General features: G+C 44.8%; 4 protein-coding genes and 1 long non-coding RNA gene across 7 annotated transcripts; 1 reads left to right on the top strand and 4 right to left on the bottom strand.

Annotated features, from left to right (window-relative positions):
* Positions 1–11472: 11472 nt before the first annotated feature.
* On the bottom strand, positions 11473–11749 carry LOC148133571 (uncharacterized). The gene is made up of 2 exons (XR_015746839.1): positions 11622–11749; positions 11473–11574 (listed from the first exon to the last, which is right to left on the bottom strand). It is a non-coding gene; the product is annotated as an uncharacterized LOC148133571 (long non-coding RNA).
* Positions 11750–12640: 891 nt separating this feature from the next.
* MAP2K2 (mitogen-activated protein kinase kinase 2) lies at positions 12641–57097 on the bottom strand. The gene is made up of 11 exons (XM_087952076.1): positions 56763–57097; positions 46245–46455; positions 39210–39356; positions 32221–32298; positions 31867–31918; positions 30512–30636; positions 27096–27309; positions 24142–24206; positions 21350–21411; positions 19335–19380; positions 12641–14919 (listed from the first exon to the last, which is right to left on the bottom strand). The coding sequence occupies exons 1-11, from the start codon at positions 56858–56860 to the stop codon at positions 14809–14811; spliced, it is 1209 nt and encodes a 402-aa protein (XP_087808202.1). The 5' UTR covers positions 56861–57097; the 3' UTR covers positions 12641–14808.
* An 8225-nt stretch (positions 57098–65322) lies between these two features.
* On the top strand, positions 65323–86076 carry CREB3L3 (cAMP responsive element binding protein 3 like 3). 3 transcript variants are annotated; one of them, XM_087952053.1, is made up of 10 exons: positions 65323–65685; positions 68598–68722; positions 70078–70369; positions 73558–73676; positions 74568–74702; positions 75682–75788; positions 77384–77452; positions 79698–79782; positions 81820–81916; positions 84500–86076. In XM_087952053.1, exons 2-10 carry the CDS (start codon positions 68600–68602, stop codon positions 84847–84849), a joined length of 1377 nt encoding a protein of 458 aa, XP_087808179.1. In that variant the 5' UTR covers positions 65323–65685; positions 68598–68599; the 3' UTR covers positions 84850–86076. The 3 variants fall into 3 exon arrangements, with proteins under 3 accessions (XP_087808179.1, XP_087808183.1, XP_087808188.1); XM_087952057.1 differs by having other exon boundaries at positions 65441–65690; XM_087952062.1 differs by having other exon boundaries at positions 65535–65685; positions 68493–68722.
* Positions 86077–93913: 7837 nt separating this feature from the next.
* SIRT6 (sirtuin 6) lies at positions 93914–111500 on the bottom strand. Its single transcript, XM_087952083.1, has 8 exons — positions 111304–111500; positions 108831–108958; positions 106472–106654; positions 105233–105292; positions 103965–104060; positions 99413–99493; positions 96836–96959; positions 93914–94956 (listed from the first exon to the last, which is right to left on the bottom strand). Exons 1-8 carry the CDS (start codon positions 111367–111369, stop codon positions 94645–94647), a joined length of 1050 nt encoding a protein of 349 aa, XP_087808209.1. The 5' UTR covers positions 111370–111500; the 3' UTR covers positions 93914–94644.
* Positions 111501–124282: 12782 nt separating this feature from the next.
* Positions 124283–127508, bottom strand: LOC113425509 (uncharacterized). The gene is made up of 2 exons (XM_026687681.2): positions 127430–127508; positions 124283–126565 (listed from the first exon to the last, which is right to left on the bottom strand). The coding sequence occupies exon 2, from the start codon at positions 126501–126503 to the stop codon at positions 124410–124412; it is 2094 nt and encodes a 697-aa protein (XP_026543466.2). The 5' UTR covers positions 126504–126565; positions 127430–127508; the 3' UTR covers positions 124283–124409.
* Positions 127509–131762: the final 4254 nt, after the last annotated feature.

Here is a 131762-nt window from a genome sequence, read left to right as displayed (position 1 = left end):
CCAAACTTGATTGCAGGAAATACGACTTCAGCCACAGAGTGGTCAATGTCTGGAATACTCTACGTGACTCTGTGGTTTCTTCCCCAAACCCCAAAAACCTTAACCTTAGACTGTCTACTATTGACCTCACCCCTTTCCTAAGAGGTCTGTAGGGGGCGTGCATAAGCGCACCAACGTGCCTACCGTCCCTGTCCTATTGTTTCTTTTCTTTCCTTATTTTATTTTTCTTATATGCATGTATTCATAACTATGTTTTTACTTATACCTATTATCCTGTAAGCAATTGACAGATAAAAATAAATAAAATAAATAATTATAGGGCCATGATGGCAAACCTATGGTACCCGTGCCACTTCTCTATGGGCATGCGCACCATTGCCAGTTTCTCTTCTGGTTTCTGGCGCGCAGAGCCCTCTCGGTGGGCATATGCGCTGGCCAGCTGGTCTTCGCAGATGCCGGAGCACCTGAAAACAGCCAAAAAACAAGCCATATTTGGCTCCAAAAATAGCCCAAAAAAATGGCCTCAAAACAGCCTGAAAACGGCTCCAAAAACGCCCCCCCAAAAAACAGGCACGCGCACACTTTGTCAGTTGATCTTTTGGGTTTCCGGCGCTCTGGCATGCGCCTATGCACAAACATGCCATTTTGGGCACTCGCTGCCGAAAAGGTTCGCCATCCCTGGTCTGGGGGCTCCTGTTTGAGCAAGTGTTGTGGTTCGTTGGCAGGAGGTCTGGATGGCTGAGGTCCCGGAGAGCGAGGACTCAGATGAGGGGCCTGCATGCGATGAAGGGGATGAGACGACCCTCAGGGAGTAAGAATGCTGCCTTTGGAGATTGTGGAGGCTGGCAGCAGTGAGGAAGAGGCCCCCGAGGAGCCTGTGCCAAGTGCGCACGAGCGCAGGGCTGCTCGAAGGAAAGAGCAGCTGCAAGCAGCACAGGCGACTCGGGAGCAAGGCTGCAAAGGGAATGGCCCCTCCCTTAAGAGATAAAAGCCAAAGGCAAAGAAGTTTGATCCTCGAGCCTGGTGGAGATTAGAAATATCTGAGTTGGTGTTTGGAGACTCTTTGATTTATTGTTTAGGAGCTTTATCTGTTGTTCTTGGCAGCCTTGGCAAGGCTCTTTCTTATCAGAGCTCATTAGTTGGAAGCAGCCTTTGATCTGTGAAGGAACGGGATTCGTAAATGAAACATGAAAACGTTGTGCTGTTACCTTTGTCTCGTGTTTGCTCTCTTGGGGCCAGGTTTGGGTCAGAACAAGCAGGGGGCTGGACTAGAAGACCTCCAAGGTCCCTTCCAGCTCTATTCTGATTGGTTTTATTTCTGATGGATTTAATGTGTTCCCTCTCGGGCGAGAACTAATTCCTTAGCACAGCCCCGGGAGTCGATCTCCAAGCCTCTGGTTGGGAGAAGCTACAGAGCATTGACTGGGATAGGCCTGAACCCTGGAAACATTTTTAACTGCTGTGTGTCACGACCCTCTACAGGCAGTCCTCGACTTACAACGGCTGTTCGAAGTTACAACGGAACTAAAAAAAGTGACTTGACCTTTTCTCACGCTTACAACGGCTGTTCGAAGTTACAACGGCACTAAAAAAAAGTGACTTGACCTTTTCTCACACTTACGACCATTGCAGTGTCCCCCGGGTTAGCATGCCTGGCAAGTGACTCACATTTATGACGGTGGTAGTGTCCCAGGGTCACGGGATCCCCTTTTGCGACCTTTGCAGAGTCAATGGAGAAACCAAATTGGTTGAACAGCTGTTGAACAGCTGCAAGTAATTCACTTAACGAACGTGGCAAGGAAAGTCGTAAAACAGGACGACGCTCCCTTAACCAATTTCTCACTTAGCAGCATAAATTTGGGGCTCAGTCGTGGTCGTAAGTCGAGGATTTACCTATATTTTAATATCTTTCTTTACTCGGGTGTGTTTTGCTGCAAGCCACCCAGAGGCCTTGGATACGAGACAGGCTGCCAATAATTTTTTTTAAAATAAATATAAGTTATAAGTTAACTACTGTTATTACTAACCTGTTTCCCCCCAAAATAAGACCCAACTGAAAAATAAGCTCTAGCATGATTTTTCAGGATGCTCATAATTATAAGCCCTACCCAAAAAATAAGCCCTCATTGAGATTGTCAAACAAATGGACACATTTAGTGCCATAGTTCCCCCAAAATAAGACTCAATCGGAAAATAAGCTCTAGCATGATTTTTCAGGATGCTTGTAATATAAGCCCTACCCAAAAATAAGCCCCCATTAAGATGGTCAGCCAGATGGATGCATTTAGTGCCATATTTCCCTGAAAATAAGACCTAACCGGAAAATAAGCCATAATGCGTCTTTTGGGGTGAAAATTAATATAAGACTGGGTCTTATTTTCGGGGAAACACGGTATATATTTGTAATTTGACCCAGACAATACACTGCTTATTAAGTACTTATATATGTTAAAGAAAAACTTATAAATATATTTTTTTTTTAAAAAAAATCCCCCCTAAATAAATATAAATAAACCCCTAGGCACGGATGTCGTATTTGAGGGGCCCATTTAGAATTTTTACATTTTAAATCAGCTTTTTCTTTTTACATTCTGAATCAGTTTTTTTAAAAACATTGTAAATCAGCTTTTTAAAAACATTTTAGACCACCTTTTTTTAAACACTTTAAATCAGATTTTCTTTAACATGCTAGATCAAAAACTGCCCTTTGCTCCATTCTTCGCTGTAAAGAGTTTTTATTTTTATTTATTTATTTTTTGAATTGTTCCAACAGCTCCCGCAGATTTTCCTTTTCCCCACAGTCCCTAAACAAAATGTTCTCTTGGGCTTGCCTGATTTTTCTTCTCTCCAATTCTAGTTTGATGTCGTTTTTAAGGAACTTTCTGGGTTTTATGAGCAGGGGTGCGTTTATGCCTGGGGTCCGGAACGCCGGTTGAGGGGAAGGGGGGGTGCGTTTTGAAGGCAAATAGAGAGCAAGAAATGGTGGATTAAAAAAAACATCCCTTTACAGGCCTCCAGTGGTTGTCTTTAGGACAAATTTAATTTTATTCTGCCGTTTCAGCCCTCCTTGCCTTGTTCAGGAAGCTGGTGGGGTGGGGTGGGGGGGAACGGAAAAAAAAAAAACAGAGAATGGGGGAGGGCAAAACAGGACAGATAGTTGTTGACGTTGTGGGTTGACCTTGCCTGCTCTTCCAGCTCAACTTCTTTTTTTTTTCTTTTTTCTTTTTATCACTTCTCTGCGATGTCAGACCCTGAACAACATTTTTATCGTGCCCATGAAATGCTGCAGCAGAAGCGAAGGGAGCCCACAGGCATCGTACTTTGCCTTGGGATTCTGGGCCGCTTCCTGCCAGCCATCGGCCCCGGGGAAAGGGAAGCAAAATCTCAACCACTAATTCAGGGAGGGTGGCTTTCAAAGGGACGAGCTTGCATCCTTTGCATTGGTTTTATTTTATATTACGGTTTTTGTTTTATTTCGTTTTCAAGCTATTCGGTTTAGGGCCGCCCAGGGTCAGGGATGTAAGGTGGGCAGATTCTCTCTCTCTCTCTTTCTCTCTATGTATCTATCTACCTATCTATGTATTTATCTATCTCTATCTATCTATCTATCTATCTATCTATCTATCTATCTATCTATCTATCTATCTATCTATCTATCTTTCTATCTATCTACAGTGTCTATCTCTATCGTCTATGTATCATCATCATTATCCATCCATCCATCCATCCATCATGTCTATCCACCTATCATCTATCCATCCATCAATCCATTGTCCGTCTATCCCCCACCTCTCTCCTCTGTATATCTAACCATCATTTTTCTCTCTCTCAATTGCTATCTATCATCTACCTATCCATCTCTCTCATCTACGTATCTCTCTCATCTGTCTATCTATCTTTCCATCATCTAGCCATCATTTCTCTCATCTCTCTCCATCCATCTCTCTCGGATCATCTCTCTATGTATCTATCTGTATCTCATCTGTACATCTACCTATATCTACCTATATTTATATCTATCATCTGTCTATCATCATCTATCATCTATCCATCCATCGTCCATCCAGCCACCTATCATCATCTATCAATCCGATCCATCATCTATTTATCTACCTGTCTATATCTATCTATCCATCAGCTATCCCCCATTGATCCATCCATCCATCGTCTATCATCTACCTATCCATCTCTCATCTATGTATCTCTCTCTGTATCTTTCCATCATCTAACCATTTCTCTCATCTCTCTCCATCCATCCACCTCTATCCATCATTTATGTATCTATCTGTATCTCTCTCATCTACCTATATCTATCTATATCGTCTGTCTATCATCTATCCATCCATCATCACCCATCCATCCATCCAGTATCTATCTATCCAGCCACCTATCACCATCTATCAATCCAATCCATCATGTTTATCTACCTATCTATATTTATCCATCATCAATCAGTTATCCTCCATCGATCGATCCGTCCATCCATCGTCTATCATCCGTCCATCCATTAAACCCTTATAAATACACAGTACAGGTAGTCAATTCACAACCACAATCAAACCCAGATTTTATGTTGCTTGAGACATTTGTGAAGCAAGTTTTCTTCCCTTTTGCAACCTTTCTTGTCACCGTTGTGAAGTGAAATCACTGCATTTGTTAAGTTAGCCACCCGGTTGGGGTTTAAGTGAGCCTGGCTTCCCCCTTGATTTTGTCAGAAGGTCACATGACCCCAGGACCCTGCAACCGTCATCAATCCGAGTCAGTTGCCAAGCGTTTGAATTTGGATCACGTGACTGTGGGGGTGCTGCAGCGGTGGTAAGTATGAGAAAAATGGTCATCAGTGACTTTTTTTCCCCCAGTTGTGGAGGTTTAACTTTGAACGGTCACTAAATGAACTGTTGAAATGAACTACATCGTTTCCACCGATTTTATTTGATATTGAGTTATTTTTATCTAGCCTGTTTAGAGCTGCCCAGGATCACAAGATGTGAGGTGGGCAACTCTAAAAAGGTAAAGACTAGAACATACGTGCTAGTTGTTTCTGGCTCTAGGGGGCAATGCTCCTCTCCATGAAAAAAGCCGAAGAGCCAGCACTGTCCGAAGACGTCTCCGTGGTCATGTGGCCGGCATGACTGAACGCCGAAGGCGCATGGAATGCTGTTGCCTTCCCACCAAAGGGGTCCCTGTTTTTCTACTTGCATTTTTTTTTTATATGCTTTCGAACTGCTAGGTTGGCAGAACCTGGGGACAAGTAACGGGATCTCACTCCGTTACACAGCGCTGGGGATTCGAACCGCCGAACTGCCGACCTTTCCGATCGACAAGCTCAGCGTCTTAGCCACTGAGCCACCGTGTCCCCCTATAAATACATTCATAAATAAACCCTTATAGAGTATAAATCTTTTGGAAGTATGTTATAGAGATCCTCCGTCATCCAGGTCATGGGTGTCCCAAAAGTGCTTTTTTCCCCCAAAGACAACTGGACTTTTTTCTGTTTTTCTGAAGACGTTTCGCTTCTCCCCCAAGAAGCTTCTTCAGTTCCGACTGAATGGTGGAGGGTGGAACGACGTCAGCGGTTCCAAGAAGGTAGAATTCTGTACTCGCCAAGCGTGACTGGATGCCCAAGGACCCACACCCTTTTGTACTAAGGTAGTCCTTGATTTACAACCATTCGTTTAGTGACCAGTTCAAAGTTGCGACGGCGCTGAAAAATGTGATTTAGGACGATTTCCGAGAGTTGGAAGTCCACAAGTCGTAAAGTTGCCAAGGTGGAGATGGCTGGGCTAATCTCTCGTCGGGTTTCTGAAAGAGCCTCCAAGGTTGATGATCCTTCTGGAGAACTTCACTTGTCCCATGTGGTATGGAGTCTGAGCTAAGTCTAGGAGTTCCAAGGTCAACGCAATGACCAACTCTTCACCTGGCCAACCCTTTATTCCATACGTGTCCCTACTGGCTGGTGAAAGCCACCCAGAAGGTGATGCGTGGTGGAGTCCATGTGGTGGCAGATTGCTTTGTTGATGGAAGGGATGACACCCCCCCCTTCAAGAGGTCCTAGCCGGTCACAATAATCCTGGACAGGCTCCACAAGAAGGTTGGGGTGCTCCTCAGAGGTTCCTGGAGGAATAGTGATGATCTAGTCCTCAAGTCAGGTTTCGGACAAGGACACCATGCTGGTAGGATGTTGGTCATGCTTGATGACCTTCAGCAAAGCCAGGACAACTGGTTCTCTTTGGTCTCTCAATGGTTTTGAATACCATTGACTGAAGTATCTTCCTGGACCATCATGTTGGAAGTCAGAAGGCCCAGTGTTAAGAGGACTGTCCTCCTTGGTAGTCACATCCCATCGGTGTGTCTGTGGAGTGGAAGAAGAGATCAAGCTTCAGACCTTTGAGTTGGGTTGACTCAAGGCTCAACTGTACATTTTCTTGTTTTATACTGAGTCTGCTGAGTGAGATCATCCATTGATGTCAACTATCAAATACTGTTGATATTTAACATCAATGGATTGTCTCGACTAGCAATACCTTGACCTTGGCCAATTAGCTCTCATGGCCAATTAGCTCTCATGGCCAATTAGCTCTCATGGCCAATTAGCTCTCTCTCATTAGCTCCTCGTGTCCAGAGGTTCTGTGGGAGGAACTTACTCTGGTTCAACTCTGACAACGTTCAACAGCTCTGGGAATTTAGAACCACGCAAGGGTTGTTGCCATTTGTTGTACAGCCCGAGTCAGACTCACAAGTCCTACTCACAGTGTTTGTGTCCTGGAAGACCTTCTGCATCGAGAACTAAACTTATTGCCACTTGCCTTCCTGGAACTGCCGGTTGGTTACCTTATCTAAACCTATTCCCGATAACAGGACCAGCCTGTCTCCCGTGGTTTCTGCCAGTTTCTGCTTAATCAGGCATATTCTGGGTCCCGTCACAGCAGCACAGTGGCCTAGTGGTGAAGACTCCGCCTCCCATTTGGAAGGTTGAGAGTTCAAATCCTAGGTAGTGGCAGATGTTTCTCTCTCGGAGTGCAAGGAGAAAATATTTGCTGTGAACTCTGTGTAGGGATCAGGAAGAGAATCCGGCCAGCAAATGCTCAGCTCCATTTAGTTGCCCCAACTGCATCCCAAATTAAGGAATGACAGGGTGGTAAATAAAAAAAAAAGGGTGCTGTCAATTAAAATGCCACTTGATGGACAGCATTCGCTCTGATATTATGATAATAAAAAGGGTTTTAGTGTGTGCAGAAATGGATAGGCTTTCAAAGGAAATGAAGGAGAGAGTAGAGTACTATGAAATTTGGAATTTATGGTATAATCGACTGCAAGGTAGACACAAAATAGAGGAATGAAATGAAAGGTTATATTGTGATGAAATAATTTGGTATGAATAGGCATACCTATGTATACTTATGTATAAATATGTAAATAACTACGTAAATATATGAAAATATATGACATAAATAAAATGTAAAATAATCATATTTAATAGCATTTTATAACTTAATATGTCAAAGTGAGTGAACCCTACTACAAATATGCTGCAATGAATGGAAATGTTTTTTAATTGTAGAATTTGTTTAATCGTTTTTTTAAATATTAAAATAAAATAATAAAATGCCACTTGATGGGACCCAGAAAATGGGCCTTCTGTGTTGGCAGACTCTCTGCAGAGATCCGAATGAAAACCAGCCTTGCCTTAAATTTTGTTTAAATTCTTAAACCTGGCTCTTCCACTGCAGCCATGATGGAATCAGCCTTAAAATTAATAACATGAAATGGGGAAGAAAAAAAACAAAAAAACTAAGGGATGATTGGTTTGCTCTTTTCTTCCAGGATGGCTTTCTGGGTCCCTATTGGGCCCATACTCTCTGCATTACATGGTGCTCTCCCATCCCTGTGTCAACTCATAAAATATTTCTATGACCTTTTTAGAGTTGCCAACAGAAAGGGAGGAGGGGGGGGGAAAAGGGGTTTGAAAGAACAGTGTGGCAGCTTGGAAATCGAAAGTGCATTCTGTACGTAGTTTTTCAGAGGTAGTAACTAGGTGACTGCAGTTTCTGCTGCACAAAATTCTAACTGGAGAGCATGATTGATGACTCTGGGCTATGGAGGTGTCCCATTGGAGGATATGAATTAGGATACACCCAGGGGTGGGGGGAAACCAGGGTCAAGGGTGACAATGAATGATGTGCCTCAGAGTCGGCTATACCCAGGCAATGTTAACTCCCAGTAAATCCTTTGAAGTTTTGGAAGTTTGGCTCAAAACTCATGATTTAATTGGGGGAACTGCCGGAATCCTGACAACCTACTTCATTTTGGAGCCCAGCCTAATCTTACCACTAAAACCTAAAATTCTTGTTCAATGGCGTCCTAATATAATGAACTTAACCAGAGTCACTTGGCTGAATTGGGCGACTATAGAAGCTGAACACATGAACGAACGAAGCAATCAATGAACTTGATGAGAAATGCAAACCTATTTTATAGCGATGGAACCGCTAGGTAAGGATTTCCTTGTCCCAATAGACACCATTTTGGGTTTTTTCAGCTTTACAATTGGCAGCATTGTACAGGTAGTCCTCGACTTACGACCACAATGGAGGTCAAAATTTCTATTCAGCGAGACAGTTAAGTGGAGCTTTGTTCCATTTTCCTACCACAGTTGTTAAGTTAAACTGCGGTTAAAAGTTAGTAACCTGGTTGTTAAGTGAATCTCACTTCCCCAGATTTAACTTGGTCAGAAGGTCGCAAAAGGGAAATCACGTGACCCCCCGGAGAGTGCTATCGTCCTAAAGATGAGTCGATTTCCGAGGGTCTGAATTTTGATCATGTGATTGTGGGATGCTGCAACGGTTGTAAGTGTGAAAAGCAGTCATAAGTCACTTATGTTCAGTGTCGTTGTTAACTTTGAATGGTCAATAAAATAACTGCTGTAAGTTGAGGACTGCCTGTAATGTTTTATGGCACTGATGGCCAACCTTTTTGTTGTGTGCCAAAAGTGCGCGTGCACCAGCACCCACAATACAATGTGCTCCACCCCCCCCAAGCGCATGTGAGCTCAAACCCCCCTCCCGCCTCGTTACCTACACTGCGCATGCATGCACCTCCCAGCCGATTTCCGGAAATACCGGAAGTGCCGAAACGGGCCCGTTTTTCAGCCTCCAAAGGCTGCAGAGGCTTCCCTCGAGCCCCCGGGAGGGTGAAAATGGCTTCAACTGGGGCAAAAATCATCTGGGAGGCACGCGCATGTGCAGTGCAGGTAAGAATTATTCCCATAAACCTGTGATGGCGAACCTATGGCAGAACCATTTGTGCGGGCACGCGAGCCCCAGCTGGGCCGCAAAATGGTTCTGCCATAGGTTCGCCATCACTGGTTTATGGGAATAATTCTCTCGAACTGAGCTAATTGAAACCCACAGGGGTACATGATCTGCAAAGTTTTCTTGGAACTAAGAAAGAATTAGCCATGCACGGCCACCTAAATTTATACTTTGTTCTAAAAAAAAAGAGAGAGAGAGAAAGAAGCACAACATTGTAATGTAAAGTGCCATTTATTTTATCTCCCCATGATGAAAATATTTCCTTAAAAAAAATTTGCACCATCATAATGCTGAACACATTCTCCTTAAAACACCCCTAAAACAACTAAAGCCAAAAAAAAAAAAAAATTACCCCCAAACAAATTAAAACAAAAAACAAAACACAAACAAAACCAGAGCAAAACATACCGAACTGTCAAACATTTTTACTAAGTTTAATTTTTTTTTTGTTGGTTGGTTGGTTTAAAAATTTAAATAGAGGCAGAGAAACACGAAAATACATCCCCGGAAGGGCACGGACCCCCTCCCGTCCCAGCTAAAGCATTACTGTGCAGATATGGGTTCTGTCAAAATAATCATAACTGAAAGAAGAAGAAGAAAAAAAGCAGTGCCCATTTTTGGACGGAGTGACCCCTTGGGACCGCTTCTCAACTCCAAAGGCTGAATAGGGTACATTCAAATCTGCAGGAGTCGTCCCCCCCCACCCCCAACCCCAAAACCGCAGCAAAATGCATTCGCACAGGGGAGACGAGAGAGAAATTACAATAGCAGCTAGTGGGGAAATTGAAAATAAAATAAAAAACAAAACAGAACCAGAGAGCCATGCGCCACAGACCCTCCTGCCGTCACGCTGCGACTTCTTAAGGGCCATCTCGCAGGGGTGTAAGGTCCAAAAATGTCCCAAGCTGGACGTTTCACGTAGAATAGTTTGCAGTGACCCGCATGAAAATGGACAAGAGCTTCGACCAGACTGTTGCGATTCACCAACTTGAACCGTTTGGGGACACAACCTGGCCCGCCTGAATTGCCTAAAGGTTTCCCCCCTCTTTTTAAAAGTTGTCTTTGCAGTTTTGGACTCTTCCTGGGGAGAATCCAGCTTCCCCAACCCCCCACTTCTCTCATCGCTCTCCAGCAGGGTGGGTAAAAGGGGAGGAATGAAAGCCTCCAGAATCGTGCACAAAGCCCCCTCTCCCCCCGGCTCCAGGCACTCTCAGCCGCACTAAAGCAGAATGGCAGCAATGTGTCCAGAGGCCTTTGAAGCATTCAAATACAGCAGGTCTCCAAACTGGGCCACTTTTGAGACTGGCAGACTTCAACTCCTAGAATTCAACTCCCAGGGAGTCTTAAAAGTGCCCCAAGTTTGGGGACACCTGCAATAGAGTAATTCCGGCTTTAAAATGAAGGCCTTTGAATGATTGACTTAAAGAGCCTTTTTTTAAAAAACACAATACAATCATTTTTTTACTTGCAACACCCAGCATATCTGAAACTCAACCAGCAGCACAGGATGGACCAATGACCAAGGAGAAATGTGAATTCCCCCCCCTCCCTCCACCTCAGGCTTAAATTGTTCCACTCCGCTCTGAGTAACTGCTAGCTGTTGCATCCTTTCTCCTCAAATTTTCTAGCCAGCCCACTGCCTACTCCTCGCTCCTTCGTTCCTCCAATAAAACCAATTGAAAGGGAGTGAAAAAGAGAAAAGAGACTGTTGGGTTCTCATGGACAGGGAAGTTCAGAGATGTAGCAGAACTGGGGAGAAATTCAAAGGAGGAGCAGCAGTGGTCCTAGCATTTCTTCTCCATCAGAAGACATCCCTGAGAGGTCCTCTCCCTCGTCTCAAAAATAAGGAAGGCTGCAGACCCCATCAGAAAAAGCTGCAACCCGAGCGCCAACCAATTAAAAAAAAAACCCTTCCTCGCCTTGAATTTCCTGAGCAAAGACAATGAGAAACTATCTGTTGAGAACTTCACACCGGCGAAAGGAAGGGCATCTGGCCAGTAAATACTCCGCTCCATTCAGCTGCCCCGACTCCACCCCAATGCAAGGGATTACAGGGTCATTAAAAGACAAAGAAAAAAAGGGGGGGGAAAGATGACGCAAGAAGATCCTACAGATTTGACTTCCTGGAGCTGTGAGGGCTCCATCACTGGAGGGTTAAAAAAAAAAAAAGCCAGACCGGACAACCGTTTGACAGGGATGGTATAAGATCTCCTGCCTTGAGCAGGGGGTTGGCTAGAAGACCTCTGGGTCCCTTCCAATCCTACTACTCAGCTAGTTTTGGGGATATGGGGGATCCAGCTGCACTTTTACAGATGCCAGCCGTCCGTATTCATGGGGCCTAATAGGAAAGTCTTGCGGAAGAGAACACGTCCATTTGGCTACAAATTTGGCAAAAGAACGTGCTTGAATAGTCTGTGGTCTTCTGTAAGACTTGGGTGGGAGGAGGAGAGAGAGGACGGGAGTCTGTGGGAGCCACACCCGAAACATACGGACAGCGGAATGGTTGTGCCGAAGGCATCCGACTGGAGAAAGCCACTGGTCAGAACAGCTTCCGTTTTTGACTTCCTTGGGGGCTGCCATTTTAGGATGGCAGGAGATGAAGTTGGGTGAGGTGGCTCCACATGCAACAGAGATGGCTTCAGCAAGCAGGAGGCTCGAGTATCCGAGGTGCAGACCCTTTGCAAGCAGCGGGGCTCCTAGTTAGCCAGCCAGCCAGCCAGCCAGCCGATCAATAGGCCACAGAGGATGGCGCTGGCTGGCTGAGGCCCTTGCCGAGATCTCCTCCCCACTGGAGGTTCGAGTGACCAATGGATCAAGGAAAGAAGATTCATTTCCAAGGGGCCATGAAGGGAGGGGCGAACCTTTCAAGGAGGCGAGGGCTGCAGCATGTATTGTTCCCCTCCGATAAAAACACCACCCTGTTCTTGGTCCTGCAGGACTGTAACCGGGTTTTTGGAACCAACATGTCCATGTTGTGAACCAAAGCATGCATTTAGCCCATGTGGAAATTTTCAGAAGAGGGAGAGAGAGAAAAAGAAAAAGGGGGGGGAGGAGGAGAGGAGAGAAGGGAGGGGAGAAAGGAATGAAAGAAGGAAAGATGAAGAGGAAGAAAGGAAATGGAAAGAAAGGGATAAAGAGGGAAAGGAAGGAAGGAAAATGGAAGTAGGGAGGAAGATAGAAAGACAGGAAGGATAAACGGATGAGAGGGGGAAGAAGGAAATGGAAGGAAGGAGAAAGAGAAAGAAATAGATTGGATGGATGATTGGATGGGAAGGAAAGAAGATGGAAGTAGGAAGGAAGATGGAAAGGCGGGAAGGATAAACAGGAGAGGGAGAGGAAAGGGAAGGAGGGAAGAAAGGAAAAGACAGATAGGATGGATGGGGAGGGAGGGAGCCCCATCGTGGCCCAGCCAATGAATCTCTTCGTCCTTCTCCTCCTCCTCCTCCCCCCTTCGTCCTCTGCAGTGGCTGCCTTTCCTCAAGAGCCAGGGAGGCCGAGGGCTGCTGCCGCCTCACCCAGAAGAGCCCCAGGTGTGCAGCCCAACCGCTATGATGCCACCGCGGCCTCCTGGGACAGCAGGGCAGAAGCAGCAGAGCCCAGAGAAAGGAAAACAGAAGAAGCCGGGCGAGCCTTCAGGGGGAAAAACCGGAGCGATGTCACCCTGGCTGTATCCAAGCAGCGAAACACGGGAGGGGGAGAAGGGACGGCCAAGGCCAGAGGCGGCTGCTGGCATTCACAGCCCTGGGGGGGCTGACAACCGGTCCTCGCATTTACAACCGTCGCAGAACCACGAACCGACAGCTAAAGCTATTTCCCCCCCCACTCTCTGCCACAATCCAGCATTCTGTAATGGCTTCAAACCCATCGTGTCCCCCAAAGCCTTGGACGGAGAAGGTCCTTCAAGCGTGGCCCCTGCCTGCCTCTTCACCACCCCCACCCCCAGACCCAATTCCTGCCCACCCCCCTTCAGAGGAAAGTCCCAGAACAAAACCAAAGGCAGGCAGGCAAGCCGACCAGAAGAGGAGAGGAGAGGAGAGAGAGGATGGTCACAGGAAGGAGTTGAGAGCTTGACCAGAGACGCGTTTCCTTCACCGGGCTGGTTCTTTTTCTATCTGCTCCCCAACAGCTTCCAGGAAGTGAACAGGCCACGGGACCTTCCGCTCCTGGGCCATGGGTGCAAGAGGCAACTCCCCCATAGCCGCCCAGTGGGCTAATCTGCCCGCTTTGCCCTACCTGCCCCAGGCAGTGAGGTGTCTGCCCATCAGCAAAGGTCCACCCTTAGATTCGCCTACAGAAAAGGAGAGCGAGAAAGGGAAAGGGAGAAACAGAAATGGGAAGGAAGGAAGGAAGGAAGGAAGGAAGGAAGGAAGGAAGGAAGGAAGGAAGGAAGGAAGGAAGGAAGGAAGGAAGGAAGGAAGGAAGGAAGGAAGGAAGGAAGGAAAGAAAAGAAAGAAAGAAAGAAAGAAAGAAAGAAAGAAAGAAAGAAAGAAAGAAAGAAAGAAAGAAAGAAAGAAGAGAAAGGAAGGAAGGAAGGAAGGAAGGAAGGAAGGAAGGAAGGAAGGAAGGAAACAGAAAGAAAAAAAGATGATAGATAGATAGATAGATAGATAGATAGATAGATAGATAGATAGATAGATAAGGGGAAAAAAAAAACAAAATAACAGAGTTGGAAGAGAACTTGGAGATCTTAGTCCAACGCCCTGCTCAAGCAGGAAACCCTATACCATTTTGGATGAATGGTGGTCCAAAAAGAAAGAGAGAGGAAAAGAGAAGGAGAAAGAGAGATAGAGAAGGAGGGAGGAAGATGAAAGGATAAATGGATGGGAGGGAGAGAAAGAAAACGGAAAGAGGGAGAAAGGAAAAGATGGATGGATGGAAAGGAAGGACAGACGGACAGACAGATGGACTGGAGAGGACGGAGGCAAGGGGGCTGAAAACAGAGGGGGGCCATCCTGGCCCAGCCAATTGACCTTGTAGTCCTTCTCCTCCCCCCCCTCCCCTCAGCAGTGGCTGCAGAGGAAGGAAGGAAAAGAGAGAGAGGCAGCCAGCCTATCCTGATCGCTCTGTCCTCTTATCACCTCCACAAACCAAACAGCAGCTGGGCCAGCCCTACCCACCAAAGCCGAGAGAGCTGCGGAGAGCGAGGGATTCTCCCACTGCAGGAAGAGAAACCAAACCAAACCCAAGAACAGGAACAGGGGGAGGAAGCCGGGGTGTGTGTGTGTGTGTGTGTGTGTGTGTGTGTGTGTGTGTGGGAGAGAGAGAGAGAGAGAGAGAGAGAGAGAGAGAGAGAGAGAGAGAGAGAGAGAGTCTCTTTCTTGGCAACCCTCCTGCCTGGCTTGTTCCGGGTGCAAAAACGGAGGGTGGAGAGGCAAGGGGCGTCTGTCTTCCTTCTGCCGGGAGGGCAGCGAACGGCAGCAGACAAGCAGGTGCACGAGGGAGAGAGATGGAGGGAGGGAGGGAGGGAGAAAGGAGGGCAAGGCAGCTGGCGTGGCGGTCACATGGCCGTGCGGGTGGGGGTGCTGGGCTGCTTCAACCGCAGCGTCTTGCATAGCCAGCCGGCAAAATCCACCTCTTCCACCTCGGCGCGCTTGATGAAGGTGTGATTCTGGAAAGCAAACGGTAGAAGGGGGGGGGAGAAAGTAAGTTAGCTAGCAGCATAGATGTTGTTGTACGGACAGGAAGTGGTGGCCTCGCAGAGGGCGGGGGAAACCAGGTCAGGAGTCAGTGGGAAGCCACCGGGGCCGTATTTTCGAGCCTTTTTGTGAAAGGTGTGGAGGAGAGGTATCCATGCATGGCCCCTTTAAGACTTGTGGACTTCAACTCCCAGAATTCCGCTGGCTGGGGAATTCTGGGAGTTGAAGTCCACAAGTCTTAAAGGGGCCACGCTTGGAGACCCACCGGGTGTGGGGCTTTTGAAAAAGGACACAAAGAATGTCCGTCGCAGTACAGGTTATCCTCAATTTACAACTGATCGTCTGAAGTTACAAAAAAAAAAAAAACAACTACTACTAACGGCCAGCCCTTGCACTTATGACCAACCACAGGATTATCAACAAAATTTAGAGGCTTGGCAAAGTGGTGTGTGTGTGTGTGTGTGTTTACAGCAGGTGCAGCGTCCCAGGATTGTGTGATGGTTCTGTGACCTTCCCAGCTGGCTCCCGACAATGGGACAATCTGGACTCGCTTTAACGACCATGCAATTCACTTAACAACAACACTGATTTTCTTAACCATGGTGGCAAAAAAATAAAAAGTCCCTTTTTTTCCCCAAGAGGCAACGGGAGTTTCTTTTTGGGTTCTTTTTCCTCTGAAAAGGTTTCGCTTCTCATCCGAGAAGTTTCTTCAGGACTGAAGAAGAAGAAAAAAAACTTCTTGGATGAGAAGCGAAACTTTTTCAAAGTAGTAAACCAAAAAAAAAAAAAAGACCACTTGTCCTTTTGGTAAAAGCACTTTTGTGACAACTGTGGCCTAGATGACGGAGAGTCTCCGTACAGACGAGCAAAAAAGATTGTAAAATCAGCAGTCACTCATTGAATCTGAGTGCAGAGAAGAGCAACCTACAGGGGACTGGAGGCTAAAACACACGAAAGAACAGTTGCTGGAATGGGGGGGGGGATGTCTAGTTTAATGACAAGAAGAACCAGCGGAGACACGATTAGCCGTGTTACAGTGTCTCAGGGGCTGCCCCAAAGAAGAGGGAGTCAAGCTATTCTCCAAAGCACCTGAAGGCAGGACAAGACGCAATGGGTAGAAACTCACCACGGAGAGAAGCAACCTGGAATTAAGGAGAAACTTCCCAATAGGGAGGACAATTAACCAGTGGAACTGCTTGTCACCAGAAGTTGTGGATGCTCCATCACTGGAGGCTTTTTAAGAGAGACTGGACAGCCAGTTGTCTGGAATGGTATAGGGGTCTCCTGCTTGAGCAGGGGGCTGGACTAGAAGACCTCTAAGGTCCCTTCCAACTCTTGTTATTCTATTTCAGTCTAACCACCATGGCTTTGCCATGGAAATTCTGGTCCCAACTGTAGTCTAAGTAGAGGGCCATCTGTACATTTTGGGGAGTCCTGTCTAGATTGTGGGTCCACAAAACCAATGAGGAGTCTGTGGCCTTACAGCACAACAACCACACTTGGCATTGGAAGAGACACGGGGTTCTTTGACCTTAATGCCAACCAGGATCAAGTAGCAAAAGGCAAATTTTAATTTCCTCTATTTAAAAATAATAATAATAATAATGGGGAGGGCTTCAAGAGGAATAAAAAATGGACATTTGAATTAATTATTTTTTTTTTAACTCCTTAAAATTCCACACACGCATTGACACATCTTGAACGTACAGGTCGGCCTCGGCTTACGACTGTTGGTTTAGTGACTGCTCCAAGTTACGACACCACTGAAAAGTGACTTACGGCTTAATGTTTTTCACACTTACGACCTTTTGTAGCATCCCTTTGTGATCAAAATTCAAGCGCTTGGCAACCGGTTCAAACTTATGACCGTTGCTGAGGTCAAATGATCCCCTTTTCTGAGAAGCAAAGCCAAGGGGGTGGGGAGCCAGATTCATTTAACAACCGGCTTACTAATTTATCAATGGCGGCGACTCGCTCAACAACAGTGGCAAGAAAGGTCATAAAAAATGGGGGCCAAACTCACTTAACAAAAGGTCTCCCACTTAAGAGCAGAAATCTGGGGCTCAATTGGTGGTCTTAAGTCAGGGACTGCCTGTATTTTCATTTAGGGTGGAATCCTGCCCAAGTTTTATTCCCTCCCCCCCAGTCATTAATCTGGTTCTCTTTTGATAGTTTGTCAACGGAGGGTTTGGCTAGGAGTGGAAATCCCCCAACTCGAAGGCCTCTTAAAAGAGCCAGCCGCTCTGTCAAACTTCTGCTCCTCGTACATCGCGGAGACCCCTCCTTCGATGCACACGTGGCTTCAGAAGGAACTCAAACCCACTCTGCTGTTTTGCATCACGTTGTGTGGTATCACAGGTGCTTATTCACGACTTGGTGGCTCTCCGGACCGATATTTGGAGTAAGAAATGCAAGTGGAGAAGGGGGGGGGAAAGTGAGCGGGGGAGATTATCTCAGCAGCGCAGAGCTGGATACAATTCTCCTGTCTGGAGATAAGCGGACAGACCAGTCCTATGCGGAGCCCGCTTTCTGTTTCTATAAAAAGCTGTGTTTTTCCAGGGTTGGCGGTTATTAAGATACGTGGACTTCAACTCCCAGAATTCCTCAGCCAGCATGAGGAGGAATTCTGGGAGCTGAAGTCCATGCATCTTAACATGGAGTTGGAAGTCCACACATCTTCCCCAATTCTTGAGAGTTGAAGTTCACACATCTTAAAACGGCCGAGGAGGAGAAACGTGGATACAGAAACTCATCCTCTGTTTCCCAATGGATTTTCCCTCTTTCTGAAGTCTTTAAGGATTTGTGTTTTGGGCCAGGGGAATTCAGAGGAAGTGTGGGAAGGCCCTACCACTGGTGGTATGGGAACACCCTGGCCACGGGGGATAACAGAACAACAGAAGTTGGAAGGGACCTTGGAGGCTTTCTAGTCCAACCCTCTGCTTCCAGAAAAATGGTTGTCCAATCTCTTCTTAACAACTTCCAGTGTTGGAGCATTTATAATTTATGGAGGCCAGGTGTGTTCCACTGGCTTTATTGTTCTCACTGTCAGAAAATTTCTCCTTAGCTCCAGGTTACTTTTCTCTCCTTGGTTAGTTTCCATCCCTTGCTTCTTGGCCTGCCTTCAGGTGCTCTGGGAAATAGGTTATCCCCCTCCTCTCTGTGACAGCCCCCTCAGATATGAGAACACGGCTATCGTGTCACCCCCGAGTCCTTCTTTTCATTAAATGCAAAGGGATACACCAGGACTCCAGCTCCTGGGGTTGTGGGAGGACCCTAGAGCTCCTCAGCTCGAGACCACCTCCTCCTTCTCTGCCACAAATGAGGTCTGGACGGAAAGTATACCCTACCCAATTCAGGGCTTTTCCCTGGACAACCTGCACAATCGCTGTGCGATTCTCAGGGCTTTTCGCACTTGGAACCCTACCCTCAAGTGGAGGGCTGCAATTCAGTGGTGGTGTTCTACTGGTTCGGGTGAGCCAGTAGTAAAAAAACAGCCAGAACCAGAATTTCTTTCTTTTTCTTTCTTTCTTTCTTTCTTTCTTTCTTTCTTTCTCTTTCTTTCTTTCTTCCTTCTTTCTTTCTCTTTCTTTCTTTCCTTTCTTTCTCTCTCTTTTTCTTCCTTCCTTCTTTCTTTCTCTCTCTCTCTCTTCTTTCTTTCTTTCTTTCTTTCTTTCTTTCTTTCTTTCTTTCTTCCTTCCTTCCTTCTTTCTTTCTTTTCTTTCTTTCTTCTCTCTCTCTCTTTTCTTCCTTCCCTTCCTTCCTTCCTTCCTTCCTTCCTTCCTTCCTTCCTTCCTTCCTTCCTTCCTTCCTTCTCTCTCTCTTCCCTCTCTCTCTTCCTGATGATCAGCTGTTCCAATGATCAACTGTGCTGGGATCCCCCTTGCTGTCTTACTGCTTCGCCCAGGAGGCTTCCCCGAGGCCCAGGAGACAAAAAGGGTGTGCGTGTGTGTGCGTGTGCATGTGTGTGTGCTGCGTGGTCTCCCCGTGCTCCGTTTTTGCCTCCTGGGCCTCAGGGAAGCCTCCTGGGAGCAAAAATGGCCTCCCAGGAGCCTTCCCTGAGGCCCAGGAGGCCAAAAAAACTGAGCACCGTGTGTGTGTGTGTGTGTGTGTGTCTGCAAAAAAAGGCCACGCCCACCCAGTCACACGGCCACGCCCCACCTAGCCATGCCCACAGAACAGGTAGTAAAACTATTTGCATCCCACCCCTGCTGCAATTCCTCAAAGAATTTCCACACCAGCGGAACCTACACGTTCCCACTCAGAGAAGAGTAATGGTAAGAGAGGAGGAGAGGGAACCAATTGACCTGCTGGGAAAGTGAGCAAGGATTTGGCTCTCCTTATGGAGGGAAATTCGGGGTTTGTGCACACACAAAGCAACAATTCTTACCATCAGCATCTTTAGATCTGCCCGTTCAGCAGGGTTTTTAATTAAGCTGCGGGGGGGAAAAGAAGAAGAAGAAGAAGGTTGGTCAATTACGATCACTGCAAAATATGCGCACGCATATACTCCTTGGGGGACCCAACCCCAGGCTTTGGGGGATGCCAGAGGCACAAAGCTCTCCTCGGCTGTCCTAACCCAAGTCCGTCCACATGGCTCAGTCATGAACAAGGTCATGCCAAGAGCACAGCTAGTCCTCAGTTTACAACAGTTCGTTTTTAGCAATCGTTCAAAGTCACGATGGCACTGGAAAAAGGGGACTTGCGGCTGTTTATTTCACACTTCCGACAAGCGAAGTCAAGGGGGAAGCCAGGTTCACTTAGCAACCGTGTTACCAGTTTAAAAACTGCAGCGATTCCCTTAACAAACGTGGCAAAAATAGTAAAAATGGGGCAAAACTCACTTAATAAACTTCTCATTTAGCAACATCAATTTTGGGCTCCGCCGTGGCTGTAAGTCGAGGACTACCTGTATGTGACTCCTTGAAGTGACCTTTCTAGCTGGAGGTAGTCTTCGACTTACAACAAAATTGTAATTCTCTCGTTCAAAATTCATTTAGTGACCATCTGAAGTTACTATGGCACCGAAGGAAATGACCTAGGACCATTTTTTACTGTTGCAGCATCCGCGTGGTCACGTGACCAAAATTCAGAAGCTTGGCGGCTGACTCCTATTTATTTGTGTCCTTGAGGGGGGGGGAGTCATGTGATCCCCTTTTGCGACTTTCTAACAAGCAGCGTCAATGGGGATGCCAGATCCGCTTAACCGCCGTGTCACTAACTTAACAATGGCAGCGATTCGTTTTAACAACCTTGGCAAGAAAGGTCGTAAAATGGGGCAAAATTCACTCAACAGGTGTCTCGCTTAGCAACAAAAATCTGGTTCTCCCTTGTCATCGTAAGCCGAGGACTACCTGTACAGAGAAGCCCATGGAGAGAGGAACTGACAGCTTTGCCGGACTGCATTCAGAAGTTACGCCTTTTCTAATCTGATGAAAATAATCTGTCGGTGTCGAAGAGCCCTGGCACTTAGAACTTAGAATAACTTTATTGTCCCTTTGAATGTACAATAATCGGCGTACATTAAAAATGAAATTTTCACTTCTTATCTTCCTCCTGCACTTTCTTTTCTGGTTGAGGGCTTCTTTGAGGTGGCCATTTCTGACCACCGCTCCTACCGCCTTCGGGAAAGGGAGTTTGACCAGCTGAGGAGGAGAGATGCGGCTCTCCTCGACCCTGCTGGCGATCTCCCCACTCTTTACCACCTCTACGGGGGTGGCTTAGCCCCGAAGCCAGCTGGCTCGGGGCGCTCTAGCGGCAAGCCCAGGCAGAAACCGCGCACGATCGCGGATTCCTGCCTGCCGCCGAAGCCCTGCAAACCGTAAGTCACCATACCAAGGGTCTCCGTTTCCAATATACACTACATGAACATGACAAAATAAATAAATACAAAATTATGCACATACCCACACATATTCTATGACCCGGGGAAACAACACAGTCTAATTTGGATGTCTACATGTACATGGTGAGAGAAATGAATCTTGCAGATTTACCAGAAGGATGGCCTAGGGAACAAAGCTGCTAGTCCTGCTAGAATTACTTTGAAACCTCCTCCCAGAGGGGAGCAATAGAAACAAGACTGTAAAGTGGGTATGTGGGATCTCTGACAATGTTGGGGCGCTAAGCACCTAGCACTTATAAGCAGTATCTTGAATAACGAGAAGTGAGCTTCCTATGATCTCCACTGTCCTTACCACTCTCTGTATGGACTTTCTATCTGAGGCACTGCTGCCACCAAACCAAACAGGGATGCTCAAGGTCCCCATTTGTAGGCCTGGCACCCAAAAGGGAGAATCCCTCATCCTGAGCCAGCAAGTTTCCAAGTGATACATTTACACAGACTGCCGGGCCCCTAAATGCCAAGTTTTTATATTTCCCACTGATAAGTGCAAGACGTCTTACCATTTATTTACAAACTCCTGGAATTCTTGGGTGAAAACCCCAGTCGGCAGTTTTGGAGGTGGCTGAAATACACAGGGGGAAAAAAAAATTAAGTTGAGGAGGTTTGGGAAAAGCCACTTCAGTTTAGGAAACAGCCTTCAACCAATGGACTGACTTAATGACAGTGGCATTTGCTTAATGACCACTGCAAAAAACCACAGTGACTCAGGACTGTAACAGACAGGCTCCATTATGGTCATAAGTTGAAGTCTTTCCTGTATGTTTGGAGAGATTTGAACACATTTATGTGCAAGGATGCAATCCCAATAAACAGGTCCTTAGCTCATTCTAACATCATCAAGCCTTGGGAGGGAGTAAGCATTTGATGATACCAGTTGGGCCGATGAAAAAGAACCAAGCTAGAGGATGATACTCCCCCCCCCCCCAAACCCCCCCCCCCCCTAGGATTGAGGATGTCACCTAGTTGGGCCATGAAACGTCTGTAAGACAACAACTAAGCTCAGAGAGCACCAAGGACCCCCACAGCTCAACCCTAAGCTACAAATAATCTCTTCTATTTGGATAAAAGCTCCTGGTCCCCACTGGTCAAGAAGGAAAGCCACAAATGATAGGGATGGAGAAAACTTCAGCATGGTTTGGGGCCTAGGCTCTGAAGTCCCCTTGTTCTTCCAAATCTGACAACGCTCCTCATTGGTTCATCATTCAAGATCCCAAAGAACCTGGCATATTAATAAACTAGCAGCAAAAGTCCTCTTTCCCAAAGTGGCCTCTCCACAGAATGGGATCAGGGGTGGGTGGGCCATTCTCTCTCTCTGTGCTGAACGGATATAGTCCCAAGGGAGCCACACAGTTTCCAGGGACTCAGTCATGTTGCTTTCTTACTTCCGATGTATATTTATTTCCATTTGCACCCTCTTCATTCTGTTTCTGTCTCCGTGAAGCCCAAACAGAACCCATCAACCCTGTGACCCTCCCTTTCTATCTCTCGTTGGTCCACAACAAGAGAATATTCCCTGGTTTCCTTCCTCCTTTCAATTTAAAAGGCAAGACCGTGGACATAAATCTTCATCTTCATTCATTCTTCATTCCCATCTTCATTCATTCTTTCCCATCTTCATTCATTCTTTCTTCCTTTCTCTGTATTTTCACTGAGACTGAAAACGTACAGGCATGCGATTTGAGCTGTTCCCATTTTACTAGTGGCACCTTATTTTTACACGCAATTAGACATGAACGAAGGGACGCACGCGGTGGCTCAGCTTGTCGATCGGAAAGGTCGGCAGTTTGGTGGTTTGAATCCCTAGCGCCGCGTCAAGGAGTGAGCTCCCGTTACTTGTTCCAGCTTATGCCAACCTAGCAGTTCGAAAGCAGGTAAAAAAAAAATGCAAGGGACCACTTTAGTGGGAAGGTAACAGCGTTTTGTGCGCCTTCGGCATTTAGTCATGCCGGCCACATGACCATGGAGACGTCTCTGGACAGCGCTGGCTCTTCGGCTTTGTAACAGAGATGAGCACCGCCCCCTAGAGCTGGAAACGACTAGCACATATGTGCGAGGGGAACCTTTATCTTTACTTTTAGACATGAATGACACTGTGGTGGAGGACAGATTAGACCAGTAGTCCCCAACCTTTCTAGCTGGAGGAGAGGGGATGGTTCCATGCGAGTGGCAGGTGCCCACACTCGTGGGTGCGACTCCGTTTACACAAGCAGGTGCGCGCACATCATGCGCGCAAATAAGAGCCTCGCACGTGAGCACCTGCCGCTTGTGTAAATGGAGCTGCATTCGCGAGTGCTGGCTGGCCATGTAAATGGAGCTGCACATGCGTACGTGCTGGCCTGCTGCTGGTGCAGCTCGGTTCAGAATAGGCTGCGGCCCAGGATTGGGCTGTGGCCTGAGGGGTTGGGGACCCCAGGATTAGAGACTTCTAACCTGTGGACACAATGAAGTGGGGTAACAGACAAAGCTTAAACTGGTTGGGAGCCTTTATTGGTGAAATAGGTATTGACAGAAAAAGGGAAGAGAAGGGTCGCAACGCAGAGCAGGCTGGGGCACCCGTCAATCCTGAAGCTGGCTTGGCCGAAGCCACCTTGGAGCCTCAGGGCTGCCACAATGGAGCTGAGGGTTAGGGAGAGAGAAGATTGGAGATAGCTGGGGTTGTGTAGTCAAAATAAAATACTTTCTCCTGGGAACCAAGGACGTTCCCACACCTGACCGGAGGAAGGAGGAGTGATTGTCAACCAGAACTGTGGATGCTGCCATGATTGGGCTATGTGACTTGATTGTTTGGCTTTGAGGGAAAACCTTTTACTTTTCATTAGGTGAAAACCAAGGGGCCCCTCAGAGTTTGGTTTTCACCAGATATATGCCAATATGATATTTCCAATAAAGCTATTCTTTGAGGAAATCTCCTGCCTCAGAGGTTTTGCTTGCAACGGGTCTAGTACAGAGGTCTCCAAAGTTGGCCACTTTAAGACTTGTGGACTTCAACTCCCAGAATTCTCCAGCCAGCATAGCTGGGAGTTGAAGTCCACAAGTCTTCAAGTGGCCAACTTTGGGAAGCCCTGGTCTAGTACTTGGAACCCTGGCATAAAACCAATTCTCTGAGGCAAGAGTACCCTGACAGCACCTGGCCCCGAAACACAAAAAGCCAGATATTCCACCAGGTGTTTAATCCGCCCACCATACCGTTTTAGTCCCACGCCTCCAGGGACATGATTTACAAGGCATGAATGCAAACGGACCGGCCCGCAGTTAAAAAGAGAGTCAAAAACGCCTTCTCTCGGCCACTCACCTCATTCACAATGTAGTCAAGCAATTCAAAAATGGCCATGGCGGGGCGGCTGTCCATCCCAAGACCTGCAGGGTTCAAAAGAGCAAAGGTGTGTGTGGGGGGGTGAAAAACGGCATGCGGAGAACACGCGCCAAGAAAGCGTGTCCATCTTCAAGAAACCCTGGGAATACTGAAGGGAGAGCACGATCCAACACCAACCGGGAGCTTGGCTGGTTGGCCTTGGAACCTGAAAGGTATGCAGAAAGCAGCAGCAGCAACAGGCTTCTCAGAGACAGGCAGACCTTGACTTAACGACCATAACGGATCCCAACACTTATCTTGTTAATGGAGACATTTCCTAAGCATGTTTTGCCCCATTTTACGACTTTTTCTTGCCACGGTGGTTAAGTGAATCACTGCAGTTGACAAGCCAGGAGCCCGGTTGTTAAATGAATCTGGCTTCCCCATTGACTTGGCTTGTCGGAAGGTCGCAAAAGTGGATCTCGTGTGACCATGGGACACAGCAACGGTCATAAGTATGAACCAGTTGGCAAGCGTCTGAATTTTGATCGTATGAACATGGTCGTCACTTTTTTTCCAGTGCCATTGTAACTTTCAATGGTCACTAAATGAACTGTTTTAAGTCGAGGACGACCTGCAGTCAGTCCCAGCTTCTACTATGTAGCTTAGGAGTTAATATGAGAGGGTTGGGGAGACATAGGAGAGAAGGCTGGGCTGAAGCAGCCATCTGTGTCCCGTCTGTGATCCACCTTATTTGTCTTAAATAATGACCTTGCCTGGTGACTTTTAGCCTAAAAGGTAGGATAATAAGAACAAAACTAAGTTTACTGAGACCCACGATATTCCTTTTTTGTTTTATTTTTATTGATTTACCCCACCATTCTTATTTTTGATAAATAATTCAAAAGTGGTGAGCCTCCCTTCCTCCTCCCATGTCCCACCACAATAACGACCTTGTGAGGTGGGTTGGGCTGAGAGAGAGAGAGATGACTGGCTCAAAGTCATGCAGCTGGTTTTCTTGCCTAACTCAGGACTAGAACTCACCGTCTCCTTTTGTCACACCCAGCCAGCTTTTGTACCTGACAGGACTAGATGCTTGGCCCAAACTCATCCGGCCTGCTTTCCTACATAAGGTGGGACTAGAACTCCCCCTCCCCTGGTTTCTAGCCTGGTGTCTTCATCACTAGATAAAAGACAAGCTGTATAGTCCTGAACATCTTTATCTATGGGAAAAAGCACGAGTGAAAGTGGCTCTCTGCCACCAAGAAGTCTTCTCCTTTCCATTCTGGATACTGAATATTTTTATCCACTGATTCCTTGAGTTTGGGGATCTTTGGGGCTTGAAAACCTCGTCCTTTCATTCTCCCAAATCTTCATCACGTTGACAAGCAACATCTTGCTGCAATATCATCCCCCCACCTATTTGCCTCAGGATGTGCCATGTTCAACTTTAGCCCTGCCAGTCAGCAACAACTCGTGCCAGCTAGGCATAGCTTAGCTGCAGTCCAATGTATCTGGAGGGCATCGCATCAAGGAGGGTGGCTGAGCCGCCTTGAAAAGAAGCTCACTGCGGATTTCCCAGCCAGCTTGTCTCATTGCAAAGGATACTTGATGCAAACTGGCGAGTCGAGGAGAGTAAAAAAAAAAACATGTAAAAAATCAGCAAAGTACAATTGAGCCCAAAACATATGTTGTTAAGTGAGAAATTTGTTAAGTGTGTTTTGGCCCATTTTACGACCTTTCTTGCCACGTATGTTAAGGGAACCACTGCAGTTGTTAAGTTAGTAACATGGTTGTTAAGTGAATCTGGCTTCCCCATTGACTTTGCTTGTCAGAAGGTCAGAAAAGGGGATTAATTGCATGATCATGGGACACTACAACCATCATCAATAGAAGCCGGTTGTCCAGCATCCGAATGTCAATCATCTGACCGTGGGGAGTTTGGCAACGGTCATGAGTGTGAGAAATGGTCATCAGTCACTTTTTTCAGTGCCGTCGAACCTTCAAATGGTCACTAAATGAACTGTTGTAAATTGAGGAGTACAGGTAGTCCTCGACTTACAAACCATCTATTTAGTGACTTGTTTAAAGTTACAACGGTACTGAAAAATTGACTGAGGACCATTTTTCACGCTTTACGACCTTTGAAGCATCGTCATGACCACATGAACAAAATTCTTGACAACTGGCATGTACTTACGACAGTTGCAGTGTCCCCGGGATGACGCGATTCCCCTTTTGAGTCCTGCTGACAAGCAAAGTCAACGGGGAAGACAGATTCACTTAACAGCCATGGCAAGAAAGGTCCTATTTTGGGGTCAATTGAAGTTGTACGTTGAAGGCCACCTGCAACTTGTCATTCTTGAAAGTGAGTAATACTGAATTTCTGTAACTGAATAGCCTATGAGTATTTATTTAATTCTGCTGGTGCTGTTCTTTCATGCCTGATGCTTGGGAATGAAAGCCAGCTGAGTGACCTTGGGCCAATCACCAGGAGCCTGTGAGTTCTAGTCCCGCCTTAGGCATGAAAGCTAGCTGGGTGACCTTGGGCGAATCACCAGGAGCCTGTGAGTTCTAGTCCCGCCTTAGGCATGAAAGCCAGCTGGGTGACCTTAGGCCAATCACCAGGAGCCTGTGAGTTCTAGTCCTGCCTTAGGAATGAAAGCCAGCTGGGTGATTTTGGGCCAATCACCACAAGCCTTGAGTTCTATTCACACCTAATGTGAATAGAAAGCCAGCTGGGTAACTTTGGCCCAGTCAATCTCTCTCAGCCTACTATGTCAAGCTGGTTGGTCAATTCCTTTCATAACCAGTGGATCAACACTCTTTGGAAAATGCTAGGAAGAAGAATGAACCACAGTCCAGCTGTGAATGATTATGCTACCTTCCGACATTTAAAAAAAAGTGATATAATTTCAACTTCAGCCAGCAACTTCCCAGGAATGAACTCTTACCACTAACAGGACGTCCTGGGGGCTTGGGTCGCGGAGAGATGCTGTGGGTCTCCCCTTCAGCCCCATCGACTATGGGACGACCAAAGATCACTTCCAGTTCCTTGCCATCGGGCGGCGGGATGGGGTACCGTCCGATTGACAGCTCCACCAGGGAGAGGCCCATGCTCCAGATGTCCGACTGAACGGAATAATGAGTGCCTTGTAGACGTTCAGGCTGCAAGCAACAGCAACAGAGGTGGGTGAGTGCCCATCCTGCAAAAACACACCTGCCAATCCCAGTGGCTCCTTCAACATCCAGGTGTCTGCGGGTACACACCTGTGTCAGAAATTTATGGCAAGCCAGCAAAGAGGTTTTCCCTGTCTGGATAGATGCTCAGTTAATTACCAGAGGAGATCTTCAGAAGCCAGGCTAAGAGAGTTATAATAATCTACCTAGGGAACTTTTGCTTACTGGGTCGTATGCAAATAAATTTTAAAAAGCAGAAAATACAGTTGTGCAGTTAACAGAGAACATAAGGTACCTTCCTTTGGCTGCAGTTGCAAAAAGCTGTGCTACCTTTGTTGTCACAACAGACTGGGAACTGAAACCACTGACACTTAATGCTATGATTGATGATTTAATTTATAGGATGCATCAGCTCCTAAATGACTTGCTTTTGCTTCCTAGGTTTTGAACGAAAAACTCTTGTTTTAAACCATCTTTTAAACCCAGACTGGATGGAGGGGGCAAACAGCTGATAGGTTGATGACTTCCCAGAAAGACAGATTTATATTAATATAAAATAGCAACGTACTTTTTTTTAAAGTGCTGGAATCAAAATTAATATTTCAACTATCGCTATCTTGATACCACATCGGCTTTAATACCTGCCTAGCTAGTAATCTAGTTGTTACACAACTTCCCTTGACAAACACACCAGTCCAGTTAGGCATAGGATGTACAGAGCGCAGAGGTGCGGGACAGTCCTGGAGGCCCCTCGGGTGTCACATGTTAACACCTCTGTTGTGTGAGTTGAATTGGTTGCCAGTTTGCTTCCGGGTCCAATTCAAGATGTCGTATCTTCAAAGCTCTTTATGGCAGTGGGTTCAAGTAAGAGGTGGTATTCAGCAGGTTCTGACCAGTTCTGGAGATCCAGTAGCGGAAATTTTGAGTAGTTTGGAGAACCGGCAAATACCACCTCTTGACTGGCCTCACTCCCATCTCTTCTCTGCCTCGCATTGAGTCTCAGCTGATTGGCTGGGTCTTCTTTGGTTGCCCTGCACAGGAGAACGGAGCTGGAAAGCAGGTTAGTGGGGTGGGGAGGGACCAGATTTTGCAGCATCCTTCCCTGCCACGCCCACCAAGACATGCCCACAGAACTGGTAGTAAACTTTTTTGAATCCCACCACTGGCAAAGTAATCTCGGGAGCCTTGTCACCCCAATGGGACCAGCCTGTCCTGCTCACATCAGCAGAAGAGACATACTTTGGATCTTGTCTGACAAAAGGATTTCAGCTGGTGGGGGTCCAGGAGAAGAGCCTTTTCCGCTGTGGCCCCCACCCTCTGGAATATTCCCTCTGCTGGAGTCAGGCCCATAATCCTGGCTTTCTGGAAGAGTCTGAAAACACGGATCTGCCAGCTGGTCTGGGGCTCCAACAGGAGAGGCACTTATGTTGGGGCCGGCTAACGGGCTGGAGAGATCCCCCCGCAATGTTACCTGTCCTCATGGTTTTTCGCCTCTTAAAACCTTTAAACCCCCTAATTTTAACCGCTTTGTATCATCATTTGTAACTACTGGCCATGCTGCAAGCCGCCCAGAGTCACTTAACAGTGAGATAGGTGGCATAGAAATTTAATATATAAATAAATAAATTAAAAAAAATGTAACACCGGGATTCCAACTTCAACTTGTGATCCAGTAAAGACTGGGCTTTTGCTCCCCCCACTTGGTTCCTGCTGAACAAACCAATCTAAAAAGATCCACTCATGCTAAGTATACTGTGTTCGGTTTGTACTTTGGTTCTCCTCTTCCTTTAACCGAAAAGAATCGGAAGTCAGATTCTCTATTCCGTGCTTATAGAGAGAGGAGAAGCTTCTTTCCTTTTTAAGGTCTATGGAAATTCTCAACCACCCAGATTAGTTTTTCCAAGGGACTTTTTCGCCCCCCAAAAGGAGCCCTGGTGGCGCAGTGGTTAGAATGCAGCATTGCAGGTTGACTCTGCCCACTGCCAGCAATTCGATCCTGACTGGCTCAAGACTGACTCAGCCTTCCGTCCTTCCAAGGTCGGTAAAAGGAGGAGCCAGAGGTTGGAAGCAAAATGCTAACTCTCTAAACCGCTTAGAGAGGGCTGTAAAGCGGTATATAAGTGAAGCGGTATATAAGTCTAAGTGCTACTGCTACCTATAATCTATCATATCTTTCTCTGTCTTCTATCTACAATAGCTATTTATTGCTGTGTCTGTCTGTCTATCTAGCTATCCATCCACCCAGTCTGTCTATATTATCAGTCTGTCTATATTGTCTACATTCTGCCTGCCTACCTACCTACAATCCCTCTCTCTCTGTTTCTCAGTAACTCTGGTGGTGCAGCAGTTAAGAATGCTGTATTGCAGGCTAACTGTGCCGACTACCATCCTGACCGACTCAAGATTGACTTAGCATTCTGTCCTTTCGAGGACGGTAAAATGAGGACCCAGATGGTTGGGGGCAGGATGCTGACTCTGTAAGTTGCTTGGAGAAAGCTATAAATCCCTATGAAGCAGGATATAAGTCTAAGTGCTATTGCTAAAAGGCAACTGGGCTTTGTTTTCTCTGAAAACATTTCGCTTCTTATCCAACAAGCTTCTTCAGTTCTAACGCTTCTTAGGAGTCAGAATCTCAGTGGAAGCAACCGAACGGCTTGCCAGTCAAGCACGCTGCTCAGTCAGAATTGGAAAGAATTCAGGTTTTGTAGTCCACTGCTTTAATTTAGCTGTTTATATGGAATTGTTGTGTCTCGTACAAATGCTTGAGCTTCCTCTACACCAGACAGGATTAAGGAAAGCCTTGGAGAGGAACAGTATCTGCCAGAAAAATGAAGGCATTCATAGCCCAAAGAAACTGATTTCAGAAAAGAAACTTTTTTTCAGAAAGAAACTGATCCAGCTTAAAGGAAGAAACGGTTTAAGGCACTGTTCCCAACCTTGGGGACTTTTAAGATGTGAGGACTTCAACTCCCAGAATTCTAGGAGTTGAAGTCCTCATATCTTAGGTTGGGAAAAGACCGGTTTAAGGTGACATAGCTGCAACATAGCACAAGCCATCATGAGAGAGGTTGAAGTGAGGCAATCTTCATTACAATACCCCCACACCAGCTGTCATATAGTACCAATCCCTCCCCACAGGACGTGTCCTAACTCCTGTTTTTAAAAACCTTCAGAAAGGAGGAGGACGTACAGACATATAGGACCGGGTGCCCACGAAGGAATTGGCCATGGAGTCGATGAGCTGCCCGCTGACTCCAAAATCACACAGCTTAATCTCACCTCGAGAATTCACCAAGATGTTAGAAGGCTTCACATCTGTAAATTAAAAACTGTTTTGAGAGACGAAGAGGGGAGGAAAAAAAAAACACCAACACACAACAAAACACTGAAAAGGAACTCTACTTGGAGACTGTTCTAGATAAAAGCTCTATGGTTTCTCCCCCCTAATGAAGACAGGAAAGAACCCTGCAAGGGGTCAATTATCGTGCTAGACCATGCAACAACTTTGGATAGATCAGCATGGCTGGCTGGGGAATTCTGGGAGCTGAAGTCCACCTATCTTAAAGCTGCTAAGGTTAAAAAAACTCAGTTAGATGGCAAACAATTAATAAACTATTAATATTAATAAACCAGTAAATACAGGTAGTCCTCAACTTACTAACCATTTGTGTAGTGCCTGTTCAAAGTCACAACAGCACTGAAAAAGTTTCTTGGGGTCCTTTTTCACACTTACAACCATTGCCTCATATCCAGTCATATGATAGCAATGGAAACTTTGGGGTCAATTGTGGTCATAAATCAAGGACTACCTGTATTCTCAAGGGCTGTACTGTGGGTCCAATTAACCTGTGACTTTAGGCTGATTTCATGCCAGCCTAAATGATGTCCATCCCCTGGCAATTCTTCAGAAATCATCTTGCAATCCCTTTCCCCACTGTGTATGGTGTCCCCCCCCCCCAAAAAAAACTCTTCTGAGACTCGGAAAACTCACCACGGAAACGACCCGCCTGACCAAATTCTCCTTCCATTGCTGGGAAGCAAAATTTAAAGGCCTTAAAACTGCAAGTGATTAATTTTAGAATTAACTGTGAAGGGTTTTTCTTGGTGAACGAGAAAAATGTCCCTAGTTCTGACATGAACACAAAGGTGACAGAAGAGGCTGCCCTCAAGAGCAGCTGCCAGCAAGAAGCCGTGGTCTGTATAAGTGCTGTGCGATATAAAACACAATTTCCAGATTTTTGCAACCCCAACAAGGTTGCAAAAACCCATAAACCAGGCAGCGCACCATACAGCCACAAGATAGATAGATAGATAGATAGATAGATAGATAGATAGATAGATAGATAGATAGATAGATATAGATGTAGATATTTAAAAAGTAATGTAATATAAGGCATTGGATAATTGCCTCCGCCCCTAGGTAATGCTCCTGGTTAAACCATGTGTAGAATTAAGCCTTGGAATGAGAAAGATGTCCAGCAGATCTACACAACCCCAGTTCACTTACATATGCAGACTCCTCCTCCTATTACAAGCAATGCTCACCTCGGTGCATGATTTGGTGCTTCTCTCGTAAATAAGCCAATCCTCGCAGAACCTAAAGGAGAGGAGAGGAAAAAGGGAAGGGAAAAAGGAAAGGAGAGAAAGGAAAGGGGAGAGAAGAGGGAGGGAGGAGAGGAGATAAAAATCAGGATTTGAGGGATGGAAGCCATCATGACTCCCATTTTATAAATGGGAAACTAAAAAATAAAGACTCATACAAGTGTGTGACAGAACAGAGGCTGGCCATCTCTGAAGGGGTAATTCGATGCCCAAATGCTTATAGGAGGATACATATGACACTCTGTATCTGGTAAAACCTTGTTTGGGGGAATTAAAAGGAGGCAGCTGCATACTCACTGCTATACTGACTTTGCCCAAAATTTCTTCAGGAATCCTCTTGGCTTCTTTCAAAACCTGATCCAGGGAACCGCCATCCTAAAACCAGTGGAAAGGTAATTATGCTTATTTATTAACTGGATGTTTATCCAGCCTTTATCACTTTATAAATAACTCAAGGTGGAGAATGTAAATACTCCTTCCTCCTCCTATTTTCCCTGCAGCAACCAATCTGTGAGGTGACTTGGGCTGAGAGAAAGGGACTGGCCCAAAGTCACCCAGTTATCTTTTGTGCTAAGGTGAAACTACAACTCATCACCTTCTAGTGATTGGCCCAAAGTCACCCAGCCAGGTTTCATGCCTAACGCAGTACTAGAACTCACTATTTTCTGCTTTCTTGCCTAAGGCGGCACTAATACCTCACCATCTTCTGGTGTCAAAGTCAGCCAGCCTGCTTTCAGGCTTAAGATGGGACTAGAATTCCCAGTCTCCTGGTTTCTAGGCCAGCAGCACCCTACATTATCTTAAATTTTAGAATTAGAAAACATCTCTCAACCAAATGAATAATAAGAAACCAGATTTAAGTAAAAAAAGGGCACAAAGAATATCTTAACGTCACTTGAAAAATACAAGGCATATAACATTTCAACAGCTTCCCTGAAATTAGACGAAGAAAGGACAGGTTACCCCCTCAAGGAGCGTCCTGCGAATGGGGCATTGCTAGAGAAGACACAACTCCACATGGCCTCAACCAAACCTCTTAATAACGAATTATATAGGAAAGTTGATTGACAGAGCCAAAGACGATTCTCAGCAGCTCTGGTTCACAGAGTCAGGAAGCAAAACGTTAAACACCCTTCATTGTCAACCATCCTCCATCTGCTTTAAACAGCTATAGTTCGGGAAGACTAACGAAGCAGATTCTCATTTTTTTAAAATCTATTTAATTATCAAATTTATCTAGCTACCCATCACACAAAAGTAAGGTTTTCCCGAAAATTCTGAGTATATTTTTGTAACTCGAAGGTACCTTCCTTCTTAACAGAATGTATTACACCTGGGTTCCTTGAAACAATATATGGCTTGGCTAAGGCACCTTATTCACTGGAGAAAGCAATGATGTTAGGAAGAGTTAGCGGTAAAAGGAAACCAGGCCTACGAAGAACACTGTGGCCTGGAAATCATCAAAGATGACATCAGCCAGAACATGGAAAAAATCAAAGCAGCAAGATCGGAACAGACCTGGTCTGTAGAAAGATGTTGAGACTCTAGAAAGAGTGCAGAGAAGAGCAACCAGGATGATTAGGGCACTGGAGACTAAAACATATGAAGAAGTTACAGGAACTGGGCCTGGCTAGTCTAGTAAAGAGAAGGACCAGGGGAGACAGGATAGGAGTCTTCCAATATTTGAGGGGCTGCCACAGAGAGGAGGAAGGGGCCCAGCTATTTTCTAAAGCGCCAGTAGGCCAGACAAGGAATGATGGATGGAAACTGAACAAGGAGAGATTCAACCTGGAAATAAGGAGAAACTTTCTGACAGGGAGAACAATCAACCCATGGAACAGAAGCCCTCAGAAGTTGTGGGAGCACCATCACTTGAGACTTTCAAGAAGAGACTGGACTGCCATCTGTCAGAAATGGTGTAGGGTCTCCTGCTTGGGCAGGAGGGGTTGGACTAGATGACCTACAAGATCCCTCCCAACTCTGGTTATGTGTTAAAACTGTTAGAATCACTAAGAATCAGATATGGCTGATCTGATATCATCATGGGTGGGATTCTACGGGTCTGGGCTGGTTCGGGCAAACGGGTAGCTCCGAAGATCAGCTGTGGGCGAATCAATTCTCTCCGACGATCAGCTGTTGGGCCTGCCTGCCCCATCTCTAGTCTGTGCTTTATCTCCAGGTTTTCCAGCTCAGCTGACTCGCGTGGCACAGCAGATTGCCGCGTGTCTGCCGTTTTACACACGGGGCTTGCAGCAGAAGGTGAGTTGTAAACACTACGCACGGGCGAAGCATGCATTTGGCGCACGCACGCTCACCAAACTGGTTGTTAAACACAGTTGAATCCCACCCCTGGATATCATCATCAAACTCCATAAACCTATGTAGCACATCTACTGTTCTTATACCACAGGAAGTTACAATCTTTGCAGAACACATGGAAAATATTCTGTCCTGAAAGGGCAGAGTGCTGTAACAAATCCCAACAGTGGCTTCTGTGCTGATGCCACTGCCAGGCTGAAAGGGGACCAGGGAGGCTCATGTTCGTGTCCTCACATGACCACCGGCCTCGGTAACTGTCAGCTGCGATCAATCTCACAGGACGGTTGCTAGGAGAGCAAAAGGGATGAGGGAGTATTACTTGCATCACCTTGACCTGCTGGGATGCAAGATGAATACACGAGCCACCAGGCTGAATTTAGCGAGGTGAAGAGAACGTTCAAGACCCGGTAGAAGACACGATGAAAGGAGATGCCTGCCCATCATATGTCTGGGACAAATTGGTTTAATCACAGAAAACCTCCTCCTCCAGCATTACTGAAGGGTTATCCCATTTTCATTATGTACATGCTGTGGAGGCTTTAATATGGCAATTCAAATGGCACAAAAGGTGGGATCCTTGTCATGAGTAGCTTAAAATGCAGCAAAAAAAGAGAAATGACAGAGGAGGGAGATGTACGTGCTATTTCCCAAGGCACCGGAAGGCCAAACAAGGAATAATGGATGGAAACTGATCAAGGAAAAGATTCAATCTGGAAATAAGGAGAAATTTTCTGATAGGGAGAACCATCAACCCATGGAACAGAAGTTGCTTTTGGAAGTTGTGGGAGCTTCATCCGTGGAGGCTTTCAAGAAGAGACTGGACTGCCACCTGTCAGAAATGGTGTAGGGTCTCCTCATTGGGTGTGAGGCGGTTGGAATAGATGACCTACAAGGTTCCTTCCAACTCTGTTAATCTGACTACAAGAAACCATGGATGGAAGTTAATCAAGGAGAGAAGCAACCTGGAATTAAGGAGAAACAGTGAGGACAATTAACCAGTGGAACAGCTTGCCCCCAGAAGTTGTGGATGCTCCACCACTGGAGGCTTTTAAGAAGAGATTGGACTGCCATCTGTCGGAAATGGTGTAGGGTCTCCTGCTTGGGCAGGAGGGGTTGGACTAGATGACCCAACAAGGCCCCTTCCAACTCTGTTATTCTAAGTAGGACAGTTAAAACAGGGAAATTCAATGCTTAGATGTGTTATACAGGTAGTCCCCTGACTTATGGTGAAAATTACATCAGATTCCTCCCCAAAGGTACTTACAACCTAATTCCAAAATCCAACAACCATCCCAGTCATGTGAACTGCATTCTGGGCACCTGGCAACCGACCCACATTTATGGACGTTTGTAGTGTCCTGCAGTCACATGATTGCAAGTAGCAACGTTTTTGTCAAAAAGAATCCTTCAGTTTTTGGCAAAAATGCCCTATAGTGGACAATTGGTTCACTTAACGACCAGAGAATTCACTTAACGACTCCTGCGAAAACAAAAAGGTGATAAAAATCAGGTTGATCACATGGGTAGCCTGTTTTACAACTATCACGATTTATTGATTTTTTTCACCTTTTTGAACTGCCGGTCTCCCTCAGAAAGCGACTCTTGAGTGACATACAATGAAATGCTAACTATATGGACTTGTGACCGTAATCGGCAGGCTCCGTTAAGTTGAGAACTGCCTCTATGTGCCAGTTGGGCTGAGCAGTTAAGAGGCATCAGGCTACAAAATGAGGCAAGTCTTGCTTTAGTCATGAAAATCAACTGGCTGACTTTGGGCCCTCTCTCCCAGCCCAATCCACCTCACAGGATTATTGTTGTGGGGAAAATAGGAGGAGGAAGATGAATGTTTCTGCCACTTTTGAGCTATTTGAAAAAATAATAACGGAGGTATACATAAATAACGATGGACAAGAAGTGAAATGTCTTCAAAGAAAAACCAGAAAGTCCAGTCACCTCTTGAACAAAGCACCTTTGGGGACAACCATGACCTGGGTGATTGAGAATCTCCATAGACATATAAACAAATAAATACATTTGCCATCAGGCCTCCTTTTATATAGCATTATCGAAGGGCAGCTTTTAATCCCCCCCCTCAACGTTTACCATAAAAGGTCAGTTCTTCCCACTCCTTTTGTTGTGGAAAATGCTCTGCAATCATTTACTTTTTTCCAAGCCGTAGAAATATGGATGTAATTGTCAAGAGGCAAAATCCATACCCAGAGCCAACAGTTCAGACAGTCAGGATTTGAGCACCTGCTTCCAGGAGAGGAACTAAAGAGGCACCCTGGAAAGATATCCCACGGAAGTGGCTCTTGAGACACGGGAAGAGTCATTTCTGGGCCTCTTGAAGAAGCTGGCAAGGCTGCCTACAATTGTCGTAATGTGCTGAAGTGGCTTTGCTTTTGAAAAGATAAAACTCCAGGGGACTCTGCCAGTTTTAGAATTAAGTCAACAGATGGCAGCATCAACTTTGTGCTACAAGCAAGGAGACGACATTTTCCCCGGTGACTGATTCCATGCTCAAGAGAGACCGGCCTTGCCCAGAAGTCAAATTCAGATCAACCTCTATCCTATGAAACAGACATTTAACATATTTCTCAAAATCGCTAGTCAAGACAGCGATCCAGACAGATTAATAGAAATTACCGCAGGTAGTCCTTGGCTTAGGGCCACAATTGAGCCCAAAATTTCTCTTGCTAAGACAGTCGAGGTTTGTCCCATTTTAATGACCCTACTTGCCACGGTCATGAAGTGAATCACTGTGTCAACCCTGAAGCTGACCTGACTGAAGCCATTTTGTCGCTTCAGTATTGCCACACTGGAGCCGAGGGCTAGAGAGGTAGGAATAAAGATTTGTAGCCAAAACAAAACAGTTTCTCTTGGGAACCAAGGACATTTGCACACCTGGTCGGAGAGAGGAAGAGTGATGTTACCCAGCAACCGGGCAGCACCTCGATTGGACCATGTGACTGATTGTTTGGGGAAAGGGAAAAATGTTTACTTTTAATAAGATGAAAACCGACTCTGAAGGTTCCCACGTGAGGTTTTCACCTAATCAAAAGTAAAAGTTTTTTCCCTTTCCACAAACATATATCATATTGGCATAGACTTGGTGAAAACCGACTCTGAAGTTTCCCTCGGTTTTCACCAGGTCTGTGCCAATATGATATATCCAATAAGGCAATATTCTTTTGAAGAATCTACCTGCCTGGGAGTTTTGTTTGCTATGGGTACGTCACTTGGAACCCTGACACGCTGCCGTCGTGAAGTGAATCTGGCTTCCCCGTGGAGGCTTGCTTGCCAGAAAGGCGATCCCATGACCTGTGCAACCGTCACAAACAGGAACCAGTTGCCAAGGGTCTGAATTTCGATCACGGGGTTGCTGCAATGGTCGTTAAGAGTGAAAAACAGTTTTTTCAATGCTATTGTAACTTTCTTTGAAAGGTCACTAAATGAGTGGTTGTATGTTGAGGACTACCTGTACAGCTGTGATTAACAGCTGTGGCAAGAAAAGACGTAAAGTGGGGCAAACTCATTTCACAAATACCTCACTTAACAACCGAAACTTTGGGCTCAGCTGTGGTCGTAAGTCGAGGACTAAATGTACCACTTCATGTGCCTTTTTCTGTTATAATATTCAGTTTGCCTGGCACCCAGGTGATTGTCCAATGGCAGAAAGCTGACGTCTTCCAAGCTTGGAGAACAAGAGAAATGTAGAGGCTGTACCACTGCAGATTCTTTTTAAGGCACTGACCCTAGGCGACTGTGAGTTATAGTCCTTTGGCATGAAAAACCAGCTGTCCCTCTCTCTCAGCCCAACCCACCTCACAGGGTTGTTAATGTGGGAACACAGAAGGTATGTTTGCTGCCTTGAGTTATTCATAAATAATAATAAAGGTGGGATCAAAATCAAATTGAATCTATCAATCTCCTCCTCATCACCCATCCCCTCCCACTATCCTAACGATTTATATTGACTGTTTCCTAGTATGATTTGATCGCTTATTGCACCTTATGACTATTATTAACTGTTGTACCTTACGATTCTTGACTCTTGACGAATGTACATTTTCTTTTATGTACACTGAGAGCATTTGCACCAAGACAAATTCCTTGTGTTTCCACTGGCTACTAATATTTCCCAAAGTAGGAAACAATTAAGCAGCCATCAGCATTCTCAAATAAACCGACTATCTTGGTAATATTCAATTATTTGATCTCTTATCGGGATTAAATATGGGAAGGTTAAGTAAAATATAGTATCTCAGTTCATAGTCTGCTTGCTTTTATGTTACATCTGGAGTGGATTTTTGGCTTGTTCTTCTGATAAGCCAGTATCTGAAGCAATCTGGTAGCAAAAATGAGGAAGATTAGCCAATAATCCCAATAAATCAAGAATTCTCCTCATACTGTGGAAAAAAGTGGATCGTTATTGGTAATAGAGACCTGCAATTGATGCCACAAAAAGCAGAAAAGAAACATTTAGAATACTGCAGGTAGTCATCTACTTACAACAGTTCATTTAATGACCGTTCAAAGTTAGAAAGTCACTGAAAAAGTGACTTGTGACTGTTTTTCACACTAATGGCCACCGCAGCATTCCCGTGGTCACGTGATCAAAATTCAGGTGCTTGGCAACCGAGTTGCATTTTTATGACGGTTGCAGTGCCCCCTGGGGAATCACGTGATCCCCTATTGTGACCTTCTGATAAGCAAAGCCAATGGGGAAACCAGTTTCACGGAACTACTAATTTACTAACGGCTGTGACTCACTTAGCAACAGCAGCAAGAAAAAAGTGGTAAAATGGGGCAAAATTCACTGAACAAATGTTTGGCCTAGCAAGGGAAATTCAGGGCTCAGTTGGGGCCACAAGTGGATTGACTACCCGTCACTGACGCTTTGGTAAGCTCCCTTCAAGCCTTTGATGCTGAATCAGTCCTGTTCTGCACAGGGAATATGCCCTCACCATATGCTCCATGCAAATGCTGATCTCCCCATCGCTGTAGAAGGCGCCATAGAAACCGACGATGTATGGAGAATTGCACTCGTGAAGCACTTGGAGCTCCCGGATGATCTGGTTTCGTATGGCAGGCTTGATCTCCAAGTGAATCAGCTGTGGAGGGAATGAGAGAGAAAGACACACACATCAAAGGATGGAGACAGTGCAGAACAGCTCCAGAAACAATTGTGCCCGTCTTAGGCATGGTAGGGAGGACTGGTATATAACTCACAGTCGCCTAGTTCCTAGACCAGCACTGGTACAGCCTCTTCACATCTCAGCCTCCCAGATATATATGGACTAGATCAGAGGTGGTATTCAGCAGGTTCTGACCAGTTCTGGAGAACCAGTAGCAGAAATTTTCAGTAGTTCGGAGAACTGGCAAATCCCGCCTCTGACTGGCCCCGCCCCCATCTATTCTCCGCCTCCCATTGAGTCCCAGCTGATCAGCTGGGTCTTCTTTGGTTGCCCTGCACAGGAGAACGGAGCTGGAAAGCAGGTTAGTGGGGGTGAGGAGGGAATGGGGATTTTGCAGCATCCTCCCCCTGCCATGGCCACCAAGCCACACCACACCCACCAAGCTACGCCCACAGAACCGGTCATAAAAAAATTGAATCTCACCACTGGGATTTAATCAGACAAAAGCTTAACTCAGTTGGGAATCAGTTTAACAGTAAATAACCCAGTTGGGAATTCTGGTATCCTTTGGGAAAACTTTTCCAAACCTTACCATTCCAACTTGAAAGTATTTTATGTTTTTAATTTATAGCATTATGGGGCAGTAGCTTAAACATGAAACTATTTTACTTGTGCTAAATTGTTTCATTTTTAATTATTATTCTTCCAGGCCACTGAAGGTACATTAACCAATAAACAGCAGACACAGGTTCTACCCTTATTACTCATAGGGGGAAACGGCTGGATGTGACTCAGTCAAGCCCGTACGTCTTTCCTGGAGGGGTAAAAAAATCACTGCTGTTTTAAAATGCTTTGCTAACAGAAATTAAAAGTTGTAATGTAATGCTGTTAATATAATGGCATGTTCTGCTTTCTTTTAAAAGGCCGAATCTGAAGATGTGCCACAGATAGTTTGTCATTTGAGATTTCACAGTGGGTAAAGATAACGGTGTCCCTGCGGGTTTTACTCCGCTGGTCTCTTTTTCTAGGCCACTGAGAGCCAGTGCTGTCTGAAAATGTTTCTGTGGTCATGTAGCCAGTTTGACACCACAGCACAGAGCATGCAGCAAAATACGGAGCACTGTTGCCTTCCCAGCGAAGTGGTACCTATTTATCTACTCACATTTACACACTTTCAAACTGCTAGGTGAACAAGAGCTGAGGCAAGTGACGGGAGCTCACTCCATCCCACGGTGGTAGGACTCGAACCGCCAGAGCACAGAGCTTCTCCGGCATCTTTTAAGCCACTGAGCCACCATGCCTCTAGACACTGGGAAGAGTCCTAAATTAGCTTGATGAGCGCAGTTTATTATGAAATAGTCCCATGCAAATAAACCAGTATTAGAAGACTCAATTGCTACTGACAAAATACTGTTATTAGTCATTAGTCACTACAAACCTTTCTTAAATTAATCAACAGCCTTGATTAATAGACTATTAATACATTTTGAAAGGGAATAGACTGCTTATGACTCATTGGGCCATCCTTTTATAAATATTCATTTAACTAAAGAGATCAACAGAATGACTCAGGGCAAGCAAAAAAAAACAAGAGAAGAGAACAATCTCTGACTTTCTGCTGGCTTCCCCACTGACTGTGAGAAGTTGGCAGGAAGCACTGGAGAACACAATCACGTGAATGCAGTTGAGCAAGGTGGCACTGCAGTGGCAACAAGTTTGTGAGTGTAACTGATCTGGAGATCCTTGAAATTTCAATTCCACAGAAGTCATGAGTCTCACATTCTTTGTACATATTCTTTAAGTTAGTACATTTGAGGTACATTGATTCAAAAATTGTTGTCATATCATGCACCGTTTTGGCTAATTGAAGGTTACAAACAGACAAAAGCGTTTGAATGGTGTATAGATGACAGCCAGACAAAGTATGGATAGACTGCAAGATTTGGCATTCTCTATTTGCACAAGAAAAAGCAGCTTCTGATTTTACTATAGATTAGGCTTATTTAAATCTTTACTGGGATTCCAAAACACTGATACTGATTCAATGTTTCATTTTGCATTTCTCCAGCTTGCTTAAAGATTTTTTTTTAAATCTTCCATTTTTTTAACATTATGGAATTCAAAAGATCAGACTAAAATAAGCCCTTAGAATTTAACTGTTTCCTGCAAGTCATTTTTGCAACCGAGAAACACATTTTGCAATTTAAACAGAATTTAATGTTCTGGTGACCATCTGGGCAATTTCTATTAATTATAAGAAACATATTTCCTTATAACTTATATTTTCATTTTTTTTAATCCATTGTATTTGAGCCATTGTCCATACATCGAGGCAGGTCACCCAACAGTGCAATAAATCATTTAAAAAAAAAACAACACTTTAAAATCCTAGAAACAGGAATATGTGTAATGATAAAAAGACGCAAGTTTTGAAATAGGGTTTTGCAATACACAATTCATTCACCTAAGAGACCAGGTTGTATTGTGTTATGATTGCACGGTCAGCCCCGAGATGAGCTTCTGGCCTTTTAAAAGCTATTGGCAGACACCCTTGCTCGATAACTGAGAGCTATGGGACTGCAATTATAGCTCTACATTTGCTAATGATTCTGCATCCAGGAAGGCATGCGGTATAACCTACTTAGCAGTGCAAAAAGAAAAAGAAAAAAAGAAAAAGCAGCAGAAGAAAAGTGGGAAGAAAGCAGTCACCATAGGAACGCTTGCACGGCTCAGGAATGGAACACCGAAACCAATTTATGGGAGATGGTTCACAGAAGAGTTGAAGCCTTATATTGCGCAAATGTTCTTTCCGTACCAGATGTATAATTTTGCAAAGGAGAGCAAACCCATCACCCGCCCAACCTGCTAGCGTTATCTTCCATAGGAATAAGGCACAAGATATCCACCCTTTGTTATTGATGTCGTTGTTCAATCACTATGGCGTGTCTGATTCTTTGCGATCCCATGGGGCACAGCACACCAGGTTCCTCTGCCCTCCATCGTCTCCTGGACTCTGCCCAAATTCATGTTCATTGGGTCAATGACACTAACCATCTCATCCTCTGTGGTCCCCCTCTTCTACTTTTGCATTCGGTCTTTCCCAACACTGTCCCAAAGATGCTTTTACAAAAGGCAATTTTTGTTTTTTCTTTGAAGACATTTCGCTTCTCCTTCAAGAAGCTTCTTCAGCTTCTGGGATAAGAAGCAAAATGTCTTCAGAGAAAACCCAGAAAGTCCAGTTGCCTCTTGAAAAAGCACCTTTGGGACAGCCATGACCTGGAGGACGGAGAATCTCCACAGACAAAGTATTTGAGCTTCAGCTTCCAAAGAACAGTCAGGGTTGATTTCCTTTAAGACTGACTGACTGGATCTCCTCGCAGTCCAAAGGGCTCTCAAGAATCTTCTCCAGCACCACAATTCAAAAGCGTCAATTCTTTGGCGCTCAACCTTCCTTATGGTCCAACTCTCACAGCCATCATTACTACTGACCATAGCTTTGACTACACAGTAATATCCATCCCACCAATCATCAAACTTTCTCTTCTTTCTAAACTTTCTAAAGCAGAAGATAGAAGCGCCAAAATTTAAAAAAAAGAGGCTGCTAGGCCCCTATTAGTGCTCCTTCCTGTCTTTTTCTCTTTGACCTTTCTTCTCGCTCACATGAGGTCACATAAGCCAAATCAGAAAACCATGGCCAAAATTAGAGATGAATTTCAGCTTCTCTTATCACAGTGCTTCAGAGACAAGAGAAGTCCATCTAAATGCTTCCCATCATCTCAAAGAAGAGGCATCTATTATTTTTTTACAATTATGGGTGGGACATGGACTGAAAGCGACTACTGGCAGTCCTCCACTCACAACCACAACTGGGACCAGAATTTGAGGTGCGAATAAAGGTGAATTACGCCTGATTTGACAACTTATGTGCCACAATTGTTAAATGAATCACGGTAATTGTTAAGTGAATCATGTGGTCATTAAGCAAACTTGAAGACTTTTCCGATCACATGACCCAAGATGTTGCAACTGTTGTAAACCCATCCCAGTTGCCAAGCATCCAAATTTTGATCAGGTGACTATGAGGATGCTGCAATGGTCATAAGCGTGAGAACTAATTGTTTTTTAAATTGCCATTCTAATTTTCCTTGGTCACTAAATGAATGTTTGTAAGTTGAGAAATACCTGTAGTTAGAAGCCAAAGGAATTTCACATTTGCCTTTGTTTAAAGTAGGCATCAATACAGTATCAGTAAGAATGGAATCTTGTGCCAAAAAAGATTATTTAAATAAATTTACACAGCTGCCCATCTCAGGTTAGTGACTCTAGGCAGCGTACAAATATTAAAACCAGCAATTAAAAATAATACATGACACCTTAATCATAGGGCCACATCATCAGTAAGGCTCGCCTAGCCTCCTGACCCAAATTCCCGTGGAAATAGTCAGATCTTCAGAGTTTTATGAAAGGCTAGCAGGGTCAGATCCAGATCCAGATAACTGGGAAGTGATGGCTGATTGTGAAAAGCTAAATGGGATTGAACCTGGGCGGGGAACTGCCAGGATATGTCAGAATAGCAGAAAAGATTAGTAAAGGGGGGGAAAAAAGACACTGTAAAGTTGCCAAGAAAGCCACAACAACCTTTCGTCATCAAATGAAGTCGTCTCTAGTAAAGGGTGAAGCAAATCCTTAAATAAAATTCTGTAGATACGAGGAGAAATCTAGGGAACTAGAACTATTGTCTAGGACAGTCCAGGAAATTGGATTTAAAACAAGGACCTCACATTCGTAGTGATGAGGCTCTAAGTGTTGCAATATTTTAATACAACACTTAACAGCAGTTCATTTAGTGACCGTTTTGAAGTTACAACGGCACTGGGGAAAAAAGTAACTTAGGTCCATTTGTCACACTTACGACCTTTGTAACATTCCCATGATCATGCAATCAAAATTCAGGTGCTTGGCAACTGACTCAAACTTGTGAACGCTGCTTTGTCCCAAGGTCATGGGATCACCTTTTGTGACCTTTGACAAAAAAAATAAATCAGTGGGGAAACCAGATTCACTTAACAACCATGTCACTAACTTATCAACCCCGCAGGGGTCATGTGAGCCCCTTTTGCTGACAAGCAAAGTCCATGGGGAAGCCAGATTCACTTAACTGTGTTATCAATTTAACAAGTGCAGTGATTCACTTAACAACTGTGGCAAGAAAGGTCGTAAAATGGAGCAAAACTCACTTCACAAATGTCTCACTTCACAACAGAAATGTTGGGCCCATTTGTGGTCCTAAGTCAAGGACTACCTGTATTGATGCACTTCATTAATCAGGAGTCAAGTTCCAGATTACAGGTAGTCCTCAACTTACAATCATTCGTTTAGTGACTGTTCGAAGTTACAATGGAACTGAAAAAAGCAACTTATGACCATTTCCCACAGTTACAACCATTGGAGCATCAATGATATCACTCTGGAGAACTTGCACAGAACCCCTCCTTCTAACTTCTCACAACTTGCTTAAGGACCTGGTTGTTCCCCTTTTCCTTTGGCATGATTGGGGTTAAGCCCCTTTGGATGGTTATTGGGTGCTTGGCTTTTTTTCAGTTTTGGGTTTCCAGTCATGCATCTTTGCAAGGGTTTCTTTCTTTCTTTTTTTTGAGATTGGCTGCCCTATATGAAAACTGTCAGAGAGTCTAAAAATACCGTGTTTCCCCAAAATAAAACCCTATCTTATAATTTTTTTGCCACCGAAAAAGGCACCAGGTCTTATTTTCAGGGGAAGTTATCCACTGACTAACCTCACTTGCACGTGTCATCCCAAGCTTCTTTTTCGTGGTCAGAGACCTTTAGGAACTTCTTCTGCAGCCGGCAAAGCTTTCCTGAAGGCCTTTGCAGCCAATAACAGACCTCTGGATCAATCCAGCTACACAGTCCTTCAGGAAAGCCTTGCCAGCCTTGCTGGCTGCAGAAGAAATGGGCCAGCAAGGCAGGTATTGGGGTGTGCCAGGCCTGGCTTCAACTGTCCAAAGGTAAGTAGTAGGGTAGCTCCGCACACACCCCATCCCCACCCTAGCTTAATTTTTACCCTTGCACTCTGGAGTGGGTGGGATCTTAATTAGGGCTTATTTTTTTTGGGGGGGGGGTAGGGCTTACATTGGCACACGTGTAAAAATCAAGGTAGGACTTACTTTCAAGGTAGGTTGTATTTTCGGGGAAACAGGGTAGTCCTTGACCTATGACAGTTTAGCAACTGTTCAAAGCTACAAAATCACTGAATTAGTCCTTGGGGGTTCTAACTGCCCCAGCATTCCTGCAGTTTCAAGTTTGCTATCCGGATGCCTGGCAACTGGTTTGCACTAGCCACTGGTCACAACCGCCCCATGGTCACATGATCACCATTCCCCCAAGAGAGGAAATGGGAAAGCCAGTAGGAAACATTGCAAGTTGCGGGGGTAGGTCTCCATTCACACACATAACCCACCCACCCCAGGCTGCTCTGTGCTTATTCTGTGCTGGTCAACTCTCACTGGGTCTCCCTTATCTGCTCCCAGTCCCATGCATGCCTGGAATTTGCAACTTCCTGCTAGCTTTCCCCCTAACTTTGTGAGAAGCCAGCAGGAAGTTGCCTCTTCTAACAACTGTGAGATTTAGTTAATGAGATCACCTGGGATGGCTTTAGAACCACACTGCTTAGTAATGGAAATTCCAGCCCCAATTGCCATATACTGCACATTTTTTGAAAGCTCAACTCAAAAGTTGCAATTTGCAGTCCTATCACTTGATCAGTTTATTGCTCTGATTGTGTCCCTTCTTCAAGCCCATGCTCTGAAAATGAGTGATCCTTTTCTCCCCCTTACCCGGTCTCACCTTCCGTGCCATAATTAGCCCTGAGGGTTTATGTTGTACTTTGGTGACCACCCCACCATTGCCAGCTCCCAGTTCTGAAATCCTCTTGAAATCATCATCTTTCAGTTCTCCCACTTTGGCCTTCTGGGTGAGAAAAGCTTCCAGCCGTTTCTTCTGCTGCTCATCCAGCTCCAGTTCTTCCAGTTTTTTCTGGAGGTCAACAAGGTGTGCTCTAAGGGAAAAGAAGGTGAGAGGCATCAGATCTACGTAATACGCCACTGTATGCAACGGAGTGAGGCAGCATGGTCATTCCTACTATTTGCTGGTGAAGCCCAAAGGCTGTTAGAATGATTTGTAGGAAAATCACCTGGCTGGCACAATTTCCCAAATTTATATACAGGTAGACCATAATTGAGCCAGAATTTCTGTTGCTAACTGAGGAATTTGTTAAGTGAGTTTTGTCCCATTTTACGACCTTTCTTGCCATTGTTAAGGGAATCATTCAGTGAAGTTAGTAACACGGTCGTAAAGTGAATCTGGCTTCCCCATTGTTTTTTCTTGTCAGAAGGTCGCAAAAGGGGATCACATGACCCCGGGATACTGCAACCGTCATAAATGTGAGTCAATTGTCAAGCATCTGAATGTAAATCACATGATCATGGGGATGCTGCAGCAGTCATAAGTGTGAAAAATGGTCTTAAAGTCACTTTTTTCAGTGCCGTTGTATCTTCAAACAGTCACTAAGCGAACTGTTGTAAAATTGGTACTACTTGTGCAGGTAGTTCTGGATTTACAACCATTAAGTGACTGTTTTTCACACTTATGACTGGTGCAGCATCCCCATGATCAGAATTCAGAAGCTTGGCAACTGACTCATATTTATGACAGTTAGTGTCCCGTGGTCACGTGATCCTCTCTTGTGATTTTCTGACAAGCAACGTCTATGGGGAGGCCAGATTCACTTTACAATCGTGTTACTAATTTAACAAGTGAATTATTCCCTTAACAATGGTGGCAAGAAAGGTCATAAAATGAGGCAAAACTCAACTTCCGGTTTGAGCTTCTTCAGCGACAGACCGAAACCTTGTCTCTGCGAGGCTTCGATCCGTGCTCGCCGCTGGAGCGCCTCGAGCCGGCTGGTTTCGGGGCTAAGCCACCCCATAGAGGTGGTGAAGAGGGGGGAGACTGCCTGCAGGGTTGAGGAGAGCCGCATCTCTCCTCCCCAGCTGGCCATTACTCCCTTTCCCGAAGGCGGTTGTAGCGGTGGTCAGAAATGGCCACCACAAAGAAGAACTCAACCAGAAAAGAATGTGCAGGAGGAAGATAAGAAGAGAAAATTTTGGTTGACCGGGTCAAACAGCAAAAGCAACAAATAAGGTACCCTGGAATTTAAACTTAACAACATTGTTCCCAAAGAAGATTTTGAAGCTGCGAAGGAGAGAGAAAAGGGAAAAGATTTGGTTTTCTCCTTTTCCTATACTGACAGCTAAGAGACTTAAGCAAGAAATTGGAAAAAAAATCCACTTTGACATCAATAGGCATTTAATGCTGAACACAAAAAGTCAAAGGGATAATAAAGATTTCTGGATAATTAAAAGCTTTTGAAAACAGGAAAGGAGAGGGTAAGAATAAAAGGGCACGATCTGGAAGGGAGGAGACTGCCTGGAATTAAAAAAGAACTTACAGCAAAATCTCAACAAGACTTCCAAAAGATACATTCTAACTGATATATCACAACAAAAACCCCAGGAAGAGAAAATCGAAAAAGAAATAAGAAGATATAAGTCGGGACTATCTGGATTACTTGATGATTTCTGGATTCTTGGTTATTGTTTTGAATGACTAAAATCAATCGGGTGGTTGTTTAAAACTTTTTAAAATGGCTCCACTTTTAGAAGAACTGAAAATGGAACTTAAAAAGTACAAAGAAGATGCACAAGAAGGGAGAGGTTCTTTTGGCTTTGTATTTCAGTTTTTAGAAATGGAGATTTGGAATTATGAGAAACAACAAGAAATGCCTGCAGAACAAGAAGATTGTGACAAAGAAGAAGCCATCTTTAATGAACAAATAATCTTAGATGGGGGAAAGAAAGGAACAGGGAGAAAGAGAATGGAAAGTTTAAGATTGGGAAAAACAACTCCAAAAAAAAAAAAAAAATAGAGTGAAAAATATGTATAAAATCAGAAAGCAACAGAAGAGGGAAATGCAGAAGAGAGAATTAGAACTAGAGAGACAAGGGGAGGGAGAAGATGAGAGGGAAGAAAGAAAGGAAAAGAAGTTATAAAGGACAGAAGCAAAATATAGAGAAACAGGGTCTATTTAGAGATAATGGGTGAAAACTTAATGGAAAAAGGGATTCTGCAAAGGTACATAAGATAGTATGGTTATATTAGAAGCAGAAATAATTTTAGAAAATATGAAACAATGTATGATTAAAATGTCTGATAAAATAGCTATCGTAATTCAGTGGAATGCTTGTCAATAAATAAATGTAACAAAAGGTATATTTAATGATTTATAAAACATATGTGGAGAAATAAGGGAAAAATTAATTATGGAGATTATATGTGTTTTTAAGGAAGTATGATATTTAATTGAAAAGAAGTGTTAAATATGTTGTGGTTTTAATGATTATTAATGATAGAACTGAACTGGAATGGAATGAGGGTTTATAATTACATATATTTACAATCTTTCTTTTTTAAAAAAATAATATAGTATTATAAGAATGTGCCAAGCAGAATTCGATTGGAAGTTATGTATTATGTATTATATTGAAGGTCATAAACTTAAGGTATATATTGAAGTTTAAATAAGAGTTGAATGGATGTAATTAAAAGATATAAAGGTGTCATAAACCAATTAGTAACTACATGAGAAAATTTGTTTAATGAGAAAAGATAATATGAAATTGAAACAGAACAGACAAAAGTATAAATATAATGATTTGAATTGAGATGAGATAATCAAAATAAAATTGAGAAAATTAAAAGAGGGGAAAAACTATATAGAAAATGTAAAATAGTATAAGATATGGAATAGAATACAAAAAGGAGCATGAAATTGAGTTTTGTGTCTGTATAAAGTTCAACCCGGGACCATGCTATTTTCAAAAAAAGATGTTTTACTTGTATTTTGTGTGTGAAAACCCAAATAAAACTTTATTTTTAAAAAAATGAGGCAAAACTCACTTAGCAACTATCTCGCTTAGCACTGGAAATTTTGGACTCAATTGTGGTTTTAAGTCGAGATCTACCTCGACTTAAAGTATTAAACAGTACTGAAGACTGTTCAGTATTTTCTTAGTTCTCTGCCAGGCTGGGTTCTAATATTCAGTGTTGGCTACAAGGAATGCCGATTTTCTCAATCTAAACAAGAAATTGTCCAAGCAGACTAAACAAAATATGGATAGGGCTTTCCAATATATATTCTGTTTTTTTTTTTTATTCTATTTGAATTTTTTAATGTACTGTACATTGGGATTATTTTCCTTTTTTTTGTCTTGATGCGTTTAACAATCCCCTTCCGTTATTCTAAATGCCTCAATCTTGCCTATTTCATCTGATTGTAGCTTCTTCCAAATCCCCTTTCGTTCAAGACGATTTCATGCCCTTTTTTCACTCACACAACAATTTACTAAACAAACTCCTCGGCTTTTTCTCTCCCTGCTGCTAACCCATACACATGCCATTCCACCTCTACACTTTGCTTCCATTTAGCAACATGCTATTTGCGGATGTAATTGTGAATTACAGCACCCTACACTGTGGCATTTACAAGATTACGGATGGCAGTTTAAATTCACTGAGCTTCAAACTCAGTTAAGCAGTAATGAGGGAAGGATTAACATTATTATTCATTTTTTTAAACTGTTGTAATCTGCACAATGTGTTTTTTATTTACGCAGACTTTAAAATCTGTATATAAAGAGAATGTCACACTTCACAGGGATACAACTAAAAACCTCCAGTTTCTGGACACGTAACCCTTTATTCAGGGACTCACTTACTCAACAGAAGACTCACAGACAAACCTTGACCAAATAAATCTCTTTGATGCAGGCAAGAACGAAGTCTAATATGCACAGAATGTTTGAGTACAGGTATCAAAAACCTCTATAGGTCTATGTCCCTCTCATTTATTTTCCTCACACATTTCCATGTCAGTGGTTATTTGAGGAATCTCCTATTGACCCAAGAAGACACCTAAATTATGTTAACATGAAGGTTCTCTTCAACATGGGAACCACTGGGTTAAGCTTTATTCCTGAAACCAAAATGTCTTAATATTAAACCTCTCCAAGTCTCAGGCTATAAATAATTAGGAGGTCCTTCTTTGCAATGCAATGGAATCTTTATTATCCCAGCTCAGTGCAAGTTTTACATTTACCGTATCTGCAATTCTATGCATATTTATTCAAAATAAATCGAGCAGAATTTAGAGATACTATTTTTAATAGGAATCCATTGACTTATCATCTTAAAAAAAACATTTTTTTATTTTAAAAGACAGGGGACAGTCCATTTGGATAAAGGGAAAATATCCCTTAGGAAAAAGAAAAAAACTGAAAGCAGCTTTTTTTTAAAGAAAAAAAAATGAAAGAATAGAAGATAGACAGTAAATTCTGTATCCTGGTGTTTCCCAGATCCCAGCTCTTAGGTTCCAGAAACCCCTCTCTTCCCATTTAGAATATATCCTGTTTAAAGTCCATAAGTATTTTTTTATAAAAGACTGGAAACCTTTTACAGATGTTTTGCTGAAAATGGACACAAATAAACTGGAGATTTTGGAGTTTGCTAGTTAAAAGGGGTTAAATATGTATAAGAAGGAGAGATAGCAAAGGGTGGGAGAAGATAAAAATTTGTAACTGTTGTAATGAAGATTGGAAGTGGCTTTAAATTTTCTTCTCTTCTGTTTCTTTCTCTTCTACATTCTCCACTTTTTATAATTTGTTCTTGGTTATCTTTTAATTAGGTAAAATCTTTCAACAAAAATGATAAAAGTATCTAAAGTGGGGCAGTTTTCCTTGGGCATTGTTTCTCCTGCTTTTCTTTTTTCTAGTTCTGATTCCTCTTTCACACACAATTCTCTTTACATTTTATTCACACACCTTCAGTGAAGTCTTTGAACACTACCCTTTCTTTGATCTGAATACCAGTGCTTATAGCAGTTCTTTTGCTATAATATTCTGCATTACAAATATGTACATGTACATTCCTGATCCATTTACACAGCTCTTGAAAGGACATACTATATAATCAATCCTCCCTCCATCATTTGCTGCATTTCCACCAATCTTTAAGTATCACTGCTCCTTATAAAATAAGTTCCTCCCTAAGCATTTCAGAACTGCCAACTCATCATTCTTTCCTCCAAATATACTCAACAGACGGTACTTTTTTGCTATATCAATCTGAACAATTTTATTATGAAGCACACATATCTCCCACCATCAGCAACTCACATATTCAGCACCCTGCCCTTCTTCCCATACTGTACCCATTTTTATCTGCATGGTTATAAGGGTTAAAGAAAGCAGACAGCCTCGGTTCAAGACCCAAGCACTGCACGATGGGGAGAGCTCCTGTTCATTGCCTCAGCTCCTGCCCACCTAGCAGTTCGAAAGCATGCAAATGTGAGTAGATAAACAGGTACCACTTCGGTGGGACAATAACAGTATTTTGTGCACCTCGGCATACAGCCATGCTGCCACATGACCAGCGTTGTCCAAAAATGTCTTCGGACAATGCTGTCTTCCTTCAGCCAAGAAACAGAGATGAGCACTATGCCCTAGAGTCGGAATATGACTAGGCAAGGGAAACTTTACCTTTTTACTTATACTTTGCAGCCCCCTTTAAATTAAATACCTTCCTATAGCCAAACCAGAGTATTAGTTTCCCATGAAAATCAATCACTTCATTTTTTTAAAAAAAATCCCCAATCTGTTAAATTTCCACCCCATGGATCTCCAGTATACATCATAAGTGTGTGGGACTGAAGTCCCAAGTTCAAATCTCTATTCAGGCATGTACCTTACCACTCATAAAGGTCACGGACCCTGAGTCTCATGCCTTATTACAGGTCATCCTCAACTTACAACAGTTTGTTTAGTGACCATTTGAAGTTACAACAGCACTGAAAAAAGTGACTTATGATAAGTTTTTTACACTTATGACCTTTGCAGCATTGCCACAGTCACGTAACCAAAATCCAGCCACTCATATTTATGATAGTTGCAGTGTCCTGAGTCATGTGATTTTTGCATCTCTCTGCGAAGCAAAGTCAATGGGGAAGCCAGATTCAACTTTGTTACTAACAACTGCAGTGATTCACCTAACAACTGTGGCAAGAAATGTCGTAAAATGGGGCAAAAACAACTTAAGAAATATCTTGCTTAACACAGGGTTCAGCTGTGGTCCTAAGCCGAGGACTACCTGTATGCTGCATGTTTCTTAGGTTGGTGAGATGTGACACTGAATTTGGACATTTTAATAGTATGCTATGCAAATCCAGTGAGGATGTCTTTCTATGTTTCAGTGTGTCACTAAGTAACTCATGGCTTAATTAATGAGGGATAAGCAGGTTATGCAAATACATCATAATTACACCTGAGTGTATGGGTGAGTTATGTGAGACACACACAAAGTTTTAAGCTCTCTGAACAGGAATTTCTATAAACAGTAAAATACTAAAATGTATGTACATACAGACATATACATTCCAATTTTTTAGCTTAGATGGCATAAGATTTTTGTGAAAGTGTCATATGTACCCTCACAAACTAACTGCCATGAGGGAAATCAGTTCACAAAATGGCTGCAGCTAGTTATAGACTGTGGTTAAAAACAGCACAAGAATCTGGATACATGGTGGTCCTAGTTACACATTTCCATATTCCCAACTGTTCAAAGTTGTTACAAGAATAGCATTAGAGTGAAAACCAGGGGGAGTTGGGGGGGACAAAGAGAGAGATAATGCCATTACAGTAATAGTACCCTAAATTCCTTGGAAAAAAGACAGGATAAAACTATGTAATAATTACTATTCAGTTCTTTTATTATTGGCTTTAAACTACTGCTCATCTTTCCACACAATTTCTCTACTCAATACCTCCAATTCTTTCTCATTTCCTCTCCATGCTACATTATGCGTACTCCATTTCTTAAACATTTTATGGCGCACACTCATTTTCTGGACTAACACTGATTCTTTCTCTCCAGCATTCATTTCTAAATTATCAATAGTACAGAAGCAGATTAATAAATTATTTTAACTATGTGGGTCACCACCATACTAATATAGATCATAAGAAAAACTTTGCTGTATCAGAGAAGAGACCCTCTCAGTGCTGCATCCTATGTGGTTCAGGGGCCAATCACACAAGTTCTGGGAGCTAAAAATACAGGGAGGCAACTGTTCCACTGTCACTCCATGGCAGCTGGTAATTATTCAAGTCTGTGAATCTTGATATTATTCCACTACAAAATCAGCAGCATCCTACCAATAATTTGGATTTCCAGTTTCATGTAGTCCATAGGTGTCCAACCTTGGCAAGTTTAAAATTTATGGACTCCTCAGCCAGCATGGGGAATTCAAGTCCACAGGTCTTAAAGTTATCAAGGTTGGATGTCCCTAGTCGCTTTTTAAAATAATCTAAATTGGTTATTATAAATGTCATTAAAGCATAATTTAACTACATATCTGCATATACATATGTGCATACATATACACACCTATTTTTTATTTTAAATAACACTATAAAAAAATTCAAGCAATTTCAATGAACTCCTTCATCAGTAAGAGGGCAAAAGGCTTATGTTTGTCAACACTTTCTAAAAACGTAGAAAACTACATCTATTAACTATGAAATGCTGCAACCTTTAAACACAGTACTTTTAATAGCATCACTTAGAAAAATTAATCAGTGGAACAACTTGCCTCCAGAAATTGTGAATACTCCAACACTGGAAGCTTTTAAGAAGAGATTGGACAACCACTTGTTTGAAATGGAATAGGGATTCCTGCCTGAGCAGTGGGTTGGACTAGAAACCTCCAAGGTCCCTTCCAACTCTCTTATTCTGTATTCTATTCTATATTCATCCATTCCTTTTGCTAATTGCCCATATTTCTATATAGGCTTCATCCTTTACATGGCTAACATGTCTCATTACAATTATTCCTTTCCAGGTCATTGACAGTTGTTCTTCACTTCTGTAACTAATAACACTTCAACATTTATGAAAATACATTTCAACATATATCATTCTACAAGTGAAATCTTGAATGTCACTGCTGTCAGCCCAAGCTTCACTTCTATTCTTACATACTTCAATCCCTCTCATCATGGACTTTTTTCAAGGCTAAACCTTAAGTACACTTTCTTGAGAGTGTGGCCCATTGGATTAGATAGTCACCTTCTAAGTAAATTTGCAAAGTATTATGCTTTAAAACATCCAACGTTCTTTCTTCTGTCTCCCCAGTCATTACTTTGCCAGTTCATTCTTCCTCTTATACTGTATCAGTACTTCAATTCTAATAAATCATTTCCTCAGTTCTTGCTTTGTATTATTGTAAAATGCATTTTAAATATTGTTTGAATGCCTCATTTTATCTGAGCAAGAATGGTCTGGAAGAGCATTATAATGAGCTTGAAGAATAGCATGCCATATAAAATATGCTGAAAGAAAATGAAAACATCTTCTAAATCTATATGTAAGTTGTTCCAGACAGCCTTTTAGCCATTACAGAATGAACTATTGCTTCTCATGCATAACAGTCAATTGGAGTAGTACAACAAGGATTTATTTAGGCAAAATTTTTCCAAGATTATTTTAAGGGCAGACATACAAGTCTTTAAATTCTTCCTGCGTGTGCTCCAACCTGATCAATCAAATGAGGTCCTACAGTCTGGTTCTATCTTACGTTAACATCTCTATTATCTGTCAAACATGATAGGAAGCATTCCATTCTCCAACATCTGTTCATCACAACTTTGGTTGATCACACTGTAGAAGACCGAGTTAATAGGAAAGGTGGCAACACTGTTTTCTTTCAAGAGATGTATCAAGCAAATCCTCCTCCCTTAATTACAGAACACCTGGCCAGCCAATATGAGGTGATAAAACTACCTGTTTTCATTGGTTTTTAAATGAATTGTTATTTGATTTTTTTTGGTCTTTTCACCTAGACCTGGTGAAAAGACCAAAAAAAATCAAATAACAATTCATTTAAAAACCAATGAAAACAGGTAGTTTTATCACCTCATATTGGCTATTACATAGCCAGCTATTACATCCCTTTTCTCTGTCCAATCTTCACAGAATAAAGAACAATAGGGCTGAAAGGGACCTCGGAGATCTAGTCCAAACCATGTATCCTATACCTATAAGTGATCCTATCGTATATGAGATCCTCATCATTCTGGATCTAGAGGGGTCCTTGGTTGTTTTCTTGCAGACACTTCATGACCCAAACTAGGTAATACCATCAGTGCTGGAAGGGGAGTAGGGTTGGTGGAATGGAAGGATGACGATGACTCTGGGGTCACTGTTGCTCTCTAAGCTTGGTGGTTTTCTTGCAGACTGTTTTATGATCCAAACTGGGTACCATCAATGATAGAAGAGTGGGGTTTGTGGAATGGAGAAGAAAATGGGGAGGATGATGGCTGTGGGGTCCTTGGTGCTCACTGAGCGCTTTGGTGGCTTTCTTGCAAGTGTTTCATGACCCAACTAAGTTACATCAGCAGTGCCAGATGGGAGCTGGGGTTTGTGGAGTGCAGGAGAAGAGAAAGGAGGATGGCTGTGGCGTCCTTGGGACTCTCCGGTGGGGTTTTTTTTGGCAGACGTTTCATGATCCAAACTAAGTAATATCGTAAGTGCTGGGATGAAGTGGGGTTCGTAGAGTGGAAGAGTGGCTGTGGGGTCCTTGGGACTCTCTGATAGCCTTTCTCACGACCAAACTAGATAACACCACGAGTCCATTTATTATCCCACTTTGGGTCCTGAAAGGTCTGCAAGCAAGCCACCATCCTCAAGAGACTCCCCAGGACCCCCTCACTTCGACTCCCAGCTACAAACATCCCCCTTGATCGGCATCCCGAGCCCATTCGGGGCAGAAGAACCTGCCTGGCCTGACCTCCTTCCTCCTTCCCACGGGGCGCATCCTCACCCAATCCTTCCTCCACCCTTTCCTGGACCTAAAGGTGAATGAAGTTTCTCTCCTCCACCAACACCACCACCAGGCCGGTTCCTCCAAGCTGCTTCCCCCACCCCCGCCTCGGACTCCGCCTTTGGGGCTTTCAGTTTGAGGGAAGACACCCCAACTCCCCCCCATCCAGCCAACTAAGCTCCCCGTGGTCGTGGCTGGGGATGCTTCTCTCCGAGGACCGACGGCCAGCTATCCTCACCTCACACATTTTCCTCAGCCCCTTTTCCCTGAGGAAAATCCTCCTTTTTTTTCACCCCTCACAGACACCTCGCCCTTCCCCGCGCTTCCCCTCAGACCCGTCACCGCCGCTCCACTCGCTCAGCCCAACTCACTCGGAGCCGTCGCCCTCCCCGCCGGTGGGGCTGGGTCCCTCAGCGATGGTCGGGGTGATGTTGAGGGCCGGCGGCACCAGTTTCCTTTTAGCCGGCATGGCAGCGCGGCGGAGGCCCGGGGCTGGCGTTCCGTGGCCGCCTTAGCGAGGGACCCGCCTCACAAGCAGCAGCAGCAGCAGCAGCGGCGACGCCGTCGTCGTCATCGCCCGGCTTGGCTGCCCTAAGCGAGGCCGAGGCTGCGCGCGAGGCCTAAAAAGAAGAAAAAAAAAACCTTGAAGGGAACGTGAAGAAGGCTGAGAGGAAGAAGGGGGCGTGGCCGAAGCGCGAGCGCGCGCGAGGGAGAAGTCTCCTCCCAACCAACTTCTCCGCCCCGCGATTGGCTGAGGCTTCACGCCGCCGCCTCGTGATTGGTCGGCTCACCCGGTGGGGGTGGGTGGGTGAGGTAGGCGCGCGCGCACGCGAGCCCTTCTCCCGATTGGCCGGCCGCTGGAAAAAAAAAAGGGGCCGCGCGAGCCGGCCAGGAGAAACGAAATAGCTCGCGCCCGCCCGCTCCGCTTGAGGAAAGCTCGCGATTGGTCGAACGGCTTTAATGAAGTGTGTGTGAGAGAGAGAGAGAGAGAGAGAGAGAGAGGACGTCGAGTTGAGAGACGCATGCGGAGAAAGCGGGGAGGGGAGTTGAGAGGGGTGGAGGAGAAAGGAAGCAAGTCTCGCGAGAATGGACCTGGGGGGCGCCACCTGAAAGCAAAGGTGTCCCCAACCGCGACAGGAAAGGTTGGCGCATGTGCACAGCGAGCTGTGGAATAAGGCGGGAAAGCTTTTTTTTTTTTTAGCGCGAGGGCAGAAGCTTGTCAGTTGAAGCCAAGCCTGAGGCGAAGTAAACGCTTCGGTTGCTGATTTCCCCGTGCTGTGGGCAAATTTCAAACAAAGGACTCCACCAAATGTTTTTTTAAAATTATTCTTTTTCTGCTGAGTCGGCAAAACCAGAGTTTACACTGAACCCGCTTTTGGCCTTGCCTGCAAGAGAAATGCTTCATGAGGAAATCTGGAAGTTGAGTCATGGCAACTGGGATTTTTTTTGTTGCGTTTGGCTGCTTACCCAAAAGTAGCTTCTTAATCATGAGGAAATGTTCCCAGGGAAGATGCTCCTGGTTGGGCTTCCTATAGAAAAAGGAGTGTGTGGAGGTTGCATTCTCTCTTGCCTTTCTTACTCAATCTGAATGCTGAAATGATCGTTAGGAAGCTAGATCTTGAAGAATAAAAAATGGGTTCAATATGCTGATGATTCAACTCTCAGAAAACAAAGGCCTGGAACATCTGCTCAAGAAAAAGCAAAGACGAAAATGAGAATTTCAGTTTCTTCCTGAACATCACAAAAGGCCATGGCCATGGCAAGGAAGGGGAACGTTGAAAATGATGGTGAAGAGAGAATGTGTAGAAAAATGTATTTTCCTAGCATCAATGTACCTCAAAATGGTGGATGCAGGGTCATGTGACTGTCATTTTGTGATCTCAAGTGGCTTTCAAAAAGCATAGTCGGGTTAACCCGATTCACTTAATGACCGATTTGCTTAACATCTGCAGTGACTCATTTAACAATCATGGCAAAAATGTCATAAAATCTGGCATGACTTATTTTAACAACTGCCTTGCTTAGCAACTGAAATTGTGGTCCCAATTGTGATTAAGTCGGAGACTTCCTGTATACTGAGTATGCTGATGATTGATGTAAGCCTCCAGTTCTAACCAATCAGATGATGCTGTTGAGGAACTGAGCAGGTGCCTGGAAATGGTGCAGCTTTAGACAAGGAGGAATTGGCTCCAACTCAACCCTTACAAGATAGAATGGCTTTGGGTTCTTCCCCCCTCTCGTTTCTGGGTATAGTGATGTGTTAGCTTTGACCCTCCCTGGATCTTGGAAGGGAAAGGAGAAAGGAGATGCCATGCGTTCAAGCAGGCTTTAGAAAAGGCCAAAGAACAAGAAACGTTATTGCTCGTATGTGCTGGATAATTCAGAAAATAAGAATATAAATATATAATATCTGATGTGACAATCAGAATTGGAATCATGCAGGAGGCAATGTTTATTTCAGTGACTTTATGAAAGCAAATGCTGGAGTTAGAAAAATGGTAGAAAGCATATTGAGACATTTGAATTTTAGTGTTGAAGACTTTTGAGAATAATAGTTATCCAGGGAAACAAACACAGGGAACAAATCAATCCAGAGTTATCGGATGGTTGGGCTCCAATTATTGAAACGTAGCTTTCTTGAAAGTCAATAACTGGGAAAGGTGAAAAGGAAAACGAAGGAGAACCAGCAAGAAGGTTGATGAACTTGATTATAGTAGTGCTGAGTGCACCATTGGAGAAAACCTGAAGGCCCACTTGGGGACAGTTCATGGAAAAAATTTGTCTGATCATTAAAAATTGATACCAACTTGATGGTGTATAATCTCTACAGCAAAATTAAATATTTTTAAATGCTGTGCTGCTGTTTTTTCACCCAGATTGAAGCATCCCTGAGCAGTCTGCCACAAGAGTCAGAAAGTATAAAACCCACAGACCAACCACAAGTTGATCTGTCAATACAAGACCTTTTAAACAACAATAGTAGGAAATTTGCAGCATCTTCAATAAAAGTCTGTTAAATGCTGGGGGAAGCAAGAATCATCATGTTTGTTGAATGCCAAAATTAAACAGCTGGAAATGGCTCCTCAGCCTCCTACTATGTCTTAGAACTGGAGTATGAAATATCATCTTCCAAAGCAAGACAACAAGGGATCCCTCTTTTGTCTCATCTCTCCTTTATATTTGTCATTAAGTTTTTCTCAGCACTGTTAACAGAATAGCCACATGTCCATCTAACCAACCTGAAACACAGCCAGGCACTCTGAGAAAAATGGCTGTGTACTTGTGCTAGAAGAAGATTCAACCCGCAGTATTGTTCTGTTCCTTTCATTCTCACCCACTGTATTACCCTATCCATCTGCTGAGCCGCTCACATTGTTCTCCCCACATTCCCATGGCAGCCAAACACCTCTTAGTCACTTAAAAATAGAAAGAACAGATCTCTCGTCTTCCAATAAAAGACAAATCAGGGTTTGCCAACAGGTTGAGGCGTTGATGTAACACACACACACACACACACACACACACACACATACAGAAGCGTTGCATTACATGTGCCTGGCTGAGAAAGAAACACATTATATAACTATCTGGATCTTCTGATGCATATGAACTCACCCTGCTTTTTTATTTCTTAATGTACATCCATATACATGGATCTGTATTCATATAATGTTTATAGTTCTCTATAAACAAAAGTGAAGATCTGCACAAGTCCACCTTAGTTTAAAGTTATTATATTCACAAATGATATCTGAGACATCTATGCACTTAGGATGTATGCATGAATATTAACATTCAGCTACAAAATGCCTATTGTGCAAACTATAAGTTACAACTGGTGTCTTGAAATCAAAAGTAAATGTGAATTCCTATTCTCAATAGAACAAAATTTTGCTTTTATGCATCCAACTATGCATTTTTTTGCAAAAGCACACATAACTATGTTTTGGAGTTAACTAAGCATGACTAGCATGGACCAGTGAAGAACAAAAAACTGGACAATGCTTTACATTTTTATTATGCTGTGATGCATTTCTTACATTTCTGGTTTGTTTTCCTGGTATAGATTGAAAGACAGATTATGATCACAGTTGAGCCCAAACTTTTTGTTGCTAAGACATTTGTTAAGTGAGCTTTGCCCCATTTTATTACCTTTCTTTCCACAATTAAGTGAATCACTGCAATGGTTATGTTAGTAACACAATTGTTAAATGAATCTGGCTTCCCCATTGACTTTGCTTGTTAGAAGATCACAAAAGGGGATTGTGTGACCCTGGGTCACTGCAACCATCATAAATATGAGTCACTTGCCAAGCATCTGAATTTTGATTAGCTGACCATGGGGAACGGTCATAAGTGTGAAAGACAGTTATACATCATTTTTCTCAGTGCTGCTGTATCTTTGAACCATCACTACAAGAACTATTGTAAATCAAGGACTACCTGTATTTAAAATAGCAAGAAATTACTTATGAATTATCTTATTAAGCCAGTTTGCAATATAAACCAAGTAGTAAACCAGTATCTTTTCTCACAATTTCTTACTGCAGGTTTTGAAGCATACACATTCAAAAGGAATATGTTTTGCCACAGGACCAGAACTTGAACAATTTCAGTGGTCAAAAAGGATGCACATGATCAGCAGGTTGTTCAAATCCAGGAGTAATCTAACAAGAGCCTTGGCTTTGCTCTTTTTGCAAAAGACTAAAACAGCTATCCTACTAAAATAGATATGTAGGTGAAAGGTTTGTTATTGAACATCTTTGCACTGCAAACGTCCCTCTAAATGAATACATAAAGTAATCTGCTTTATGGTGCTTTAGAGCAGTGCTCCTAGGATCCATGGAGGATATCGCCAAGACCATCTCAGAGCTCCTTAAAATCAAAATTATATAGTGACCTATGTTGAAAAAGAATACAATATTAATATTCCATCAAATAATAACGAGAAGCAGAGGCAGCAGTGAATATGTCAATCTTAATTTTTGATATGGTAAATGTTGATAAATATATAAAAAGTTATTTTGGAGTCCTCTATATATAATTTTTAAAAATGGGCCCTGAGGAAAAAAAACACTTTTTGATCATTACTTTAGAAATATTAAGAGTACTAACTGCGACAACTCCGCAGTGGTTCAGATGAAAAATCCTAAAGAAAGAAAACCAATGAGCAGAAAGTATTTGTATAAAATAAGGATTGTTTTAAATGTTATTTTGGTGCTTTAGAAATAAGCGATGTTAGTTGCTTTTTTGCATGTTAAAAATCTGTTCATGCTTGAGCTGTTTTTTCTGAAAAGTAGGAAGTTTGGAGTTGGGTAGCCCAAGACACAAAAGCAAGGAGCTCTATCTCATATCAAAGTGAAGTCAAGTAGTTGCTGATTTTTCTCGCTAAAGTAACCTTGGAGAACAGATGAGTAAAGCATTTGTGATTAGGGTGAGGCTGAAGAGGCCAAAGATTGGGGTCCAAGGGGCACCTTGACAAATGTGCTGGCGCTGGCATCATATAGTTACGTAATTATCTTTAGAAGTAAAGCCAATGGATTGGTTATCCAAAGATAAGATTGATTGCTTTTTATCAATACATCTGCTTTCTCCTTGCTCTGACAGGGACTACTTCAAGTACATCTAATAAGCCAAGAAATAGGAAAGACCTTTGGTCAGAGCTCCTTCAGGCTCGGCCTTCAAAATCTGGAAAAATATATATTTTAAAGTACATTTATTGTACAGCAATGATCCCTTAGGGCACAGTTGGTCACCTGAAGGGAGGAAGTGGGGCATATCACATCTGCCCTCAAGTCTGGATTTTCAGACTTTGTCTTCTGGGAAACAATGAAATTTCTTAGAAGTTTATCAGCTTGAAAATAACAGTGATATGCTGTTAAAACTTTTTGTGTATACGGAAGATACTTCTCAATAGTAATAGCACTTAGACTTATATACCACTTTATAGTGCTTTAGAGCCCTCTCTAAGTGGTTTACAGAGTCAGCATATTGCCCCCAACAATCTGGATCCTCATTTTACCCACCTCGGAAGGATGGAAGGCTGAGTCAAACTTGAGCCTGGTGGGATTTGAACTGCCAAATTATAGGCAGCTGGCTGCAGCAGAAGTAGCTTGCAGTATGCTGAAGTACTGTATAGTTTAGAGGAATATAGGTATATAGGAATTGTAGGTTTGAAAGATTACATTTATTTTATACTAGACTCTAAAGATCATCCAACGTGGGGCTTATATAAAGAATTCTGAGCCCATTCAGAATTAGAGTTAACATTTTGTCCATAGAAAAATCCATTCCTGATTAACAAAAGAGAATTGTTTTGTTGTTTTTGCTATTAACTGTTGACATCCTTGTTGATATATTTAGTGAACCAAAAGTAGATTCAAATCTATCATCTACCGAACCTTATCAGCATTAGAATGATAGGCTTTTTGAACCAAGCAATGTGGGATGGACTTAATAGCATAATTTCTGAAAAGCTGTATTCATTCCAGAAGTATATTTGTAAGTCTTAAATGGAGAATTAATGCTTGAGAGATGTATACTGATAATAAATAAGACAGTATCCATTTTGGAAAATTCACTGATCTTGGAAACAGGCTTTAAAGTCTGAGACAAATGCTCAAGAGTCATTCCCCTGGCATCAGACACGATGCAAACCTTCTCCAGCAGCCTCTTCTTTCTGCCATGTCCTGCTTTCTATTATGCTCTTGGCTTTGTCCTGTCCTTAGCCTACTGAGACAGACTTAAGCTTCCTTAGTTCTACCGGAGGTAATGTAGCCTTTCCCATTTGTTCCTACTCTTATCTAATCTCAAGATACATAAAACTAGTTATTAGATCACATGAATTTAGGTAAGGGACTTCCTGGCTATAACAGTCACCTGTTTTGTGAAAGTTCACCAGGTTACCTGCCAATTTGTCCAGAGAAGTGCCACTCCACCCAGAACCTAAAGACAGAAATCCCACATTACTAGAAGAAAAAGGAACACACAACCATTTGGTCTTTTCAGGGCTGAGTTTAAGCCTGTTCCTCCCCATCCCCAGCTTCCAAGCCCTGGGTTAAGATCTTGAAAGCATTGCTTACACAACCCGGGATTGAGATGTGCAACTGGATCTAATCAGCCTATTGAGAATACTTGACACTGTTGAGGGAATGACCTTCCCCAAAGGTTTCGTGTTGATGTCAAAGGGACAAATAAAAGGATTGAGCAATCCCAGGCCGTAGGGTAGACTTCTCAATCTCACGAACAGCAGCTGAAATCTGCATAGAGGAGAAGGGAACAACTGCAACATGTCTCCTACCTTTGACACACACCCCCTCCACATCCAGAAGGATAGCATAATTGTGCCAAAAGTTGCTGAGAGATCAGAAAAGAATCAGGAGAGTTGCATCATTCTATCTCTGTCAATAGTAATCAACAAGTACAATCAATGCCATCGCTGTTGTGCCTTTGCCTGGAACAGGTCCAGGTAATCCACTTTTGCCAGGGCCCTTGAAGCTGAAATCCGATCACCTCCTCAAACTTTCCCCAGAAAATTAAGTGGGAGAATGGGCAAACGTTGAATTGTTGGATCCAGAAGTGGCCTTGTTCAAGGTAGAAGCACCTCGTCCCTCAAGGAAGCAGTCACCACCCCCTGAACAAACCACATTTGTGACCCAGGAACTCTTGACCACCAGGAGGGGCATTAATCTAGCAGACAAGGGGTTAGATAAACACCCCTCAGGGACCCTGGCCACTTCCTAGGAGTTATAGAGTCAAGCATGTCTCACCTAACTGATACTGTCTCAGCCAAATTTGGAAGGATTGGCCCAGGCAGAACCAATTTGAAGCAGATCCAAGCAATTTTACTTGGCACCTGCCTAGAACATTTTTCTAGTGTCTCTGAAGACTTTCTGCTGAACCCTCCCTCCCCGGCAAAGAATTGGGCCCCCGGCTGGATGTGATGAGAAAAATAAGCTTTTGCTGCTCTTATCACCACAGTACTTTACACATTTGGTTGGATTAACTTTTTGTCCCCACCAGTGGTGCCCTCTTCCCTCTTTTCTTAAGTGCAGTCACCTTTACAATTTTCCTTGTGCAGTTTTCTCCTTGGCTGCATCTCCAGCTTTTCTTACTGTTACTAATATAATCCTCCGCTTTTCTCAAAATTGCCAGTTCTTGCCCACACACATATATATACAGGAAAGTAACAGATGCGTTGATTAGGAGAGTACCTCTTGCAACTAGCTTCTGTTCAGAAAAAGTCAGGCCACCTCTCTGGATTATCAGTCCAAGGCATGGAACATTTTTGATGAGCTTGGAAAAGACAAAGATGTACTAAAGGCCAAAATGATAGACAAGTTGAAGATAACTACTGTAGAGAAAGAAAAGAAGAATCTTCTACCCTTGTGTTTACTGTTACTATTGCTGTGGCTACTAATAGTAGTAACAATGATTTCTTATGCATGACTTAGCATTACCATCTGGTAACTTTTAAAACCAGATCATCATCGAACCAGCCCTGCCATCGTGCAGCAGGTGCGAGACCATTGAAAATGGTGTCTCAATGCTGTAAAAGAAGGAATACCCCAAGGAATCTTACAGCTGCTTTGAGACATGGATCGGGCCCGTTCATAATTTTTTATTTATTTATTTTCTATGTCAACCACCTCACTGATAACAGCGACTCTGTATCATACAGGTGCATTAAACAGAGAAGACAAGAGTTGAGCATGCATCAGACTCCCTGTGCCGTTTTGTGCTTCCCCACTAAGTTCTCAGAGCCTTTGTAAACTGCTGAGATTGATAGGCCGCTGTGATTAAAATCCAATTTATGAGCTTGCTATTGTTGTTTCCTTTGAGAAAAGAGGGAGTGAAAATTATTTTTGAAAAATAGGTGGAAGGTCACTGTGACAGCCCAGCCGAAGACTTTGGACCTCTCAGCTCAGCGCCCACTCAAATTAGAAACGAAAGGCAGGATGGACCAAAGTTATTTAGATAATGGTTACCCAATTTGTCTCTGTTATGATCGCCTGACTTCTTTTATGCCTCTGCCCGCTGAGCTGACAGTCTTTCTCCCATTGGAGAGTTGGACGAAAGGGAGGGATTGAATGAGCCTGACGCTATTTTTGTATCGTTGGAGTTTAAACTTTGCCATCTAGTAGGGGAAAAAAAAGAAGAGGTTTTGACTGGACAGACGGACCAGAGACTGGAGAAGAAAATAACCGTACTCAACTTCGCGGCAAGCAAAAACCTTTTGGGATTGGAAACAATTGGCTAAACCGAATCAACACTGGAGAACGCTGTCAGGAGTGGGTAAGGTGGTGCAATTTCGGGTTCTTTGCTCCAAATTAACACAGGTTCCGTCTTTGGAAACAAGTGCAGGACAAATAAGAGGGCAGAGGCCAGGGAAGAGAAACACGCGCGAAGTGAGTGGTACATGGAGATAAGTCTGTTAATCAGAAGGCGAGAGACAAGCAAACAAAAAGGAGTTTTCAGAAGGCCAGCCTCAGATGAGAAGAACCCCAAACTACTCAAATTTCTTCAGCTTTATTTTTTATTACATTTTTCAAAGCTGGAAATGTCCTCCAAATCACTGGGTGTAGTTGTGGTGTATTTGGGTGCAAACTTGAAGACTAAATGTACAAAGCCTTAATTGGCAGGATATCTATTGTGCTGAGAATACATGAATTGTTATTTATTAACAGAATTTAACAGAATAACAGAGTTGGAAGGGGGCTTGGAGGCCTTGGAGCATCCACAAGTTATGAAGTTCCACTTATTAAGAGTTCTCCCTGTCAGGAAGTTTCTCCTTAGTTCCAAGTTGCTTCTCTCCTGGATTATAGTTTCCATCCGTGGCTTCTAGTCCTGCTTGAATTATTGAATAATTGAATTATTAGGCTGTCCTGCGGCGAGTTGGTCGTGACGAGTTGGTCCCATTACATTCTGGAATAGGATGATGGTAATACATCCATGGAGATCCTCTGTCATCCAGGTCATGGTTGTCTCAAAGGTGCTTCTTCCAAAAGGGCAACTGGACTTTATTTGTTTATTTTTTTTCCTTTGAAAACATTTCGCTTCTCATGCCAGCTCCTGTTCAGTTCAACCAAAGAAGCTTTTTGGTTGAGAAGCGAAATGTTTTTAAAGAAAAACAAAATCTGGTTGCCTTTTGATAAAAAAGCACCTTTGGGAGCATAATACGGAAGGCTCGAACCTAAAAAAAAAAGGCAATTCCATGAAACTGTGGCAAGAGAAGTTGTAAAATGGGGCAAAATTCACTTAACAAATGTTTTGCTCAGCAGCATCAGAAATTTGGGGCTCAATTTTGATCATAAGTTGAGGAGTACTCCTACTTTATGAACATAGGGGAGAGCCAAAAGCTTCTCTTGGGACAGGTAAACTGGTAGACCTTTCCATTAGGACATCCTTCCTTGAAGATAAACTAAGGTTCCAGTCCTCATGATCATAAATGAAGAGGTGAAACAGGAATCAGTCCTTGAACAAGTGATGTTATCTGGTTTTTTTTGTTGGGCTTTGTTTACATGAATTGGTGGAGAATATGGAGGGTTTTTTTTTAATTTACTCGTATCAATTTATATTCTTGGTTTTCTTTTTCCTTGTTTATTTTATCGCTCTGTTATTTTACTTTCACTTTGTCCAAACTTTGTTTTTTATTTCTTCTTCTAAACTTCTTTTTCTTCTTTCATTTCTTCTATTTTTTCTTCTTTCATTTCTTCTATTTTTTCTTCTTTTATTTCTTCTTTTTACGGTTTTGAGCTGCCTAGAGTAAATAAATTGAATAATAAATAATGTAATCTTCTGCCTGCAAAATAAAAGTTTTAGCTCTCTAATATTAATACCGTCCTTTAATACTGTATTCAATAATACCGAAGTCACTTGGCTCTGAAAGATTTCCAGAAGATTTTGTGTTTTTCCTGGGACCTTTCATCAAACTAAATGGATAAATAGATGTTTGTTTGTTTGTTTGTCAATAATGTTGAAGTCCTCTAGCATTTGTCTCTGAAAGATTTTCCAGAAGATTCTGTCTATGGAGATCATCCAGGTCATGGTTGGGACAAAGGTGCTTTTTCAGGAGGCAACTGGACTTTCTGGTTATTTTTTGAAGATGTTTCCCTTCTCATCCAAGAAGCTTCTTCAGCTCTGACTGAATGGTGGGGGAATGGAAGGATTTATACTCCTTGCAGACAGCTGGTCATTTGCATCCTTTTAGAGAGTTGTTGAGGCCTCTTGGAGGTTTATCTGTGTCCTCACCTGAGTGGTGCAAATGGGTGTGGAGCCTTCTTGGAACAGTTGAAAGGACCGTGTTCAGTGGTGGGATTCAATTTTTTTTTACTACTGGTTCTGTGGGCATGGCTTGGTGGGCATGGCAGGGGAAGAATACTGTAAAATCTCCAGTCAGAGTTGATATTTGCCAGTTCTCCAAACTACTCAAAATTTCCGCTACCGGTTCTCCAGAACTGGTCGGAACCTGCTGAATCCCACCTCTGACAGTGTTGTAGACTAGTCCCTCCTCCTCTGTTAAGAGAAGTCTGTTCAATTTTGCCATAGATGGCCTCTTTGACCCTTCTTTCCAACTGGAGGTCCCCTCTGTCCAAAATGTGCGTGCTTTATAAGTTAAAAATCATCTGTTCTGTGAACATAACTTCAGCTGTAACAGATTGGTCATAGTGAGTATTAGCAATAGCACTTAAACTTATAGACTGTTTCACAGTACTTTACAGCCCTCTCTAAGGGGTTTACAGAGTCAGCCTATTGCCCCCAACAATCCGGGTCCTCAGTTTACCCACCTCGGAAGGACGGAAGGCTGAGTCAACCTTGAGCCTGGTGAGATTTGAACTGCCAAATTGCAGGCAGCCGGCAGTCAACAGAACTAGCCTGCAGTACTGCACTCTAACCACCACACCACCACAGCTCTTGGCTACTGCTACCTGTAATTTAACGGTAATCTGGTTGGAGTCATGCACCACAGCAACTGTACTATAGACCTAGGAAAATAAGACACAATTACTCCTTTCCCATAACTTGCTAGGCCAAACCAGCAAACCTTATCATGGCATAAGGTGACAACTGAGTTGATGCCTTGGTTTGGTTTCCATTCATAGGTTCAACTAACTCCACGGTTTAACCACTCTGTTCGTTGAGTCCACCCTATTCTGCCTAAGAAGCAGCCACTCCCGAGCCTCTAACTCATTTTCTCTCTCTTGCAGTCATGGCCTGCCCCAATCTTGATGGCGTGGAGTTGCTGGATCTCCTTTTTGATGGGCAGGACGGAGTCCTTCGCAATGTGGAGCTGGGATCCTCAGAGGCCCCTTGGATGGCACAAGAAGGCAGGGTAAGCAGGTGGCACCAGGATGAGAAAGGGGCAGGGAGGTAGCAGCTGAGCAAGATGTAGGAGAATAGGGTTAACTGCTCCATTCTGGCCAAAAGTATTAAAAAATATTCTATGCTCGGAGCAAAATTTGGTAGCACAACACTTGAAGGTTAATATCTCAAACAAGAGGAACTTAAACAATAGGAATAGAGTGGAGTGGAGTGGAGTGGAGTGGAGTGGAGTGGAGTGGAGTGGAGTGGAGTGGAGTGGAGTGGAGTGGAGTAGAGTAGAGTAGAGTAGAGTAGAGTAGAGTAGAGTAGAGTAGAGTAGAATAGAATAGAATAGAATAGAATAGAGAAAAAAGGAATGAATAGAATAGAGAATAAGGAAAGAATAGAATAGCATAACATAGAATAGAATTTTAGGAGTAACACTAAAACACTTCTTGGAGAAGAAATACATAAACTTGCAACCAAACACAAATTAAGCCCAGAAAAGTGTTAGAAAGAAACTCAAGACTGCTCCATCTTAACTCTCATTAGTGTAAGAGGCACCATTAAGCTTTCAAAATTATGCTATTATTGCCTAAATCAACCAAGTCCGGTATCATTTGTAGAATCTCTTTTCTTACCTGGCTTATCTCGTGGGTCTGACAGTGCCCTTGACTAAAGCAGTTGGCAGTTGCCAATTGAAAATGTCCTCATTATTTGGCAAGTGTTAAAAGTAACAGAACAGCAGTGGGGAGGAAGAGAGATACCAGTAAAGGAGGATATTTGTAGCTCAGAGTTGAAATGAGAGGTGATTGGTGCTCTCTGAGCTTGGTGGTTTTCTTGCAGACATTTCATGACCCAAACTAGATAAACCACTGATGATGTTAACTAGTTTGGATAATGAAACATCTGTAAGAAAACTGTTGGAATTCATGGTTGGAATGTATTTCTATGCAACAAGTACAGTAGCATTCAGCCAGTAGATGGCAGTATTTACAAGTTTGGATCTATGGTATATACTCTATGCTCTTTTATTCTTATTTTTATTCCTGTTTCCTGTTACAGTATATAGAGTTGAGCAGTAAAGCACATGGTGACTGTTTGCTCTGTGTGGTGCTATATATAAACAGAATTTCTAACAAAAACAGCCAAACTCAGAAAGCACCAAAGACTCTTCAGAGGGATACCATCTTAACGAAAACTAAGAATATTCCGTTTCAGGGCTTATATTGCCTCGTTAAAATGTTCAGCATGATATTAATGGTTTATGTAAGATTCCAAGAGGAAATTAGTTTTGAGATTGCTCTGTTGAAGCTTTGTTTCCTTGTAGGAAGGTTGCTTTCTAAGGTTGCTTTTTCACAGAGAACCTCTCCATTCTGTCGGTAGGATTTGCTGAACCCTCAAGAGAACGATGACTTCATCAACTCCATCTTAGGAGCGGCAAACACTGTCCTTGATTCTCCAAGCTGGTCTCCAGCTGCCAGTGACAGTGGCATATCTGAGGATCCAAACTCTGATCAGCTAGACAGCCCTCCACATTACCTTCCAACTGGAAGTCCAGAGGCCTACTCCGATGGTGACCTGGCCTATGCGCCATGCCAGGACTCCTGCCAAGCCTTACCTGTCCTAAAAGGACCAGCCACCGAGCTGAGAGAGATGGACATCTCCATAGACTTCAGTGAGTGCCCTGTTTTTCTTTCCTTGAATGTGAAACCAGGCGAACCACCATCTCTGGGGCACTTGAGAGCAATGTCTATGGAGATTCTCCGTCCTCCAAGGTCATGGTTGTCCCAAAGGTGCTTTTGTTCAAGAGGCAACTGGACTTTCTGATTTTCCTCTGAAGACCTTTCTCTTCTCATCCAGGAAGCTTCTTCAGCTCTGACCGGATGGTGGGGAACAGAAGGATTTATACTCCTTGCAGACAGCTGGTCATTTGCATTCTTTGAGAGAGTCGTTAAGGCCACCTGGAGGTTTACCTGTGTCCTCAGGGTCACCTGGGTAGTGCAAATGGGTACGGAGCCTTCTTGGAACTGCTGAAAGGACCGTGTTGTAGACTGGAGATAGATGTCGTAGGCCTCCTGCTCTGCTGAGGGTTCTCCAAGTGGCCTCAACGACCCTCTAAAAGGATGCAAGTGACCAGCTGTCTGCAAGGGGTACAAACCCTTCCATTCCCCACCATCCAGTCAGAGCTGAAGAAGCTTCTTGGGTGAGAAGCGAAAGGTCTTCAGAGAACAACCAGAAAGTCCAGTTGCCTCTTGGAAAAAAAGGCACTTGAGAGAAGGGCTCTCCACCGTGTCCACCCATGGAGAACCTTAAAACCCCGGTCATTAGTGTGAACACCTGTTTTCATCAGCCTTACTCAATCATTTGTCCAGAATGGAATAGGGGTTGGACTAGAAGACCTCCAAGATCCCTTCCAACTCTGTCGTTCTGGTAAACAGAAAAGGGAAATGAGCATCACAGCTCAAAATACACAGAGGGTGCCTGATATCATTACATATGATATATGTAGATAGATTATTGGTAGTTACCCCCAAAGAAACAAATTGGCATCCGCAGCGTACAGGTAGTCCTCAACTTACGACCACAACAGAGCCCCAAATTTTTGTTGCTAAGCGAGGCAGGTGTAAAGTGAACCTCTGCCTCATTTTACGACTTTCCTTGCTACATTTGTCTCAGTGAATCGCCGCAGTTGGTTAAATTAGTCACACGGTTGTTAAGCAAGTCTGGCTTCCCTGCAGACTTTGCTTGTCAGAAGGGAATGACATGACACACACACCACCCTGCAACCATCATAAACTCGAGTCAGTTTGGCCAAGCCTCTGAATCTTGATCAAGTGACCCGAGGGGATGCCTCCATGGTTGTTAAGCATGAAAAGCAGTCATAAGTCACTTTTGTAACTTTGAACGGTGCCTAAAATGTTCTGTTGTAGGTGTAGGACTACCTGTAATTGGCTTGCAAATCCTTGACCCAACGATCCGTACAGGGAATTTAGCATTAAATTAACTTTAAAGTTGCGATTTGATATTAAATCGCCATCTCGTGGACCTGTCACGCATCGATACGGCTGCCGCCTCAAGAGTGATGCTAATAAGTAGAGCCGAGTCAGGCATCCATTTCTGATCTCCCGCAGCCGCTTCAGAATATACCGAATCACAAAAATGTCACCCCTTAAAAGAGCTGCATCTCCCCACCCCCAAAACAGCTTGTGATGACAGCAGTGGCATTGGATTTGTTGCTTTCAAAACAGTCCAGGAAGTGTTTTGCCTAAGGCCTTTGAAAATGGTGATCCTCCATCAGACTGCACGTACGAACCAAAGCAATGAGGCTAAAATAAGGAAGAAATGGAACTTGCTTTAAATATCTTCCCACTTTGATGTGCAGAATCCATTGCCTGAGGTAAAAAAAAAAAAGACACAGATTAGGTGAAACTTGGCTCAATAGCAGTAACGCTGAGAGGGACCTTGGAGTCCTCATGGACAATCACTTAAATATGATCTCTCTTTCTCTCTCTCTCTCTCTCTGTCTTTCTCTGTGTGTGTGTATGTGTGTAAGCAGCCAAAAAAGCCATCGTGGTTCTAGGCTGCATAAAACAGAGGGATAGAATCAAGATCACCTGAAGTGTTAATACCACTTTTTATAGGGCCTTGGTAAGGCCACACCTGGGATATTTTCATTCAGTTTTGGTTGCCACACTGTAAAAAAAGATGTTGAGTCTCTGGAAAGAGTGCAGAGAAGAGCAACCAAAGATGATGAGGGGACTGGAGGTTGAAACCTATGAAGAACAGCTGCGTGAATTGGGTATATCTAGTCTGGTGAACAGAAAAACTAGAAGAAGTGTCTTCAAATTTGGCAAGTTTAAGACTTGTGGACTTCAACTCCCAGAATTCCTGAGCTAACATGGCTGGAGGAATTCTGGGAGTAGCAGTCCACAAGTCTTAAAGCTGTCAAGTGTGAAGGCCCCTGGTCTAGAAGGTGACATAATAACAGTCTTATAATATTTGATGGGCTGCCCCAAAGAAGAGGGAGTCAAGCTATTCTCCAAAGCTCCAAAAGGCAGGACAAGAAGCAACGGGTGGAAACTAATCAAGGACAGAGCGGCAACCTGGAATTAAGGAGAAATTTCCTAACAATCAGTGGTACACAGTTTGTCTTTAGAAATTGAGGGTACTCTATCACTGGAGGCCTTTAAGAAGAGATTGGATAGCTACCAGTCTGAAATGATATAGGATCACTTGCATGAGTAGAGGGTTGGACTACAAGATCTCCAAGGTTCCTTCTAACTCTTTTATTCTGTTGCGAGAAACGGAGTGTTCCTCAACCTTAGCAACTATAAGACGAGTGGAATTCAACTCTCAGAATTCTCGGAGTTGAAATCTGCTCTTCTTCAAGTTGTAAAGGTTGAGAAACACCTGCGGAATCATTGCAACACAACAAGACCCCAAACGCTAAGGGGAGTTTGGAACAATTAAGGTGGTGTCAAGCAGAGGTGTGAGTGTGACATTTTCGCTAGGCAGCAAAGTGATGCAGGAGAGTTGTCTAGAATCGTAGGATCCTGGTTGTTGCAGGATGAAACCTGGGATACCTTCTGAAAGGGTTTGGGTTTGTAGTGTAAAATGAATATTTTCTTCCTCCACCCAGGTGTGCACTCAAGTTAACTCTGTTGTTATCAAACAACAACCAGAATTCAGATTAACAAGTAACCAGAAAGGCCTGACTCTGAGGAGTGGCTCTCAACCAGATAAGATAATAGTATACTGGAAGAACAAATCTTATCTGTTCAAAAAGCCATTTCCATGTACACTGAAAAGCTGGATTTTTGTTTGCACCCAAACCAACAGATCCCCTCCTTCATTTCTTTGCAGATATGTGGGCTGCTGGTTTTTATCCAGAGGAGAGACAAATAACAGGTGCCGCCCATCAAAACCCACCCTCCTGCATGCTCACAATTAAGGATCTCCTGCTTTCCAACAACTCTGAAATGGCAAGTATTTCTCTCCTAATAACGATGATGGTGGGGCTATCTAGAAACCCAGTTTAGGCTTTTACGGTTATTTCTAAGAACACTTGAAGACGCTTTCTACTGAATTCAGATCTGACTCAGGAAAAAGTAAAGAGAAGAGCAACCAACAGCAAGCCCCAAGCGGGCTGGATGCTAAAACATATGAAGAATGGTTGTACCTGGCTCAACTTTGAGAGGGATTTGGGAGACCATCCCCGAGCCAGCCGTCTGGTGCAGCTGTCAAAAAAAGCCAAGACAGTTCTAGGCTACATAGACAGAGGGATAGACTCAAGATCACCTGAAGTGTTAATATCACTTTATAAGGCCTTGGTAAGGCCACACTTGGAATTCTGCATCCGGTTTTGGTCGCCACAGTGTAAAAAACGACGTTGAGACTCTAGAAAGAGTGCAGAGAAGAGCAACCAAGAGGATTAGGGGACTGGAGGCTGAAACATAGGAAGAACTATTGCTGGAACTAGGTATGTCTAGGGGGGTGACATGATAGCAGTCTTCCCATATCTCAGGGGTTGCAACAAAGGAGAGGGAGTTAAATTATTCTCCAAAGCACCCGAAGGCAGGACAAGAAGCAATGGATAGAAACTAATCTAGGAGAAAAGCAACCTGGAATTAAGGACAGTGAGAACAATTAATCAGTGGGACTCCTTGCCTCCAGAACTTGTGGGTGCTCCATCACTGGTGGTTTTAAAGAAGAGATTAGACAGCCATTTGTCTGGAGTGGTCTAGGGTAGGACTAGAAGACCTCTGAGGTCCCTTCCCTTCTATTATTCCTTGTTCTATGATGGGGATAATCTAGAAACCCAGTTTATTTAATTTTTCTAATGCCGATTTCATTCTTCCCTCGTGACATTCTAGCACCAGCAGGCTATCAACTCCTCGATGATGAGACAAGCCCCAGGCACCTGCCAGGAGCTGGTGCTGACCGAGGATGAGAAAAAATTGCTGGCTAAGGAAGGGGTGATGCTTCCCACCCAGCTGCCTCTCACCAAGGTAAGTAACGTTTAGGCCAGAGGTCTCCAAACTTGGCCACTTTTAAGACTTGTGGACTTCAACTCCCAGCACAGCTGGCTGGAGAATTCTGGGAGTTGAAGTCCACAAGTCTTAAAAGTGGCCAAGTTTGGAGACCTCTGGTTTAGCTGGTGCTTTTTCTCAAATATAATCTGAGAAAGCAGAGGTTGCTAATTAGTACAGGTAGTCCTCGTCTTGCGACCACATGGAGCCCAAAATTTGCATCGCTGAGCTGAGCAAGACCATTGCTCGGTGATTTTTTTTTTGGTCCCATTTTAAGACATTTTCTTTTTGCCATGGCTATTAAGCAAACCAGGCAGTTATGAAGTGAATTATGCTGCCGTTAAGCACATCCAGCTTCCCGCATTGACTTTGACTGTTGGAAGCCAGCTGAGAAGATGGTGATCACACATGACGCCCCCGGACAGTGCGGCCGTCGTTAAGTACACGCCAAGTGCCCAAATCTGGCTTCCCCGTTGACTTTGCTTGTCAAAAGGTCGCAAAAGGGGATCGCGTGACCTTTGGACACTGTAACGGTCATAAGTGTGAGTCAGTTGCCAAGCATCTGAATGTCCCAGAGGTGCTTTTTTTTTCAAGAGGCAACTGGACTTTCTGAGGTTTTTTTTTTAAACACGTTTCGCTTCTCATCCAAGAAGCTTCTTCAGCTCTGAAGAAGCATCTGAATTTTGATCATAGGATGCGTGGGGAGGCTACGAAGGTCGTAAGTGTGAAAAACGGTCAGAAGTCGCTTTTTTTCAGTGCCGTTGCTTTGAACGGTCACTAAATGAACTGTGGTAAGTCAAGGACTATCTTTACAGTGAGAAAGTCACTGGCGCACTTTTTCAAACAAAGGACTGAGGGCCTTGCACGTTGTTTCACAAAAATTCTTCGAATTCGATGTGCAAAAACGGATATGGTTTAAAAACAAAACAAATCGCTAAATCTCTCTTTGCATCGGCAGTATGAGGAACGCATTCTCAAGAAGATCCGTCGAAAGATCCGGAACAAACAATCCGCTCAGGAAAGTCGCAAGAAACGGAAGGAATACATCGATGGTTTAGAAAGCCGGTATGTTGTTATTTTTCCTTTCCTCGTTTTGAGTTGGATCGGATCATCCACAAGCTAGATTAGAACATGGATGAAAGTTTGTTTGTTCTGAACACGTAGATTTTGTAAAACAACATTGGTGAGTGAGATTTTTTAGGCACCATCATGGTCCATCCTCTTGTGAGTGTTGCGGTAGCCTAGAGGTGGCGCTGTTGCCTCACAATCAGGAGGCTGTGAATTCGATCCTGGGTAGATGCAGACATTTCTCTCTCTGGGCACACTGAGAATGTATCTGCTGGGGGAAAAACTCCGCATTGGTGACAGGAAAGGCATCCGGCCAGTAGAACACTCAGCTCCATTCAGTGGTCCAGACTCCACCCCACAAGAGATTGTGGGGTCATTAAAAGAAGATGATGATGATCCATCCTGTTGATTGTAGTCTTCCAGTATTTGAGGGGCTGCCCCGAAGAGGGAGGGGGTTAATTTATTTTCCAAAGTACCAGAAATCAAGACAAGAAACAAATGGAGGGAAACTAATCAAGGAGAGAAGCAACCTGCAATTAAGGAGGAGCTTCCTCACAGCGAGGACAATTAGAACAGCTTGCCACTAGAAGTTGTAGATGCTCCATCACTGGAGGTTTTCAAGAAGAGACTGGATAGCCCCTTGTCTGGAATGGTCTAGGCCAGCAGTCGCCAACTGTTGGGCTGCGGCCCATGGGTGGGCCGTGAGAAAATTTTGGTGGGCTGCAGTGAAATCTCACCCCCAGATCACCCCCCCCCACAAAGCAATTAATCCAGGCTGCACAGAAACACAAGGCTGCGTAGCCCACATGGCCCATGGGAACCCTCCCCGCCTACATCACTCCTTACCCAGCAAACTTGCCTGCTAAATTTTCCTTTTTGCTATCTATTTTTCCAGAGATTTTTCTGACCATCATCTATTCTTTTGCTGCACCTCCTGGGAGAGGTTCTATTTTAGATCAGCAAACAAATTTGAGAGAAGCAGGAATGGCAGATAGATTTCTTGCTTTCTAGCCAGCAACTCAGATCTTCAGCTCTGCTTTTGGGGTAAAGCACTCTTTTAATAAAAAATCCTATTTAGGACATGAAGGTTCTGATTAATTCAATGCAGACTGCACAGCAAGCAAATTATGACAGACTGAGCTAGCCGATGGCAGATAGATAGATCTCGGAATGATTCTGTGAGCAACTCAATCTGCCTGCCTGCTTTGCCTGATTTTGGGTAAAAGTTGCTTTTTTTATTAAAAAAATCAATATTTTATATAAATATTTATAATATTTACATACAAGCCATGCCCAGCCAGTCACATGACCACCAAGCCACACCCACAAATTAGGCCACACCCACAGAACCAGTTAGTGGTCCCCAGGATTTAAAATCATGAGTTTGGTGGTCCCTGGGGTCCAAAAGGTTGGCGACCCCTGGTCTATTCTATCCAAGGTCCCTTCCAGCTCTATTCTGATCGATCGATCGATCAGTTTCTCCTTTCTACAAATTACGTCAGGCTGGAAAACTTTAAAAGACGAATAAACCCATCTGGGAAAATAAACCCATCCCTCTCCATTTCACCGCCGTTGGCGTTTTTGCTTTTCAGGATGTCGGCTTGCACAACTCAAAATCAGGAGCTCCAGCGTAAAGTGGTTCACCTGGAGAAGCAGAACTTGTAAGTTGTGCACCGCCAAGTGTCTTTTGTCAAGGCGGCAATCTGGTGACGTTTCCAAATAGGCCTGAATCCAGGTAGCCCACGATCGGGAGCAGGATTTCCTTTTGCTAATAGGCAGGGCAGTTTGTCCAGTGAGTTGCGGTCCAATTTTACGACCTTTTCTGGGGAGGGGGGCCATCGTTAAATGAATCCGGCTCCTCCCACGAATTTTGGGTGGTCAGAAGGCAGCTGAGAAGGTCCCAAACGGCGATCGCGTGACCCCCGTCGTAAATACACGGCACTTACCAAGCCTTTGAATTGTGATCACGTGACTGTGAGGGACCGCTGCAAACGGTCATAAGTGCGAGGAGCCGGTTGTGAGCCGCTCTTTTCAATGCCGTTGTAACTTCAAGCGGTTGCTGAATGAGAGTTGCAAATTGAGGGCTGCCCGTATGCAGAGAGTACATACATTGAAATGCCATTATCAATTTCGTTTTCTTGATTATGCTCTGAAGTTGGAAAATGGAATGTAAACTTTAAGCAATGACCCACCATGGGAGGGAATTAAAAAAATTGAGATTGGGATAACTCGCCACGGCCAACTCAACTGTGGCCAGCTGGACCATGGCCAACTCCCCGCTGGACCGCTTGCGGCGAGACAGTTTCAGCAGTTTTATCTCATTATCTTTGAAATAATTTTTAAAAAACAGTTTTGATTTTTTTGTCCTTCGCCTTTTGTTTCGTCCCTTCTTTGGTGGCCTTTCACGGCCAATATTTGTTTTTCCAATATGACATGATTTTTTTTGTCCAGGGGCCAAGATGTCCCACAGGAAGTAAGTTACTACTACTTTTATAAAACCCTAGTAAGGCCACACCTGGAATCCTGCAACCAAGTTTGGTCACCCACTTTACAAAAAAGATGTTGAGATTTGGAAAAAGTTCAGAGAAGAGCAACTAAGATTATGAAAGGCCTGGAGACTAAAACATATGAAAAATGGTTGCAGGATTTGGGTTTGGCCAGTCTACAGAAAAGAAGAATTAGGGGGGACAGGATAGCAGCCTTCCAACATTTGAGGGGCTGCCCCAAAGAAGAGGGAGTCAAGCTATTCTCCAAAACACCTGGAGAAGAAGCAACAGATAGAAGCTAATCAAGGAGTGAAGCAACCTGGAACTAAGGAGAAACTTCCTAACAGGACAATTAACCAGTGGAACTACTTGCCACCAGCAGTTGTGGGTGCTCCAACACTGGAGGTTTGTAAGAAGAGACTGGACAACCATTTGTTTGAAATAGTATAGTCTCCTGCTTGAGCAGGGGCTGGACTAGAAGACCTCCGAGGTCCCTTCTAGCTATAGACTTCAAAGATGGCCGTGGCAAATTGTCCCTCCGATGGTGAGTTGGCCGCAATGAGTTGCCTGTTGTGAATTGTCCTCCACCAGGGGTGTGTCAAACACAAGACACAATCAATGTGGTCATATCCGGCCTGCGGGGGTCATCTGGGAAAATGTCTGGGGCTGGCCCTCATCCCTTTGGCCCAGTCTACCCAGTGCGAAGAGGAAACATGCCAGCAGTTTGGGGGGTGGGGTCAAGCTGGCCACGCCCACCCAGTCAGCCACGCCCACTGAGTGACATCAAGATGATCACACCCACCCAGTCGGCCAGCCCCCATCCCCCGAGGTCAACCACATCCCTCAATGAAACTGAGTGTTAGGATTCCAGCAATCGTCCTAATTAAATCATGATTCTCGAGCCAAACTTCAAAAAACTTCAAAGGATTCATTAGAGGCGACCTACTGGCCCTGCCCTGGATGCAGCCAACTCTGGCCTACGTCATTTACACTCCCCTGAGACCCTATTTCCCCCCCTCTCCCCCGGGTGTGTCATAAATCAGATTCTCCAACTGAGCACCTTCATAGGCTGGGTGTCATCAATCACATTCTCCAATTAAATATATTCGCGGGCAAAAGCCCTGGTATTTGAGTCACAGTCTTTTAAAGATAAGAGATGGAATGTATTTCCGCTTCCAAACTGCTGCACTGCTCTTCCAGATTTCCTTCCCCCCAACACTTTGTTTTTCAGCTGTTCTGGACAGCTCTGTTCTTCCTGGCCACACACACACACACACACACACACACACACTCCAGCATGCTTGGCATTCACTGAATCAAATAGAAGAAATTCTGCCCTTGTTGAATTTCCTGAATTCACCCCCTGATCCTCAAAATCCTGACCAAGGCCTCCTCCTCCTCCTCCTCCTCTCTTCCCCAGGTCTCTTCTGCAGCAGCTCAAGAAGCTCCAGGGCATCGTGATGCAATCCAGCGGCAAAGCTGCACAAACCAGCACCTGCGTGGCGGTATGTCAGGGTTTGTGTAGATATGGGGAGTCCTCAGCTTACGACCACAACTGAGCCCCCCCAAATTTCTGTTCGCTAAGCGAGACAGGGGACACACGAATTTTTGACGAGCTTTCTTGCCACCGTGATTAAGTGAATCACTGCAGTAAGTTAGCCACACGGTGATAAAAATGAATCTGGCATCTCCATGGATTTTGCCTGTCAGAAAGTCGCCAAAGGAGACCGTTTGACCCCGGGACACTTCCACCGTCATAAATATGAGTCGGTTGCCCAGCGTCTGAATTTTGATCACGTGTCCCTGGGGATGCTGGAACGGTCATAAGTGTGAAAAGTGATCGTGAATCACTTTTTTTTCCAGGGCCGTTGCAAATTGGAACAGTCACTAAATGAATTGTTGTAAGTCGAGGACTACCTGAATTGAAGTAATGGTGCCTAACCATTATTTTTCTTTTCTTTTTTTTTCCCAGGCAGTTTAGCTGCAATGGCTTCTAAAATAGTGTTTTTTTTATAAACTTGACATTTTTAAGATGTCTGGATTTCTTTACAGTCATTTTTGGACTATCCCACAATAATTGACAACCTCTTTGGTTGGTTTCCAGTGTTTACTTCTGGTTCCTGCACCCCCACCCTGAAAAATACACCCCCATCGGCAGGGATGGGATTCAAATTTTGCAATAACTGGTTGTGTGGGCATAGCTAGGTGGGCGTGGTTATGTAACAGGGTGGGTGTGGCTTCTTCTTTTTTTGCAATGCCCCCCCCCTCCCGTTTTTGGGCCTTCTGGGCCTCAGGGAAGCCTCCTGGGGGAGCGTTTTTGCTCCCCACCCTCCATTTTTGCCTCCTGGGCGAAGCAGTAAGACAGCAAGGGGTATCCCGGCACAGCTGATCATCGGAATAGCTGATCGTCGGGAGAGAAAAAAAGAAATACCTTAAGGCAGGGGTCCCCAACCGCCGGTCCGCGGACCGATACCGGTCCGCGGAACAACTCTTACCGGGCCGCTGGTTGCTGGGCGCCGCCATCTTTTTTTGGTAAAAAGTGCTTCCGGTGAGCTTTTCCGGGTAGAAAGCTCACGGAAGCACTCAGGATCGGGCACCTTTTCGGTGAAAGCCATTTCTACCAAAAGGATGGCGCGCCATCTTTTGATGAAAATGCTGGTGACCGAGAAAGCCATTTCAAAAGTCCCAGCTGATGCCAAAGATGGCGGCTGCAGCGCGCAAAAAAGGTTGGGGATCCCTGCCTTAAGGAGTGACTGAGCGGGGGAGAATGCAGTCGGCGATGTCGGGCATGCGCGAAATGTTGCCCATGCGCGATAAGGGCTGACTGTGTGGTGAGGGGAGGGGCAGGCAGAGTGGGGCAGGGCCATCCGAGGGCACAATTTGCCTGTGGTCCGAACCGCGCAGAATCTTAACAACCGGTTCTATAGAACCGGTCCGAACCGGTAGAATCCCACCCCTGCCCACCAGGGAAAACAGATTTGAACTAGACCTCCCCAATTCCCGCAACTGTTCCTTCACAGGCTTCAGTCTCCAGTCCCCTAAGGGAAGAATAACAGAATACAGATAGTCCTCAACTTATGACCACGGCCGAACCCAGAAATTTATGTTTAAGTGAGAAATTTGTGAAGTGAGTTGGCTCCATTTCCCCACTTTCCTCGCTGCGTTTGCTAAGCAAATCATGGCCGCTCTTAAATTAGTAACCCCGTCGCTAAGGGAATCTGACTCCCCCATTGATTTTGCTTGTGGGAAGATCATAAAAAGGGACCCCGTGACCCCCGTGACCGTCATAAACGTGAGTCAGTTGCCAAGCATCCGAAAATATACATTGCGTGTCCGCAGGGATGCTGCAATGGTCGTAAGTGTGAAAAATGGTCATAAAGTCCCTTTTTTCAGGACCGCTTAACTTTGAACGATCACTAAAACAAACTGTTGTAAGTCGAGGACTACCTGTAAGGACAGAATAGCAGAGTTGGCAGGGACTTTGGAGGTCCATACCCTCTGCTCAAGAAAGCTACCGGCGTCTTTTTTAATGTCCTCCTCAGGTCTTGCTTCTCTCCTTTGCCCTGATCATCTTCCCGTCCATCGGGCCTTTCACCCGCAACAAAGCCGAGACCTCAGGTGACTTCGTACCTGTGCGAGGTGAGCAAGGGGGCTGTGTCGGTAGGTGGGCACCTGGGCAGAAATCCTTCTCCCTCTCTCTCAGCCTCAAATAGTTGGCATCACGGCAGGATAAGTTAATGACGACTCCCGTCGAAGAGCCCAACATCTGTAGAGATTCTCCATCATCCAAGTCGGGGTTGTCTCAAACTTGCTTTTTTTTTGTTTTGTTTTTTTCAGGAGACAACTGGACTTTCTGAGTTTTTTTCCTGTGAAGACGTTTTCCTTCTCATCCAAGAAGCTTTCTTCAGTTCTGACCGAATGGTGGAGGATGGAAGGATTGATATTCCTTGCAGACAGCTGGTCATTTGCATCCTTTTAGAGCCAGGGTTTTCCAACTTGGCAAGTGTTAAGACTTGTGGGCTTCAACTCCCAGAATTCCTGAGCTAACCTGACTGGAGGAGGAGGAATTCTGGGAGTTGAAGTCCACAAGTCTTAAAGAGATGGAGTTTGACGAGCCCTGTTTTAGAGGGTCATTGAGGCTACTTGGAGGCTAATCTGTGTCCTCAGGGTCACCTAAGTAGTACAAATGGTTCCTGTAGTCTGCAATTTTTTTTCTTCCACACCATTCCAGGTGTTCATCCCAAATTGTATAGCTAAAAGTCTGTAAAGATTCTCCATCATCCAGGTCATGGTTGTCCCAAAGATTCCTTTTAGGAGGCAACTGGACTTGGTTTTTCTTTTTCTTTGAAGACGCTTTCGCTTCTCATCTAAGAAGCGTCTTCAGCTCTGACAGGATGGTGGGGAATGGACTTTTAGCTATGCAATTTGGGATGAGCACCCTGGAATGGTGTGAAAGGAATGGATTTCCAGAAAAAAACAACTGCAGACTACAGAAACCAGGAGCACCACTCAGGTGATCCTGAGGGCACAGTGATAAACCTCCCAGTGGCCTCAATGACCCTCCAAAAGGATGCAAATGACCAGCTGTCTGCAAGGAGTATGAATCCTTCCATTCCCCACCATCCAGTCAGAGCCGAAGAAGCTTCCTGGATGAGAAGTGAAATGTCTTCAAAAAGAAAAACCAGAAAGTCCAGTTGCCTCCTGAAAAAAAAAGCACCTTTGGGACAAAGAGTCCAACTTTTCTTTGGCTGATTTTTGGCTGACTTTTCTTTGACTTCTTTCAAATCCCAAGTCCATTGAACAATTCCGTTCTTCAATGAGAGGAATGTGCTGAAGACAACCGTGTCTTTATTTCATGAGAAACATTTAGACACAAATATACAAACTAATCTCCCAAGTGAGGGGGAGAAAATGGATCCGAAGAATTTATAGATAACTTCTGCTTATATCACAGAGTCAAATCTTGAAGTTCCTCATTTGTGTGAATTTTGCCCGGCCAAAGGGCAGCCCGGACTTTAAATACCTTAAAAAGCAGTGATGTCCAACTTTGGCAAGTTTTAGACTTGTGGGTTTCAACTCTCAGAATTCCCCAGCCGCACAAAACTCACTCACTCTCACCGAACCGGTAGTAACACCGGTTGAATCCCATCCCTGCTTTTATAGATAGATAGATAGATAGATAGATAGATAGATAGATAGATAGATAGATAGATAGATAGATAGATAGATAGATAGATAGATAGATAGATGATAGATAGATAGATAGATAGATAGATAGATAGATAGATAGATAGATAGATAGATAGGCAGGCAGGCAGAGATAGATAGATAGATAGAAAGACAGACAGACAGATAGACAGGCAGTCAGCGATAGATAGATGGATAGATAGATAGATAGATAGATAGATAGATAGATAGATGATAGATAGATGATAGATAGATAGATAGATAGATAGATAGATGGATGGATGGATGGATGGATGGATGGATAGATAGATAGATAGATAGATAGATAGATAGATAGATAGATAGATAGATAGATAGATAGATAGATAGATAGATAGATAGAGAGAGAGAGAGATGATAGAGAGATAGATAGATAGATAGAGAGAGAGAGAGAGAGAGAGAGAGAGAGAGATGGATATAGATAGATTGAAAAAGTAGAAAGGTTCATTTCCCTCCCATCCTCAAGAGCTATAAATGTTCCATCTGCAAATATATAGATTGGATCTCTCTCCTTGGTTAGTTTCCACCTGCTGCTTCTTGTCCTGCCTTGAGGTGCTTTGGAGAATAGCTTGACTCCCTCTTCTTCAGGGCAGCCTCTGAGATATTGGAAGGCTGCTATCCTGTCTCCCCTGGTCCTTCTTTTCATTAAAGCAGATATATCCAATTCCTGCAACCGTTCTTCAGATGTTTTAGCCTCCAGCCCCCTCATCCTCTTGGTTGCAGAAAGACCTTAAGAACCCATCCTTCCCGTGGTGGGATTCAAATTATTTTACCACCGGTTCTGTAGGCGTGGCTTGGTGGGCGTGGCAGGGGAAGGATACTGTAAAATCTCCAGTCAGAGATGGGATTTGCCGGTTCTCTGAACTACTCAAAATTTCCGCTACCGGTTCTCCATAACTGGTCGGAATCTGCTGAAGACCCACCTCTGCGTCCTTTGCAATTCCCCCGATCCTTTGTGTGTGTCACTCATGCTCCGTGTGTCCCCTCCCCTCCCAGTTTTTTCTAGGTCCCTCAACAACGATGCATCGTCTAGAATCGTCAACGTCCTGAGCAAGGAGGCCGAACAGAGCGCCAAGGAGAGTATCTGGAAGGAGCCAGCTCTCAGGGCTCACAGCGAAAACGAGGCCGCCAGCACTCTGATCAGAGACCTCTTGAGGCCTCAGAAGCAGGGAGAGACCCTGCCAGGCAACCACACCGAGGAGGTCTTCGCAGAAGGTGGTCGACCTGCCCCTTTGGAAGGACTCCGGCCTGAGCTTCCCTATGCAGGCCCCAATGTGACCTCGGTGGCCTGGACTGAATCGGAGCAGCCTGGAAATGGTGTCTTGGAACAGACGGAGGAGCTGTGACCTTCCGTCCGGCTGCTTCCTCTCCCTCGCTGGGCCCCCTGGGGACTAAGCCAGGGAGGGGAGGCTGTGTGTATGTTGTGTGTGTGCAGCAGGACTGCGTCTCTCCTACTCAGGGGGACGGGGAAAATGAGGATGAGAGTCACAGCGTGAGAGAGCAAGGGGGGGCTGAATCCTCTCGGGGTATTTGGGGACCCCCTGAAAAAGACAAGCCGAGCCCCAGTTCCCCTCTTCCATTTTTAAATTGGGGGGGGGGAGGAATTCTCCAGGATGGTGGTGGGGGGTCACAATAGTGTCAGGGCTCCAGCAGTTACCCCCATTTTAAATCATGAGTCTCGAGCCGAACTTCCAAAACTTAAAGAAGATTTATTAGGAGCAAACATGCTGGCGCTGCCTGGGTGTAGCCGACTCTGAGACACATCCCCCCCCCCCACCCCCTGGGTGTATCCTAATTCATATCCTCCAATGGGACACCTCCATAGGCCAGAGTCATCAATCAATGTTCTCCAGTTAGAATTTTGCATGGCAGAAACTTCAGCCACCTAGAAACTATCTTTGAAAACATTTATGGAATGCAAGCTGCCCACTGCTCCCCCCTCCTTTTCGGCTGGCAACTCTAAAAAGACCATAGAAATATTTTATGAGTTGACAGACAGAGATCTGTAGTTGTGAAGAGTTGTTGCAAAGTGGGTCACACCCCACATCCCTTGTAGAACTAAGGGCTTTCTGTGTTTTTATTACAGGGAAGGTGGAGTTTGAAATCTGAATTTTCTTTTGTTGCCCCCCCCCCCCCCCCCCCAAGCCTTTTGGCTTCTGAGATTTCTATTCATCTGGTTTGTAGTGAGGATGAGTGAAAAATGTTCTTTGCACCTCCCAAAGTACAGGTAGTCCTCAAGTTACGACCACAATTGACTCCCCCAAATTTCTGTTGCTGAGTGAAACACTTCGGCGACTTTGCCCCATTTTACAACTTTCCTTTCCACTGTTGCTAAGTGAACCACTGCGGTTGTTAAGTTAGTAATGTGGTTGTTAAAAGAGAATCTGCCCTGCCCAGGACTTCTCAGGTGGTCGTAAAAGGGGATCAGGGTCGTAAAATACGACTCAGCTGTCGAGCATCGGAATGTAAATCACGGGATGCTGCCGCAACGGTCATAAGTGTGAAAACAGTCGTTTTTCTTTTCCTGGTGCCATCGCGGCTTTGACCGGGGTCACTAAATGAACTGTTGCTAAGTCGTGGACTACCTGTGTAATCTTTCTAGCGAAGGGTGAAGAGTCCAGAAAAGGGAGCAAAGGTTCCCCTCGAACCAGCTTCTGCCCTCTTTTATTTGAAGCGGGGAGGAACTTAATCGGGAATATAAAATGTAATCTGCCTCTGTAAGAAACTGATAAGGAACGCGGGAAGGGTAAAGGGGGAAGGCAGTTATTTCTCCTCTCCTGTTCAGATGGCTTCTGCTGCGTCTTGTACGTTCGGTTACGTCAGGAAGCGGCTGGTTTTCAGGCCAGCTCCAAACAGCCTCGGGAGTCATCTGTTCGGATGATTTTCCCTCCGCGTTTCGTGAACTGCTGCTTTCAGTCCCCCCCACGGTTTGGCTGCTTTCCCTTCTAAGGCGTCGAAAGCATTGGCGCGGGGTTTCCCACCCCCCTCCCGACATGTGACAGTTTCCGAGGGTGAAATCCAAGTCCCGAAGCCAGCTCAGAAGTTTCGCTGTCTCAGATGTCCTCCTAGTTCGAACGTCCTGATTTATTTTATTTTCTGGGAGAGCAGTAGCAGCCTTGGGTCTATTGGTATAGTCAGGGTTGGGATTCCATTTTTTTAACCACCGGTTCTGTGGGTGTGGCTTAGTTGGTGGGTGTGGCTTGGTGGTCATGTTATTGGTTGGGTGTGGCCATCTCAATATCACTCACATAGAAGCACGCGTCTCCTCACCTGGCCTCTCGTGACTGTGGGGATGCTGCAACAGTCGTAAGTGTGAAAAATGGTCGTAAGTCGCTTTCTTCAGTGCCATTGTAACTTTGAATGGTCACTCTGCACAAGCAAAGTACCAGCAAAGGAGGGGAGAATAACTCCAGAGACATTCCTGAGACAGGAAGTCTAGTCCTGCCAAGAATGTAATAAGGGTTAATGGAGAGGCAGTTTCTGTAAGCAACACCAGAATGTTTCCTTCCTGCCTTCCTTACAGGATTAGGCCAGTAAAAATTTCTTCTAACAACCGGTTCTCTGAACTGCTTAGAATGTTAACAACCGGTTCTAGCGAATAGGTGCGAACCTGTAGAATCCCACCCCTGAGTATAGTAGAACGTATGAATGGCCTTGGGGAAGGAGGGAAAGGGATGCTGCAGTGGTGGAATGCTGAACCGGTAGCAAAAATTGCTACCCAATGGGTAGTTAAAAAAAAAAAAAAAGGCTCCGACGATCAGCCAAGAGGAGAAAGACGAGAAAAGCGCAGGATCGCGCGCGCCCCCTGCGCTTTTCGTTCTCCTCTCAGCTGATTGGCACGGAAGAGCATCAGCTGGTGTTTGGGAAGCTGCGCGCGTGCGAAGTGCACGATCGCCGAACCAGTAGGGAAACTGGTAGAATCCTACCACTGGGATGCTCCCTAGGGAACGGTTAGATAAGAGAGGGCTTAGCCTGCAGCTGCACAATGGAGGGAGAAAAAGTTTCAGATGGGACCCTCCCTAATTTCTCAGGATGTAAAAGGGGGGGAGAGAAATGCTGGCTAGGGAACAGACAAGAGAGGGCTTAGCTTGCTGCTGCATAACAGGTGGAGAAAAAGACTCAGACCCTCCCTAAGTTCCCAGGCTGTAAAAGAGACGGTAGGTGTTTGTACTTTCAGACTTGGCGAGATTTTGCGAATGTAGCTTTAACAAGTAAAAGTAGAAATAGCTGGTCTGGTCACATTTCCTCTCAGAGATGCCTGGTTAAGGCTGAGAGGTCTTGCGTGATCTAGCAAAACCAAGGAAAAGGCTCTTAGGATCAGGAACGCGAGGACCCGGAGTCCTTGATCTGGAAGATGTAGGAGCAGGGGAGTCCGCAGGGTATGGTAAGGGGAAAAAAGTCAAGACGGCAGGAGAACGAGTGGAGCTTTGGACACCATCTCTCTCGCCCTCTTGATTTCTTTGAGCACATCCTGCGGTCAGCACCTGTTGAGCACTGCTGAGCTGACTTTGCGGCGGGGGGGCAGGTTTGGGATCAGAAATTGCGACGTGGATCCCTTCGCAGCTCTGAAATTCCAGCAGCCGGTAAACGGAGAGCCGAGATGATAACATGTCACCCATTGACACGTACAAGAAATGATTTCAGTTCAAGCAAAAGATTCGTCAGCTGATGGATTGGATTTATTGACATTTCCCCCCATAAAGACTGCACTTGAAAAGAAGAGAGGATGGGAAAGAAGCGGGCCAAACAAGAGGGAGGGAAGAGACCCAGAGCGGGGACAAGGGACACAAATTAAGCCTTAATAATGATCCAAAGGTGCTTCTCTTTCCAAGAGGCAATTGGACTTTGCAGTTTTTCTTTGAAGACGTTTCGCTTCTCATCCGAGAAGCTTCTTCAGCTCTGACTGGATGGTGGCCTCAATGACCTTCCAAGTGGTCTCAATCTAAGTGCTAGAGCCCACTGTAACTACATAGCCAAAAAAGGCATTAAGAGTTGTTAACCCAATCTTACGTTTTTCTCCGGTAATATCACACCACTAACTAAAGCATACAAAACATTTGCTAGACCAATACTCGAATACAGCTCATCAGTCTGGAACCCACATTACGTATCTGATATTAACACAGTTGAGAAAGTCCAGAAATATTTCACAAGAAGAGTTCTCCACTCCTCTACTCGTTGCAGAATACCTTATGCCACCAGACTTGAAATTCTAGAACTTGAAAACCTTGAATTACGCCGTCTTCGGTCCGACTTAAGCATGGTATATAAAATCATACATTGCAATGTCCTACTGGTCAATGAATACTTCAGCTTCAACTGTAACAACACAAGAGCACACAATAGATACAAACTCAAGGTTAACCGCACCAAACTTGATTGCAGGAAACACAACTTCAGCAACAGAGCGGTCAATGTCTGGAATCCTCTACCTGACTCTCTGGTTTCTTCCCCAAACCCCAAAAACTTTAACCTTAGACTGTCTACTATTGACCTCACCCCTTTCCTAAGAGGTCTGTAGGGGCGTGCATAAGCGCATCAACGTGCCTACCGTCCCTGTCCTATTGTTTCTTTTATATGTTTTTTTTATTTTTCTTATATGTATCCATGTATTCATAACTATGTTTATACTTATACCTGTTACCTTGTAAGCGATTGACAAATCAAATAAATCAAATCAAATGACCCTCTAAAAGGATGCAAATTCAAATGACCAGCGGTCTGCAAGGAGACTGCTGGTCATTTGCACCTGCATCCTTTTAGAGGGTCATTGAGACCACTTGGAAGTTTATCTGTATCCATTTGCACCACTCAGATGATCCTGAGGACACAGATAAACCTCCAAGTGGCCTCAACGACTCTTTAAAAGGATGCAAATGACCAGCTGTCTGCAAGGCATATATAAATCCTTCCGTTCTCCACCATGCAGTCAGCGCTGAAGAAGCTTCTCGGATGGGAAGTGAAACATCTTCAAAGAAAAGCTAGGAAGTCCAGCTGCCTCTTGAAAAAAGCACCTTTGGGACGAGACTGGCTGTAAATCAAGGACTTCCTGTATAATAGCCAGCTTGGGGGGCTGAAAACTGCTGTTCTTTTAGAGCTGCAAATTTCCACCAGTAACAACCTAGCTGCCGCCTTACTCACAAAGATCGCACAATTGGTTCCTCCGCATGCAACAATCTTGGAGCTTCACTTTTGATGGTGTTAACGGGACAAGATCCGCCCTTGGCCAAGACAAACCAACCTTGGCTGGTGGTTGTCGGTAACCACGAATCACCCGCCTCTCTTCCTGCCCTTCCCAGACTCACTTAACCCAACGGCTAGGTTATTCTGGACTGTTTTATTTTTATTCATGTTTTTAATTATTAAAAAAAAGCTGCCATCTGATTCCTTGGCAACATGAGGCGCTGATCACACGGCACGAAACCCGTTCCGGGCCAGGAAGCGAGACAGATCGCTTGCTGATTTGGTCCGTGTTCCAAAATTAACACGGCGGGTCACGCCTTCGGAAGCCCGACAAGAGCCGGGATCAAAGCAGCCAGGAAGAAAAGAAAGAGCCGAGGTTTATAACTGGAGAAGGAAGATTTTTTTCTCCTTTTGATCTGTGACAATATCTTCCTTTGTCTTTCGCCACAGCTCAGAGTTGGAAACTGACTAGGAGCTGCAAACAGGCACTTGAGGCCAGGTGGAGGATTTGCTAAAGACCAACCTGCTCGTGCCAGAAGGCAGATGGTGTTGCATTTTGGATCAGGCAGGCAGAGAAGATACAGTACATAAAAATGACATCCAACCCTGCTCCTTTCCAGCACTGATGATGTTAGCTAGTTCGGTAATGAAACGTCTTTTAAGAGAACCAGCTAGCTCAGGGAGCACCAAGGACCCCACAGAGAAGGGTGGTGCCCCCTGCCTATGCAGGGAGTCCTTGACTTACGACCACAATTGGACCAGAATTTTGGTTACTAAGTAAGGCAGTTGTTCAAATGACGTCAACTCTCCCCCCTCCCAATTTTACAACCTCTTCCTGTCATTAAACAAATCACTGCAGCCATTAAGAGACTTTTAATTTTATTTCAATAAATAAATAACAGTATCATCAAAAGGAGATGTGTTTCTGTATGAACAAATATCGATTAATCATTAAAATAAAAAAAAATAACTGGAGGGTTGATTGGAAGGTTCTTTAATGTCAAGCTAGCAGCCGCAACCACCTTCCATCGCATACATTTATTCCTTGGCTTACGACCGTAATTCAGCCCAAGATTGATGTGGTTCAGTGAGACATTTGTTAAAGGGAGCTTGGCCCCGTTTTAAGACCTTTCTTGCCACATTCGTTAAGCGAATCCCTGCCGTTGTTAGTTACACGGTTGTTAAGTGAATCGGGCTTCCCCCGTTGACTTCGGCTGGCGGGGAGGTCGCAGAAAGGGAATCACGTGACCTCAGGACGCTGCAACCGTCGTAAATATGAGTCACTGGCCAAGTGTTGAGTTTTGAATGAGACACTGCAATGGTCATTAAGTGTGAAAAACTGAAGTCATTAAGTCATTTTTTTCCAGTGCTGTTGTAACTTGGAACGGTCACTAAGCAAACCATTGTACATCGAGGACTACTGTAGTTGCAACTTGCCCCCCTCCCCCCCCGGAAAAATGCAGGCAATCCTCAACTTACGACCACCATTGAGCCCCAAATTTATGTTGCTAAGTGAGACGGTTAAGTGAGTTTTGCCTCATTCTACAACCGTTCTTGCCCAAGTGAATATCACTGCAGATGTTAAGTTAGGGACACGGTTGCTAAGTGAACCTCCACTTATCCTCGGATTTTGCTTGTCAGCAGGCTGAGAAAAGTGATCCCAGGACTCTGGGACACTCTGACCGTCACCCATACAGGCAGTCCTTGAGTTATGACCACAAGTGTTGAGCCCAAAATTGAGGTTGCTAAGTGAAACATTGGTTAAGCGAGTTTACCTTGTTTGACGACGCACACATCCTTGCCACCGTTAAGTGGAACGCCGCGTTGTTATGGATACAGTCGTTAAGTGAATCCGTTGACTTTGCTTGTCAGAAGGTCGCCAAAGGGGGAATCACATTCACCCCCTGGGGGACACTGCACACCGTCGTAAATCCGAGTCAGTTGTCCAGTGTCTGAATTTGCATCACCTCTTCATGGGGAGGCTGCAAAGGCCGTAACTTTGGAAAAAAAACGGTCCTAAGTCACATTTTTCGGTGCCGTCGTTAAGTTTGGACGGTCGCTAAACCAACTGCTGTTGAGGACTGCCTGTATGAACCGGTGGCCAAGTCTGGATGTGTTGTGGTTAGCCGGCAGCAGGTGCAGATGGCTGAGGAGAGTGATGAGGGGCCGGGACCATCCGGGAGTGGACTGCTGCCTTCAGAGATTGTGGGGGCTGTCAGCAGTGATGAGGAGGTTCCCGAGGAGCCTGTGCCAAATGCGTGTGCACGAAGGATTACTCGGAGGAAAGAACAATTACAGCAGCACAGGCAACTCGGGAGTAAGGCTGCAAGGTAATGGCTCCTCCTCCCTCCAGAGGATAAAAGCCAGGTTTGATAAAAGTGTTCTTTGCAGAAAGCAACGAAGCTCTGAAGCTCAACGGGTGGACATCTTGTAAATTAGTTCTTATCTCTGGGTTTTTGGCAGCCTTGACGAACAACTTGGCAAGGCTCTTTCTTGTCGGAGCTAATGAGTAGAAAGCAGCCTTTTCTCGGTAAAGGAACAGCATTCGTTACTAAACCTTAAAAGGTGGGGGCTGCTGCCTTTGTCTGTGTTTGCTCTTTGGGAACCCGGTTTGGGTCAGAACAGGGTGCTGCAACGGTCACAAGCGTGAAAAACGGCCGTAAGTCCATTTTTTCCCCCCAGTGCCGTTGTTACTTTGGTCACTCAAAGGAGGACATTGTGGAGTTGCTGTGCGGTTTTATTTTATTCCAAGACAGAAGAAACAATAAGACGCTTATTCTCCTCACCCCGACTTTCATTTTATTAATTGGTGAGCACCACACAGACACACACACACATTCCTATGACTGGGAAATTGCACTAGGGAATAAGATGGGGGGGGGGGAGGGAGGGGCTTCCGAGAGCAAGAAAAAAAAAATCCTATGCACGACTTCATATTTCCTCCTCCACCCACCCCCGGAAAAGAAAGCAGCCGTGGCATCTTGGGGGGGTGGCGTCCCAGGTATCACCCCAAAACCCTGGAACACTGGGGACCCTCCCCTCAATTTGCATTCCTGGGATGGGCTGACCTGAGAAGTGAGGAAGTGGGGGGCTCATGGGCTGGAAGGAAGGGCCCGGCCCCCCCACCACTTATGGGGCACAGCTTTATAGAGAACCCTGACGCTAGACGCAGGGGTGGGCAACTATGGCCCTTTTATGAATTATGGACTTCAACTCCCAGAATTCCTGAGCAAGCCATGGCTTGCTCAGGAATTCTGGGAGTTGAAGTCCATAATTCATAAAGGGCCATAGTTGCCCACCCCTGCGTCTAGAGAGACAAAACGGACACGCGACTCAAGGGACGCCGTTTCCTATCCTAAATGACTCCCACAAAGGTCGTTGTTTCAACGCTCTTTTCCTCTCCTCCTCCTCCGCGGTTGATCAGGAAACGGAGGAGGAGGAGGACGGACGGGAGCTCAGCGTTGGCGAACCAAGAGACGGGGGTGCGGGTAGCAGCAAAACCAGTGGACCCGTAGCTGAGAATGGGGAGGGTGTGTGTGTCAGTGGAGTCGGGGAAGGGAAGGGGAGAGGACCGAGGAGAGGAGGGAGGGAGGGAAAGAAAGGAGGACAAAGAACGGGGGGGGGGACAGGGAACAAATGGATGAAAGAAGGAAGGGAAAGAGAGAAGGGAAGGGGAGATGACTGAGGGGAGGGGAGGAGGAGAGAGGGGAGGGGAGAGAAAAGGGGGAGAGAAAAGGGGGAAGAGAGTAGAGCAGATGCCTTCAAACTTGACAGCTTTAAGGCTCGTGGACTTCAACTCCCAGAATTCCTCCTCCAACTCCCAGAATTCCTCCTCTCAGTCATGTTAGCTCAGGAATTCTGGGAGTTGAAGTCCACAAGCCTTAAAATGGCCGACGTTGAAGACCCCCGTGCTAGACCAGGGGTCTTCAAACTTGACCGCTTTAAGGCTTGTGGACTTCAACTCCCAGAATTCCTCCTCTCAGTCAGGTTAGCTCGGGAATTCTGGGAGTTGAAGTCCACAAGCCTTAAAATGGCCGCGTTGAAGACCCCCCGTGCTAGACCAGGGTCTTCAAACTTGACCGCTTTAAGGCTTGTGGACTTCAACTCCCAGAATTCCTCCTCTCAGTCAGGTTAGCTCGGGAATTCTGGGAGTTGAAGTCCACAAGCCTTAAAATGGCCGACGTTGAAGACCCCCCCCGTGCTAGACCAGGGGTCTTCAAACTTGACCGCTTTAAGGCTTGTGGACTTCAACTCCCAGAATTCCTCCTCTCAGTCAGGTTAGCTCAGGAATTCTGGGAGTTGAAGTCCACAAGCCTTAAAATGGCCGACGTTGAAGACCCCCGTGCTAGACCAGGGGTCTTCAAACTTGACCGCTTTAAGGCTTGTGGACTTCAACTCCCAGAATTCCTCCTCTCAGTCAGGTTAGCTCGGGAATTCTGGGAGTTGAAGTCCACAAGCCTAAAATGACGACGTTGAAGACCCCCCGTGCTAGACCAGGGGTCTTCAAACTTGACCGCTTTAAGGCTTGTGGACTTCAACTCCCAGAATTCCTCCTCTCAGTCAGGTTAGCTCGGGAATTCTGGGAGTTGAAGTCCACGAATCTTCAAACTGGCCAAGTTTGAAGGCCCTTGGAGTAGAGAGAGGGAAGAGAAGAGGAGGGGAGGAAGATGGAGAAGGGAAGGGACCCCCGTCCCTCAATAGCACCCAAGAGGCATAAAAAGAGGGCACAAGCCTTGTTTCCTGGCCTGTCCCATGGAAAGGCGGCTAACTGACTAGCCTTCTTCCAGAGACAGAAAATCTGGGCTTCGACATTTCAGGGAAAGACGAAAATCGCACACAGAACCCGGAGGAAGACCATTCTCCAAAAAAAAAAAAAAAAAAAGTCAGGTAGAAATGCCCAAGGCCAACGCTGGTTTTCGGAGAGATCCCGGGCAGCAGCCACGCGGGGACGGCGCCCGTCAAGTGGGCAGCGGCTCCAGCTTCGGCCGCTTCACTGGGACCGAGCCGCCATCCAGCAGGCAGGGTTCCTGTTTCAGCCCCGCCGCGTGTCCCAGGGCTTCCCGCACGCCGTTCCAGCAGGGCGGCGGCTCCTCCTTGCTCAGGAACGGCAAGTCCGTGCCAGCCTTGGCGAGGGGTTTGGGCTCCTGCGGCTCCGCGCTCTCCACCACCAGAGGCCCCGTCCACTCCGGGATCTCCAGCCCGAGGAGCTTCATGAGCTTCGTGATGACCTCGTCCACGTAGCCGTGGATGCGCAGGTCCGCCTGCTTGTCCTGAGGGCCAGAAAAAGAAGGGCCGAAGATGTGACGCGGGACACAGAATGGGGAGCAAGGGTCTTGGGGCGGCTTCCGGGTCCAATCCAAGGTGTTGGGGAAGGGAGAGAAGAGAGAGAGAGAGAGGAGAGGGTAATGAAGAGGAGAGGGGAGCGGGGAGGACAGGAGAATTGAGAGGGGAGGGGAGCGGGGAGGACAGGGGAGAGGACAGGAGTGGAGAGTTGAGAGGGAGAGGAGGGAGGGGAGGGGAGGGGAGATGACAAGGAAATGGAGTGGAGAGGGGAGAGGAGTGGAGTGGGTAATGAAGAGAGAGGGGAGAGTGCAGAAGATGGGGGTGGAGAGTGGAGAGGGGAGGGGAGAGAGGACAGGACAGGGGGTGGAGAGGAGAGTGGAGAGAGTAATGAAGAAACGAGGGAGGGGAGAGGAGATGGGAATGGAGGGGAGGAATGAAGAGAAGGTGACAAGGGAGTGGAGACGTGAGGGGAGGGGAGAGGGGAGAAGAGGGGGGGGAAAGACAGGGGAGGGAGAGGGGAGTGGAGAGGGTTATGAAGAGGGAAGTGGAGAGGACAGAAGAGTGGAGAGGGGAGGGGAGAGAGGACAGGACAGGAGGGTGGAGAGGAGAGTGGAAAGAGTAATGAAGAAACGAGGGAGAGGAGAGAAGATGGGAATGGAGGGAGGAATGAAGAGAAGGTGACAAGGGAGGGGAGAGGCGAGGGGAGAGGGAGAGGGAAGAAGAGGGGTGGAGAAGACAGGGGAGTGGAAAGGGAGAGTGGAGGGAAGTGGAGAGGACAGGGGAGTGGAGGAAGAAGAGGGGAGGACGGGGGGGGGGAGGGGAGGGGGAGGGAAAGGAGAGGGGAGTGGGAGGGAACAGGGGGGGAGAGCAGAGGGGAGAGAGGAGCAAATCTTCCTTCCCCCATTTATTCTGTTTGTCAGAAGCTGGCTGGGCAGGTCACAAAAGGGGGATCGGAGGACCTAAAGAGGGCGCTCACCGCAGGAGGTGGCCGACAGGGTAAGGAGGCCTCCATCCTGTCCCATCCCTCTCTCCTCGGCTGGGGTTCCATCATTGTTTGCAAAGTTTTAATGACTTTTTCTATTTCTCTTTTTCCATTCTATAAGCTGCCCAGAGTTGCCCTATCGGGAAGACAAGCGAGGTATAAATTCAATCAATAAATAAACCAAACGGCAAAGAGGCCGAAGAGACATCCAAGCTGTAGAGAGCCAACGGGGGAGATAACCAGGCTGAGACCAAGGCGGGGTCAAACGCGTCATTAGTCTGGAGTCTCTCCGCTCCTGCCCCCACCCTTGAAATCCATGGACTCTTATCTGGGGCCAATTTGCCTGGACCGTGAGTAGATCAGATCCTGGGGTGTACAGATAGCGGGAAATAAGAGTAGGCCTAGAGGTGGAGCTCTCTCTCACCTCACAATCAAGGAGGCTGTGAGTTCGATCCTAGGGAGGAGGCAGATTATTTCTCTCTCTGGGCACAATGAAGATAGATCTGCTGAACAAAATTCCTCATTGGCAACGGGAAGCACATCCGGCCAGGAAACACTCAGCTCCATTCAGTGGCCAAGACTCCACCCCGCAGAGGTTATGGGGGGTCATTAATAGATGATGATATAGCAGGAAATAAACTCTTGAGTAGTTTTGAACTCTCTTCTGGTTTCTTGCACCTGACAGGCAAGTCACTACAGACCTGCCTTCCTCCTCCTCCTCCTCCTCCTCCCTCCTCCTCCTCCTCCTCCTCCTCAACTAGCCAGGTCCTCCCAAGAGCATCCTGGCTTGTCGGTTTATCCCCTCCTCCTTTTCCCAACCGAAGGGGGAAAGCCCCCGAGGAGCGGAAGCGTTGAGGGACGAGGGGCTTCTGGGGCGGACTCACGTGCTTGGTGGGCTGCAGGTTGACGATCACCAGCTTCCCGCCTTTCTTCTTGGTCAGCAGCGGAAGGTCCCCGCTGGGCTTGATCTGCAGCGAGGTCCCCAGGGTGATGGATAAGGAGGCCCTCCTGCAGGCAGAGGAGAAATCAGCCCCGGGAAGGGGACCCTTTTCCACGGGGCAAGCGGAGCGGAGGAGAACGGAGGGAGTCTAGAGCAGGGGTCCCCAACCTTTTTTATGCCGCGCCCGGTACCGGCATCAGCTGGGCGCCGTGAGCGGAAAAGCTCACCGGCCCGGACCGGCATCAGCTCCGGGCGCCGCCATCTTGTTTTGATGAAAAAGTGAGCTTCCGGAAATGGTGAGCTCACCGGAAGCACTTTTTCATCAAAACAAGATGGCGAAATGGCTTTCCAGCTCACGCTTTCATCCAGTGAGCTTTTCTGGGTAGAAATGGCTTTCTACCCGGAAAAGCTCACCGAAGCACTTTTTCATCAAAACAAGATGGCGGCGCCCAGCAAACCAGCGGCCCGGGTAGGATTTGTTCCACAAGATGGGACGCCAGTGCGCTTTTCCTGCGGACCGGAAAAGTGGTTCAAACAAGATGGCGGGAGCAAGCCCCTGCCCTAGAGGCACGGACCGGTGTGGCGGACCGGTGGTTGGCTCTTTAAGACTTGTGGACTTCAACTCCCAGATTTCCTCAGCCAGCTTTGCTGGCTGAGGAATTCTGGGAGTTGAAGTCCACAAGTCTTAAAGTTGCCAAGGTTGGACACCCCTGCCTCTAGAGCTTAGTCTGCTGCTGGAAGGATTTTTACCACCCCTCCCTTGATTGCCCCGCCTGTAAAAATCATAAAAAGACGGGATACAAATTAAATATCAAGGAATTTAAAGGAAGGAAGGAAGGTCTGGTTGTTGTCTGGTAGCAGCTGTGTCTTCTTGTTATTTTTGAAGGCAATATGTGAGGGACACCGTTGTGGGCGCCATGGGGCTCAGGGCCACCCACTGGCTCTGCTCTCCCTAGTTCGGGTGGGTTAAGGCAGTGACATTTTGTGGAAAGGAGGCGGAGGAGGACTGTGTGGTCCTGGGTGCTCTCTGAGCTGGGTGGTTTTCTTGCAGATGTTTCATAAACCCAACTAGGCAGCGTCATCAGTGCTAGAAGTGGGAGAAGTTTGTGGAGAGGAGGAGGAGGAGGAGGAGGAGGAGGAGGAGGAGGAGGAGGAGGAGGAGGAGGAGGAGGAGGAGGAGGAGTTGCTCTCTGTTTATAAACCAGTGGCTTGCCCTGACAGTGTTGCCTGATTGGTTAATCTATTGTTTTTTGTTTGCTTGTGAGACCCCTCACATCCCGGACATAAACTGTTTCAACTCCTTCCCTCAAAACGATGCTATAGAGCATGACACACCAGGACAACTAGACACAAGGACGGTTTTTCCCCTTGAACGCCATCACTCTGCTAAACAAATAATTCCCTCAATACTGTCCAACTATTACAAAGTCTGCATTACTATTACTATTAATCTTCTCGTCACTCCTTATCTCCCATCCCCTCCCACTTGTGACTGTATGACTTTAACTTTGTTGCTTGTATCTCTATGATCTATACTGACTGTTTCCTAGTATGATTTGATGGCTTATTTGTACCCTGTGACCATCATTAAGTGTTTGTACCTGATGATCCTTGATTCTTGATGAATGTATCTTTTCTTTTATGTACACTGAGAGTATTTATACCAAAACAAATTCCTTGTGTGTCCAATCACACTTGGCCAATAAAAGAATTCTATTCTATTCTATTCTATTCTATTCTATTCTATTCTATTCTATTCTATTCTATTCTATTCTATTCTAATTCTATTCTATTCCTTATTTGTTCTATTCTATTCTATTCCTTATTCATTCCATATTTTCTATTCTATTCTATTCTATTCTATTCTATTCCTATTCTAATTCAATATATACTATTCTATTCTATTCTATTCTTTATTCCAATAGTCTATTCTAATTCCATCTCTTCTCTTCTCTTCCTATTCTATTCTATTCTCTATTCATTCCAATATAATATTCTATTCCATTCCATTCCTATTCCTATTCCTATTCTATTCTATTGTTGGTCTGAGTTGGTAATTCCTTGGAGCATTGTTTAATACTTGACAACTTGTATATAAACAGAGAGCCAACCCCACTGCCTTCTAGCACTGATGATGTTACCTAGTTGGGTCATGAAATGTCTGCAGGGAACTACCAAGCTCAGAGAGCACCAAGGACCTCATAGCGGCCCAGCTTCTCCTCCTCCTTTTCCTCTCCTCCTCCATTCCACAAACCTCAGTCCCTTCTATCACTGATGACATTACCTAGCTGGGTCACGAAACGTCTGCCAGAAAGCCACCCACCTCAGAGACGCCCAGTTCAATCCCGAGCTACACAGGTCCTCTTCTACTGGTGACCTTTTCCAAGTGGTTTGTGAACCCCGTCGGTCTTCACCTTGGCTTCCTCAACGGTGGCTTCCGCCCACCACTGTGGATAGATTCTGAAAGAGCCAACCCAACGGAAATTCAGAAATTTGGGACCGGTGTTGTGGAAAAACCGACCTGCTGGCTTCGGAGGCCAAATTGAGATCCCGGTCCGGCAGGGAGTCCTCCCAGTCTAAGATGGTGTCCATTAACTTGCCTCTTTAAGAAAAAAAAAAAACACAAAAAGGCAGACCGATCAAACCAACGGTGAATGGGAAATAAAAGCATTTTTTTTAAATACTTCCCCTCCCTCCCAGAGTTTTGGGGTGTATTTCTACCATCAGGAGTCCCAAGCCCCCCTTCCTCTTCCTCCAGAGAGTTGGAAGGCGTGAATGAAGACCCCCAACCCACATTTCCTAGCCTCGTCTTCCAAACCCCAGCGGAGAGGAATTGAAGGGCCTTTTTCAAAAGCAAGCAGCTCACAAAATAAAAGATAGGGAGGATCTGATCTTGGGAGGGAGGAATAGACATGGATTCCATGGGATTTTTTTTTCCCCCCCCAGGAAGTTTGACAGGCAGCTTGGATTTTTCCTGTTTAGCTCACCGGAGTTTGCATCCGATCTCTGGCTCATTGATACCGATCACGGATCTCCAAACCCCAGAGCAATTCTGGGACTTCAACTCCCAGAATTCCCCAGCCAAAGAGACCTCTGCTCAAGATAGAACACAGGTCATTTAGTGACCATTTGAAATTGCAATGTCCCTGGAAAAAAAAAGGGATGGATGACCATTTCCACCCTTATGACCGCTGCGTCCCACAAGATCCAAATCCAGACGCTTGGCAACCAACTCATATTTACGACAGTTTGCGGTCTCCCGGGGGGTCACGTGATCCCCTTTTGCGACCTTCGGACGAGCCAAGTCAACAGGGAAAGCCTGGTTCGCTTAACAACCATGTGAGTAACAACTGCATTCGCTTAAGGACTGTGGCAAGGTCGTAAAATGAGGCAAAACGCACTTTTAACCAATGTCCCGCTTTAGCAACCATGTGAGTAACAACTGCAGGCATTCGCTTTAAGGACGGTGGCAAGAAAGGTCGTAAAAGGAGGCCAAACGCACTTTTAACCAACGTCCCGCTTTAGCAACGGAAAGGTTGGTTGTGAAGGGCCAATTGTGGCCGTTGAGGGCTACCTGTAGAGTCCTTGTTTAACAACGGCTCGAAGTTCAAGCTACAGCAGATCAGCCTCCCCCAAAGGTACTTACAAAGGTACTTTGAATTCCCGGGGTCTACGCCACACGCCTCCCCATGGTCCTGTGAACACATTTTGGGTGTTCGACAACTGACCTGCATTGATGGCCATTTGCAGTCTCCAGTTGAGATAATTTTAATGGGCCAAAGGAAAGGAAGGGAAGAATACGACGACTGGGTGGGGCCAGTCTGAAGGACCACGGGGGACATCAGAGCATCGTCCGTTATCTCAGGGTCTGCCCCAAAGAGGAGGAGGAGGGGGGCGTCAATCTATTCTCCAAAGCCCCTGAGGGCAGGATAAGAAGCAATGGATGGAAATTAATCCAGGAGAGAAGCAACCTTAATTATAATTAAGTATAATATAATTATAATTAACCAGTGGGACTGCTTGCCCACCAGTAGTTGTGGTTGCTCCATCACTGGAGGTTTGAGAAAGAGGCTGGACAGCCATTTGTCTGGAATGGCCTAGGGCTGCCCTTTGGAGCAGGGGGCTGGACTAGAAGACCTTCCAGGGACCTTTTCCAACTTCCTTCCTGGAGACAATGAAGGACTGAGATGGGTGCAAATTGAGCAGGGACTGTTAAAGACAACCCATCTTCTCCAGGGTTAGGATTCAATTTTTTTAAACAACCGGTTCTGTGGGCGTGGCTTAGGTGGTGGGTGTGGCTTGGTGGTCATGTGGCTGGGTGGGCGTGGCTGGGTGGTCATGTGACTGGCTGGGCGTGGCCAACTCAACATCACTCACATCGAGGCACGCATCTCCTCGCCTGGCCTCTCCTGACTGTGGGGATGCCGCAACAGTCGTAAGTGTGAAAAAGGGTCATAAGTCACTTTTGTCAGTGCCATTGTAACTTTGACTGGTCACTCCACACAAACTACCAGCAAAGGAGGGGAAAAAAAACTCAAGAGACGTTCCTGAGACAGGAAGTCTCGTCCTGCCAAGAATGTAATAAGGGTTAACGGAGAGGCAGTTTCTGTAAGCAACACCAGAATGTTTCCTTCCTGCCTTCCTTACAGGATTAGGCCAGTAATTTCTTCTAACAACCAGTTCTCCAAACTGGTTAGAATGTTAACAACCAGTTCTAGTGAATAGGTGCAAACTGGTAGAATCCCACCCTTGATCTTCTCCCTGCCTTTTTCCTTAGCAACTCCCCTCTCCACAAAGGACCCCCAAGTTGCTATTAGTAATCTTGTTGAGATTTAACGCCAGCTGAAAGCATTTGGGCTGAGAGGCGTTTCCACACACCCCTTCCCGGATGGGAGTGGCAGCTGTGGGGCAGCTGCCCTCCCTAACAGGCATTTTGCTCCCAAATACGAAGGGGAAGGGGGGACTCCCGGCATGCCCCCCCCCACCGGCCTTTGGCTGATATTTTTAAACCACTTTTAAACCAATTAACCAGTAGAACAGCTTGCCTTCATTTGTTAAGTGAGTTTTGCCTCATTTTACCACCTTTCTTGCTCCAGTTGTTAAGTGAATCACTGCAGGGTTTTTTATGTTTATTTATTTTTTTTGCAAACATGTCAATGCGTGAACAGTGTGTCACCTGAGTGTCATACATTTTGATACAAATGAAGTAGTATTAATCATATTTGTTTCATTTAACAAGCTTGTATAATTCTAATAATAATAATAATAATACACATATTTATGTGTATTATATATTTAAACAAGCTTGATACCGGTGCTTCGCTATGAAATTATGTGGTCAGGCTGTTTTCGGGGAGGAAAATAAGGAGAAAAAAATTCTGTCTCTGCCTAACCAGCATCCATCTGGCTAGCATCCCGCTAGCGGTATTCATCTGGCTAGCGTCCTGTCAGTGTGTGAGAGTGTTGAGGGCTGTTTGGAAACTGAAACAGTATTGGAAACTGAAACAGTGAGCAAGGAGACAGCAAGGAGCCTGGGCGTGGCTTAGCTCAACTGTTCTGTACTAAAGCTGCTTGGTGCTCTGAAACTGAAACTGAACCTCCTCTCCTCTGCTTGTGTTTTGCATTTGGAAGAGATTTCTTTTCAGGTGGGGAGTAGAACTCCTTAGCATCAGAGTGTGTTAATGATAATAATAATATAGGAAATACTCTAAATGCTCTGATGGTCTTTTTGAAAAACCCTTTCTTAGTGAGCACCTAGAAGCCAAGAAGAACATATGTGCCAAGTTTCAAATTTGTAAGCTTTATGGCTCTGGAGATTTTGTGATGATGCGTGAGGGGGTCTTTCGCTTTTATATATATATATAGATTCTATAATCTTTCATTATTTAGATATTCAACATTTCACGGTGTTATTTTTATGCCAATCACCCTATTCTAAATGTCATTGGATTAATCCTATTTTATTGATCGATCACGGCAGTTGATAAGCAAGTGACTCGGTTGTTAAGTGAATCTGGCTTCCCCGTTCATTTTGCTTGTCACAAGATCGCAAAAGGGGACCACGTTGCCCTGGGATACTACAACCGTCGCAAATATGAGTCGGTTGCCAAGTGTCTGAATTTGGATCACATGACCACAGGGAGACGGCACAGGTTCGTAAGTGTGAAAAACGGTCATAAGTCCCGTTTTTCCAGTGCCGTTGTAACTTTGAACCAGGGGTCCCCAAACTTGGTCACTTGAAGCCATAGCTGGCTGGAGAGTTCTGGGAGTTGAAGTCCACAAGTCTTCAAGTGGCCAAGTTTGGAGACCCCTGCTTTGAACGGTCACTAAACAAAGCGTCGTAAGCTGAGGGCTACCTGTCATTAAGATATCAAACAGGCTGCATTCACACCGCACGGCCAATCAACGAAACGGTCTTTATGTGATGGGACTTGATGGGACTGGGGTGTGAATTCTGGGAGTTGAAGTCCACAAGTCTTCAAGTGGCCAAGTTTGGAGACCCCTGCTTTGAACAGTCACTAAACAAAGCGTCGTAAGCTGAGGGCTACCTGTCATTAAGGTATCAAACGGGCTGCATTCACACCGCACAGCCAATCAACGAAACGGTCTTTATGTGATGGGACTTGATGGGACTGGGGTGTGAATTCTGGGAGTTGAAGTCCACAAGTCTTCAAGTGGCCAAGTTTGGAGACCCCTGCTTTGAACAGTCACTAAACAAAGCGTCGTAAGCTGAGGGCTACCTGTCATTAAGGTATCAAACGGGCTGCATTCACACCGCACAGCCAATCAACGAAACGGTCTTTATGTGATGGGACTTGATGGGACTGGGGTGTGAATTCTGGGAGTTGAAGTCCACAAGTCTTCAAGTGGCCAAGTTTGGAGACCCCTGCTTTGAACAGTCACTAAACAAAGCGTCGTAAGCTGAGGGCTACCTGTCATTAAGGTATCAAATGGGCTGCATTCACACCGCATAGCCCATCAACGAAATGGTCTTTATGTGACGTGACTGGGGTGTGAACGGGGCTCATCCTTTGGGAAGGAGTCATGGGGAGGCAGCCGTGGGGCGCACGCACCTGCAGGATCGGAGCCCTCGGCGTTTGGAGACGTCGCAGAGCCGGCCGGTGGGTTTGAGCCCCATGGTGCCCACAACGGTGTCCCTCACGTATTGCCTTCAAAAACAATAAAATAATTTTATTTATTTATTTATTCATTGGTATTTATTTCTTTATTTTGTTTCCCGTCTTTTATGACTTTTACAAATAACTCAGGGGGGCGAACATATCCAACACATCTTCTTCCCCTTACTTTCCCCAGAAGAACCCTATGAGGTGGGTTGGGCCGAGAGAGAGGGACTGGTCCTGAGTCACCCAGCTGGCTTTCATGCCATGCCTAAGGCGGGACTAGAACTCCCAGTCTCCTGGTGATTGGCCCAAAGCCCCCCATGAAAGTGGCTCTCATGCCTTAAGGCGGGACTAGAACTCCCAGTCTCCTGGTGATTGGCCCAAAGACCCCCATGAAAGTGGCTCTCATGCCTTAAGGTGGGACTAGAACTCACAGTCTCCTGGTGATTGGCTCAAAATCACCCAGCTGGCTCTCAGGCCTAAGGCGGGACTAGAGCTCCCAGTCTCCCGGTCTCTAGCCTTGCTGCCTTATCTAGTAGACTAAGTGGGAAGCATTGCTGCCATCCACATCTTGGACCGAGGGAGGGGACTACGCATTAACAGCTCCCAACTAAAATTAGCATCTTCTGCTTCCAGGGGTGGGAAGAACCGTCTCTTGGCCTGAGTCCCTGACTTGTGGGGAACTGACCTCCTGATAGGCCGCTGAGATACTTTCACTGGGGTGGGGAAGATCCAGATTCTCCTTTTGACTAAAATTAGGGGAGGATGTCTTGCTAAGAGAGAGAGGGGGGTACGCTGGCCTAGAGGTGGAGCTCTCACGTCACAGTCAGGAGGATGTGAGTTCGATCCTAGCTAGCGGCAGATATTTCTCCCTCTGGAAACAACGAGACTATATCTGCTGAACAAAACCCCCCACTGGCAACAGGAAGGGCATCCGGCCAGTAAGACACTCTGCTAGCTCCGTTCGGTTGCCTAGACTCCACCCCGCAAGGGATTATGGGGGTCATTAAGAGATGACGATGACGAGGCCTTGCTAAGAGAGAGCCAACCCAGGCCACTAATCCCCATGGCAGAAATCCTGCAGGGTGGTGTCCCACTTTAGGAATGCTGAGCGTCCCTGGTTTAAAAAAATATATATCACTGTGATTAAAAGCCACCTTTGTTTTTCAGGCACGTAAAAGCAGCTGGGAGGGGGTGTGTGTGGAATAAAAGGAACATACTTGCCACATTTAATGCATTCCTCTACGAACATGTTCCCGTGCAGTTCTGCCAGCTTGTCCCTAGAGCGGAGACATGAAGAAAAGGTGCTGGATGGCGAAGATCAGATGTGCTAGAACAGGGGTCTCCAAAGACCCCAGAGCTGCCCTTCTTCTCCTCCAACACTTTCTCCTCCTCCTCCTCCGATACTCTCTCCTTCTCTTTCTCCACCTTCCCCAACACTTTCTCTTCACTTCCTCCAATACTTCCTTCTTCTACTTCTTCACCACTCTTTCTCCTCCTCCTTCTCCAACCCTTTCTCCTTCTCCTCCCCCCCCCCTCTCCACAGGCCCTTCTTAACTGATGATGTTCCCTAGTTTGGGTAATGAAACCTCTGCGAGAAAACCGCCAACCATCAGAGAGCACCAAGGACTCCACAGTTTCATTCCTTCCATGCTAGAAAAATTTGAATTCCAATGCATCTCTAAAATCCAGCAGCAGGGAACAACAGTTTTCTCTCCATTCTCTCGCTTCCCCAAAACGAAACTTTCAAGAGCCCAATCCTGAAAACATCGAACGTTTCACTTTGGGAAAGTGAGAGGACGAGGGTTAGGGTTAGGCAGGGTATGGCTGGCTCAGGACTTCTGAGAGTTGATTGCCACAAGCCGTAAAAGGGCCATTGTTCCCTGACTGTTCCCTGACTAGGGTGATTTGTTGGAAAGACCTGGCTCCACACACTATCGGCTGCAACTTTTCTTTAAAAAAAAAAGAAACATTTTTAAAAGTTAACTTATAAAGTATTATAAAATACAAAATACAAAAGTAAAGAGCAGCGAGGAGGCAGGGGAAAGAGGAAAAGGAAGTGAAGAAAGATAGGGGAAAGAAAAGACAAGGAAGCACTGACTTCTGACTCTCCCTGTTGCAGTAGAATAGGGCATTAGCATCAAATCACAGCTTTTGGTTTTTCCATAATAATATGAACAAGCCATTTCTATACAGACCTATCCATCTAATCCAGGCCTCCCCCAAACTTGGCAAATTGGCATAGCCGGCTGAGGAATTCTGGGAGCTGAAGCCCACAAGTCTTAAAAGTTGCCAAGTTTGGAGGCCTCTGATCTAATCTGTCAAACCCAAAGTCAAGAGTTTCCTTCTTTTCCACATCAAGCCCGAAATTTGGAAGCTGTTTCCACAAAAGGGCTTATGGTTCTTTTCTTTCAATCAGAACGGTCGGTTTTGCCCTTTTCAAGCAGGTGAGCGTTTACCTGGGGAAGCCGGACCTCACGTGAAGCCCGTCGATGTTCTGGCTGACCAGGAAGTGCAGGATGCCCACGCGGTGGAGCTCCAACAGAGCCATGTGCGTCTTCGAGGGCCTCGCGTTCTCAAAGGTGGTGTCAAATTTGGGCACCAGGCCCCGCTCCTCCATGGTCCACACCCCATTTGGGCCTCTGCACCAAGGAAGAGAAGCACAGTGGGTCCTCCACTTACAACGGTTCATTTAGTGACGGCTTGAAGTCGCAACCGCACTGAGGAAAAAAAGTAACGTAAAGTCCCTTTTTCCACACTTTGAGACCATCGCGGTCACATGATCAAGATTCGGGACGCTTGGCCGTTGACTCCTATTTATGACAGTGCCCCAGGGTAAGGTGATCCCCTTTTGCGACGTTCTGAGGAGTCAAATCACTGGGGAAGGCAAAATTCGCTTAACGAGCACGTGACTAACTTAAGAACTTAACAACGGTGGCAAATAAGGTCGTAAAATGGGACAAACCCCACTCAAGAGCTGTCCTGCTTAGCAGCAGAAAATCTGGAGCTCCATTGTGGTCATACCTATCAATGGCATAACTCAGGGCTACCTGAGGAACCCTCTCGCCTCAGACCGACCCGATGACACCAAAAGGGACATGCTGAAAGTCCCGTCGGCTAAGGAATTTCGGACAGCGGGGGTGCAGCTTCTGCCCTCTGCAGCATTGTGCCCCTTGAGGTGATATTTCGCCTCATCCCAACTTCCAAAAGGGCCTTGAAAGCCTGGCTCTGTGGTTTGGCCTGGGGTTCTGGAGAAGGATACTGGATTAAACAGAAGACACCCCACCGTCCACCTCCCACCCCATTTCAGGCTCCCTTCCTCCATCTTGGGCAAGAAAACTTAGGCAAGAAAAACCCAAAGTACACATACAGACTGGGTGAAACCAGGCTCAATAGAAGGAACTGGGAGGGGGATCTTGAGAGTTAGTGGACAAACAGCTAAACAGGAGCCAGCTGTGTGCAGCAGCAGCAGCCAAAAAGGCCAATGCAATCCTAAGTTGCATTAACAGAGGGATACAATCAAGATCAAGGGAGGTACTAATACCACTCTGTGAAGTCTTAGTAAGACCACACCTAGAGTCCCGCACCCAGTTTTGGTCACCACTCAAAAAAAAAGATGTTGAGGCTCTAGAAAAAGTGCAGAGAACAGCAACCAGGATGATGAGGGGAGGATAAAACATACAAAGAATGGTTGCAGGAACTGGGCCTGGCTAGTCTAGTGAAGAGAAGGACCAGGGGATACAGGAGAGCAGTCTTCCAGTATTTGAGGGGCTGCCCCAGAGAGAAGGAAGGGGTCAAGCTATTTTCCAAGGCACCCGAAGGCCAGACAAGGAATATTGGATGGAAACTGATCAAGGGGAGATTTAATCTGGAAATAAGGAGAAACTTTCTGACAGTGAGAACAATCAACCCATGGAACAGAAGTTGCCTTTGGAAGTTGTGGGAGCTTCATCCCTGGAGGCTTTCAAGAATAGACTGGACTGTCAGAAATGGTGTAGGGTCTCCTGCTTGGGTGGATGGGGGTTGGACTAGATGACCTACAAGGTCCCTTTCAACTCTATTATTCTGAATCTGTGTCTTAATTGGAGACAATTAGTCTAATGTTATATTGACAGTTTTACCATACTGTTTTTATTGTGTTGTAAGCCGTCCAGAGTAGTGTCACAGCGAAATGAGCAACATATAAATTTAATAAATAAAATAAGAAAAAAAAATCCAGCTTTGAACCTGGTAAAACCAGCTGCAGGAAGAATGTTCCTGAAAGATGATGAAACTCCCCAATGTAGATGAGATAAAAAAGAGGGGAAACTCTAGTTGTACGAAGAGAGAATGATTATATTTCCTTATTGTTCGTGAAAATGTCATGGAAATAATTTCAAGGATAGGCCGTACTCCTTCAACCTGGCCTTTAATTCGACCGACTTCCTGGATTAATCATCAGAATCAACATAACCAGGAGAAATGTCTGTTGGACTAGATGACCTACAAGGTTCCCTTTCATTATTTCAAATAGTCACTAAATGAGGACTACCTGTATTGGATGGACTGTTCAACTATAAATCTGCAGGCTTTTTCTTGGATTCCCCCCAAATGAGATTGAGCATTCAAGGCTTCATAATTCATCATCCGTGCACTGAGCGCAGCTTCCAAACCAAAATCATGTCTTCATTTCTACGCACAGCTTCATAAGCCAAAGTGGCTCATTCAAAGCCTGCTGTTCCCATACCTGGAATCTAAAACTTGGTTCTGAAAATTCCGAGTTAGGTAAAACTTGACTTCTGATGCAGACCTCTGGCCTTCGGCTGTCCATTTCCTCACCTGAAATCCGGAATCCCTGAAGATGTGCTGATACCCGCCCCGGTGTGAAAGACCACGTTGAAAGAATTCTGGATCAAGTCAGCCAGCTGGTGGATCTTCCTCTCCAACTCGTCCGGTGGATCGAAAATCTGAACGAAAGATTGAAGACATTAGAGCGAGCGTCGACTGGATTGCCTAGCAGAGGTGAGAGCAAGCACTTCCAAAGGTGTGAACCCTACGCTGGGTACAGCCAGCCAGGAATGTAAATGCCATGTTAAGCCTGAGAGAGAACCCGCTGCCAGGTGCCCCCTGCCCAGATAAAGTCTGCCCTTGTTGCTTTCTGCTATATTAATATATTAATTATATCACTCTCTCTCTATAAAAGCGAAATACCACTCACGCATCATCACAAAATCTCCAGACCTACAAACTTGAAACTTGGCACGTCTGTTCCTCTTGGCTTCTAGGTGATCACTAAGAAAGGATTTTTTGAAATGACCATCATAGCGTTAGTATTTCCTATTGTAGGAAGTTAGCACCCACCCCTCTCCTAGAAAAATGAAATATTCTAGGAAATATTAAAAAGGCAGAATATTTCTCCTAAAAACTTACCTACACACACACACACACACACACACACATATCTTTGCTAATGGGCCACTACTCTGGCCTAGGCCAGTCTATTTTATGTAACAAAGATCTACTCCAGGTAGAGCTATAATAGGAATTGCCCAAAGCCCTTTCATTATGTCATCATCCAGCAAGGCTCAACCAAGCCCGGGACTCAGGACAGCCTACACAGTTGCCCCTGCCCATGCTGACAACCAATCAGAATACAAGTTCAAATTCAAATCCCAACAGAGACACTCAGCCCTTTTTCCTTCTTTTCCTTCACCCAACATCTTGAAGCATGTGATCGTCCTTTTCACTTTGAAGCTCCAAGCCATGTGGTCCTCCTGTCTTCATTAAAACCTTCTTTCCAAACAGCCTCCATGTTTTCCGGTGTCTTTTTCCCCACTTGGAACTGAACCCAGAAGGATATTTCTTCCAACACTGTATTATTATTAACACGCTCTGATGCTAAGGAGTTTCGACTCTCCCTCCCCACCAGAAAGGAAATCTCTTCCAAAGGCAAAACACAGCAGAAGAGTTTCAGTTTCAGAGCACCAAGCAGCTTTAGTACAGAACAGTTGAGCTAAGCCACGCCCAGGCTCCTTGCTGTCTCCTCCTTGCTCACACAGCAAATACTCTTTCAGTTTCCAAACAGCCCTCCACTCTCTCACACCCTAACAGGACGCTAGCCAGAGGAATACCGATGGATGCTGGGTAGACAGAGGCAGAATAATTTTTCCCCTTTAATTTCCTCCCCAAAAACTAAGCCCAACCACATAATTTCATAGCGAAGCACCGGATATCGAGCTAGTATTAATATACTTAGTGATACCAGGGTGAAATGCCCCTGCTTAAGTATTTTGAACAGGTTGATAAAATGTTGAGTAAGTGATGGTTAAGTCTTTAGGCCCTTCTTTGGCTAAATTGAGGTTTTTATACGATTGGGGGGGGGGGAGAGATCTGTTATTGTAAATGCCAATCCCTATATTATTGACGTATTCCATTATTCCATTTCTAATAACTGTTGATTAATATTGCATTTCTACGCATTGTGTCCAGACCACAGGCTGGTGAGACAGAGATGGAATTTTTTTTTAATGTGATATAAAAATATGTATCCATAAAACATATTAATTTTAATATATCTATAAAAAAAAATTTTTAGGATAGATTTGGGAAGATTATATGAATAATAATACTAAGTATTATAATACCATTTTATGAAAAATAACACTAAGTAAACTAATAGTTATCTCGCAAAATATGAATGAATAAAATTATTGTCAAAGGAGTGATTAATCATGATACGAGGGTATTTCATTTCTGATTGAGAATATGAGTTATTATGCAATGTAACTGTTAATTGATGACTATGAAATGGATGCACAAAAAAATTTGTAAACCAACCGGCACACTGCTTGTATATTTATGGAAGAAAAGTTGGATGTTTTTATGTTTTGTTTGTTTATGTTTGTCTTTAAAAATCAATAAAAAAAACAAAATAAAACATATATTAAGAAAAAAGGAACGATAAAGGAAACCTCCCCTCCCCCCCCCCCCAATGCTGGTTGGGGGGATTCTGGGAATTGTAGTCCATGCTGCCAACTTTAGGGGGGGGGAAAAGAAGCCCTGGAAGGGGGGGGGAATCAGCTCCCTCAACGCCCCCTGTGCCTCAGTTTCCCCCTTCTCCTTCCGTGCCTCAGTTTCCCTCCAGGCCCGCTCAGCTTTAGGGATCCTGAGACACCCCACCCCGTCCCACCCCCTCGTGCCTCAGTTTCCCCAAGGGAGGCCTTCGGCCACCCCTCCACGGCCGAGGGTCCCTCAGGCGGGCCCGTTCCCATGGCAACCAGGCCTCTCTCGCCTGCCGCGCCTCTCCCCTCACCTCCGGGAGGCCGCATTTCCCTTTGTCCGCGTAGGGCGACAACCCCGCCGCGTAATTCACCGACATCCCGTCGCTGTCCTCGCCGCCCGGGGCTACGTCTTCATCGTTTCGTTGGGAATCATTAGGGACCCCGCAACCACCCCCACCCCCTCAGCGGATAACTTCCGGTCGGGGGGGAAGGGAGGTTTTGCGCAAGCGCATTCCGCGAGAGCGTTCCGCCGTGGGTTGGGTGGAGCGGTTCGCCATCTTTGTTTTGGGCGGGAAGAGCGCGCGGCTTTCTTGGAAAAGGGGACGAACGTCTCGGACGCCATGTTGGGTGCTGGTGTGAGGAGGGAGGCCGGGCATATTTGGAAGTGTGGTAGAGACGGGAGAGAATGTGTGCGGGGCGTATAGGTTCGCTCGCCGGCGTCGCCATCTTTGTTTCGGGCAGTGAAGGCGGGAAATAGGGAGGGGGATAAAACGCTCCGGGTTTTTGGTTTTTTTTTTTGATGGGGGGGCGGGTTTGCATTGGGGGGGGAGAGAGTTAAAACAACCCCCCAAAATAGGAACATGGCAATGTTGATCAAGGTAGCAGTTTAAAAACATGCTGACTTTGAACATCGTCAGAAAAATGTGCTTTTTTTTTTTTCAAGAGACAACTGGACTTTATGGTTTTTTTCTTTTGAAGACGTTTCTCTTCTCATCCAAGAAGCTTCTTCAGCTCTGACTGTGGATGGTGGGGGAATGGAAGGATTTATATGCCTTGCAGGCAGCTGGTCATTTGCATCCTTTTAGAAGGTCGTTGAGGCCACTTGGAGGTTTGTCTGTGTCCTCAGAGTTACCTAAGTAGTCCAACACTTGTTTGACTACTCGTTTGACTACTGAGGACACAGGCAGTTGCCAACCATGACCTGGATGACTGAGAATCTCTACAGACATTTAGCTATACAATTTGAGCACCCTTTGAATCGTGAGGAGAAGGAATGAATTTCCAGAGAAAAATTGCAGGTTACAGGAACTCTGAGGACACAGAGAAACCTCCAAGTGGCCTCAACGACCCTCTAAAAGGGATGCAAATGACCAGCTGTCTGCAAGGCGTATAAATCCTTCCATTCCCCACCAGCCCGTCAGAGCGGAAGAAGCTTCTTAGATGAGAAGCGAAACATCTTCAAAGAAAAACCAGAAAGTCCAGTTGCCCCTTGAATAAAAAGCACCTTTGGGACGACCATGACTTGGATGATGGAGAATCTCTACAGAATCTTAGTGTGGGTGGGAAACTAACCCAGGAATAGATGCATTCACCCAGAATAATCTTTCTGATCCTGGTTAGGTTTCCTTTGATGCTTTGGGAAGTGGTTTGAAATCCAGCTCCTTGGTCAGTTTCAAGCTCACCTTATTGGGAGAGCTGAGGAAAAAAAAATGGATCGATTCAATCAATCAATTAAGGATGTTGGGTGAACCCAGCTGTTTAAAATGCCAGTTTGCACATGTTAATAGCCCTTTTGCCTGAAATTCTTTCCTGTTCCAGCAGCGGGTTGGATTAGATGACCTTCAAAGTCCCAAGAGAAGAGCCACCAAGATTATGAGGGGACTGGAGGCTAAAACATATGAAGAACGGTTGCAGGAACTGGGCCTGGCTAGTCTAGGGTAGAGAAGGACCAGGGGAGGCAGGATAGCAGTCTTCCAATATTTGAGGGGCTGCCTCAGAGAGGAGGAAGGGGTCAAGCTATTGTGGTAAGCAGAGCCTATTGTTTTACAGAAACTGTAAGAAGACATGCTGTGAAGAAAATACATTGTATATATTTCTAATCTCAAGAGCTAGGCTGAAAGCCTGAGAATCATACGTAGGAGCTATGATCAGAGGCCTCTGCTATGCTAAAAACCAGCCTTAACCAGAATTTGCTGATATGATAGTAACTCTAAGAGACAACTTCTAGGATCGTACAAGGAAATTCGTAAATAAGGCCAGGGGGCAATAGAAATAAAACTAATGGGAGATGTAATCAGGGGTGAAGATAATGTATTCCCTTTTAGACGGCATAATTGCTAAGCCAACGAAGAAAAGGTGGGAGGGATGGTGGTGTAAATTTGTAACTGCAGTAGAGAATATATTGCATAATAAATACAGGTGTGTCTCCACTGTACCTTGTTGGGGGGGGGGGGCACACTCTTTGCAAAGTGAAGAATAAAATTAACATTGTTTTCTCTTGGAAGTTTTGGCTGGCGGTTGTTTATTTCAAAACTAGACAACAAATCCCAAATTATTTTCCAAAACACCTGAAGGCCAGACAAGAAACAGACTAACAAAGTTGGAAGGGACCTTGTAGTTCATTTAGTCCAACCCCCATCCACCCAAGCAGGAGGACCCTACACCATTTCTGACAGATGCCAGTCCAGTCTCTTCTTGAAAGCCTCCAGGAATGAAGCTCCCACAACTTCTGAGGGCAACTTCTGTTCCATGGGTGGATTGTCCTCCCTGTCAGAAAGTTTCTCCTTATTTCCAGGTTGAATCTCTCCTTGCTCAGTTTCCATCCATTGGTCCTTGTCTGGCCTTCGGGTGCCTTGAAAAATAGTTTGACCCCTTCCTCCTCTCTATGGCAGCCCCTCAAATATTGGAAGATGCTATCCTATCTCCCCTGGTCCTTCTCTTCCCTAGACTAGCCAGGCCCAGTTCCTGTAACTGTACATTGTATGTTTTATCTTCCAGTCCCCTCACCATCTTTATAGAGTCTCAACTTCTTTTTTATAGTGTGGTGACCAAAACTGGATGCAGTACTTTAGGTGTGGTCTTACTAATAGGGTGATATTAGTACCTCCCTTGATCTTGATTGCATCCCTCTGTTCATGCAATTTAGGATTGTGTTGGCTTTTTTGGCTGCCGCCGCACACTGCTGGCTTATCTTTAATTGGTTGTCCACTAAGACTCCAAGATCCCTCTCACAGTTACTGCTATTAAACCATGGATGTGTTGTAAACAGTAGGAGTTCGCATATGGAACTACCCGAGACAATAACTTGAAAGCAGCAAAGAATTTTATTCACTGTTTGCAAACACGGGTGCTCGAAAGGGAGACTCAGAACAAAGCACACACCAGCTTTTTATCCCCTTACACAGACTTGCCGCTCCCTCCCCTTGTTAACACCACATCCTATCAAAAGCGTTTAGTTTATTGCCCCTAAAAGCCCCCTTTTTGCTGTGGTTTTGCTTGTACTTCCTCTTTGCCGTTTCAGCTGACATTTAAAAGCTGGGCTTGTGGTTTTACACAGCTAACACATTTTACCTGCTCCCTCCTTTCGAAAACAGCTTATAGTTGTTCCAGTTCATACACTTATGCTCGGCATTTTAGAAACAATATTTCTAAAATGTTTAGAAACACAGAAGGATAGAATCAAGATCACCTGAAGGGTTAATACCACTTTATAAGGCCGTGGTAGTAAGGCCACACTTGGGATTCTGCGTCCAGTTTTGGTCACCACGATGTAAAAAAAAGATGTTGAGATTCTAGAAAGAGTGCAGAGAAGAGCAACCAAGAGGATTAGGGGACTGGAGGCTGAAACATATGGAGAACGGTGGCTGGAACTGGGTATGTCTGGTTTAATGAGAAGAAGGATTAGAGGAGACATGATAGCAGTCGTCCAGTGTATCAGGGGCTGCCCCAAAGAAGAGGGAGTCAAGCTATTCTCCAAAGCCCCAGAGGGCAGGACAAGAAGCAACGGATGGAAACTAATCAAGGAGTGAAGCAACTTAGAACTAAGGAGAAATTTCCTGACAGTTAGAACAATTAATCAGTGGAACAACTTTCCTCCAGAAGTTGTGAATTCTCCAACACTGGAAGTTTTTAAGAAGAGATTGGATAACCATTTGTCCAAAATGATATAGCATTTTGTGCCCAAGCAGTGAGTTGGACTAGAAAATCTCTAAAGTCCCTTCCAACTTTGTTATTCTAAATACTAATTCCATTTTGTTTATATATATATATAACAATTCTCATTTTCCTTTTACTGATTTCTCAATTTTCCTTTTAAATTCCTAGTTCCTAGAATATAGCAGAGGCCTTCCTACGTACGATTCTCAAATTTCAGCCTAGCTCATGAGATTAGAAATTTACACAATGTATTTTCTTCACAGGCCAGTATATCTTCCTGCAGTTTCTGTAAAAACAGGAAACTCTGTTGGAAACAGATCCAGGAGAGATTCAACCTAGAAATAAGGGGAAATTTTCTGACAGTGAGAACAATCAACCCATGGAACAGAAGTTGCCCTCAGAAGTTGTGGGAACTTCATCACTGGAAGCTTTCAAGAAGAGACTGGACTGCCCTCTGTCAGAAATGGTGTAGGGCAGGAGTCTTCAAACTTCATAGCTTTAAGATTTGTGGACTTGAACTCCCACAGTTCCTCCTCCAGTCATGTTAGCTCAGGAATTCTGGGTGTTGAAGTTACAAGTCTTAAATTTGCCAAGTTTGAAGACTCCTGCCCTACACCATTGGTGTAGGGTCTCTTGCTTGGGCAGGGGGTTGGACTAGATGACCTACAAGGTCCCTTCCAACTTTGCTTATCTGCATCTGAATCCCATCCAACTCTTATTCTATGTTCTAAAAATGGTTTCCACTGTATTTTTAATTCCACTATTCATTTTAGTTGTCTTTACCATATTTCCCTAGTTGTGAGAAATGCATTCACTAGTCAGAAATTGGACAGAGTCATTAAGTGTAGCTGTGTTATTGTAAATTATGTTCTTGCAAGAGGGGGTGGCTAGTAAAGTAGCCATGCCCCAAAATAGATTTCAAGAGCATTTCATTTCCTCCGCCCAAAGCCACGATATGTACCGGTAGAATTATACCTGTGAAAATATAAAGCAATGGTAATACCATTTTTAACCTCTTTGTTAACCTAAGATAACTTACTGGAATATTATGTAAGAATTCTCTATTGTTTTGTATAAAGGTTATATTTTTTGCAGGTTATGCTATCCAGTGTCATGTTAATGATGGAGCTTACTGGAAATGGAAACGGGTAAAAAGGTTAAGGAAACAGATGGTATGCTACAATAATAAGGGTGTTGCGTAGGGAGATATGTAGTAGGATAGATTGTGAACCTGGGAAGGGGCAGAGACTGTATAATTTGAACCTGTATATAAAACCCAACCCTCCTGGGGGAAATGTCTTCTGCCCATGAGCAGAATTCCCTTTTGCAAAAGCTTCATAATAAAGCTCTTATTTAATGTTCATGCGTCTCCAGTTGTCTGACTACCTGAATGGTTGATTTTTTATCACACGCGTTCTTATCATTCTTATTCCATTTCTTAGTACTGGTCCTTAAAAACGTATGAAAGCTGCAAAAACAACATTTAGCTATTATTGCTTTTTTTTTTTTTTACAATTCTTCCCTTTTCTTTTTTCTTTTAACACCATTGTTGCTTTTTTCCCCCTTCTGCACGTTCCTTACATGTGGTCCTATATGTGCGTAACAAATTCAAACAATACTTGGGTCAACTAAAAGTAAGGTTTATTAAGAAAAGCTGTTTGCAAAGGGCTGGTGAGACTTCAGCTTGACATAGCAACAGAAGCTCACCTCAAGTTACAGATCTCAGCATATTTTATACGTCCCCCTTTCACCGGCCGCAGGTCCTTCCTAGCCGGGCCCAGTTGATAGGTCCGGTTCAGTCACATGCTTTCCGACCACCTATAAATCTACTACTACCCCTAAATGTATAATGTTAGTTAAGCCCTTACTCCCCCCTCATATTTCATATATGCTAGGTCTGTATTGTGGAAAAGTACAACCCCTTATATTGCATCTCACACAACCGTACCTTTCTTTTTTTCCAAACCAAGAATCCAGCCAGCCTTGTTAAAGGACTATCTGTTCCATGGTTCTCAGCCAATCCTTCTGCTAGGCGAGTGGTGAGACCTTGTAAAGCCCTGGGGATTGTTCCATCAGGTGCGGTGTTATTTGGAATAAAATAACATTACACACACTCTTCCTTTCTCTGCCAATATCATGCCTAGAGCCATTCTGTTTTCCCAGGTGGCATTCTAGTGGTGGCAACTAATTGTGCAGCTGTGCCCTTCACAGCAATCCTTGTGTCATCGATAAATCTCTGTTGGTTATTGTAGATAGAATCGATCCAATCTACATTCTTGTTTATAGCTGTTATAAACAGTACTAGTTCGCCTACGGAACTACACGAGACAATAACTTGGAAGCAGCAAAAAGATTATTCACGTATTTGCAAACACAAGGTGGACCCACAACGAAGCGTGTATCGGCTTTCTATCCCCTTTGCTCGCCCCCATTCTGTCAAAAATGCACCTTATATGGTATCTAATTCCCCCCCAAAGCAGTGACTATAGTGGAAGTAGACTATACTCCAACACCTGTGCACATTTTTCAGTTTCACAGTTTAATCATAACCTACTTTTTGCTCTATTTTCTCTACTTGCGGTCTCTGTTCAGCTGCTTACCTCGTATCAACCTCCGCGGTGACTTTTCCACCCGTCTCACACGTTGTAAGCATTTATTTTAGAAACCACAACCATTTCATTTTTCTTAACAATCACCCAGCCAAATAGCGATTCGAACCCAGCAGCGATCTGCTTTCGGGTCTTATATTAATCAGGGTCTCTCCTCTAGAGACCCCCCCCCCCACATTGGCATTTGGGTACACTCCATCCTCTAAGGAGGTCCCTAACACACCTTTTTTTAATTCTATTTATGTTCCTTTATTGCCTTTTTTTTTGCAAATGCCAGGGTAAATGGGATAGCCAATTGAACAATTGCACAGGTCCCTGGCCCTGCCCAATTTGGGGGAAGTACACACCTCAGTATCTTTCCCCCATGGTACCACCACAAACCCAGCTCAAGGAATGCTCCTTCTGAAGTCATTCCTCTTTTTTTGTGTGGTTCTGCTGTGGTTACCTCTACTGGTTTTGACACAGGTTTCCCAGTTCTCCTACCCTTTTGTCAGAATCCACACCTGGTCCTGAAAGACATGAGGTGTGGTTCCTATAGGCTGCAGAGAACACAGGTTTGTGTTGTTTGTGGTTTCTTAGCATCCCGGCCTTTTACTGGTGGAAACAGGAGAGAACCAAATCTACTCTCATTTCCCCAGGCCGTTCCATGTTAATAAAGAGCCAATAATATATACTCCATCCAAGTGGAAAGAAGACCACTTTGGCCACAGGTCACATCGACAGCAATTGCTTTTTATTTAAATTTTTTTTTTTTTAAACCATACGTTTCATCCATTCGACCCAGGCATTTGTACTTCCATACCCAGTTTCAGTTTCAAAAAAGTTTGTCTCGAGTTGTCTGTTTCCACTATAGTCACAAGCTTTGGTAACCTGGGTTGGGGCAAAAGGTTTAATCTGCTGGCATTTGGCTTTTAGTAGTAGTTCCTTTCAGCTTTAACCACCGCCTTCCTGAAACAACATCCCAAAGGATCTTTTCTTGCTGTATCGATCCCCGTACTACTATACAGAGTATTATTGAGTTGCTTCACTCTGTTTGCAGGCAGGCGGATTATATTGCAGGCTTTCTCCCCACACTGAGGTGGCAGAGGGTCCTAAGCAAGGAAATGTTTTATTTAATATCTGATCAGTAGAGTAGAGTGAGTAGAATAAAGATAATAGGAATAGGAGCGGCAGTGGCAGTAGAGTAGAGATAATAGGAATGGAAGTGGGAGTAGAATAGAGTTAAGAGGAATAGGAATGGAAGTGAATGGAGTGGAGTAGAATTAGAATTAGAATAGAATTACAATAAGACTTAAGCTCTGTTATTCCCGAGTTAGGATAAGAAGTTCATCCTTTAGCACACATATTTTGTCCACGTTTGTACCTTGTCTTTGGTTGCTCAAATCTCTGCAATTGATTAAATGGCATTTATTGAATTTGGTTACCTGAGCCTTGGTAGTTTATTGCTATAGTAAATTTAGTCCATGGAACAACTTGCTTCCAGAAGTTGTAAATGCTCCAACACTGGGAGATTTTAAAGAAGAGATTGGATAATCATTTTTCTGAAATGGTGTAGGGTTTCCTGCCTAAGCAGGGGTTGGACTAGAAGACCTCCAAGGTCCCTTCCAACTCACTGTTATTCTAACAGTGCCAGATTTAAGGAGGTTTTGAGCCAATAAAAACTGGTCATAATCCCCATTCCTTATTCTTTGTATCACATACAACCCCATACCCTATTTTAAGCCCCACAAGGGAGGAGACTTGGGGCAATGTAAGGCATGGAATTCTTTTCTTTTTTGTGTGTCCAATAGTTTCCCTTCAGCTGAAATTATTTGTTATCTTGGCAGAGAATACGTAGCTCAGGTTTATTTGCCCTAATTTAAATAACCAAAACCTCTCAGAAAGATCTTGATGGTATTGAAAATAGAAATGATCTTCCCACTTTCTTACAGTCTCGCCTGAGCCTTGTTCTATATTGGACACCACCTCCAAGTTTCTTCTTCCACCAGGTCCCAAAGGTGTTTTTTTTCAGGAGGCAACTGGACTTTTTTATTTTTTATTTGAAGACATTTTGCTTCTCATCCAAGAAACTTCTTCTGCTCTGACTGGATGGTGGGGAACGGAAGGATTTATACTCCTTGCAGGCAGCTGGTCATTTGCATCCTTTGAAAGGGTCGTTGAGGCCACTTGGAGGTGTATCTGTCCTCAAATCAGGTGCTATCAGGGTTTTTCTTTGAAGACATTTCGCTTCTCATCCAAGAAGCTTCTTCTGCTCTGACTGGATGGTGGGGAACGGAAAGATTTATACTCCTTGCAGGCAGCTGGTCATTTGCATCCTTTGAGAGGGTCGTTGAGGCCACTTGGGGGTTTAGCTGTGTCTTCAAGGGTCACTCCTCGTTTCTGTAGTCTGCGATTGTTTTCCTGTGGAAATCCATTCCTGTTCCCACACCATTCCAAGGGTGTTCCTCCCAGTATAAACCCTTCCCTTCCCCACCATCCTGTCAGAGCTTGAAGAAGCTTTTGGGATGAGAAGCGAAATGTCTTCAAAAGAAAAAAACAACAACCAGAAAATCCAGTTGCCTCCTGAAATATTGTTCTATATTTCTCTCCTTCTCCAAAGTAGTATCAAATAGGATATTTAAACCAAAGACCAAAGACCCCGATTCCATTATGCTTAATCCCTATGGCCAGTAAACCGTGGCCCGAAAACAAAGCACCTGTGGGTTAAAGTCAGGGGTGGGATGCTGCCGGTAGAACAACCGGTTTGGTGACTGACCAAACGCTAGCGTGCATGTGAACAGGGATGCCAAAATCCCTGCTGCTGTGTTACTTTGGAGTAACACAGCGGAGGAGCGGCAACGCTGAGACGACAAAGGTCAGTATAGTGTCGGATCGAACCAGTTTGCTCCCAGCTAATCTTCAGAGCTAAGGGTTCTCCTAGACTGGACCGGTCCAAACTGGCAGAATCCCACCCCTGGTTAAAGTCCAGATAAAGTTATTTTCTTGCAATGGGTCCTGTACAGAGGTGGGTATTCATCCGGTTCTGACCAGTTCTGGAGAACCGGTAGCAGAAATTTTGAGTAGTTGGGAGAACCAACCAATCCCGCCTCTGACTGGCCCCGCCCATATTTTCTTCTCCGCCTCCCATCGAGTCTCCCAGCTGATCGGCTGGGTCTCCTTTGGTTGCCCTGCACAGGAGAACGGAGCTGGAAAGCAGGTTAGTGGGGGTGGGGAGGGAAGGGGGGATTTTGCAGTATCCTCCCCCTGCCACGCCCACCAAGCCACGCCCACAGAACCGGTGGTAAAAAAAATTTGAATCCCACCACTGGTCCTGTACCCTAAAAGCAAACATATTATTTTATGGTCTCAGGAGATGGGAGTCACCTGAATGTTGTAGTGTCCACTTTTCTGCTTGCGGGAGCTCCGGCTGGTTCCCTTCAGTCCGGTGTTACGAGTCCAGCCTTTTTTTCCAGCAGTCCCAACAGCTGTCTCAGGGGTCAGCAGCACTTGGAAAGGTCCTTCCCATCCAGGATGTAGTTTGGATTGTCTTCAGGATCAGGAGCCGCTCTCCAGGCTGGATGCGGTGGACTGCAAACTCTTTTTAACAGTGGCCGTGGAACAAAAAGTCCTTTATTTTTGGCAAGAGGACAGAGAAGAGGACAGCCCCAGTATATAATTCTTCAGAAAGACATCTTTTTAAGTCTCCAAGTGGGGTATTTCTCCCATTCCCATTATTTCTGTTGTTGTTTGGTCATTGTAAATCGACTACAGTTGGTCCTCGACTTACAACAATACACTTAGTGGACCGTTCAAAGTTACAACAGCACTGGGAAAAAAAACGCGACTTAGGGCCGTTTTTTTTTCACCGTTACGACCTTTGAAGCCTCCCCAGGGTCACCTGATGTCAAAATTCAGATGCTCGGCCACCGGGTTTCACACTTACGACCGTTGCTGTGTCCCAAGGTCGTGGGATTTCCCCTTTTTTATGACCTTCTGACAAGCAAAGTCAATGGGGAAGCTGGATTCGCTCTAACAACCCAGCTGCCAACTGATTCAGGGCAGGGATTCCCTTAACAACTTTTGGCATGAAAAGTGATACAATGGGGCAAGCCTGACTTAACGAATGTTTCATTTAACAAGAAAAGATTTGGGCTTGGTGGCAGTCATAAGTCGAGGACTACCTGTATAGCCTCAGTCCCTTTATTGCCAAAAAGTCACTTGTTCCATTTCTGGAGAAGTCCCAGAATAAGATATTACAAAGCTGGGAAGCTACATGAGAACATATTTTTTTGCTTCCACAGCCAGAGGTGGAGGAGGAAACGGGGGGGGAGAAAAGTGGGGGTTTAAATCATTTGTCATCTGTCAGATAGACTATACTTGTCCATGGAGGCTCTATCAAAGATTGTCAATTTTTTTTTCTTTTTCCCCTTTTGCCCTAATGAGATGCCTTGTTGTGAGAAAAAACATCTATATCTATCTATCTATCTATCTATCTATCTATCTATCTATCTATCTATCTATCTAATCTATCCATCCATCCATCCATCCATCCATCTAATCTATCCATCCATCCATCCATCCATCCATCCATCCATCTAATCTATCTATCCATCCATCTATCTATCCATCCATCTAATCTATCTATCCATCCATCTATCTCTCTCTATCTATCTATCTATCTATCTATCTATCTATCATCTATCTATATCTATCTATCTATCTTATCTATCTTATCTATCTTATCTATCTTGTCTATCTTGTCTATCTTGTCTATCTATCTATCTATCTATCTATCTATCTATCATCTATCTATATCTATCTATCTATCTTATCTATCTTATCTATCTTATCTATCTTGTCTATCTTGTCTATCTATCTATCTATCTATCTATCTATCTATCTATCTATCTATCTATCTATCTATCATCTATCTATATCTATCTATCTATCTTATCTATCTTATCTATCTTATCTATCTATCTTATCTATCTTGTCTATCTTGTCTATCTATCTATCTATCTATCTATCTATCTATCTATCTATCATCTATCTATATCTATCTATCTATCTATCTTATCTATCTTATCTATCTTATCTATCTTGTCTATCTTGTCTATCTATCTATCTATCTATCTATCTATCTATCTATCTATCTATCTATCTATCATCTATCTATATCTATCTATCTATCTTATCTATCTTATCTATCTTATCTATCTATCTTATCTATCTTGTCTATCTTGTCTATCTATCTATCTATCTATCTATCTATCTATCTATCTATCTATCTATCTATCTATCTATCTGATCTATCATCCATCCATCCATCCATCCATCCATCCATCCATCCATCCATCCATCCATCCATCCATCCATCCATCCAATCTATTATCTATCTATCTATCTATCTATCTTAATAAACTTGTTGTAAATAACACACTCAGGATTTTAAAAGTTAAAGCTCGCAGGCTTCACCGATAATATTCAAATCATTCTTGGAGGAGCCCATCAAAGAAGCAACAGGATAGCTGAGAAAACAAACAATTGCTTCCCCCTGCCCTGAGCCCGGCAGAGTAAAAATAGTTTATGCAAAACTTTTCAGAGTTTCAGAAACCAGTTATTTTCGTTTCAGAGCACTAAGCCCTCGAAAGATAAAACAGGAAGAAAATTGCCATTAACATTTACAGAAGTGGCCGACCAAAGCTTTCCTGAAGAGAAGGTGGTGGTGGTGGAAATAAACCAGACAAAAACATTCAACCGGCCCTCCTGGTGAAAGCAGGATTTGAACTCATAGTTCTCTCCAGCCTTGTAGCCTGTGACCTTAACCACGAGACCAAATTGGTTCTCCACAAAGGTTCCCTTTCCCCTCCTTGGCACCCACATTAAGCGGCAACTAATGACCACTTTGGCACCCCTGACTTGATCAGAAAAAAGCCAACGCAGTTTTAGGCTGCATTATAAAAAAAAAAGCCAACACAGTTCTTGGCTGCATAAACAGAAAGATAGAATCAAGATCAAGTGAAGTGTTAATACCACTTTATAAGGCCTTGGTAAGGCCACACTTGGAATATTGCGTTCGGTTTTGGTTGCCACGATTATAAAAAAGATGTTGAGACTCTAGAAAGAGTGCAGAGAAGAGCAACCAAGAGGATTAGGGGACTGGAGGCCGAAACATACAATGAACGGTTGCAGGAATTGGGTGTGTCTAGTCTGATGAAGAGAAGGACCAGGGGAGACAGGATAGCAGTCTTCCGATATCTCAGGGGCTGCCCCAAAGAAGAGGGAGTCAAGCTATTCTCCAAAGCACTTGAAAGCAGGACAAGAAGTAACCGATGGAAACTAATCAAGGAGAGAAGCAACTTAGAACTAAGGAGAAATTTCCTGATAGTTAGAACAGTTAATCAGTGGAACAATTTGCCTCCAGAAGTTGTAAAATGCTCCAACACTGGAAGTTTTTAAGAAGAGATTGGACAGCCATTTGTCTGAAGTGGTATAGGGTTTCCTGCCTAAGCAAGGTGGGGTTGGACGAGAAGACCTCCAGGTCTCTTCTAACTTTGTTATCCTGTTATTCTGTAACTTTAAGGTTGATCAGGCGTGCTTGAAAAGCCGGACCAGAAAATAAGTGCCCCTCCCGCAACCCCGACACCCCTTATTCTTAAAATTCAGCCATTTTGCTAGTTCCTTCCCCTCCTTCCTCTAGGGCATTCATTTTTCCAGTGCCCTCTTTCTCTACAGATGGCACATTGATCCTTTGCTAAAGGACCCGTCGTTTTGACTTTTTTCTGGTCCCACACCTTTTGATTTAGTTCAGGAGGGGCCCACTTCAAAGGCCCACCCCTTCCGTAATGGAAACGCCCTGCCTGCGAGGTCGTCCAGCAGGGTTGCCCAAAAGGGTCTGGACCTGGCCCCGGAGCTCCTCCTCTCCCTCTCCCTGGTCCTCCCCTGCTTCTCACCCACGACCCCCTTCCTCTGTGCGGTGCTGGCTCCATCGTTTCCTTCACGACTTGGTTGACAAGGGACACCAACATTTTTGCTTTCTTCTTCAGTTCTTCTTCTTCCCTCCTCACAAAAACCTTTTGGGCTTCTCGGAGCAGGTCCGCTAAGGTTTTATAACTCCAGCCCTCCGTTTCTAAGATTTTCTTTCTGATATCTGGCCAGGCCTTTGTGACAAATTGAACCTTTAGGAAATCCTCTACTACGGGCTCCTCTGCATTTTTGCCACAACACTTCCTCACTTGGTCTTTCAGCCTTTCTAAAAAGGCCGACGGAGATTCTTCCTTTCCCTGGGATATCTCCAACACTTTATTCATATTATTTGGGACAGCCTCCCGGATCCCTTGGATGATAAGCTTCCTGAAGTTTCCCAAATAGATTCTGTGAAGCGGATTTGTAGTGACCCACCCAGGGTCCACTTTAGGGACTTTGTCCTCCGCCGGCGTGGCCCCAACTCCTGGAGGATGGCGCTTCTCCCATTCCTTTAAGGCCGCTTCTGTGATCAGCTCTCTTTCCTCTCGCGAAAAGAGGATGCTTAAAATCGACATCATTTCGTTCCAAGTGTAAAGGTTGGATCCTAAGAACTGGTCCAATTGTTCCGCTAGGCCAGCGGGGTCTTCAGTGAGGGATTTCATCTCTTGCTTGAAACTCATAACTTCACTACTGGTCAAGGGCTCTTCGACAAAGGCAGGTGGTCTACTGCTTATTGGCCTCTGACGTGGAAGGAACCTTTCCTCGTTGGATCGGTCCTGCCGCCCCACAGAGGAGCTTTCCCTATTTTTGTCTGGGAAGGGAAAATTATTTGGGACACCCTTTTTATCTCCCTTCCTTCTCGAGCCTGCATGGGATTGTCCGCTAGACCCCAACTTCGGTTTAACCGGAGTCGACGGTCCCACAGTGGCCTGGCTTCGTTCTGGGTCTATTAAATGCACAGCTGGACTGGGAGCTTCCTCCTCTTCCTGATATGGAGGTGGGGGTCCAAAGTCCTGGGGGTCCCAAGGCTTTTTATACAGTCCCACCTCCCTTCTCAAACCTGGATGTGATGGTTGAATAGAATCCAACGTCGGTTTTACTGGACTCGACAGTCCCACAGTGGCCTGACCTCTTTCCGGGTCTGTTAAATGCGCAGCCAGGCGGGGGGCTTCCTCCCCTCCCTGATATATGGATGGGGGCACAAAGTCCCAGGGTTTCCAATGACACGGTCCCACCTCCCTTCCCAAGCCTGGATGGGATGGCTCACTAGAACTTGGTTCTGGTTCCAGTTCTAGTGGAGTCCGCGGTCCCACAGTCACCTGGTCTATTAAACACACAGCCAGACTGGGGGCGCCCTCCTGTCCCTGGGGTCCATAAAGGGTTTGGGTCGAAGAGTCCCAAGGCTCGGCTCCCTCCTTCCCCCGCTTTGGAGCTCCCACCGTGGTCGTCGGATGGTCGAACAGGCCAACGTTGCCGCTTCCTTCCCAACAAGAGGAGTAATCACATTCCTCCTCGCAGAAGGGTAGCTTGTTGAAGACATAAATGTTCAACATCTGGCACAGCCTGCCCTCTTCCGATCCATACTTTGGCCAGAAGACGGTTGACGGCCCGATACTTTCCCTGGTCCATACCGAACAACAATACTTCACCATTTTCTTTTTATTCTTGTGCCTGGTGCAGGGATTACCTTTCCAATCCTTCAGCATCCTCCCCAATGGAGTATCTGGAGGGATGCTGGCCAGGCTGTTTGACTCCTTATACCCTATGTCTTCCTCTGGCCTCGAACTCTCCTTGTTTCCCATTCTCTTTCTTTCTCTTACGTCCTCTTACACTTCGTCCTTCCTTCCTCCCTCCGGCTGTTTTCCTTGAGGAAGAAGAAGAGCACAGATCCAGACTCTGCACTCACTTTGTTCTTACTTGCACCTCTCTCTCTCTCTCACACACACACACACACACACTCTCACAAACTCTCTCTCTCTCTCTCTCTCTCACACACACACACACACACACACTCTCACATACACACAGTCTCTCTCTCTCACACACAAACATACACACACACTCTCTCACATACACACTCTCTCTCTCTCACACACACACACTCTTTCACTTACACACATACTCTTTCACTCACACACACACACACACACACTCACATACACTCTCTCTCTCTCTCTCACACACACTCTCTCTCTCTCTTACACACACTCTCTCTCTCACAGACACACACTCTCTCTCACACAAATACACATGCTCTCTTTCACACACATACACACTCTCTCTCTCTCTCTCTCACACACACACACACTCTCACACACACTCTCTCTCTCTCTCTCACACACACACACTCTTTCACTCACTCACACACACACACTCTTTCTCTCACTCACACACACACTGTCTCTCTCTCTCTCTCACACACACACACTCTTTCACTCACAAACATACACACACTCTCCGTCTCTCTCACACACACACTCTCTCACATACACACACTCTCACTCACACACACACACACTCTTTCTCTCACTCTCACACACACTGTCTCTCTCTATCTCTCTCACACACACTCTCTCTCTCACACACACACTCTTTCACTCACACACATACACACTATCACTCACACACCGTCTCTCTCTCTCTCTCTCACACACACACATACACTTTTCAAGAGTTTCACAAAAATGTCCCAGCCACCAAAGCAACATTCAGGTCCAATTTTTCTTACCGTGGTCCATGCACGCCTGGCTGTTGGGGGTGCCCGCTTATTTTTCTCCTACTCCCCTCTTGGTTTTGGTTGGGTCACTACGGACGAAGGACGGTATACTGGAATTGCAGCCAGCTGGAGGAAATGGATGACTCCCCCCCCAGGGCCAGAGGGAGGGGATTGGCCCCACTCCCTGCAAGGATGACTTTTAAAATCCTGGAGGAGCCCTCCCCCCCCCCTTCTCCCAAAATTGTGAGAAATGCACTAGTCAGAAACCAGGCAGGGTCACTGAGTGGAGCTGTAAACGGTTCTATTGTAAAATACGTTCTTGCAAGAAGGGGCTTGGCTAGCAGAAGTTTAGGCACACCCCAAAACAGATTTCAAGAGCGTTTTATCTCCTTGGCCTGAAGCACAAGTCCCTCCCATGTCATCCTGCTTCGCAAAGTTTCTGAAACGCCTACTTTCCCCACTTTTTTTGGAAATTCCCTCCCTTTACAGCCCTCCCTCCCTTATCTAATTTCTCCCCTCCACCCTCCTCCCCTTTAGCTGTTTTTTTCTTTTCTTTTTTAAATTAGCAATGCATGTGTTGTAAATGACGAGGCAGTCGAGGTGTTTGATCATGATCAACTGAACCATGATGAACTTTATTGGAGTCTAGTCTTGCATTTATACACATTTTTAGTAATCCTCCAACATTGGTTAACTTTGCTTTCTGCTTAACTTTCGTTACTGTTCAGCATAGTAACTAACACAATTAATGATCTCTAGTCAAAGTCCAACATATGTTTACTTCCTCTCTCTAATCCTCCTTTAGATGAGTAACTTTGTTTGCCTGAGTTGTATTTGCTTTGGAACCTTCATTACATTCATACTGTGAGGTTGGGGGCTATGAAAAGACCACCACAAAGTTCGTTGATCAACTGGGCATTTCCTTATCTGGTAGAATTACTGAGTTTGAGACACTTTGTTACATGACTCCTCAGACCCAGTCAACATGTCTTTTGTCCTGCTCACAATACATAATAACACTCCTGCAATTACAACTCTACATGCATGCAATTTTGCTTAACTCACAGGTCCTGCATCTTTGGAACTTGTAGAGGATTTTTTAAAGTTGTTATTATCATCAGAAGAAAGACATAAAGAATTAATTAAGCTTGAGCCAATGAAACAAGCAAACATGGGATACAATATAATGGGTTGTAATCTTTGAGAATGTACCTTTGGAAAGACACTGATATAAAATATATCCTTTGTTTAAACTATTTAGAGTTAGTATAGGCACACGACAGCGGTGTTTAAATGTTCTTTTGCTGATAATTTCCTGCCAGCCTGTAAAGGGCTTCTTTCTCTTTTAATTTCCTGTTTAAGGGCCCTTTTTCTCTCTCTCCTTGAGACCAGAACTGGCAGGAGAAGCAATTAATCTGTTATCAAGTCAAGCCCGGCCTTGACTGGGTTAAGAATGCATCTAATTCAAACTCCCTTTGACATCATTCTCTCTTGAACGTTTCTTCTACTCAGTGGTGGGATTCAAATCATTTTAATCTCAACAAATCTCAACAAATAAATGCTCTGTCTTACATATTGGCAAAAAAAAATATCAGCTGAATAGTCAAGAGTCAGACCTTGTTGATGATCCAAGCTCTGTAAAGGACCTTGGAATACTCATCTCTAATGATCTAAGTGCTAGAGCCCACTGTAACTACACAGCCAAAAAGGCGTTAAGAGTTGTTAACCTAATCCTACGTAGCTTTTTCTCTGGTAATATCACACTACTAACTAGAGCATACAAAACATTTGCTAGACCAATACTCGAATACAGCTCATCAGTCTGGAACCCGACACGATCTGATATTAGCACGGTTGAGAAAGTCCAGAAATATTTCACAAGAAGAGTTCTCCACTCCTCTACTCGTTGCAGAATACCTTATGCCACCAGACTCAAAATTCCAGACCTAGAAAACCTAGAACTAGGCCGCCTTCGGTCCGATCTAAGTATAGTATATAAAATCATACATTGCAATGACTTACCTGTCAAGGAATACTTCAGCTTCAACCATAACAACACAAGAGCACACAATAGATACAAACTCAAGGTTAATCGCACCAAACTTGATTGCAGGAAATACGACTTCAGCAACAGAGTGGTCAATGTCTGGAATACTCTACCTGACTCTGGGGTTTCTTCCCCAAACCCCAAAAACTTTAACTTTAGACTGTTTATTATTGACCTCACCCCTTTCCTAAGAGGTCTGTAGGGGGACGTGCATAAGCGCACCAACGTGCCTACCGTCCCGGTCCTATTGTTTCTTTTATTTTTCTTATATGTATCCATTTCATGTATTCATAACTATGTTTATACTTATACCTATTATCTTGTAAGCGATTGACAAATCCAAATAAAATAAATAAATAAAATAAAAATAAATAAAACAACCGGTTCTCTGCTCTAATGATCATGTTAAGTATTTTTAAAAACCATGTATCAAAAAGTAGTTTATTATTTCATGCATTTAATACTTGAAGGAAATAAATACATTAACCTCAGAGTACATTCAGTTCAATAGTACATGGTGACTTGCTACAATCTTCTTGGAAAACAGGAACATTTGCTCAAGCAAAGGCCACAAGTAAGTAAGATAGGAGGAGCTCAAGGAAGCTACAAGTAAACAAGATATCTGTTGTCTTGAAGAAATTGTCAAGTTGACCCTTTAGTTTGTAGTATGACTTGAGAGATAATAAGGAGAGTGGGGAGGGCTTCTTAGGCGTGGCGTGCATTGTGTAGAGAGTATAAAATGTATGGCTTGAATATTGGATTTGGCTGTCCTTGTACTCAATCCACTTTGGGAAGAGACGTGAAGGCCTGGCTTTGCAAACGCATGGTGAATAAACTTGCTTTGTTTGTACATCAGAGTTGTCTGTCGAATTAGTGAGTATAAAATAAGATTTGGGACGGGTTTTTTTTTAAATCTCACATACTGAAATAAGAACAAGAAAAGAGGTACGCAAAACTAGATTGCGTGCTTCCAAAGGATCAGATGATGGCATGTATGTACAGAGGAGGCCCTGGGGATCAGAGGAAGGGGCCAGATGTGGAGCTAGGACCCAGGTATGGATGGTGTTGGAAGAATTATCCTTCCGGGTTCAGTTCCAAGTAGGGAAAAAGACACTGGAAACATGGAGGCTGTCTGGAAAGATGGTTTAATGGTGGACAGGACCACATGCCCTGGGTGAAGAAGGAAAAGGATGATCACACGCTTCAAGGTGAAAGGAGAAGGGCGGGCCAAGATTTGAAAGACCCTTATAGGTGGGCTCTGTTTGGGCCTCACCTTAGTGTTTCCTGTTCCTGTGCAAGAAATTGAAGGATAATAAATAAATAAAATATATTTGCCTCTCTACTCTTTTTAGGGGAAATATTCTGCCTTTTCAATATTTCCCAGGACATTTAATTTTTCTAGGGGAGGGGTGGGTGCTAACGTCCTACAATGGAATGGACATGAGAGTGAGGAACATGACTTCTGATAAAACATGTTCTCTTGTCTTCATTTCTTTGCCTTAAGCAGCCTTCCGCCTTCCTGTCCCTCTCTACAGAAGGAAGGGGGGGTCATGGGAAGGAGTGGGGGGGGGGTGCTGCCTCAGACAAAGATTTAAAACTGCTTTTATTTTTCTCTGCGGAAGGAGGGGGGATCGCGGGGAGTGGGGGTGCTGCCTTGAGCTGCTCTGCAACAGGAAAGGGGTTGGAACCGCACATGCTTAGCGAGGCAGAAGTTAACCACCTTAAACCACTAGCCAGGATATTAGGGACAATAATAGCTTGCTTTATAAGAAAAGCCCCCAAAACCACATAGCTGGCCCATGAAACTAGGACACTTTGCAAGATACCTATATCTCCCTATAAAGCCATCACCCTATAAAGTATAAAATATCTCCCTATAAAGCCATCACCTGCACCAGAAACCACTTTTAAAGCTGCTGCTACACCAGTAACCGTGAGTAAACCTGAGCCCAAAAAAAACCAAGCCCAAAAACGCTAGATTCTGAAGCCGTGGAGCCCAAATATTCCTGCTAACAGATCCGGAGCCCTCCTCTCCTTCCCCAGAGAAGCGAAGCCCTCTCCTTCACTCGGAGCCTGCCTGCGGAGTGCAAACAACCTACCTTCATTTAAATCCCTCACACAGCTGATAGAAGTTATCTTCCACGCCAGACAATGCATTTCCTTTCATATCCCCCACACAGTTTTCCACCGCCACATCGGACAGCTGGCAGAAAAAAAAACAAGGAGGGAGGAAAAAGCCCCGAGGCTCTTAGGAGCCAAAAGTCACCCTGGACGGCAGAAGAATGCTTTTGTGACTGA

This window comes from Notechis scutatus, chromosome 1, assembly GCF_049901735.1.
Source record: "Notechis scutatus isolate UNSWTSFEM ecotype Mainland chromosome 1, rNotScu1.2, whole genome shotgun sequence".
Taxonomy (NCBI): Eukaryota; Metazoa; Chordata; class Lepidosauria; order Squamata; family Elapidae; genus Notechis; species Notechis scutatus.
This window is presented reverse-complemented; position numbering and strand designations above follow the sequence as displayed.

Bases quoted from the DNA above. Each gene is read 5' to 3' on its own strand.
- CREB3L3 (XM_087952053.1), top strand. From the start codon at position 68,600: ATGGCCTGCCCCAATCTTGATGGCGTGGAGTTGCTGGATCTCCTTTTT. The intron at 73,677-74,567 runs GCAAGTATTTCT...GTGACATTCTAG, and splicing joins TTTCCAACAACTCTGAAATG to CACCAGCAGGCTATCAACTC. The intron at 74,703-75,681 runs GTAAGTAACGTT...TTGCATCGGCAG, and splicing joins CCCAGCTGCCTCTCACCAAG to TATGAGGAACGCATTCTCAA.
- MAP2K2 (XM_087952076.1), bottom strand. From the start codon at position 56,860: ATGCCGGCTAAAAGGAAACTGGTGCCGCCGGCCCTCAACATCACCCCG. The intron at 46,456-56,762 runs GTGAGTTGGGCT...CTTTTCCCTTAG, and splicing joins GGGGAGGGCGACGGCTCCGA to AGCACACCTTGTTGACCTCC. The intron at 19,381-21,349 runs GTAAGACGTCTT...TCCCCCCCGCAG, and splicing joins CAGGAGTTTGTAAATAAATG to CTTAATTAAAAACCCTGCTG.
- LOC113425509 (XM_026687681.2), bottom strand. From the start codon at position 126,503: ATGGGAAACAAGGAGAGTTCGAGGCCAGAGGAAGACATAGGGTATAAG.
- SIRT6 (XM_087952083.1), bottom strand. From the start codon at position 111,369: ATGTCGGTGAATTACGCGGCGGGGTTGTCGCCCTACGCGGACAAAGGG. The intron at 106,655-108,830 runs GTGAGGAAATGG...TCCTTGGTGCAG, and splicing joins TCAGGGATTCCGGATTTCAG to AGGCCCAAATGGGGTGTGGA. The intron at 105,293-106,471 runs GTAAACGCTCAC...TCTCCGCTCTAG, and splicing joins GTGAGGTCCGGCTTCCCCAG to GGACAAGCTGGCAGAACTGC.